The 144,179-nt window shown below is 38.7% G+C and overlaps 3 protein-coding genes and 1 non-coding gene across 4 annotated transcripts; all 4 read left to right on the top strand.

The window, feature by feature from the left end:
• Positions 1-32,849: 32,849 nt before the first annotated feature.
• Positions 32,850-80,611, top strand: LOC134728878 (ankyrin repeat domain-containing protein 30B-like). Its single transcript, XM_063596034.1, is given in 20 exon segments — positions 32,850-32,880; positions 32,883-33,069; positions 36,954-37,068; positions 37,227-37,400; positions 39,288-39,394; positions 42,200-42,337; positions 44,939-45,003; positions 48,070-48,164; positions 48,363-48,672; positions 53,906-53,936; positions 62,753-62,825; positions 67,306-67,396; positions 69,596-69,624; positions 69,723-69,795; positions 75,376-75,589; positions 76,860-76,889; positions 76,891-77,023; positions 78,148-78,925; positions 78,928-79,055; positions 80,510-80,611. Coding segments are annotated over 20 exon segments (2,904 nt in total).
• LOC129394991 (U6 spliceosomal RNA) lies at positions 43,573-43,679 on the top strand. The gene has a single exon (XR_008622464.1). It is a non-coding gene; the product is annotated as a U6 spliceosomal RNA (small nuclear RNA).
• Positions 80,612-82,343: 1,732 nt separating the features above from the next.
• On the top strand, positions 82,344-92,976 carry LOC129394638 (collagen alpha-1(I) chain-like). Its single transcript, XM_063596033.1, has 9 exons — positions 82,344-82,620; positions 82,653-82,751; positions 82,903-83,222; positions 83,368-83,484; positions 83,631-83,685; positions 84,985-85,097; positions 85,175-85,213; positions 85,401-85,608; positions 92,840-92,976. Exons 1-9 carry the CDS (start codon positions 82,344-82,346, stop codon positions 92,974-92,976), a joined length of 1,365 nt encoding a protein of 454 aa, XP_063452103.1.
• Positions 92,977-93,512: 536 nt separating this feature from the next.
• Positions 93,513-95,089, top strand: LOC134728789 (B melanoma antigen 5-like). Its single transcript, XM_063595685.1, has 2 exons — positions 93,513-93,527; positions 94,985-95,089. The coding sequence occupies exons 1-2, from the start codon at positions 93,513-93,515 to the stop codon at positions 95,087-95,089; spliced, it is 120 nt and encodes a 39-aa protein (XP_063451755.1).
• Positions 95,090-144,179: the final 49,090 nt, after the last annotated feature.

The raw sequence follows: 144,179 nt of genomic DNA, 5'->3' as shown, positions 1-144,179 counted from the left end.
CCCTGTTGTCCCAGCCACTCTCAAACCTGAGGTGGGAGAATCACTTGAGCCTGGGAGTTCTAGGCCAACCTGGGCAACATAGTGATATTCCATCTCTTGGGAGGCTGAGGTGGGTGGATCATCTGAGGTCAGGAGTTAAGACCAGCCTGGCCAACATGGTGAAACCCCGTCTCTACTAAAAATGCAAAAACAAAACAAAACAAAACAAAAAACAAAAAAAACCCAGCATGGTGGCAGACACCTGTAATCCCAGCTACTCGGGAGACTGAGGCAGGAGAATCACTTGAACCTGGGAGGCGGAGGTTACAGTGAGCCAAGATCTTGTCATGTCACTCCAGCCCAGGCAACAAGAGCAAAACTGTCTTAAAAAAATGCTTTTAATCGATACAGGGCTATCAGTTTTCTCTTCTGTGAATCTTGTAATGAATCTCAAAATGGATATACAACACATTTTCCTATTTAAGGTAAAGTACACATTTATACCTTAGAATAGTCAGAAGTCAGGTTCTTATTGTATAATTAGTAATGAAAATATTGATGAGGTCATGTTCATACTTAGTACTGATAAGAATTCTGAAATATTCATTTGTTCATCTGTAAGTTTTATGAATTGATTACCTTTTTTGGAATTTTTCATAGTGTTCCCAAACTTGATACTCATAGGCTATTTGTAACAGGTTTTACTTTGATCTACTCTGGTTTTTAGCACATGAAATGGATTTTCTTTAGGTCTAGCATATAACATACATTCAATTGTTTCGGATTTTAAAACAACAAAAAGGACCTATAGAATCATTGCTTAATTTGAAACTAGCCTGGTAGTCCCATAGACGATAAACGTAGAAATTTAACCCTGCTGTTAAAGCTTGAAACTATACTTATCTGCCTTCCCTCCTCAAAAAAAGATCTTCAGAAAGTATCAAAGATCTGAAATTCACCATATCACAGTACCCAGATGCTTCCTTGCTCCTCCCTAATTCCTGTTTTCTTATACATTGTTGCATTTCTTCCTGCCAAATAGACTCCTAGTTTTAGTCAGTGAAGGAGATGGATTTGAGACTGAGCTTCCCTCTCCTTGGCTGCAGCACCGGGTTACAGCCTTCTTCCTTAGCAATACTTGTCATTGGGTTTCTATGCAGTGAGCAGCAGGACCTAGACCAAACCTCTTTTGTTTCAATAACAACATGAACAACCATCTTAACTGTTCTTCTTTACTGAAAAATTTTACTTTTTAACTCCTGGCCCATTTTTCACTGTCTCTCCTTTCTTTGACCTCACATCTCTTTTTGCTTTTTGATTTTACAGTCAAGAACTTAATGCTCCATAAATTCAAATTTTAAAGTTAAAAAAAGAGGAATAACTAATTTACACTCCCAGAAAATGTGGCACATATACACCATGGAATACTATGCAGCCATAAAAAGGATGAGTTCATGTCCTTTGCAGTATGAAGCTGGAAACCATCATTCTCAGCAAATTAACACAAGAACGGGAAACCAAACGCTGCATGTTCTCACACATAGGTGGGAGTTGAACAATGAGAACACATGGACACAGGGAGGGAAACATCACACACTGGGGCCTGTGTGAGGTGGGAGGCTACGGGAGGGATAACATTAGGAGAAATACCTAATGTAGATGACAGGTTGATGGGTGCAGCAAACCACCATGGCACGTGTATACCTGTGTAAGAAACCTGCATGTTCTGCACATGTATCCCTTAAAAAAAAAATCTCCTAACTCAGAGGATTGCTTTGAGGATTAAATAAGATAATGCACATAAAAAAGGGAAAGAAAGTGTGTGTAGAGAAAGTGTATTTTTTATTGAATTAAAGGTTGATTCATAGGTATAGGTTTATAGATTTACCTAGAGTTTTGAGTTCATGTGCATTTTTACAATATAAGTGGAAAAGAATCTGAAGGTAATTGTGACATGATAAAGCTGGATATTGAAAACCAAAAAGATTTGGCCTCAGTATGGCACTAGTCGCTGAATGACAGTTTTTCAGACTGTAATCGTTGCTCTTTAAAAATTAAGAGAAAATATATTTACAACATTTGTATTACTTTTATTACAATGTCTGAATTTAGTTATCAGTAGATAAGACAAAATAGATAAGCATCTGCTTCCCTTCCCCCTAAGTGATGCATTCTTACTCAGATCTAATGTATGTTTATTCATACCTGAAGGCAGTGTTTTTCAATCTTTTCCATGTTCGTAGCTCAGGTCTTTAAGGACAGAGGATGCATATTGGGGGCAGCTTGCGTTCTTAATCCTAAGTGGCTCTCTGATGTCTTAGGTTCTTTCTTTCCTATTTGTGAGGATTAAGGAGATAATGTATGCAAAAGCCATGTTACTATTATTATTGGTTGTATTAATAATCTGCTTTCTAATGTGAAAATCTCCTTTGTATTAAATAACCCTGGCAGATGATCCTTGACCCTTATGTAGAAAAGTACCCATTGTCTAGTGAAAAAATTTACTGCCCGTTCCTAGCTGTGAGACTTTGAGAAAGATACTTGGCCTTGAATGACTCACAGACTTTCATGAAGCTTAGTCAGATAATGGCTATAATGTATCCAGCACAGCATTTGATAGGTAATATATACCATTCCATTTCTCTTTGGTTTTTAGAAAGGATTGATTTAAAATGTGTAAAATTCAGTGGCATTTAGTTACATTCACAAGGTTTACAACCATCATGACTATGTATTTCCAGAATTTTCCATCATCCCAAACAAATTCTGTACCAAATAAGCAATAACTTTCCATTCTCTCCTCCCTGATACCCTGGTAACTTCTTAATCTAATTTTTGTTTCTATGAATTTCCTTATTTGGGTACCTCATATAAAATGAATTATGCAATACTTGCCCTTTTATGTGTGGCTTATTTCACTTAGCCTAATGTTTTCAAGGTTCAGCCAGGTTGTAACAATATATCTGATAGCATTGATCAGAACTTCATTCTTTTTCGTGGTTGAATAATATTCCATTGCATGTATATGTCACATTTTGTTTATCCCTTCATCTATGGATGGACACCTGGGGTTTGTCCACCTTTTGGTTATTGTGATTAACGCTGCAGTAAATACTGTCCTTGGACTTTCCTTTCTTCTCTTGTCCCGAGCCAACATCAACACTTGCACATCAGCACTCGGCATGTTTCTGAGTTCATTTTTTCAATTCTTTTGGTTATACACCTGGGAGTGGAATTGCTTAGTCATATGGCAATGCTATGTTTAACTTTTTGAGGAACTTACAGACTTTTTCACAGTGACTGTACCATTTTACATTCCTAGAGAGAATATTCAAGGGTTCTAATCTCTCCACTTCTTCACCAGTGCTTGTTATCTTTTCATTATTATTATAGCCATTCTAGTAGGTGTGATGTGATATCTCATTTTAGGACTGATTTTCTTTCCCTAATAACTAGTGATTTTGAATATCTTATGTGCTTATTGGCCATTTCTATATCTTTGGTGGAATTACTATTCAAGTCTTTTTTTTTTTTTTTTGACAGAGTCTTGCTCTGCCACCTGGCTGGAGTGCAGTGGTGTGATCTCTGCTCACTGCAGCCTCCGCCTCCTGGGTTCAAGTGATTCTCATGCCTCAGCCTGCTGAGGAGCTGGGACTACAGGTGCGTGCCACCATGCCCAGCTAATTTTTGTATTTTTCATAGAGACAGGGTTTCCCCATGCTGGCCAGGATAGCCTTGATCTCTTGACTTCGTGATCCGCCTGCCTTGGCCTCCCAAAGTGCTGGAATTACAGGTGTGAGCCACCATGCCTGGCCTACTATTTAAGTCTTTTGCCTATTTAAAAGTTTAAACAATAAACTCTGGTCAGCTATATGATTTTTAAATATTTTATCCCACTCTGCAGAGTGTCTGTTCTCTTTCTTTTTAGAGACAGACTCTTGCTGTGCTGTTCAGGTTGGAAGTGCAGTGGCACAATCATAGCTTACTGTAATCTCAAGCTCCTGAGCTCAAACAGTCCTCCCATCTCAGCCTCCTGAGTCACTGGACTTACAGGCGCACACTACCCTGCATGGCTTAATTTTGTTTGTTTGTTTTTGTAGAGACAGAGCTACCTCTTTCTTCATAGGTAGGAGAGTGTTCCGTAGTAAAGATTCCCTGGTGATGGATGGATCCAGCTCCCTGTTGAGTCCAGCAAATATTTGAGAGCAGTTGTCATATTGTGTTCTTTCTTCCAGTCCAAAGTCCTCCCAGTTCCTTTAGTCCAAAGGTCAACAAATTAAAGGGCCAGATGCTAAATATTTTAGGCTTCAAAGACTAAGAGACAAAACCAAGAATAGCATGTAGGTATAACAAGAGAGAAAAAAATTTCCACAAAATTTTAATGAATGAAATTCAAAATATAAATGAGTACAACTTTTTGTAATATAGCTCCATTAAGGAGAAGAATTGGGTTGTTTTGTAGGGGATGGGGTAGGAAGTAGGGGGTAGGGTGATCCACAAGAGGAGCTTGTGCTAGAAACCTAGGACTAAGACCAAATATTGAAACAAAAGATGCTCCTATCACCTCTATCATTGAGGACTTTATAAGAGCTTTAGAAGCTCTGTGCCAGGACCAGGGGCAGAGACCAAATGTGTCTTTCTCTTCTTTTGTTTTCTATTTTTGAGACAGTGTCTCACTCTGTGACCCAGGCTGGAGTGCAGTGATGTGATCATAGCTCACTGCAGCCTCAACCTGGGCTCAAGCAATCCTCCCGCCTTAGCCTCCTGACTAGCCAGGACTACAGGTGCATGCCACCTACGCCCAGATAATTTTTTTTATTTTTTATAAAAATGCCATCTTTTTATGTTGCCTAGACCGGTCTCAAACTCCTGGGCTAAAGCAATTCTTTTATCTCAGCCTCTCATGTAGCTTGGACTACTGGTGTGCATCACAACGACTGGCTAATATTCATTATTACTACTATGTCTGTAGAGGTGGAGTCTCACTATGTTGCCCAGGCTGGTCTTGAACCCCAGGCCTCAAACATTCCTCCCACCTTGGCATCCCAGGTTGTTGGGATTACAGGTGTGAGCTACCATGCCAAGCAATAACAAGGGTCTTTATAATAGCAAGAGGGAGGTAGAAGAGTCAGAATTGGACAAGATGTGATGATGGAAGCAGAGGTGAGAGAGGCATATTTGAAGATGCTCCACTTCTTGCTTTGAAGACGGAGTTAGGAGCCATGAGCCAAGGAATGTGGGTGGCTTCATGAAGCTGGAAAAGGCAAGGAAACACATTCTCTCTAGGCCCTCCAGGAGAATGCAGCCCTACTGACCCCTTGACTTTAGCCTTGATATGCCTATTTTGGATTTCTGAGCTTCAGAACTGTCAGATAGTAGACTTGTGGTGTTTTAAGCCACTCAATGTAGGGTAGTGTGTAAAAGAAGCAAGAAGAAATGAACACAAAGCCAGGCACAGTGGCTCATGCCTGTGATCCCAAGCATTTTAGGAGGCTGAGGTGGGAGGATGAGTTGAGCCCAGGAGTTCAAAACCAGTCTGCACAACATAGTGAGACCCTGTCTACAAAAAAACCAGTCTTGGTAGCACATACCTGTAGTTTTAGCTAGTAAGGAGACTGAAGCAGGAGGATTGCTTGAGCATATGAGTTCAAAGTTGCAGTGAGCTGTGATTGTGCCACTGCACTCTAGCCTGGGTGACAGAGGGAGGTCTTGTCTCAAAAAAAAAAAAAAAAAGAAAGAACAAATGAGTGAGCATGGTGGGAGTGGGGACAGATGGCAATATTAAATAGAGTTCAGGGTTGTCCTCATAAGTGAAAATTGAGCAAAGGCTTCAAGGAGGGAAAGGAGCTGGCCAAGGTGCTTAGGGAAGAGCATTGCAGGCAGAAGCAACAGAGTGAAGATGTTAGGAGGGAACTCCTTGGTGTGTCTAAGGCTCAGGATGGAGTCTGGTGCAGCAGAGAGAGGGAGGAAGAGAAGCAGGGGAGGAGGCCAGGGAGTAGCTGGGCTGAGATCAGTACAGATTGTGTAAGCCCTGGGATGTTATTGCTGGGGCTTTGACTTTTACTCTGACTGAGATGGGAACTGCGGGAAGGTTCTGAGCAGACAGGTGACATCATCTGTCTCCCTATTTAAAAGCACCCCTGGCTGCTGAGTTGGGAAAGACTATAGGAAGATTTTGGTAGAAGCAGGGAGGCCGAGCTGTCACCACATCCAGGTGGGAGATGATAGTGGTCCTGACCAGGGTCATGGTGGCAGTGAGAGATGGTCAGAGCCTGGAGACATGTTGAAGACTGTCAACAGGATCCTGACAGACTGGACATGGGGTGTGAGAGAAGGCAGGGGTCAAGGTTGAGTTTGATTCAAATTGAATTATTAAGTAATTAAAAAAAACCACTGCTGCCTTTCCCAATCCTACTAAGTAAAGGATGCTAGATTAAAGAAATCTCAGGTCAGGCCAGGTGCAGTGGCTCACACCTGTAGTTCTAACAGTTTGAGAGGCAGAGATGGGAGTATCTTTTAAGGCCAAGAGTTAGAGAGCAGCCTGGGCAATAATAGCAAGACCTCCTCTCTACAAAAGTAGAAGAAAGACATTTAGGAAAATAAATATAGCCAGGCATGGTTGTGTATTCCTGTGGTTCCAGTTACTCTGGAGGCTGAGGTGGGCAGATCTCTTGAGGCTAGGAGTTTGCGGCCAGCTTGGGCAACATAGCAAGACTTCTTTCTCAACAAAAATTAAAAAAAAAAATAGCCTGGCATGGTGGAACCTGCCTGCATTCCCAGGTATTAGGGAGGCTGAGGCAGAAGGATCTCTTGAGGCCAGTTGGTCAAGGCTGCAGTGAGCTATGATTACACCACTGTACTCCAGCCTGGGTGACAGAGTGGAACCCCGTCTCAAAATACAAATCCAAATAAAATGAAATCTCAAGTTGGACCAGTCCCATCTAGGCTATGCAGGCCTTTCAACTGCATAGCCACATGATCGGGTTTGTGTGGCTGTGGATGAGGAGACCCCTGCCCAATTGTTGTTGACTGTACAATCGGTTTATTTTTAAATATAGTAATCAAATATATTTCATCAAACTTGATGGTCTCAGATATGTGTGGGTTTTGGAATTCTCCTTGGAACAAATTTTAACATCTTATTTGTTCCATCATTTCATAATTTTTTTATCTGATCAATTTTTTTTTTTTGAGACAGAGTCTCACTTTGTCACCCAGGCTGGAGTACAATGGCACAATCTCGGCTCACTGCAACCTCCACCTGCCAGGTTCATGCAATTCACCTGCATCAGCCTCCTGAGTAGCTGGGATTATAAGCACACGCCACCACTCCAGGCTACTTCTTTGTGTTTTTGGTAGAGACGGGTTTTTACCATGTTGGCCAGGCTAGTCTGGATTTACAAGTAGATTTACTAGAATCCGCCACCATGCCCGGCTAATTTTTGTAATTTTTAGTAGAGAAAGGGTTTCACCATGTTGGCCAGGCTGGTCTCGAACTCCTGACCTCAGATGATTCGCCTGCCTTGGCTTCCCAAAATGCTGAGATTACAAGCATGAGCCACCACGCCCAGCCCTTTTCTTTCCCTTTTACAGACAGAGTCTTGCTCTGTCGCCCAGGCTGCAGTATAGTGACATGATCATGGCTTATTGCAGCCTCAAACTCCTAGTCTCAAGCAATCCTCCCACCTCAGTCTCCCAAACAGCTGGGAATACAGACGTGTGCCACCATGCCCAGCTAAATTTTTTTTTGTTTTTTATTGTAGAGGCACGATTTTGCTAGGTTGCTCAGGCTGGTCTCAAACTCCTGACCTCAAGCGATCCTCCTGCCTCACCCTCCCATGGTGCTGAGATTACAGGCAGGTATGACTACCTGTGCCCAGCTCCTTATTATTATTATTTTAACAGCTTTATTAAAATGTAATTCACATATCATTCAATTTATTTGCTGAAATCTGCAGTTCAGTGGGTTTTAGAATATTCACAGAGTTGTGCACTGATCACCACAGTCACTCTTAGAACCTTTCCTTACCCTGTAGAGAAATCCGCACCCCTTAGCCACTGCTTCCTACTCCCCCCATCTGCCTTTGCCCCCAGCCTCAGACAACCATTGATTGATTTTTCTGTCACTGTAGATTTGCCTAATCTGGACAAATAGAATTGTACGATATGTGTTCTTTTGTGGCTGGCTTGCTTTCCTTCTTAGTAAAATGTTTTCAGAGTTCCTTTGTGTTGTAGCGTGTATCAGTATTTCATTCCTTCTGTGGCTGAATAATATTCCATGGTAGAAACACACTGCGTTTTGTTTATCCATTCATCAGTTGGTGCACATTTGGGTTGTTCTCATGTATTGGCCATTATGAATAATGCTGCTATGAAGGTTCCTATACAAGTTTTTGTATGGACATATATATTTTTTTTCCTCTGGGATATATGCCTAGGAGTTAAATTGTTGCATTATGTGATGACTGCACATTTAGGCTCTTGAGAAACTGCCAGACATTTTCTAAAGTGGTTAGATCAGTTGGGTGTGATGGTTCACACCTATAATCCCAGCTACTTAGGAGGCTCAGTTGGGAGGATGACTTGAGCCCACAAGTTCAAGACTAGCCTAGGCAAGATAGCGAGACCCTGTCTTGATTTCAAAAAAAATCCAATTAAAATGATAAGAAAAGAAATTCCTAAAGTAGTTATGGCACTTTATGTTCCCACCAGTAATGTGTGTGGGTCCAATTCCTCTGCATCTTCACTGACGTTAATTTTTTTTTCTAGACAGGGACCTGCTGTGTCTCTCAGGCTGGAGGGCAGTGATGTCATTACAGTTCACTGCAGCCTTGAACTCCCAGGCACAAGTGATCCTCTCATCTCAGCCTCCTAAGTAGCTGGGAATTACAGGTACACAGCACCATGACTGGCTAATTTTTATATTTTTTTTTGTAGTGATGGGGTTTGACCATGTTGCCCAGTCTGGTCTTATACTCCTGGCCTCAATGATCTGGCCACCTTAGCCTCCCAAAGTTCTGGAATTACAAGCTGAGGCCCCGTGCCTGGCCTTCACCAACATTTGTTATTATCTGTGTTTTTTTTCCTTTTACACCTTAAAGCAGTATAAGAACAAGTGTCTTCAATGATAGTAAACAAAAAATATAATCCCAGGACATTGGAAGCTGAGGTGGGAGGATCGGTTGATGCCAGGAGTTTTAGACCAGCCTAGGCAACCTAGCAAAACCTCATCTCTACAGAATATTTAAAAATTAGCTGAATGTGCTGGTGCCTGCCTATAGTTTTTCTCTCTCTCTCTCTCTCTTTCTCTCTCTAACTTTTTGAGGCATGGTCTGGCTCTGTCACACAGGCCAGAGTTCAGTGGTGTGATCATGGATCACTGCAGCCTGAAACTCCTGGGTTGATCAAGTGATCAGTCCTCTCACCTCATCCTACCAAGTAGTGGGGACCACAGGTGCATGCCACCCGGGTCTTGCTATGTTTCCCAGGCTGGTCTTGAACTCTTGGCCTCATGTGATCCTCTCCCCTAGGCCTCCCAAAGTGCAAGAATTACAAGTATGAGCCACTATGCCTGGCCCCCACCCTGCCTATTGAGAACCAAAAGAAGGAACCAAATTCTCCGTAGCTCAACTCGAGCCATTTCCTGATTTCTTCATCAGGAATGAGCTGGTTATTGGGCTGTCCAGGACTCTCAAGCAGCACAGAAATGAGGTGAGTGCGTTTTCCTGCTGCTCCACTCTGCGGAGAATTAGAGGATGTTTACTCATTTTCAGAGAGGGATGCCTTGTAGGCACCTTAGGATGGAGGAAGCCCTGATTCCAATGTCCTTTTTTTTTTTTCTTCAGAAACAGGATCTTGCTCTCTCACCCTGGATGGAGTTCAGTGGTGCAATCACAGCTCATTGTAGCCTCAACCCCCCAGCCTAGCAATCCTACCATGGCCTTTCGAGTAGCTGTGACTACAGGTGAGCACCATGACACTCAGTGAATTTTCAATTTTTCGGTAGAGGTGGGGCCCGGCTGTGTTGCCAGGGCTGGCCTTGAACTCCTGCACTCAAGGGATTTTCCTGCCTAGGGCTTCCAAAGTATTGATATTACAAGCATGAGCCACTGTGCTCACTCTGTCTGGTTCTTAACTTCCTGCTTCCCTCTTCCATATTTAAAGAACCCTTGTAATTACATGGGCTCACCCAGATACTCCAGGATAATCTTGTTTCAAGGACAGCTGATTAGTAACATTAATTCCATCTGCACTCTTAATATCCCCCTTCCTCTGAAACTGTGCTGTGTAACCTAGGACGTGAGCAATTGGTAGGGGGCATTACTTTGGCCACCACAGTGACCAAAAGGATTGGTGGGGGACAGGTTAAAGATACAGGGAAGTTGGAGGAACAACTGACAAGTGAGGTTCCAGAGAGGGCAGGTGAAGAGGAGATTCCAGTAGGGAAATTAGATTAGCACTTTCTTTTTCTTTTTTTTTCTGAGACAGGGTCTCACTCTGTCACCCCTGCTGGAGTGCAGTGGCATGATCTTGGCTCACTGCAGCCTAGACTTCCCAGGCTCAAGGGATCCTCCCACCCCAGACTCCCAAGTAGCTGGAACTGCAGTTCTGCACCACCACCATTCCTGGCTGTTTTTTTTTTTTTTTCTTTTGTTAGTAGACACAGGGTCACACCATGTTCCCCAGGTTGGTCTCCAACTCCTGGTCTCCAACTCCTGGTCTCAAGCGATCCTCCTGGTTCAGCTTCCAAAATTGCTGGGATTATAGGCCTGGGTCACCATGCCTGGTCTCTGCTAGTTGTATATTTTATTTTATTTTAACTTCAGGGATACAAGTGCAGATTTGTTACATAGGCAAGCTTGTGTCATGGAGGTTCATTGTACAGATTATTTCATCACCCAGGTATTAAGCCTGATACCCATTAGTTATTTTTTCCTGATCCTCTCTCTCCTCCCACCCTCCTAGGTCTCTGTGTGTCTATACATTATCATTTAGCACCCACTTATAAATGAGAATGAGAACATGTGGTATTTGCTTTTCTGTTCTTGTGTTAGTTTGTTAAGGATAATGGTCTTTTCAGAAATCTGTAACGATACTTATTAAAATGCAAGTGATATATAAGTGAACTATGATAGGAAGCTAATTGGCACATTTTACCACTTCATCTCACCAACTTGTTATGCTAAAGACCTTTGAAAAGTATTACATAAAATTTCAGCATTTTTAAAAAGTTAAATTGTAGATTTAAATTCAAAATTATTAACTTCATTTCAAAACTTGCTTCACTGATCTATCACAAAGGAGATAAAAATATATTGTTAATATTGCTATACTCAAAATAGGTTATGATAGCTTGTTTTTTAAAAGAATATGCATTCATCAAGCAACTGGAGATTTAATGCCTGCAATCAGCATTCAGCAGAGGAAAGAGACATTTTGTTTTTTTAAAAAAACTATTTGTATATTAAGTACAGGAAGTCCTTGCTTGATGTTGTTGATAAATGCTTGGCAACTGTGACTTTAAGCAACATTACATATGGAAAGTCTTTGAGTAACATCATTTTCTTCAAAATTGTTTGGTTATGCCATTGATAAGAAAAAAATTGGTTTTGTTATATGTCATTTTGAATAGATATTTAGAATTTCAGTGTATTTTCCTATACAAAACTATTATATTTGGTAAATTAATTAGACCATCCTCTTTGCAGAATAAAATATTTACCAATTGTGAAGGGAAGAAAGGATAGTGATTTATGGAGAGACAAGGAAGGTTGAAATACATGCTGAATAAAAGAAATGTTTAACTATATGGCACTGGAAACAAACAATTTGAGTTTGAAGGACATATTTTCTCTTAAGGATTATATAATATGAGAAATTAATCAGAAATTGAAGCAATGAATTCAACCAATTAACGAAAATTAGTAGAATGGTATGAAGTATAAATGAAGAAAATGAATTTTAAAGTATAGAAAATTTGGAACCATGGTGTATGTCCCACTTAACAACCAGCATAATAAAAATTTGATTGTGCAAAAAGTGATTATTAAATTTACTAATAGAATTTGATGAGAGTGGATATTGAATGCTAGGAGATGGGTAACAGAAAGTTTCAATAAGGCATTTTCTAATAATTTCATAAACTTCTTGACTTTCGGCCGGGCGCGGTGGCTCACGCCTGTAATCCCAGCACTTTGGGAGGCCGAGGCGGGCGGATCATGAGGTCAGGAGATCAAGACCATCCTGGCTAACACGGTGAAACCCCGTCTCTACTAAAAATACAAAAAATTGGCCGGGCGTGGTAGCGGGCGCCTGTAGTCCCAGCTACTCGGGAGGCTGAGGCAGGAGAATGGCGTGAACCCGGGAGGTGGAGCTTGCAGTGAGCCGAGATCGCGCCACTGCACTCCAGCCTGGGCGACAGAGCGAGACTCCGTCTCAAAAAAAAAAAAAAAAAAAACTTCTTGACTTTCAATAGCTACTTGCTACCTCCAGTTTATTGGTGGATCTCCTGTCATTGGGCTTCATTAAAATAAAAACAAATCTGTGGCATTTATGTCAAGTCAAAAGAATCTATGCATTCAGAGTTGTGGCAGGAACTGCATATGAATAAAGGAGTCCCTTTACTACATTCTAAGGAAGAATTTGTATGTTCTGTTACAGACAATGCTTTGTTCTCAGCCATGTCTGTCCTGATATGGCTATCCGGATAGACTTATCTTCCAATTCCTCTGACTCCGCAAATCTTTTTTTGTGTCCTCTGGAATTCATGGCCAGTCAGCATCATAATTCTGTATAATCTCAATATATTTATTTTATTTGAATGTTGCCCTAATAGGAGATTGTGTTGAAGACACAGCTTGTTCAGCAGCTCATATCATTCACATCTCCCTATGCTTTCCTTCAATCTAATGTGAGTTCATTTTTTAGCACTGCAGGTCCAAAATGTTGAATAGATAGCTCGACTTTCAAGATTTTTAGATGCCTTCTTCTGCCCCTTTCAATTGGCAAATGCATCATAGCAAAAATCTGAACAGAACATCTAATTTATGTTCGTGTGCTTCCCTTCTTTCTGGAGTCTTGCATCCTCAAGTCTCTGCTGCTTGGTAGCTCTCAGGTGCCCTCTAACACATTATCTTTCATATTTTACCCAGCCTTACTAATTAGTCTAGCAAGAGGGATGGTCATATTCAAGTTCATGTACTATAGCTAGAAGTAAATATCCTTGTGTTAGCTATTAAGATTTGACGAGGCATGAGAAATAAAGATGCAAAATTGTCATCATTTACAGATGATATGATTCAACACTTTCAGTATACAGGAGCCAAGACTGAAAAAAATGACTTAAAACATGATGATAAATTATTATGATAGGTGAATAGAAAACAAAAATAAATCGTTTGTAATGTATACATTATATAATTAGAAAACACCCTATTTTGCAAAGCAAAAAACTTGAAACAGACCTCACAATGTGTACGATTTTTAAAGGGAAAAATTATATACTATTGGAAGATTTAAAGTAAGTTGTTAACAAATAGTAAGCATGTAATGTCTTGTAATAAAAACACAACACCATAATGATGACAATTCTGTCAATATTAATATATAAATTTAAAAGAACAGTAAAATAGAAATGTTTTCTGCAATCACTGTGAAGTCAAGCCCAAATTTTATGTAGAAAGATAAAACAACCAGAAAATTCCTAATAAGGCAGATGGATAGCCAGGAGGAACAAGAATGAACATATAGGAAAATATTGTATAACGTTATTAAAGAATTTTATTTAAAGAAGCAACTTGATCCTATTCCCATTTTAGTAAAATCACTGTAATACATAGAAAGGATTATGAACCAACAACACTGAGGAGAGAAGTTAGCTTTTTCAGAGAGAAGTTAGCTTTTTCAGTGATACTTTCAAAATCATAGAATTCTGAATTAGCAAAATAACAGTGAGGCAAGAGGGAGAGATTTAGTAGATGTTATCAATCATGATACTCTTAACACAGCAGTAGCTGCCACATAGAGTGTTTATATAGTTAGGTGCTGTGTATATCTCAATGTATTTAACCCACACAAAAACCTTTGTGTTGAGTTCTACTTTAATTTCAATTTGGCAGATGTGGGAATTAAGGCACAGAATTATTGCATTAATTGCCCAAGATCATGCAGTTACTTTTAAAAAGCATGATTCTGGCTTCAGATTCTGGGATCGCACCCTGAAAAGTACACAATTTCACTAAGAGTTTCTGTGACATCATTGTCTGTGGCCTGTGACAATGTCAATGAACTTGTGTCTGACTTGGGGTGTGGGTGAATTGTAGTAGTGCTGTGTATAGAAATATGTGCACACACACACACACATACACATACACACACATACACCCCAACAACTAAGAATAAAAGAACTTGGGTCATCTTTTGAGAAGCATGATTTGAATGATGTCTCAAAAGCAGTGTATATATAAATCCAGCTATGATTAGTGATATCTGAGCTGGCAGAAGAGACCTGGGAATTATCAGTCCATCAATAATAATTAAAGGCATGAAAATGAGATAAAAGGCATTACAAATAAGAAGCAATATGAACTGTCACTGATCTCTAAATAATAGACATATTGTAAAGAACAGGCAGAATAAATTGAATGAAGAGGAACTGAGAAGGCATATCCAGAGAGGGAGAGAGAGAGAAAGAAAGAAAAGCAAACTCAAAGAAGTATGGTGTTCCACATGATAATGTAAGTGAACAGAGTTTTTGAAGGTAAAATTCAAATAGACAACTGCCATGGTTTGAATATTTATATCAAAACTTAACATTGATATTTAATCATCAGTGTAATGATATTGAGAAGTGAGGCCTTTATGAGGTGATTAGGCCAGGAGGGATCTGCCCACATGGGTGGGTTAAACAACTGTTGAAAAGGGCATTCAGAAATGAATTTCAGCTCCTCTGTTCTGCCATGTGGGGAACAGTGTTCCCTCCCTCTGGAGGTTGCATCTTAGAAGCAGAGGTGGGGTCCTTATCAGACACCAAACTTGCTGATGCCTTGATCTTAAACTTCTCAGTCCCCAGAACTGTGAGGAAAAGAACATTCTGTTATTTATCAATTACCCAATTTCAGGTATTTTTTTTGTAGAAGCACAAAACTGACTAAGATAATAACTCCTATCTTTATTCTTATATAATTTTAATATGATTGTTTTATAAGATTCCCAAAATATTAGCTCTGTCATTTTCTCTCTGTTATTTACAGCAATTTTTCTTTAAAAAATTCCGCTTTTATTTTAAATACGGGGGTATATGTGTAGAAATGTTACATGGTATATTAGACCCATGTAATGAGCATGGCACCCAAGGGGTAGTTTTTTCACCCACGTCCCCCTCCTTCCACCTTTCCCCTTTCCCTAGTAGTCTACAGTGTCTATTATTTCTATGTTTATATCCATGTGTGCTCAATGTTTACCTCCCATATATACATTCTTAGTATGGGGGTACCATTCTTACCTGTAGGGCAACAGCAAACATTACTATCTGTGGACTTTCAGAGTCGTGGTTCCACTGGCGTGAAAACACATTATTATTACATTAGACCAAGACCTAGTTTATAGCAAAGGAGAAGAGCAAGTGGGCCCATGATCATGAGATGACATACTTACCCATCCAGAAGCTGTCAGCTGGAGAGAGAGTTGAAAAGGCCTGCACAGCTAAAATGTCAGTTTGGAGCCAGTACTTTCTGAGAATTGTGTTTCATCATCTAGGATGCAGCAGATAGATTGAACAGAAGACCTTTGATGGCTCTGTGGCTCTAGTGGAAAGAATATATGCATTTGGAATCTAAGGTATGCAAAGAAGAATGGCCCCATTAATTAATATAATAGTTCCCCCTTATCCTCAGTGGATCTGTTCCAAGAACCCCCCGGGGGTGCATGGAATTGCAGGTAGTAACATATCCTATGTATACTAAGTTTTTTCCTATATATACATATCTATCATACAGCTTAATTTATAAATTAGGAACAGCAGAGATAACAATAACTAATAATACAATAAAAAATTAAGATAGTATGCCAGTATTATTAATCTTGAGCTTTGGGATTACTGTTAAGTAAAATAAAGTTTACTTAAGCACAACCACTCAATCACTAATAGCCTACTACTGACCAGAAGCCTTACTAACAACATAAACAGTAAATTAAAATATATTTTGTACATAATTTGTATTATACACTGTATTCTTAACAAAAAATTAAGCTAAATAACAGAATGTTATTAAGAAAATCAGGCCGGGCACGGTGACTCACGCCTTTAATCTCAGCACTTTGGGAGGCCGAGGCAGGCGGATCTCTAGGTCAGAAGATTGAGACCATACTGGCTAACATGGTGAAACCCCATCTCTAATAAAAATACAAAAAAATTAGCCGGGTGTGGTGGCGGGTGCCTGTAGTCCCAGCTACTCGGGAGGCCAAGGCAGGAGAATGGCATGAACCTGGGAGGAGAAAATATACAAAATATATTTACTATTCATAAAGTGGAAGTGGATCATCATAGTGATCTTCATCTTTCTCATCTTCATGCTGAGTAGGCTTAGGAGGAGGAAGAAGAAAAGGGGTTGATCTTGCTGTCTCAAGAGTGGCAGAGGCAGAAGAGGTAGATGAAGTGGAGGGAAGGTAGGAAAGGCAGTCACACTTGTTGTAACTTTAATTTTTAAAAATCACATATAAGTGGGCCTGTTCAGTTCAAACTTGTGTTGTTCAAGAGTCAACTGTATATTAAAGTTATTATGAATTGTCACAGAGCCGTTCATAGTGAAATGTTGTACATAACTTAAGTGTCAGATCAAGACTGCCTAAATAAATTAGAGCACACCTGTACAATGGAATGACATTTAGCAAAAAAAGGAGCTAGCCCTTTTTATAGAAGAATCATCAATATATATTTAATGTGAATAAAGAATGGTGCTGATATATATATATATATAGTATGATATTAGTTTTGCAACTTAAGCAAAATATTTGTAAAAACATTTGCTTCTATATGCCTAAAACCATTGGAAAGATTGACAAGAAACTAAGAACGTGATTTTATTTTGAGTAATAGTTGTACTGAGTGGACTGAGGATGATTTTCACTGAATAACCATGTATATTTAGGTATCTGTTTAATGGTTTAGCTACTCAAAAAGTATATAAAGTTATATCAAGGACAAATTATTCCAATGAGCAGGATTAAAAATATTTCTAACATAAATATTATAACTGAAATATTATCTACTTATTAAGAGACAAATAAATGACTAAAATACTTCACTATTCTCTAATATTTTGTTTGGACCAAAGAAGGAAATAATTTTAAAAGCAGTATCTTTAAAAAAATCTTAGTCTAACAAAGTACACTAAACTATTTGTTGCTTAAACTCCATCACTTTAAGTTTTACCTGTAAAACCATCTAAATAAATACTTAAAGTTAGAGGGGGAAGATAAATAAGTAGCTTTTCATCTGAATACATTACAGTTGAATTACAGTTGATCTTTAAATAACATGGGTTTCAACTACACCACTCCACTATAGTAGATTTTCTTCAGCCTCTGTCATCCCTAAGACAGCAGGGCCAACTGCTTCTCTTAGCCTACTCAATGTGAAGACAATGTGGTTGAGACCTTTATGATAATCCATTTCCACTTTATGAACAATACATACATTTTCTCTTCCTTATGATTTTAATGTTTTCTTTAGCTTACTTTATTGTTAAAAATACAGTTATATATATATGTATATCATACAAAATATGTGCTAATTGACTTTATATGTTATTGGTAAGGCTTCTGGTCAACAGCAGGCTATTAGTAGTTAAGTTTTGGGGGAATCAAAAGCTTTTTGGGGATTTTCAACTGCTCCAGGGATGGTGCTCCCAACTCTAGAGTTGTTCAAGTGTCAATTGTATTCTTGCATATTCTGTTAGTGCAGTAAGGTGTCCAATTTAGAATGCTAGGAGTTGTTACAAACTTTTCTATTTGACTCACCATGAATAATCAACTGGTAGCCAAATACTGATTATAAAAATCTCCATTTTGTGTGTGTGTGTGTGTGTGTGTATGTGTACAGGTACTGAATACTTTTTATTACTATTAGTAAATAGACGTAAAGATTCCTCCCTGTTTTGCTGAGACTGTTAATTCATTAATCTACTATATACTAGGTGTATGTCATTATTTCATTGTAAAGTTTGATATTAAACATCACTCTTTCATGATGCTTGAGAGGTTACTCTGGGAAGAGGCCATGACATTTTTTGTCACTATGGCTTTGTCATTTTACAAATGAGTGAATGACAACAATAGTTTGTTGAATAAATGTGTTGATATGAGATCTACTTCATAAAAATGCAAATGAATGCATGATGGAAATTAGAATAAATCATATTGAAAATTATGACTGTGACTCTTCTCTTCCAGTTTATCTATATTTTTTGCTTCAGAATAATTCTTAGTTTTCTAAAGTGTCATAGAAATTACAAAGGGTCTAGTCCAAAATGCTTATCTCATATCTATTCTTTAAAAACAGGAGCACTTGAAGCTATGTATTTTCAATTACTTTATAATTACATACATTGCATGATTGAAATCAAATTGAGAAACATGTTTCTCTTGTGAATACAAAAAGTCTTATCGTTGCCAACGTGCAGCCACTTCTGACAATTAAAGTTCTTTACATCAAGAACTGTTTTTCATTTTCAGTCAAAGATGCCAAGCATTAATTCAAGTGTTTTCTTATTTTTTATTACATTCATGGACTTGTTGAGATGGAAGTTAGAAAACGAGATAAAGAATAACTCTCATCTGAGATACAGGAAGAAAACTCAGATATGCAGGAAAATATTAATATAGTGCTTTAGGCCAAAGAGAGCACATCACCCTCACACGCAGCTTTAGCTTTTGGGGATTTGATATGGTTTGGCTCTGTGTCCCCATCAAATTTCATCTTGAATTGTAAGCTCCATAATCCTTACCTGTTGTGGACAGGACCTGGTGGGAGGTGATTGGATCATGGGGACAGTTTCCTCCATGCTGTTCTCATGATAGTGGGTGAGTTCTCATGAGATCTGATGGTTTTATAAGTGTTTGACAGTTCCTCCTATGCGCTCTCTCTTTTTTTCTCTCTCTCTCATTCTTGCTCTCTTGCCTGCTGCCATGTAAGACATGACTGCTTCCCCTTCTGCTGTGATTGTAAGTTTCCTGAGGCCTCCGCATCCATGCTCATGGAACTGTGAGTCAATTAAACTTCTTTTTGTTATAAAATACCAGTCTCTGGCAGTTCTTTATAGCAGTGTGTAAACGGACTAATATAGGATTGATATAAATACAAATAAAAGTACCCATTTGCAATACAGCCTCTGCCAATCCTGTGATTCTGACAACTCTCAGAGACAACCCTGATTCAGGTAAGCAGGCTTACACCAACTACATGTATATTACAAAATATTTCCAATTCTGTCTCAATCTAAATATAAAATTACAGCTATCTAAAGTCTACTTTGTATATGTAATATATCTAACTTGAAAGTATGTGAAATTACACAAAAGCCTAGGAATGAACTTCAATCTCTGTTCTTTTTCCTAAATTATTTATGCACACCATTTAAAATTCCAATAGGCTATCAAAATGTTTGGCAATTTCAATAATAAAAATTATCTAGATTTTTAAAAAATTCAGATATTGCAATATATCCATCCTTTTATACTGTTATTTTAAAATTCTTTTTTTGATAATAGTATTTTAAAAATAATTAATTATAATAAACACTTAAACACAGTTTTCAATTATTTATTATATACCTGGTAATGTGTTTTAAAATTTATGAAATTATCTAACTTAGTTCTTACAAACCCTTTGAAACAGTTATTAGTATTGTTCAGTTTTACAGATGAGGACATGAGGCTCTGATTTATACATTCCATTCTCACTTGAATCAATTCCATTCCAACACTTCAAAAAAACAAAATGAAACTATTATTGCCAGTGTTACAAATAAAATCCACTTTGAAAATCTAATATAAACTTTTACTTCCTGCCTGATCTTTCTACAGCATTGAATCTTCCTACTACCATTTACCTGGAAACTGTTCCTTTATTTCAGGGACAACATAACCTTCCCTCTTCTCTCATGTCTTGCTTGCAGGTCCTTCTTACTTTGTTCAGAAACTCATCGTCCAATCTCCAATAACTTTGAAATGTTCCACAGCTGAATTTGAGGCCACTGCGTTTATTATCAAGATTCACTCTCCTGGTTCCTAAATCCTGTCTCATGGCTTTAAATATCATTTAGATGCTGAGAATTAAAAAAAATGCATCGCCAGTTATGGCCTCTATTTTAAAATCCAGAGTCAAGTTTAATTAACAATTTGACATTTTTCCTTGAACATATAGTACGGTAGACAATCTCAAATTAATATGCCACAATCGGAACTCAGTCTAACCTTTTCATACTCTGATCACCCCCTTCAGATGTGCTTTTATTCAAGGGTTCCATATTTTATAAAAATGAACATATAAAAATATTTGCAAATAGCCTCTATCCTATTAGCATAGTCAAAAACATTTGAATTTTCATCAACTCCTCTATTTATCTTACACCATGTATTGAATCTAACAGGAAATTCAATTAGCACTATATGTAGCCACAATAACTGGTTCTTGCCACCACCACCCTTTCTCTACTATATATTTTCACAGTGACCTTTAGATTTTCTTACTTCTGATTTGACAGCTCTAAGTTCAATCCAGGAGCCATTGTCAGTTTTTCAAAAGGAGGTGAGAATGTATGACTCTTCTGTTCTCTGGTTTCTCATCTCACTCAGAAAACACATGCACCATTCTTCGTGCATCAAATAGCACAATCTTTAAAAGTAAAGGTTTATATTTTGCTTTATATATATTTTATCATCAATTTCCTTGAAATATATATTTCTAGTCAGTACAAACCACAGATTACTAGAGACTCTTCAGCAGAATAAGAAATAAGCTAAATATTATGATAAATAAATAACATTCCAAAATAAGGAAAGGCTTCTGATGAATCTTGCCATTTTCAGGAAATCCACCTGGAATCCCATTCTCACAGTATTGGAACTCCCTAATTCTCCCTTTAGCTGCTCATTGTTCACCTAGTCTTTTCACTCTCTCCATCAAAAAAAAAATTTCCTCAGGAAAGGCTCTGATACAGGAATCATAGTTAGATGAACTAAAACTTCAAATTCTACATATATATACATATATATACGTATATACACGTATATACGTATATACACGTGTATATGTATATACGTGTATATACGTGTGTATATACACGTATCTATGTATATATACATATACACATATATACATATATACACATATATACATATATACACATATATATACATATATACATATTATATATAACTTTAGCAGTAAAAACAAGTAGACTTTAGTACTGTTACTTTATAATTCATTTAGGAAAAGAAGGAACACCTTTGCAACTACTCCCACTAAGTTACCAAGATTTTTTTCAATACTAATCTTCACAATTCATATTCAAATACTAAGAATCCCTAATGCCTTTAAAAAATACATGTGTATTTCCAATAATTTGATACAGGCTCTCAAAAAGTCATTACATTTTGAGGGTAAAATTGAAACAACCTAAACATTAATGCCGAGTAATGAATATAATAGTTCACACATATTAAACAGCTAATCCATATGTGTAAGACATTGTTATATATATACTTATACACAAAAACAAACATGTATGTGTGTGTATAAAATCTCAACAAATCTCCATAAGAATTATTAGAACTAGTAATTAGACACAGTTGTTCTACTTCTGTAACCCATGATCTTAAACCATTATAGAATAAACCTTAAAAGCAATCATTATTTTCAAAGACAATTTTGAAACTTGCCTTGTGCAAGTTAGTAAATAACTGTGCTCCTTGGTTTCCTCATCTGTTACATGGGTAGAACCTACACTGTTACATGAAGATTAGAGCAGTTAATAGAATATTTTAGTATTTATAGATCTAGAATATAAAAAGGAATTAATAAGTTTTAAGGAGAAAAAAATAAGGGAAAAATAGTCTCATTTTCAACCCTACTAAACATAAAATGTTTTTTACATTTAATTTATACATGCAGGGTAGGTCAGTATACTAAAAATAAAGCACATTTAATTTGAAATTTTAGAAAGGGGTAGATTGTTCTTATTTAGAAAATTGCAGTACATTTTAATTTGTGAGCAGGAGGTCATGGTGTTATTTAGAAACAGTGACAAGAAACTTTTTTTGGCTATTGTAAATGGAAATGGAAAAAAAGAAAGAAAAGCCAAGAGTAGTCATTTGACTCCAACAAGCAGTTTTTAAAAACTATTTCATGTGATTATCAGCTTCAATTTGAAAGGTTATATATCTGATAAACAAAACACAAAGGAAGAGCTTGATAATTAACAAAAAACTCTATAGTATTTCCTTTTTTTCATCTTTTCCCAGGTCAGATTCTTGCAAGCAATGGGAAATTAGTGTTTATTTAAGATTTAATGACAATGTTAATGCCACTGTCAATCTGGATTCTTTATCTAGAAAGGCAAATCTGATTTACATTAACCTGAACACCTTAATATATAATTAAGATCTCAGCCTTATGGCTAAGTTCTTAGACATTTATTCTGTTTAACTCAGCAACAAAATATTATTAGTCACTTTCTTTTGAGAAAGGTGAGTCTAGTTTATCGGTACTATTAGGGCATTTTATAATCTGCAACCTAATTAGCCTTAACAAAATATTTTGTACTCAGCATGACTCAAATATTTTACCCAATAACTTACTGAAAAATAATTCTGCCATTGCATTTCCACTCTAATATACTGCAGTGATTTTCTGTTTGCACATATTTGTCCATGTCATATGTTGGCTTGAAAGAATGTAAAACAAAGAATGCATATAGATTATTAAAGAAATCCTCCCAAATTTGTTCACATATATTAGATCCTAAACTAAATAGGTTAGTTTTTTTCTGAATTGAAATAGATTAACAGAACATATTAACTGAAATAACTGTCATATTATTTATAATTCTTATCAGACACATGCAATTGAGCCTATGACCGAGCATGAAGACTCTATAAAGGACATCGCTCAAGTACACAATATGATTTTCTTTAATTTTGATCTGAAAGACTGTTAATAGAAAGACTAAAATTCTGTCAAACAAATTGATTACATTTCTACTGGATTTGGGAAATATGTAGCATCTGTGATAAAGTACTTAATCATCACTTATTGTCTTTAGTGTACAATTTATTATATCCATATTTTATACCCCTCAAAGTATTTGCAAAATTAATAGAACTTTCTTAAGAATACAGTGACTGTCCTCAAAATCCACTTAATAAATTGGTAGCCTCAAATTTATATTTCATCTACTCTTCCAAAATAATTATTGTATTGTTGGTTTTAAATCTAACATCTCACTATTTCTTTTCTATTTTATCATATGCTTTTCTGGTGCATATTTTTTTCTGCTTTATGTTGATTTTTATGATCCTATTTTTTTCTTTATTAAGTTTTAGGTGTAACTTTTTATTTTGGTAGTTACTTCATAGTTCATAATATGCAGCTTTAACTTATCACAGTCTACCTTCAAACGATATTACATCACTCAGACTGATTTGTGAGTACAGAGAGACTGGGCAGGGACGTAGATGATGAATCAGAAGCACCTGACTCATTTAAAAGGCTCACTAATCTTAGTAAAATAAACCCATACAGAAAATTCTTTTGTTTTAAGGTGAGTAAACATGCACACACATGGCCCTGCAAGGTCATTCTGTCAATCAGCCTTAATCCAACCCATGAGATATCAGTTTGCCAGTTTATGATCATTGCCATAGAAGAGTTTTTTTATTTTAGATTCTAAGTTTAAACTGAAGATTCAATGGATGTGGAACTAGTTTTATTTTTGAGCGAGAAAATAACTCAATTAAATGTACTGTGTCTCAAAATATGCAGTATACACACCACCATGAAAACGAGACAACAGTAAATAAATTAAGACATCTAGAAAATTAGGTAAGACAGTGTTCAATAATGAGGCAAAATAGGATGTGAATGTCACCTACGCTATCAAATAGAGAGAAATGTGGGGTTTCATCCACTAAATATGAGGTTGAATGTATAGAACGTTATTTCAAATATGTCGTGATTTGTATCTAAATTTATATCCTATAAAATCATGCAGAATATGAGGAGTCATTATCTAATTTTCAGTAGGAAAAATGTGAATCAGTACTAATACTAAAAACTAATAATTTACTCAATGCCAGGCAATGTTTCTAGTGTTTTATGTTTTTAGAAAACAATTATGAGATAATTGTGAAGAAAACAATTCTTCACTTTTCAAGAAAGAAAACCAAAGTAAAGAGAAACTAAGTAAGTGGCCCACCCAACGTTGTATAGTTAAGAAATGACTACGTTGTAGACCTTGTAGACCTTAACATGGTTTGATTGTTTGTTTGTTCGTTTTGAGATGGCATCTCACTCTGTTGCCCAGGCTGGAGTGCAGTGGCAGGATCTCGGCTCACTGCAAGCTCTGCCTCCTGGGTTCACGCCATTCTCCTGCCTCAGCCTCCCAAGTAGCTGGGACTACAGGTGTCCACCACCACTCTCAGCTAATTTTTTTGTGTTTTTAGTAGAGACAGGGTTTCACCATATTATCCAGGATGGTCTCGATCTCCTGACCTCGTGATCCACCTGCCTCGGCCTCCCAAAGTGCTGGGATTACAGACGTGAGCCACCACGCCCGGCCGACCTTAGCATGTTTTTAAGTAAAATGTATTATTTTTCATGTGTAATATTTGCTCTGTCTCTCATGTATACATAAAATTATAAATATAATCATGAAGAGAATTATAATAGCCAACTTTCTCTATATTTCAGAGATATTGGTTTGGCATTGCTTTCGGCAGATATTTCAACATTAGCCTCTGGAGTGGAGTTGGGGACAGGTTGATTTCAGTGTTTCAAAAATATATGAGAACTGTGAACCTATGTTAGTGGATTGCCTATTGGCGACTTCTAGTTGAACACTAGCAAAATTGACAACTAAAAAAATAATGAAATGAGAGAAAGTGTTTATAGCGCTTAAGAGGATAAATTAGTTTCTTTATGTCTAGATTTTATATTAAATAAAGAGCTTTCAGGAAAAGTAAATGACAGTTAATGATTTTGATTATAATCAGTCAGATTTTTTCCATATTTGAGCAAAAACTGCAATTGACTTATCCACTGCTTTCAGTGTAGATTAGCTGAATCATCTAACATGTCATCTCTTATAAATATTGATTGAGATGAAAAATGAATAAATGATTTATTTATCTTATAACAGTTCTATGTTGATAACGTAAAAAATACTGACAGGTTCATCTAAAATGTGTTTGGATAAGCTACATTATATATGATTCATATCTTATGTATAATTTATATATGATATTTGATTTGGTTCATACATAAAGGAACAAATGTTTCTATATAAGAAAGTTATTTTGCTTATTATAGAATTTAAAACTAAAATGATTCTTCCACGATGGCCATTTAACAATTTAAATTTAGGAAACTTCTGGCATGTTCAATTGAGTATTTACTTTGCATAATTGTGTTCCATATCTTAATGCATTCCCTTTAGCAGTTTCTTTCAGCAAGCAACACATGTAAACTTGTTTCTCACTAAATATTTTTTATTTTAGCAAAGTTTTAGACCTAGAGATTTAAAGAAAAATTGCCAAGATGTTACAAACATGAACTCTTGAACCGAATCTTTTATTTTTAAGCATGCAAAACGGTGTGGTTTTTTAAAACCCTGAAGACATAAATGTACCACGGAGAACCCAAAGAAAATTGGACTGTTTTGTTTTGTGATTTGATGTCTGAAAAATAAAATCCTTTAGTTTCCTTTCATTTTTCCTCAGAGAATATAGACTGTGTTGTGATGTCAAACTCATTCTGAGTTTAGATGCCCCATGGGCAAATAGTTTGGTCTAATTAAAACAAAATGAAGACAAATCTCTTACACGTAAATCTTTGATGGTGGGAAATGTAGCTTCATGTTTTTAAAGCCTTCACAGAAGACAAAGTACCTCTCAATCTTGTAACTCTACTTTTTATAGCTACCCAAAATAATTATTAAGGCATATTTGATATATTGTAATCAATTTATATTTGTGTTTTGTTTAATAATTGGGCTCCTTTGGACCATTTGCTGCAAATATCCTATATTAAAAAAAAACTTTGTCTAAATATATCATGCAGAAAAATATTTATACCTAAAAATATAAACTCCATTAACAAAAATTGTTCAGCAAAACTCTATTAATTCAATACATTGTATGGTTAATTTTTGTAGCCAATTTTTCCTTTTCTTCTCTCTAATGATGTGATGTTCTTCAATGTCTTCTGAAAACTTGAGCATAGGAAGTTGGAAGTGTATAAAGCAAAACAAGTAGTAAGGAGAGAATTTAGAATGCTAATTTTTGAAGGGGAAATATAAATTTTACAACTCTTAGTTTGCATTTTAAATTTATATTATTATCTGTATTTAAGTATTTAAGTTGATTTTCACCAGCGTGTTAGTGTGTTTGTGTTGTTGTAAAACAAATACCTAAGACTGGGTCATTTATAAAGAAAATAGATTTATTTGGCCCTTGGTTCTGCAGATTGTACACAATGCATAGTGTCAGCATCTGCTTGTGGTGAGGCCCTCAGGAAGATTACAATCATGGCAGAATTTGAAGGGGAGCCAGCGTGTCATAGGGCACGAGAGGGAGCAAGAGAGAGAGGGAAGGTGCCACACTCTTTTAAACAACTAGATCTCCTGTAAACTCTTTACCACTCATTACCCAGGGGAGGGAACCAAACCATTCATGAGGGATTTGCCCCCATGACCTAATACCTCCCACTAGGCCCCATATCCGACAATACAGGTCACATTTTAATATGAGACTTGGAGGGGATAAAACATCCAAACCATATCAACTGTTCACTGCTAACTACTAAATCAAAGAATTAATTTTTTACAGGCAATGTATTATTCTTTCCTTCATTCAAAAGAAAAATACTTGACTGGACCTTATGAGGAGAAAATGTTAATCTCTTGCAGTTTTTAATTAAATAAAATAGTTTGAGGCTATTTGTGCAAATTAAGGCCATTGAGAAGGACTGTAGACTATAAAAAGATTCCAGACATTTTCTATAAACATATTTCATTTTATATATATATATATATATATATATATAGTTGTTATCATGGTAGATTTATACCACTGCCATCTGGAAGTAATTTCCTTATTCAATACAGAAGGATTTCTCATCCTTCTCCTAAATATTTTCTTCTAGCTCAGAGTGCCTGTGGCCAAAACAAGAGATTTTAAAACAAAAACAAAAAATTCTGCTATCCCCATGTGGGTTATCTTTCTTTTGTAGTCTTCTTTTTACTTGAGTTAAAATATTTCCTTTGAATTTCGACTGACAAAGATATTGAAGGACATCGAATGTGGTTTAGGGCACTGTTCCTGCGCCTGTGTTCACTAGATCAATAGTGGAGGTGACTGGAGATATTGGAAGAAAGAAATAAACTAGGGTAGCTCATATCACCCATTCCACGTTTTTTCTCTTTAGGATGTCCCAGCCTGCAGTGAAAATGAATTCTGTTCTGCCTCTGCTGTGCGGTAAATTTAGCGATAAAGTTTCTGCTCTGTGCTCTGTACTGGAGTGTAGTGTAGGAAAATCCCTGTTGCTAAGCACCACGCCAACAACACCATGAGCTACAGAGATCACATGTTTATTTCATTATGCTTTACTTCTGTTTTTTGTTTTTTTGTTTTTTGTTTTTTTTTTTGAGACGGAGGAGTCTGGCTCTGTAGCCCAGGCTGGAGTGCCGTGGCGCGATCTCGGCTCACTGCAAGCTCCGCCTCCCAGGTTCACGCCATTCTCCTGCCTCAGCCTCCCGAGTAGCTGGGACTATAGGCGCCCGCCACCACGCCCAGCTAATTTTTTATATTTTTAGTAGAGACGGGGTTTCACCGTGTTAGCCAGAATGGTCTTGATCTCCTGAGCTCATGATCTGCCCACCTCGGCCTCCCAAAGTTCATTATGCTTTACTTCCATGTCTATCTCGAATTGTTCCATATTCAGAGAAAACAGGAAGGTAAGTTGTTAACATTCTTCATTGCAACCAATTTTTTAGAACTAATTCTACATTGAGGAATGTCTTACATTTTAACCAAAACCTTTCGATAAATTACAGAGTTGCTGAATATATCTAGATCTAAATCTTAAACTATATCTATAGCTATTATATAGATGTATATGATTTATCAAGAGCTATTATCTGGAATATATACTGGATTCCTTTTACAATTTTCATAATGTAACCAGAAAATGACCCTTGAGATCCTTGAGAGTGATTATGTAAACATATCCTTGATTTGGTGTCTCCAGCCTAATTATCACAGTTAAAATTTTGGTATTAAAAATGGAGCAAAGATAATAAGACTTGTAAAGCAGCAGACCTTACAAAATGTTTAAAACAATTTTATTTACGTAGTGCCTCCACACAGACCTAATTATATGTATTAAACCTAATGTTTAACATTAGTGAGTCAGAGAATTTAGAAAAATCAGACATAATTTTAGATAAAATAAATATTAATACTAGTCATTAATATTAATCCCTGTTTGATAAAATGACTCTATATGAAAATAACTGCCCTCAAATTACTTTCATCTCACATATTTTTAATGAAAGGAAATGGTGGCTGGGGGCAGTGGCTCACACCTGTAATAACAACACTTTGGGAGGCCAAGGCCGCAGATCACTTGAGATCAGGAGTTCAAGACCAACCTGGCCAACCTGGTGAAACTCCATCTTTACTAAAAATACAAAAGTTAGCTGGTTGTGGTGGTGGGTGTAATCCTAGCTACTCGGGAGGCTAAGGCAGGAGAATCACTTGAACACAGGAGGTGGAGGTTGCAGTGAGCCAAGATCGTGCTACTGCACTTCAACCTTTGCAAGAGATCAAAACTCTGTCTCAATAAATAAATAAATACATAAATAAATAAATAAGGAGATGGTATGGAATCATTATTAATGTTGGGCCCCTCATGTTAGCTAATATGTTTAAACCTAGGTCAAGATAGAAACTGACCCAGATTATTAGCATGTTTCAGTGCATAATATTTTAAAATAATTCAACACTGACACATAATACTATGCTATTCCACTTAGATATAAAAAAATGGCAAGAGAAGTCTCATGTTCTTGTCCCGGCATGGTGACTTACACCTGTAATCCTAGCACTTTGGGAAGCCAAGTGGGGAGGATCCCTTGAGGCCAGAAGTTTGAAACCAGACTGGGCAACATAGTGAGACCTATCTCTACAGAAAATTTAAAAACTAGATGGGCATTGTGGCAAGCACCTGTAGTCCCAGCTACTGGGGAGGCTGAGGTGGGAGAATTGCTTTTGCCAGGAGTTCCAGGCTACAGGGAGCTATGATCACATCACTGCACCCCAGCCTGCGTAATACAGTGAGACCCTGTCTCTTAAACAAAAACAAAAAATAATCCCAGAACTCTAATGTTCTTATATGATATAGGACTTTTAAAAATTAGCCAGGCATGGTGGCGCATGCCTGTAGTTCCGGCTACTTGGAAGGCTGCCGCACGAGAATCACTTGAGCCTGGGAGGCGGAGGTGGCAGTGAGTCGAGATCACGCCACTATACTCCAGCCTGGATGGTAGAGTGAAACTCTGTCTCTAAATAAATAAATAAATGAATGAAAGTACACCGAAAGTTTTAACTTAACAAATTTTATTTACGCCGCACATTGATGGAGTGATAAGAACAAATAAGTAATACTAATGAAGGTATGGGACATTTTACAATTTTTAAAAAATTAGACCCTTATATACACAAAGTAATTGAATTTTTTTTTTTTTTTTTTTTGAGACGGAGTCTCACTCTGTCACCAGGCTGGAGTGCAGTGGTGCGATCTCGGCTTGCTGCAACCTTCGCCTCCTGGGTTCAAGCAATTCTCCTGCCTCAGCCTCTCGAGTAGCTGGGACTACAGGCACGCGCCACCACGCCCTGCTAATTTTTTGTATAGTTAGTAGAGACGGGGTTTCACCATGTTGGCCACGATGGTTTCCATCTCTTGACCTCGTGATCCACCCGCCTCGGCCTCCCAATGTGCTGGGATTACAGGTGTGAACCACCACGCTCAGCTGCAAAGTGATTTAAATTTATCAACAATTTTAATGCAAAATTTTTGTCATTTGTGATATTTTCCAATAGCTTATCCGAATTCCTTAGAATCAGATTTCCCAAGTCAGATTTCTTTGAAATTACAATCCGAAAATATTTAGATTTTAGAAAGGTAATGTGGTAAATATTCTGCCTATTATGGAATAACTCTGATGGCAAATCATATGAATAATCACATGAACTGGGATCAATAAGACTATAAATACCCCTGGTCGGGTGCGGTGGCTCACACCTGTAATCCTAGCACTTGGTGAGGTTGAGGCGGGTGGATCACAAGGTCAGGAAATCGAGACCATCCTGGCTAACACGGTGAAACTCCGTCTCTACTAAAAATACAAAAAATTAGCTGGGCGTGGTGGCAGGCACATGTAGTCCCAGCTACTCGGGAGGCTGAGGCAGGAGAATGAATGGCGTGAACCCAGGAAGTGCAGCTTGCAGTGAGCCAAGATCAAGCCACTGCACTCCAGCCTGGGCGACAGAGCGAGACTCCGTCAATTCACTAGGGATAAAAGTCAGAAGAACAGAAATTGTGAGTTCCTTTGTGAAGATCCAAGGACCTTCAAGGACCTCTGAATAGCCAAGAATAATCATTCCTGTTTTTCATCTTCAATGGAAAAAAGAGCCCATTATACCTTTCTAGCCTATTCTGGAATAAATAACAATGAAATTTTATTTAGTGTAAACTAACAAAGAAAACAGAGTAAGTTAATGAAATGTAGTCTCTACAACTTGTTAGACTGTTTATTTTTTATTTGTTTTTTATTTTTAGTTGGACTTTGTTTTTGAGACGGAATCTCGCTCTGTCGCCCAGTCTGGAGGGCAAGGGCTTGATCTCGTCTCACTGCAACCTCTGCCTCTCAGGTTCTAGTGATGCTCCCTGCCTCAGTCTCCCTAGTAGCTGGGATTACAGGCGCACACCACCACGCCCAGCTATTTTTAGTAAAGACAGGGTTTCACCATGTTGGCCAGGCTGGTCTCCAACTCCTGACCTCAGGTGATCTGCCCGCTTCAACCTCCCAAAGTGCTGGGATTACAGGCTTGAGCCACGGCACCAGGCAACATGCTAATTTTTGTATGTGTGGTAGAGACGGGGTTTCACTCCATGTTGGCCAGGCAGGTCTCCACCTCGATCTCAGGTGATCCACCGGACTCGGCCTCCCAAAATGCTGGGATTACAGGCCAGAGTCACCGCGACCGGCCTGCGTCCATGTTACTTAAAGTACAAAGTAACCTACAAAGTAACCGGCCAGGCGCGGTGGCTCACGCCTGAAATCCCAGCATTTTCAGAGGCCGGGGCAGGCGAATCACCTGAGGTCGGGAGTTGCCGAGACCAGCCTGACCAACATGGAGAAACCCCATCTCTACTAAAAAAAAAAAAAAAAAAAAAAAAAAAAATTAGCCAGCATGGTGGCACATGCCTGTAATCCCGGCTACTCAAGAGGCTGAGGCAGGAGAATCGCTTGAACCTGGGAGGCGGAGGTTGTTGCAGTGAGCCGAGATCGCACCATTGCACTGTAGCCTGGGCGTCAAGAGCCAAACTCCGTCTCAAGAAAAAAAGATTACATCCTGGCACGGTGGTTCATGCCTGTAGTAGCAGCAGCGGTGGCAACCCCAGAACCTGTCCGTGCCACCAGCAGCGGCGAACCCCAGGGTCGGACGCCGCCACTGCGCCTAAATCAGGCGGTGGGACCTCAGCTGTGTGAGGGCGGGAACCTGCCGCAAAGCCTCATCCTGGCAGCTATACAGGGCCCAGAGGTCGCGAGCCTGCGCTGCCAGCGCGGGCCAAGGAAGAGCAGAGCCCAGGGTGGAAGGGCGGTGCACTCGGCGACTCTCAGCGGTCTGGGCCCAGCCCTGCAGCCTCCACCGTGGACTCAGGTGCAGCTCCCACCTGAACGTGGCACGCGGCAGCGGGGGCTCCAACCCGGACCCTGTCAGTGCCAGCAGCAGGGCGGATACTTGGGCCAGAAGCTTCCAGGGCGCCTAAGTGAGCGGGTCGGTCCCCAGCTGCAGGAGGGCGGGAATCGACGCTCAGCGCCGCCCTGGAGGCTGCACGGTGCCCAGTACCAGGGTCCAGCTCCTGGATCGCGGGTCGGGGAGGGGCCAGGGGCGGCTATGTCAAGCAGGCCGTGTTGCAGGGCGCCCCACACGTTCCGCTCCAGGGAGGCCCGCCAGCCCGGCAGCGCCTCAGCGGCCGGTGCCACCTGCACGCGGTGCCCGGTGGAGCGCGGCCAGGGCGCGTGTCTCCTCAGCCTGCTGAGCTGCGCGTGAGCTGCTGCTGTAACGCTCTAACGTTAGAGCAGCTAACGGCTCTGCTCAGAATTTCTCCCGACAGAGGCCGGAGTGTTCAAGAGCTTGGCGATACAGAAATTTCTGCTGGTGTTGGGGCGGGTGCGGGAACTGAAGACGGGCGAGTGCGAGCCGGGGGCGGGTGCTGGGGAAGGGTAAGCGGGAAGCGAGGGCGAGGGGTAGGGGCTGGGGAAGGGCGAGCGGGAGGCGCGGGCTCTCTCTAGCAGGGGGCTGCAGCCATGAAGAGGCTCTTAGCTGCCGCTGGCAAGGGCGTCGGGGCCCGGAGCCCCCGAACGCCTTCAGCGAACTGGTGTACACTGAGAAGGACTACGGGACCATCTACTTCGGGGATCTAGGGAAGATCCATACAGCTGCCTCCCGGGGCCAAGTCCGGAAGCTGGAGAAGATGACAGTAGGGAAGAAGCCCGTCAACCTGAACAAAAGAGATATGAAGAAGAGGTAGGAGGAGGCGGCTGTGGGAGGATCGCCCCTTCAGAGTGGGGGCTGGGGGTCCTGGGGACGAGGGGAGCAGGTGCAGGAGTGGCGGGAGATGGGGCGGCCGTCCTGGGCCCCGAGGTCTTGGCCTTCTTCCCGGTCAGGCCCCCCAGGCCTGGGATGGGGGCGCCCTGCAGGGCAGAGGGCCCAGGCCACCTTAAAATCAACCCCAAGCTTTAGCTGCTTTCTCCTTCACTCCCACTTCCTCTCACAGAGCACTGTGTAGAAAATTTTAAAGTGATTAAACTCACAAAATTAAGTACATACAGGGTTTTACTTTTAATGTACAGGTTTTAAAAGATAATGTTAGATACACTATGAAATGGTGCATAATGAAATAATTCCCATAATATATGACCTTCTTGGCTAAAAATTCTTTGGATAAAGTCCAATGTCCATTTTGATATCAATGAATGTCTATGTAAATATGTTCTTTGCTGAGGGACCTTAGAAGGAAACTTCGAGGTGGGAAGATGGCTTATGTTCTTGAATTTAAGAAGACATTTTTCTCAAGATGCGACTTACCAGTTTTACATAAACCAAATAAAGCTATTAACGTTTTAACATTTTTAAAATTACACAGGCTTTTACTGTTGTGATGACATTTTAAATATTTTGTAATGGAGTAGAAAAGTCTTGCCCTTCTAGATATCAAAATGCGCTATTAATTTGCACAAAATGGGCCAGGAGCGGTGGCTCACGCCTGTAATCCCAGCACTTTGGGCGGCCGAGGCGGGTGGATCATCTGAGGTCAGGAGTTCAAGACCAGCCTGGCCAATATGGTGAAACACCGTCTCTACAAAAATACAACAATTAGCTGGGCCTGATGTCGGGTGCCTGTAATCCCAGCTACTTGGGAGGCTGAGGCGGGAGAATTGCTTCAACCTGGTAGGTGGAGGTTGCAGTGAGCCGAGATCCCACCATTGCAATCCAGCCTAGGTGACAGAGTGAGACTCTGTCTCAAAAAAAAAAAAAAAAAAAAATCACAGATTGTTTGCTAACAGCTGAAAAGACAGGTAAATGAATACAACAGAATAGAAAATCCAGAAACACCCAAACATATGTAAGAATTTAGAACTTGATAATGATCACAAGGATCATTATCCTTGTGGAAAAGAATTAGTTTCGTAATTCTTTTAGGAATATGAATTATTAGGAAAAGAATTAGTTTCATAAGTGAAATGCCTGCTTTTTGGAGAAAACTAGATTTTTATGGCACAAAATAAGTTCCTGATGGAATATAGATTAAAAATTTTTAATATACAAAAGATAAAAATACCAGAAAAAACATAAATGCCTATTTACACAGATACATTTTTATGTTGACAAAACCTTTCTAAGAAGCTCAGAAGCAAGCATTCTGAAGAGTCATTTAGTAAAACAAAAATTAAATCGCCCTGCATATGAGAAAAAATAAAAGGCAGCATACTTGTAAAATATTTACTACTCATGTATGTGTGTGTGTATACATATTAGAATTAAAAATCTTCCTTTTATAGAGAATTCACTCAAATCAATAGAAAACCCTCTAATTTAAAATTGGGCAATTTAAGTTAGAGATCTAAATTGCAGATCTAAAAAAGTACTTGGCCTCTAATTTAAAACTGGGCAAAGTCCTTTTTTAAGATCTGCAAGTAACCTATGCATACAGGAAACAATATTAGTGTTCCTGGTTAGAGAAGGCATTTAAGTTAAAAGAGGAAGCAAATACTGTTTTCTATCCACAAAGTTTGTGAGGATAAAAAGCAGTGATATTTATAGTACTCCTTAAAGTGTAAGTTGCAGGTGAGTTTTCAAATAAACAATTTGATGGTAAGTACCATATTTAAAAAATTGTATATGCCCATTAGTGATCCATTCTATTATACTAAAATATTTTTAGAAAATAATGCAACATACACACAATTTCTTTTCTGAGCACTGCTTAAAATATCAATGTATTAAAAAGAATCCATTTAATGGCTTTTATAAATACATTTCAGTGAGTTTACAGCGTGGGATAATATGTGACCACTCAAGGTAGAAACATATACAGAAGTATGTTGACATTTGAAAATGTATTTTGGTGTACCAAGTGAGGGTAAAATTCAGTTTGACTATACATACAGACTATGGTCTTGTGTTATCTGAAATTATGTCCAAAATATGATAAAATTTGCTATTTGAGGATACTCGTTTTAATATAAAATGTTTTTCCTTTTTATTATCTTTGATTTCTGCATTGAACATGTACGATGCTATTAGTAAACGTTTATTATTAATGAAATAATTTTTGGGAAGAGCAGCAATATGTATTTTGCACAGATGAAAATAATTTCTCACTTTCTATATTTTATTTTTTTTGTGCATTTGTATATTCTGTGAACTTTTAGCATCTTCAGAAGAGAATCTTTTTATCTCTGCTTATTGATTTACATATACATTTTATTAAACATATTTTTATTATATATAGGCTTATTACATATATGTCAATAACTATAGATTAATCATTTTAGTGTAGTTTTATTATTAGAAAAATAAAATGACAAATATAAGTGCTTTATTTATAGCAGTTTTTTAAGATATTGTACTTCCCAACTGTATTTATCCTTTCTTTTAATCCATTTATCACATGTGTAAGCTGGATGCCTATTATGTAGAAGATACATTCTATTAACTCTCAAGACCTTTTCATCCTTAAAAATTTCATGTTTACCTGCTCAGCCTGAGCAAAGTGAGAGATTTAAAATTGGAGTATTAGGACTGAATCTCAATTAAGCTTTTCCTCTCATCTTTCAAACAAAAACACTTCTGAAGTGAGAAACGAGTAAAAGATAACTACCAACCAGGATTTTGGAAATTTATAACAGCTCTAAATAGTAATATTAATCATCAAAAATACCTAATTTACATGCATTCTATAAATCTAAATATGAATTTCCATACATTCTGTAAATCTAAATGTGGAATAAAATGAGCCATACCTATTTATTTGAATCCAAAGTTTTCTTTGGCTTGAAGTTTTTAAAATCTTGAAGAAGCAGTTTGTTTTAACAATTTGTTGTTTTTATTTCAACTCTCCTATTGTGTAGTCCTCTAAAAAGCTAAAATTTCTTTCAGTGTTAATCCTGTGACTAGGACTGCCATCGTCCTGTTGTATATACCGTATTCCACTTCTTGGAAGACACTGTGAATTGTGTGATGCCTCTTTATTTTATGCACCAATTAAAGATTGTTTAAATTTCTGCCAAATATAGTTGTAATAAATAATGAATTATAAATGGCATTTCAATGTCAGAGATGTTAAAATATGAGCAATTGAGCATCTTAGAATCATTAAAATACTGTGTTATCTCTAACCTTTAAAACACACCACGAAGTAGGCATAATTGCACCATTTTACTTAAAATGTTTTCTTTATTAAGTAGTAGTAATAATTATAATATCTAACAATTACTTAGCTGTTACATGTACTAGGAACTCTCCAAAATACTTTGCATAGATTCTCAATGAGGCATCACAGTGATGTCCTGTGAGATAACTGCTGTATTCATCTCCATTTTATTGATGAGAAAATCGAGGTGCAGAAAGTTTAAGTGACAGCTAGAAAGTGAAAGACCTTAAAGTAATATTCAAGCTCAAGTTGAACTGAATCCAAAGGCCAAGCTCTTTGTATTCAAACAGGCCACTCTTTCATTAATGCGGTGAGTAATAAGAGAACGAATGTTGTACTTTCTTCAGGAGAATATTAAATATTTGTTTTGAAGGCAGAGAAAGAGCATGGTATTTAATGTTTACAATTACCTAAATCGTTGTATGTTTTGAGACAGTGGGCTATACTTTGCCTAAAAGTCCTCTCACTCTCGTAGGACTGCTCTACACTGGGCCTGTGTCAATGGCCATGCAGAAGTAGTAACATTTCTGGTAGACAGAAAGTGCCAGCTTAATGTCCCTGATGGCTAAGGGAGGACACCTCTGATGAAGGTAAATAGTAGCCAGTTTTTTCAGCGGGAGATGGATTTGGTTTAAATACATAGAATAAAAATGAATTTAGTTGAAATACAACTAGTTTGTGAAACCTGTGGAATACTTATTTTGATTTCCTATAATTTATAATGTACTTCTTGCTTTAATACTGACAGGCTCTACAATGCGAGAGGGAGGCTTGTGCAAATATTCTCATAGATGCTGGTGCTGATCTAAATTATGTAGATGTGTATGGCAACACGGCTCTCCATTATGCCGTTTATAGTGAGAATTTGTTAATGGTGGCAACACTGCTGTCCTATGGTGCAGTCATCGAGGTGCAAAACAAGGTAGACATTAACCAATGTTATTTTCAAAATATTTGAAATCCATTTGTTTTAATGTTAACATGTGTAAGGCTTTTATATTTGGAAACACAAACATTCCTTGAGTGAAAATAATTTGAAAGAACTTAATTGTCTAAGATTTAACCTTAAATATTAATTTTTTAAAAGAACTATTAGAGAGTATGGCTTTTCTGTGCATTTATGATAAATATTTGAATTTGTTAAAGGTAAAACTTTTTCAAATATTCTTTCCTACCCAAGTTTTTTTTTTCTTTCCAATTAGTGTAAAACTACAGGAAAGCAAAATTTGCCTGTGTAAATTGAGTCAACATGTAAAATTTAGGAGACGTGCAGAAATCTGGATTTCCTCTTAAAGGATGGAATCTGGTGTCTCTTGAGCACATATGACTGTTTGGTATGCTAAGACGACGTTCTAGCTTTACACAAAGCATGTTTCCAGTTTGCCACTGTGCCCACCTAGTTACATCACTTACTGAACTTACCTCTTTTGCCTCTGTAAATATTTCAGTTATCAATTCCTCTCTCATAGTATATTTTGGTAAAGGTTTCAAGGTATTCAAGACAGTTGATAGCTGTTTATAATATATAGTTTATATTTTACATTAATTCATTAATACTGGGGTTGACTTCTAGAATTTAGAAGACTTTTTAAACAATGATTTTTCTGTATATAAACCATAAATAATAATCTTTTATTAGAATGCCTTTAAGCCTTTTTAGATTAATCATGGTTGTATTTGAATAGGTTATGCATATTGCAGAAAATATTATATCCTTCTTCTTAGAATTGTCCCTTAAAATTCAATTGATTTAGGGGCTTCTGTTATGCTAATCCACATAGATGAGTTAGAACTTTCATTAATAAGCCATTTTATTCATATTTTTGATATTTTTCCAAAAATTAAGTAGCAATTACAATAGCAACCAGAATAAAAATGGATTATTGCATTGAAAGAAGTAGATATGCATTAGGATCCTAGGATTATCATTATAATTGAGAATAAACTTTTATACTGAATTTCTAATAGCCGAGAAAAAATTCTATTGTCTTGTAATAGGACAAACCTCATGGACCATTTAGTAATAAGCAGTCAAAGTTCATTTGAAGCCAATCTCTTTCGATTTAGAGCCACTTCCTTAGTGACCCATTTAGAGCAGGAGTGCCTGACATTGGCATCTGGGATCTTGGGATTATTGATAGAACAGAATCAAGACAGTTTGTATCACCTACAGGAAATCTCCATTTTTCTTGGGAAGCTTTCAAAACTGTATCCCTGAAATTCTGATTTGTCCAATGTTAATCTCTGCCACAAAAATATATTGTCAAATAAGTATTAGGCAAAGTTCAAGTCATTTATTGAATAATGGACATTTAGTTCACAGTTTTATAATATTTCTTGAACATAGATAATGGTGGAATCTGTTGGGGTACAGTGCTTCTGGTAAGGTAATTATTCTTTGGAATATAGTTTAAGAAACACTGCTCTAGAAGTAATATTATAGATTACTCATTTAGTCAAAAACAAAGTATTTACTACTATGTCTTAGGGTTTAAGGATATAGAGATAAAAGATACAGCCCTTGCCCTCATGAAGCTCTTGGTTTAGATGGGAAACCATAAAATCATTACAATATAATGATTTTTGGAGATAACCAGAATTAATGTGGTGATGCAGACGCTGAATATTTACAAGGGAAGGTGCAGTGCATGGGAAAGCACAGAAAAAGGAGAAAGAGGGGACTGCTATTGATTTACTTGATTTACTTTCTACTTTATGTGTTTAAGTTAATAGGATATTATATAAGGTATTCAGTTCAGCTGAGAAATATGTAATTTCATGAATTATAAATTGTTCTGCTATTTTACAGGCTAGCCTCACACCCCTTTTACTGGCCATACAGAAAAGAAGCAAGCAAACTGTGGAATTTTTACTAACAAAAAATGCAAATGCAAACGCATTTAATGAGTCTAAATGGTATGGTAGTTCTTTTTTTTTTTTACTAAAAAACACTTGACTAGTGTTCTAGAGTAATAATGCTCAAGTCAGAAATATTAAATTAACAACATTTAGTTAAAATTATTAGATTATAGTGAAACATATCAACACAAATTATCAGAAGAAAAGCAATTATTTGGACTCGTCAACATAAAAAACAGTATATAGTAGGACTTATCTTCTCTTATTATATTGACTGATTCTTATTTGTAATCTGATGATTTTGGTTGCATTATTTTCTATTAGCTAATGTGGTTCTTCATCAGTTTTAAGAAGTATGAACTTTTTTAGTTTGCTTTATAATTCAATATTGAATTATTAACAGTTTTATAGTATTTTTCTAACTTCTCTTTTTTATACACTTTTTTAATTTCTTTTTTATTATTATTATACTTTTAAGTTTTAGGGTACATGTGCACAATGTGCAGGTTTGTTACATATGTATACGTGTGCCATGTTGGTGTGCTGCACCCATTAACTCGTCATTTAGCATTAGGTATATCTCCTAATGCTATCCCTCCCCCTTCCTTCCCCCCACCCCTCAACAGTCCCTGGTGTGTGATGTTCCCCTTCCTGTGTCCATGTGTTCTCACTGTTCACTTCCCACCTATGAGTGAGAACATGTGGTGTTTGGTTTTTTGTCCTTGCAATAGTTTGCTGAGAATGATAGTTTCCAGCTTCATCCATGTTCCTACAAAGGACATGAACTCATCATTTTGTATGGCTGCATAGTATTCCATGGTGTATATGTGCCACATTTTCTTAATCCAGTCAATCATTGTTGGACATTTGGGTTGGTTACAAGTCTTTGCTATTGTGAATAGTGCTGCAATAAACATACGTGCGCATGTGTCTTTATAGCAGCATGATTTAGAGTCCTTTGGGTATATACCCAGTAATGGGATGGCTGGGTCAAATGTTATTTCTAGTTCTAGATCCCTGAGGAATCGCCACACCGACTTCCACAATGGTTGAACTAGTTTGCATTCCCACCAACAGTGTAAAAGTGTTCCTATTTCTCCACATCCTTTCCAGCACCTGTTGTTTCCTGACTTTTTAATGATCGCCATTCTAACTGGTGTGAGATGGTATCTCATTGTGGTTTTGATTTGCATTTCTCTGATGGCCAGTGATGGTGAGCATTTTTTCATGTGTCTTTTGGCTGCATAAATGTCTTCTTTTGAGAAGTGTCTGTTCATACCCTTTGCCCACTTTTTGATGGGGTTGTTTGTTTTTTTCTTGTAAATTTGTTTGAGCTCATTGTAGATTCTGGATATTAGCCCTTTGTTAGATGAGTAGGTTGCAAAAATTTTCTCCCATTCTGTAGGTTGCCTGTTCACTCTGATGGCAGTTTCTTTTGCTGTTCAGAAGCTCTTTAGTTTAATTAGATCCCATTTGTCAATTTTGGCTTTTGTTGCCATTGCTTTTGGTGTTTTAGATGTGAAGTCCTTGCCCATGCCTATGTCCTGAATGGTATTGCCTAGGTTTTCTTCTAGGGTTTTTATGGTTTTAGGTCTAACATGTAAGTCTTTAATCCATCCTGAATTAATTTTTACACCTCATGCACTTTTTAAAAAATGCAATATTTGCTGGGCATGGTAGTTGTTGCCTGTTATCCCAGCAGTTTGGGAGGCCAAGGTGGTTGGATCACTTGAGGCCAGGAGTTTGAGACCGGCCTAGCCAATATGGTAAAACCGCATCTCTACTAAAAATACAAAAATTACTGCCATGGTGGCGCATGCCTGTAGTCCCAGCTACTCAGGGGACTGAGGCACGAGAATCGCTTGAACCCAGAAGGCAGAGGTTGCAGTGAGCTGAGATCATGCTACCACACTCCAGCCTGGGTAATAGAGCGAGATTCTGTCTCAAAGGAAAAAAAAAGCAATATTAAATAGAAACAGAAGTTTAAAACCATTTTGTCTTTAGGACGACTATTTGCTTTAATAAAGTTTTTTCTTTGAAGCATATTAATTTTAGGTTATCCCTATGTGACTGACTATTAATTGCTATCACCAGATACTGTGAATTTATTATTTTTTTCATTTTTTTCATAGTGTATTTTTATTTTTAATTTGTATGGGTAGAGGGAAGAAAGACATCTTTAATCTGATTAATATTTTAGTTAATTAAGCCATAGGTGAGTGATAAAGAGAAAAGAGATAGGCTTTTGATTCACACAAGACTGAGTTTAATTTCTAGCTTCCTCACTTGATAGGTGTGACCTTGCAAACATTACATAATACCAAGTATGACTTTCTATGTGAAAAGGAGAATAATAATATGTGCTTTAAGGACGATTGTGTTGAAGTAACATTATAAATATCAACAGCATTTAATTCAGTGTCTCATACATTCTTATCAACATCATTAACTAAACTTACTATGACTACTACTAATATCATTATTCCTAATATTGTTTTAAGCCTTCAGATTGCTCTCTCTTGTCTGACTTCTAGCTGATTTTGAAGTACAAAATATTATATCAGACTAAGGAAGAAATAGATAATTCTTCCCTTAAATCTTTGCCTCTTTTAGGTTAGTGAACAAATCATAATTCCTTGCCCCTCAAGGGACTTTATGTTAGCCAATTCTAGTATGCCATACCCCAGTGGGACATGAGTCTTTTTGCCCCTTCCTTTTAGATTTGGTGGTGATTTGCAAGGATAAACACTTGAGCACTCAAGATACTTATGTTTGTTAGTACATGTAAATGGTTAATTCTACACTGATAGGCACATATTAAATTGATTCTGCTCGTAATAAGTTATCTCTTTGTTATTTTAGCACAGCCCTCATGCTTGCCATATGTGAAGGCTCATCAGAGATAGTTGGCATGCTTCTTCAGCAAAATGTTGACGTCTTTGCTGAAGACATACATGGAATAACTGCAGAACGTTATGCTGCTGCTTGTGGAGTTAATTAGTAAGTGTTTACATTTAAAGGCTAGGTGAGATTTTATAGTTTGTTTCAGGTAGTTTTTGAAAGACAATGACTTAGTTCACTTCATCAGCCAGAAACTAGGCAAAAAGCCAGACTAGTTAGAAGGAGTACTGGGTCCAGGATTCTTTATTTTAGGACTTTCAACAACTTTATCCCTAGGGATCCTAATGTTGACTGCTTGATTTGAAGTATAACCCCTAGGCTCGGGATAAACACAGTGTCACAATTTTGATTTTTCTAATTAGTTATTTGGGTCTGGAAATGTCCACTTCGGCAGAAAACCTGATAGTGTCCCCTGGGGGCTGTCTTCCATACCTTAATACTTGAATTTTTAAAAGGAATCTAAGGGGTTCCTTAAGTCCAAGGAAGACATTCATTTTGCATAAGTCAGAAGGATTGGGGGGGACACGGCCATTCTCCTCATTTTGTTGTTTCCATTGATTCTGTTGCTGTGCCGTTGCCATTGAAACTGCTTCTGCAGTCTGGTAATGATTGACCTTTGTGACCAGGATGCCCTTACTAACACAGATCCCTCAGTTTTCATGGTGATCCATATGTAGACTTCAAAGTTATTACAGTTTTTTAAAGTTCACATACATATTCTAAGCCATTGTTTCCAAAGTACCAGCACCCTGCTCTGGCAGCTAGGACTTTTATCTTTTGCCACACACATAGTGAGCAAATTGACCATTCTCCTCCCACTCAAAACCTGATGTGAAACCCACATCTTAGCCCGGACTTGGCCTAGACCTTCATGATAAGTTATCATTTGAGTGACTTTTTCTATTTTCTCTAGCAAATATTAGTTGTGAAAGTTTAAGACTGTACGACAGGTTGAAATACTGTTACAGGAAGAAATTAGAGATCCATTTTTATTTTGTTACCATATCTATATTCCTGGCACTTTATATCCCGTGTAGCACCGTTTTATAGGTAGTGGAAGGTCTCATCTTATTCTGTAAAATCCCATGTCATCTTTCCAAAGTTGTAGTGGGTTCCAACTTGTGGTTGTTCCCTCAAGTGATTCCCTTTTCCTGAAAGTAAAAATCTTCCATGTTACTTGCATCTTTACCTCGAGTTTTTAAAATGTTTTCAAATTCTGCATTACCATGAAGCCATTCAATAGACTTCAGTCTATCTCAAGTAAGTTGCTTAGATTTAACAGAGCTAAGCCTCATCCATCACTGATCGGTCTTCACATATAAAAGTAGGGATTTGTGCTGGTGTCAGGGGTACATATACTAAAATTGAAACAATGTCAAGAAGGTTAGCATGGTCCCTGCACAAGGATGACACACAAATCTGTGAAGTGTTGCATATTTCTTGCAGTCCCCAAAAGGACATTTGACTAACTAGCTCCAAGGAAATGGTGTGAATCAAAGCAAAATGGGTGACACCCAGGATTGCAGTTGTGATTTTCATACAAAAAATATTTATGTAAGGTGATCTATGAAATGAGATGTGGTAACACATAGGATCTTGTGTGCAATATGTTGTTAGTAGGCCTCTCAGAAATGAGAAAATACCAACTTGCATCTTGTTTGTGGAACTTACAAAAAATAAAGGTAGGGTTTTGTGTTCCACAGCAGCTGGAAATGAACATCATGACTTAAGCATCATTCTAACAAAGATTTGTTGATTCAGGTTTAAGGAGGTAGATAAATAGTAGTAGTAGTCCAAGCCAGGTGCTGAGATCTGTTAGTTTTCTGCCCTTGGTGTGATTGATGAGGTCGGTAATAGAGGATAATCAGGTTATCCAATGTAATGAATTAATATATTTACAAATAAATTTCATTACAAATTATAAAATAGCTTAGATGCCTTGAATTACAAGCCACAAAGAATAGAACATCTAATAACCAAAAGTAGGAATTAATAACAGAAAACTGCAACATTTCAACATTACAACCTATGAAGAAACACTTTTTTTAAAAAAATTAAATTTATTTTTTGTAGAGACAGGGTCTCCCTGTGTTGCCCAAGCTGGTCTTGAACTTCTGGGCTCAAGCAATCCCCCTGTCTCAGCATCCTAAAGTACTTGCATCACAGGCATGAGCCACCGCACCAGGCCAACACATTGGGTTTTATTGGGAATTTTAAAATAGTTTCAGCAATAAGATTCAAGAATAAATTATTTCATTGCTTCACTTTTTCTTTGAGCATTTTAAAAATGTTATCTTGTTTAATCTTTGTAATAACCTAGTGAAATAAGTCTCTAAAATCCTCATTTTTAGAAGACATTGAGCCTAAGAGAAGCAACTTGTTCAAGAAAAAATACCTGTTGGTAACTGCGCTAGGACTTTTTCTGAGTTAGGGACATTTTCCATTAAGCCAAGCTAACTCTAGTTAATTTACTGAGTTATACTGCCCTCAATTCATGAGTATTTCATCTTACTTTATTTATTATTTAATTAGAAGCTTAATAAGTTCATAGAGCTTACAGACTTAAAGTCTGTGAAATAAGTAACGTTCTGATGTTAGCTCTGATATCGTCTGAAATACTCTAAGAACTTAATAAATTTGGTAAATGTTTTTTATATCTTGTTAAAATAGTAATTTTATTTATTACATTTTTATACATAGCATTCATCAACAACTTTTGGAACATATACGAAAATTACCTAAAAATCCTTAAAATACCAATCCAGGTAAGACTTCGGATAGCAAACTACTCTTGATGGTGCTACCATAAGATTATGGAAGTGCTGATCACAAAAAAGCAATTCAAAAAGCAATGTGCAAATAGCATGTGTTTACATATATACATATATGTGGGTGTGTGTGTATATATATATGTATACATAGCTTTGATTTATTTTTTTAATTTATTATTCAGAATTAGTTAAGAATTTAGGTGTAGGTAGTTTATAATCTCAAAAAATATTATCTGAAAAAATATTTAATTATGGTCCCTAAAATCCTATATAATATTTTGTGTATATAGGTAACACAATTTTTAAGTTTGTATATTGTATGATTCCTCAATTGTCATAACAACTTAGACTTGTTATACAATGTATAACCCTTGGTGTGATTGATGAGCTCAGTAATAGGGGATGATCAGGTCATCCACTTTAATGAATTAATATATTTATAAATAAATGTTATTACAAATTATAATTAGTTTACATGCCCTGAATTACAAGCCACAAAGAATTGAACATCTAATAATGGAGAGTAGGAATTAATAACAGAAAACTGTAACATTTGAATATTATAACCTGCAGGGGTCTATCCTGCAGACCCCGGCTGCATGATGGATGAGACACATACCCAGACACCCATATTCAGTGAAAGAGCAGCAAGGGTTCTGAGACCATTACAGACACCAAGGAAGGCACTGTAAGGAGTCAGCAGCCACAACCCTGGCAGGCTGGCCCTGTGGGCATTTATTAGCAAAGTTTTAATGACAAAGGCTTTGAGTCAACATACCTGTGGGTAATTAATCTGGTCACCCCACCCCAGGAGAGCCATCCTGCCCATGGGTGATCAAAGGGGAGTCTTAAGACTGCATGAGTAAACAAGCTATTTAGATAAACTACTCTACTTTCCTTTGTACCCACTTTAGGTTATTTACTCAAGGTAAGGATTAGACTGCTTTCAGCCATAACCCTATCTTGAGACTTTTACAAAACTTTCTGGCCTTCCAAGGAGATTTGTGTCTATGTCCTATAATGTCATCTTAAAATGTTTCCCACGAGCCTGATGAACTCACACAATAAGCTATGAAGAAACATGGTTTTATTTATTTATTTATTTATTGTAGAGACAGGGTCTTCTTATGTTGCCCAGGCTGGTATTGAACTTCTGGGCTCTATTTAATTTTTACAATAAATGGTTTGCATTTAGTAAATGAGAGTTAATTACAGTTGAATCTTGAGCAATATGAGAGTTAGGGTGCTGATCCCCCATGCAGCTGAAAATCTGCTTCATATGAAAATCTGTTTCTTTTGACTCCTCCAAAACTTTGCTAATATTCCACTGTTGACCTGGAGCCTTATTGAAAGCATAAACAGTCAATTAAACACATAGTTTCTATTTTATATGTACTATATACGGTATTCTTACAATAAAGTGAGCTGGAGGAAAGAAACTGTTATAAGGAGGAAAAAATATATTCACTATTTATTAAGTGGAAGTCAATTATTATACATAAAGGTCTTCATTCTTACTGCCTTCATGTTGAGTAGTCTGATAAGGAGAAGGCAGAGGAGAGATTTGTCTTGCCATCTTGCAGTGGGAAAGGAAAAGAAAAATCTATTAGTGGGCTCCTAGAGTGAAAACCCTTATTCAAGGATCAACTGTGTGACAAAGTGACTTGTGTCACTAAAAAAGTAACTATCTTTAGAATTTGGAATTTAATAATACTTTTCTGGCACCATAAACAAATGTCAGCAAGAATTACAAAACTTAGCCAGGGTGCATCAGTACCAATAGGAGATTATCTTTCAAAGATACCTACTGAGTGCAGAAGTCAGAAAAGCAATTCTTTGTTGAGAAGCGCAGGTTATGTTACATAGTCTTGTACCAACAAGGTCTCACTATTATCAACTTCATTCCATCTAAGTTGAAACCAAATAAGATATATTTACTTCATTAGAGCAAGGTATGTTGTTCTATCTACTGGATAATTAGTGTGTTAATAGTAATTTTGTTACAGCAAGATACTCTAATAGCCAAAATATTATCATTATAAATATTCAAATAGCTTAACTCTAAACACAAAAAATTATTAAAAAATTACAAAAACTTTTCACAATAATGAAAATGCTACTGTGATACCTAAATGTGACACAATGCATTGTACAATATGAACTGTATGAGCACATCTTTATTATATATTTATCAAAGGACCTCTATAAGTTAGGTTTGGCAAGTTGCAGGAGACAAAGATGGAATACACATAGTTTGGGTCTTTAAGGTGCTCATAATACAGAAGAGCTGTGCCTATTGAATTTCTGCATTTTTCCAACAGAATTTCCTTAAAAATGTTTTTTATTCGTTTATCTGCTTGTCCACTTAACAAATAACTGTCAGCTATCTTTAAGGTACTAAGTATCTTCCTTGTTATTATCATTGTCTTTTTTATTTGCTTCTTTATTAAGATACTAAGCATTTTTCTTCTTATTATTATCTTTTTTATTATTTATTACTTTATTTAGTGTTTACTCTGTGCCAGAACCCCTTTTGGAGCTTATAATTATTACTTACTATGTCATGCCATTACCATATTCAGCATGTGTCAGAAATTTTATATCCAAGGTGAAGAATTAAAGCTTTAAAATGTTTGGTAGTGTCCAGGCACAGTGGCTCACTCCTGTAATCCTAGCACTTTGGGAGGCCAAGGCAGATGGATTGCTTGAGCTCAGGAGTTTGAGACTAGCCTGACTAACATGGTGAAACTCGTCTCTACTAAATACAAAAAATTAGCCAGGTGATGTGGCCTGTGCCTGTAATCCCAGCTACTTGGGAGGCTGAGGTAGGAGAGTCGCTTGAGGTAGGAGAATCGCTTGAATTGCATTGAGCTGAGATCATGCCACTGCACTCTAGCCTGGGTAACAGAGCAAGACTCCATCAAAAAAAAGAGAAGAGAGAAAAGAAAAGTTTGGTAATATTTAAGGAAAGCATACAGAATAAGTAGAAGTTTGCCAGGTGAAGTCAGGAGGATGATATTTAAGCAGAAAGAAAATTTAACCAGATTGTGTGTTTGGCAGAAGGAACATCTACAGGAACACCTGATGAGGCTGCACCGTTGGTGGAAAGAACACCTGACACGGATGAAAGCTTGGTGGAAAAAACACCTGACGAGGCTGCACCCTTGGCGGAAAGAACACCTGACACGGATGAAAGCTTGGTGGAAAAAACACCTGACGAGGCTGCACCCTTGGCGGAAAGAACACCTGACATGGATGAAAGCTTGGTGGAAAAAACACCTGACGAGGCTGCACCCTTGGCGGAAAGAACACCTGACATGGATGAAAGCTTGGTGGAAAAAACACCTGATGAGGCTGCACGCTTGGTGGAGGGAACATCTGCCAAAATTCAATGTCTGGGGAAAGCAACATCTGGAAAGTTTGAACAGTCAACAGAAGAAACACCTAGGAAAATTTTGAGGCCTACAAAAGAAACATCTGAGAAATTTTCATGGCCAGCAAAAGAAAGACCTAGGAAGATCACATGGGAGGAAAAAGAAACATCTGTAAAGACTGAATGCATGGCAGGAGTAACACCTAATAAAACTGAAGTTTTGGAAAAAGGTACATCTAATATGATTGCATGTCCTACAAAAGAAACATCTACAAAAGCAAGTACAAATGGTAAGATGCTTGAGTGAACTTTGCAGGGTTTATTGGCACTTTGGGTTCCCTAGTGAAAAAAGTGTGATATGGGAGTTGTTGGGAATGACTTGAATATCTAAATAAGGCAAGCTTAGGCAACACTTTTTAATAGTGTAGAAATAAATAGATCTTATTCTGTAGGCCCTGGAAAAATTCTCACAATACTTCTGGTTGTAAATACTAGATGAACTAACTAACAGTGGCTAAAATCATAGGAACCAAAGTTGTTTTGGTAGTACAGGGATATCATAGGATCCCTTTTGTATTTTTTATTTTATTTTATTTATTTAGTTTTTGAGATGGAGTCTCGCACTGTTGCCCGGGCTGGAGTGCAATGGCGCGAGCGATCTCGGCTCACTGCAACCTCCGTCTCCTGGGTTCATGCAATTCTCCTGCCTCAGCCTCCCAAGTAGCTGGGATTACAGGCACCCACCACCACACCTGGCTGATTTTTTGTATTTTTAGTAGAGACAGGGTTCCACTATATTGGCCAAACTCCAACTCCTGACCTCGTGATAGCCCCGCCTTGGCCTCCAAAAGTGCTGGGAATTCAGGTGTGAGCTACTGTGCCCAGTCAGGATCCCACTTTTGGTTGGCTAATTAGCAACAGCTCCAATCATCATGCTCTCTCAAGACAATATTTAAAGGCTGGAAGGGCTGCTTTGTTCACATGTTTCTTTTAAATAGAGAGAAAACTTGAAAGCTTGCAATAATCTTCCTGTAACATTTTGTTGGCTGGATTATACCACATGCTCATTTCTAAGCCAGTCACTAGGAAAGCAAATGTAATTACTGTGATTAGCTTAGAAGAATGATTTCTATTTTTGAGATGGAATGGGGGGTAATGGAATAATGAATATCTAAATAAACTTGTGTTTCTGCAGCAAAAAACGAATAAATAATTACTAGGCATAGGAAGCCAGCAATGTTTTCTGCAGGGATTCATTGGAAAAGTTTGAGCAGGGGAGTCACAAGATTGGATCTGAGCATCAGGGCATTCTGGTCGTGGTATAAGGCAGAGATTGGCAAACTTTTCCTGTAAAGTGCCAGATAGGAAATATGTTAGACCGCTGGGTGTGGTGGCTCACGCCTATAATCCCAGCAGTTTGGGAGGCTGAGGCATGTGGATCGTGAGGTTAGGAGTTCGTTCGAGAACAGCTTGGCCAATATGGTGAAGCCCCATCTCTACTAAAAATATGCAAAAGAGCCAGGCTTGGTGGCACGTGCCCGTAATCCCAGCTACTTGGGAGGCTGAGGGAGGAGAATTGCTTGAACCCAGGAGGCGGAGGCTACAGTGAGCTGAGATCGCACCGTTGCACTCCAGCCTGGGTGACAGAGCAACACTCCATCTGAAAAAAAAAAAAAAGAAAAAGAAAAAGAAATATGTTAGGCCATGTGTCTCTATAACAGCTATTGAACTCTGCATTGTAGAGTGAAAGCAGCCATAGATAATGTGTGAGCAAATAGGCATGATTGCACTCCAAGAAAACTATGTATAAAAAACCATTTGGTAAGCTGAATTTGGCCTGTGATACACAGTTTGCTGGCCCTTCACATAGAAGATAGATGGAGGGTAATTACATAAAAAGATTTAAAGACAAAGTAAGCTTTTGTAGTAGTTCATGCTATAGTCTTTTTTTTTTCACCAATCTGTGGCCTAGTATCAATCTATTATGAAAATTTGACCCTTCCAGGGTAAAAGGAATCAAGTTCAGAAGCTCAATTTACAGATACAAACCTGTATGTCTTTCTTTGCCATTATTTTATTTTGATTTGTTTTACTGAATTTTTTTAACTTAAAAAATAACAATAGTAATTGGTAGGGTTTCTTTTTCACTGTGAAAGCCATCAGTTAAGGGGCCATGTCTAAGTAGGAAATATAAATATAAAATAATAAGTTTGTATTTCCAGTGTCACTGGAAAGATAAAGCAAGGGCAGAAAAGAGGTACAGTTAATATGGTTTAGTTATTATTGAGTTTAAAAAGCTAGGGGACAGAGAAAATCTCAGGTCTTAAGTTTACAGACTGTGCATGAGCATTTACAATGCTCATGGGGAAGGAGTAGAAAATTGTCAGGTCAGGGCTGGGCATGGTGCCTGTAATCCTAGCACTTTGGGAGGCCAAGGTGGGCAGATTATGAGGTCAGGAGATGGAGACCATCCTGGCTAACACGGGTGAAACCCCGTCTCTACTAAAAATACAAAAAATTAGCTGGGCGTGGTGGCAGGCGCCTGTAGTTCCAGCTACTCAGGAGGCTGAGGCAGGAGAATGGCATGAACCCAGGAGGTGGAGCTTGCAGTGAGCCGAGATCTCACCACTGCACTCCAGCCTGGGTGACACAGCGAGACTCCATCTCAAAAAAAAAAAAAAAAAGAAAAGAAAAGAAAATTGTCAGGTCAGCAGAGAAGTGCAAATAGTCATGGGACAGACCAACCATTTTCTTTACATATTGAGTTCAATGAAACATTCATGTGGGATATTTTCTGTAGGTAATTGGTTTATACGTATTTCTAGCTGGAGATAGAACTCTGGAGATGTAGGCTTAGAATAATTTTATTATAATTATTAGGCAAAGCCATAGATCTCAATGAGCTTATCCATGATGCAGAAGATGTAGAATAAGAAGAAAGCCATTGACAAAACCCTGGGAGTATCAACATTTCACAGAGTCAGAAGACTTGGTAAAGGAGATTGAGCAGTGGCTAATGAAAAGTAGGAGAGGAGTTACTTTTAAATGTGAGAATTTCAAGCAGTAAGATTACTGAAAAGTCAATTAGATTTAACTTACAAGTTCTTCAGTGGTAATCTGTTCAAAAGAATTATTTTAGGGTTGTTAAGTATACTGTTGATATGGTTGATATTTCTGGTGTCGAAGAAAAAATCTCCCAAGATCCTACCTAACTTTTTGTAACTGAAGCAGCCAACATACCTAGGGTCTGGAAAATTGTCTAGACTGGTAAGTACACATGCCAATATTTTTCCAGAATTGTCAAAACCTAAGGGTAAAGTGTGAGGAAAAGTGTTGTCTTTTTTATCTGCTTCTTGTGGAGAGTGGAGATCTGTGTTGTGTCTCTCTCTCACACAAACATAAACAAACACACACAAATAAGTACAGTAATTCACCCTTATCCATGGGGGGTATTTTCTAAGACACCCGGTGAATGTCTGAAACTGTGGATAGTATGAAACCCTATATATACATGTTTTTTCTATATATGCATATTTATGATAGTTTAATTTATAAATTTGGCACAGTAAGAAATTAAGAATAACTCATGATAAAATAAAACAATAACAATACATTGTAATCAAAGTTAGGTGAATACGGTCTCTCAAAGTGTCTTGTATTGTACTCACCCTTCTTTTTCTTGTGATGACTGTGAGATGATATAATGCCTATGTGATGAGATGAAGTCAGGTGAATGAGGTAGGAGTTGTCATGTGGTGTTAGGCTACTAATTATTTCTGGCTATCTGACTACATATCAGAAGGTGGATCATCTGCTTCATGTGATGGTGGATCATTGAGCCATGACAATGTTGATGGTTGGGACTCAGAAACAGACCATTTTGATGACTAATGGGCAGATAGCACATGCAAAGGAATGATTCATGACCTGGGTGAGATGGAAAATGATGTCTTAATATTTCATCATACTCCTTAGAATGACACATTATTTAGAACTTATGACTTGCATATTTCTAGAATTCCCCATTTAATATTTTTGGACTATGGTTGACCATGAATAACTGAAATCACAGAAATCAAAACCATGGATATTATATTGTGAAATCTATGTTTGGTCTTCAACACTGTTTTCTGGCGTACAACTCATAGAATGTTTAGAATCTCCAAAGTGATGTCTTTGTATGCTAATAATTGAGTGATGGCTGGCAGTCCCTAGGTAGCTTCAGGATAGGAGCTGGTCACAAGAAAGAAGAAGACATGATGTGTTGGGACTTTCAGCCCCACCCCTCAACCTCCTAGGAGGTGAAGATTAGGTCAGTTACCAAGAGCCACAGATTTTTTTTATTCGTGCCTGTGTAGTAAAGCTTTCTTTAGAACCCAGAAGGACTGGGATCAGAGACCTTCCAGATAGCTGAACATATGGAAGTGTTTGGAGGCTGATGTGCCCTGGGAGGGCATGGAAGCTCCATGCCCCTTTCCTATAACTTGCTCTATGCATCTCTTCATGTGTCTCCTTTGTGATACCCTTCATAATAAACTGGTAAATGTGTTTCCCTTAGTATTTGGGGCACTCTAGTACGTTAATCAAACCCAAAGAGGGAGTCATGAGAATCCCAACTTGAAACCAGCTGGTTAGATGATTCAGAGATCCACATTTGCAACTGATGTGGGAGGGCAGTCTTGTGAGACTGAGCCCTCAGCCTGTGGGATCTAACACTATTTCTAGATAGATAGTGTTGGAATTAAATAGAGGACAACTTGCTGGTTTCTGCTACAGAATTGATTGCTTATTTTTTGGTGGACAAAATCTTCCACACATTTGGTCACAGAAGTCTTCTGTTTTGATGATTGTGGCATGAGAGCAGAGGGAAATCATGTTGTGTGTGTTTCTTTCTACACATAGAGCAGATAAAGAGAGACTACTGTGTACTCTGCTCTAACTGCTCTTAGTTCATTTTTCTAGAAATTATACTTTCTAAGGTTGACACTGTCCACTTACACTAATTCTGATAATAATACAATTTTCTGTCTGTCTTACAGGATTCTGTTTGGATTATGACTATTGTATACTGTAGCTTACTTGTAGAGATCAGATTGTGATAAATTCTATTTTTCCGTGCATTTGAGAACTATAAAGGAGGGGAAAAGTGTTCTTAATGCATTAATTTCCTACCAAGAGTATACTTAATAATAATTTTACTATAGTCTCAATGTATGGTCCCAAAGGAAACCTTTATATCAAATCATGAGTCTTCATAACAAAGTGTTGGAATATTATGCTTTTTTAAACAAGATCTGGATCATGCACGAAAATATGCATGATTCTTTTAAGTTAAGTTGAAGTCTCGCAATGTCTCCTAGGCTGCTTTCAGACTCCTGGGCTCCTCAGGTGATCCTCCTGCCTCACCTTCCCAAGTAGTTGGGATTACAGGCATTTGCCATCATGCCCTCTTACGTTGTTAATACTCTGTATTTTCTATTTATATTTGTTAATTTAATGTATTTTACTTTTTTTCTTTAATAGTGGATGTGAGTTCTGTAGAGCCTATATTCAGGTAAGACTTTGCGGTTTTTTAAAACGAATAGGTTAACTCAGAAAATATAGAGAAAAGAAATCACTATCTGCTGAGTATTCTACTCTGGGCTAGACAACATATTATGTGCTTAATATTTATCATCTCACATAGTCATCACACAGCTTTGCAAAGCATCTGTGCTACTGTCACCTACTTTGTATTAAACAGGCAAATGTGGTTCAGAGAGGTTGATTAATTGGCCTATGATTCATAGCTAAAAAGTAGCTGACCCTTGAGTTTGCCATCTGCCTACTTTGGTCCCTAATCCCTTCTCTTCTCCCTCGGCATAGATTGATGGAGACCTCTGCATCACTGAGATCAAGGTACAGGTCCAGATTGGATCAATTCACAAAGTTACATTTTGTTATAGGTTAACTCTTTTTAGAGTTTTCTCTTAGAACACTCATTCATCAAATACTTTGTTCTAACATGTTTAACTGTTAAAGCGGTAACCAGTACCTTGTTATTATCATCAAAGTGTTTAGAGCAGATCTTACTTAGCTGTGGCCACAAGACATAGGCTTTTGTTTCATAAGGAAGACCAGGTAAATCTATAGATGGATTATTTTACTCTTAGTGGAGAATAGATATAGATATGTTATGTTAATCATATTTAGAGGCTATATCTTATAGAATTCTCTATTGACTGACTTCCAAGTTTAGTTTTTCTTCAAAGCAGTACCCTGCCTAGTTGCAGGCATTTTTCATTTTTTTTCTAGAGTCTTTTTTTCTTCTTCCATGACTTTTCTATAATCTTTTCCTGATTACTTTCTTCTCTGCTTTGCTTGGTGTTCTTTTCTTCTATTGTTTTATTCCTTTCTGCCAGCACCATTTTTCTATAGCTAAAATAAAAGGCACATGGAATTTTAGGATTTTAAGGACTCTTGGAGGCTAATCAAAACACTTTCATATTTCAAAATGTATTTAATATCCTGGAAAAATGGTTGTTCAGATGGAGAGTCTGAAACTCAAAGTGACTTATTTAAATATAGGAGGTAGCAGAAGTAATATTTAAACTGATTTCAAAGCCCATTACTCTTGTTTTTATATCATCATGTAGGTGAGTGTTTGAATAATAGGAAGAGGGAATGGGTCTAATTAAACAAATGGAAAAGGATAAGAATGGAATTAGCTGGAGAACCCAGTGGAAGTAGATAAGAATGGAATTATCAGGGAAAGGTCAAGTTTGAAAAGAAACAATCCCAGGATTGGTAGGAGTAAGAGTTTTACCAAAGAGATCAGAATGTTGGATTTTATGACAAGTTTGATTAAAGATAAATTAGAGGAACAAAAACACAGAAGACATTGGGAGTTATCTAGAAGAGCATACTAAAATAGGGTTCAAAGAAGTCCTGAATAGGTCACTGCTTTTTTGCTTGTTTAATTGGAGGAATGGGCAAACTTCAAGCTTTCTATTGAAAGATAAAAAAAAGAGAGCCACTGGGAAAGGTCTCTACAATCTGATAGAAATGTCCTATTCTGTTCTTTCACCCCAAATCTCACAAGAGTGGCTTAGAGCCCCTTGAATGCTAGGGGATTAAAGGTTGCTGAGTCACATAGATCTGTGGCCCAAGGCAGATGTCCCCTCCCCTTTGTCTCTTTTCCCAAGCCTCTGATGTCCTACCCATGTACATATAAAGCAGGGGTAAGATTGACTGGCAAGTAAGTCGTGGTTCAGTTGGGTTTTTGGTAACATGCTTATGCTGGAGGTGAATGACTGACTGAGACTCCATTTCGTTGTTTTTCAGGAACAGGTGAATACAGAACTTCTTGGTTGGTCATTGAGTTTATCTTTTCAGTAGTCTGTGCTTTGATGAGCTGAATATTTAAAGGTTGGAGACTGCCATGAAGCCCTGCAGAAGAAAGATCTGGAAGTGAGAGAGACACTTTCACTATATATAGTGGCTCCCACTTCCAGATCTTTCTCTCTGTATATATAGTACTTAGAGAAATCCAACTATCAGGTCTCAGTTTTTCTAGCAGTCTCTCTCCTTGGGTATAAGTACCTATGAAGATTTTTAAGGCTTTGCTAGTTTATGTAGACCTGAACAAGGAAGGACAAGTATAAAATAAGTAGTTAGATTTTATTATTTTTAATGTTTCAATTTTTGTGAGAAAAAATATTCCGAATAACAAATATACATTTGCAACTTGAAATTTGTAGGTTCAGCTTTTCAACATTTCAAATATTTCAGGGTACTGTTTTGTAGTGTTTCAGGGTGAAGGGAAGCAACAGGGCCTTCTTAAGTGGCTTTTATGTTGAAAACAAAGAATGTCATTTTCCAGTGACACAGATTAGTCTTTGAATCAGAGATAGACAATGGATAAGGGACAAGGTAACTGTATCTTTCTTCCTTATTTTAGGTTATAAAGTTTGTTCCAGTTTAGATATCAAAAGTTATGTCAGCCATTAAGTAGATTTCCAGTTCATCATTGAGGACAGTTTGTGAGGATGAATTATACTCAGGGTATGGCAAATATATTGGCAGTCACTATTTCTTATGGAACTAAGAGTCAGTCTTTATTGTATGTTTTAGGTTGGGGAGGTAGAGTCAAAAATAGGTAACTAAAATCATTTTTAAAAACAGAGGACAGGAGGGAGGAGCCAAGATGGCCGAATAGGAACAGCTCCGGTCTACAGCTCCCAGAGTGAGCGACGCAGAAGACGGTGATTTCTGCATTTCCATCTGAGGTACCGGGTTCATCTCACTAGGGAGTGCCAGACAGTGGGCGCAGGCCAGTGGGTGCGCGCACCGTGCGCGAGCCGAAGCAGGGCGAGGCATTGCCTCACCTGGGAAGCGCAAGGGGTCAGGGAGTTCCCTTTCCGAGTCAAAGAAAGGGGTGACGGATGCACCTGGAAAATCGGGTCATTCCCACCCGAATATTGCGCTTTTCAGACCGGCTTAAAAAACGGCGCACCACGAGACTATATCCCACACCTGGCTTGGAGGGTCCTACGCCCACGGAATCTCGCTGATTGCTAGCACAGCAGTCCGAGATCAAACTGCAAGGCGGCAGCGAGGCTGGGGGAGGGGCGCCCGCCATTGCCCAGGCTTGCTTAGGTAAACAAAGCAGCCAGGAAGCTCGAACTGGGTGGAGCCCACCACAGCTCAAGGAGGCCTGCCTGCCTCTGTAGGCTCCACCTCTGGGGGCAGGGCACAGACAAACAAAAAGACAGCAGTAACCTCTGCAGACTTAAATGTCCCTGTCTGACAGCTTTGAAGAGAGCAGTGGTTCTCCCAGGACACAGCTGGAGATCTGAGAACGGGCAGACTGCCTCCTCAAGTGGGTCCCTGACCCCTGACCCCCGAGCAGCCTAACTGCAAGGCACCCCCTAGCAGGGGCACACTGACACCTCACACGGCAGGGTATTCCAACAGACCTGCAGCTGAGGGTCCTGTCTGTTAGAAGGAAAACTAACAAACAGAAAGGACACCCACACCGAAAACCCATCTGTACATCACCATCATCAAAGACCAAAAGTAGATAAAACCACAAAGATGGGGAAAAAACAGAACAGAAAAACAGGAAACTCTAAAATGCAGAGCGCCTCTCCTCCTCCAAAGGAACGCAGTTCCTCACCAGCAACGGAACAAAGCTGGATGGAGAATGATTTTGACGAGCTGAGAGAAGAAGGCTTCAGACGATCAAATTACTCTGAGCTACGGGAGGACATTCAAACCAAAGGCAAAGAAGTTGAAAACTTTGAAAAAAATTTAGAAGAATGTATAACTAGAATAACCAATACATAGAAGTGCTTAAAGGAGCTGATGGAGCTGAAAACCAAGGCTCGAGAACTACGTGAAGAATGCAGAAGCCTCAGGAGCCGATGCGATCAACTGGAAGAAAGGGTATCAGCAATGGAAGATGAAATGAATGAAATGAAGCGAGAAGGGAAGTCTAGAGAAAAAAGAATAAAAAGAAATGAGCAAAGCCTCCAAGAAATATGGGACTATGTGAAAAGACCAAATCTACGTCTGGTGTACCTGAAAGTGATGCGGAGAATGAAACCAAGTTGGAAAACACTCTGCAGGATATTATCCAGGAGAACTTCCCCAATCTAGCGAGGCAGGCCAACGTTCAGATTCAGGAAATACAGAGAACGCCACAAAGATACTCCTCGAGAAGAGCAACTCCAAGACACATAATTGTCAGATTCACCAAAGTTGAAATGAAGGAAAAAATGTTAAGGGCAGCCAGACAGAAAGGTCGGGTTACCCTCAAAGGGAAGCCCATCAGACTAACAGCGGATCTCTCGGTAGAAACCCTACAAGCCAGAAGAGAGTGGGGGCCAATATTCAACATTCTTAAAGAAAAGAATTTTCAACCCAGAATTTCATATCCAGCCAAACTAAGCTTCATAAGTGAAGGAGAAATAAAATACTTTATAGACAAGCAAATGCTGACCGATTTTGTCACCACCAGGCCTGCCCTAAAAGAGCTCCTGAAGGAAGCGCTAAACATGGAAAGGAACAACCGGTACCAGCCGCTGCAAAATCATGCCAAAATGTAAAGACCATCAAGACTAGGAAGAAACTGCATCAACTAACGAGCAAAATCACCAGCTAACATCATAATGACAGGATCAAATTCACACATAACAATATTAACTTTAAATGAAAATGGACTAAATTCTCCAATTAAAAGACACAGACTGGCAAGTTGGATAAAGAGTCAAGACCCATCAGTGTGCTGTATTCAGGAAACCCATCTCACGTGCAGAGACACACATAGGCTCAAAATAAAAGGGTGGAGGAAGATCTACCAAGCAAATGGAAAACAAAAAAAGGCAGGGGTTGCAATCCTAGTCTCTGATAAAACAGACTTTAAACCAACAAAGATCAAAAGAGACAAAGAAGGCCATTACATAATGGTAAAGGGATCAATTCAACAAGAGGAGCTAACTATCCTAAATATTTATGCACCCAATACAGGAGCACCCAGATTCATAAAGCAAGTCCTGAGTGACCTACAAAGAGACTTAGACTCCCACACATTAATAATGGGAGACTTTAACACCCCACTGTCAACATTAGACAGATCAACGAGACAGAAAGTCAACAAGGATACCCAGGAATTGAACTCAGCTCTGCACCAAGCGGACCTAATAGACATCTACGGAACTCTCCACCCCAAATCAACAGAATATACATTTTTTTCAGCACCACACCACACCTATTCCAAAATTGACCACATAGTTGGAAGTAAAGCTCTCCTCAGCAAATGTAAAAGAACAGAAATTATAACAAACTATCTCTCAGACCACAGTGCAATCAAACTAGAACTCAGGATTAAGAATCTCACTCAAAGCCGTTCAACTACATGGAAACTGAACAACCTGCTCCTGAATGACTACTGGGTACATAACGAAATGAAGGCAGAAATAAAGATGTTCTTTGAAACCAATGAGAACAAAGACACAACATACCAGAATCTCTGGGACGCATTCAAAGCAGTGTGTAGAGGGAAATTTATAGCACTAAATGTCCACAAGAGAAAGCAGGAAAGATCCAAAATTGACACCCTAACATCACAATTAAAAGAACTAGAAAAGCAAGAGCAAACACATTCAAAAGCTAGCAGAAGGCAAGAAATAACTAAAATCAGAGCAGAACTGAAGGAAATAGAGACACAAAAAACCCTTCAAAAAATCAATGAATCCAGGAGCTGGTTTTTTGAAAGGATCAACAAAATTGATAGACCACTAGCAAGACTAATAAAGAAAAAAAGAGAGAAGAATCAAATAGACGCAATAAAAAATGATAAAGGGGATATCACCACCGATCCCACAGAAATACAAACTACCATCAGAGAATACTACAAACACCTCTACGCAAATAAACTAGAAAATCTAGAAGAAATGGATAAATTCCTCGACACATACACTCTCCCAAGACTAAACCAGGAAGAAGTTGAATCTCTGAATAGACCAATAACAGGAGCTGAAATTGTGGCAATAATCAATAGTTTACCAACCAAAAAGAGTCCAGGGCCAGATGGATTCACAGCCGAATTCTACCAGAGGTACAAGGAGGAACTGGTACCATTCCTTCTGAAACTATTCCAATCAATAGAAAAAGAGGGAATCCTCCCTAACTCATTTTATGAGGCCAGCATCATTCTGATACCAAAGCCTGGCAGAGACACAAGCAAAAAAGAGAATTTTAGACCAATATCCTTGATGAACATTGATGCAAAAATCCTCAATAAAATACTGGCAAACCGAATCCAGCAGCACATCAAAAAGCTTATCCACCATGATCAAGTGGGCTTCATCCCTGGGATGCAAGGCTGGTTCAACATACGCAAATCAATAAATGTAATCCAGCATATAAACAGAGCCAAAGACAAAAACCACATCATTATCTCAATAGATGCAGAAAAAGCCTTTGACAAAATTCAACAACCCTTCATGCTAAAAACTCTCAATAAATTAGGTATTGATGGGACATATTTCAAAATAATAAGAGCTATCTATGACAAACCCACAGCCAATATCATACTGAATGGGCAAAAACTGGAAGCATTCCCTTTGAAAACTGGCACAAGACAGGGATGCCCTCTCTCACCACTCCTATTCAACATAGTGTTGGAAGTTCTGGCCAGGGCAATCAGGCAGGAGAAGGAAACAAAGGGTATTCAATTAGGAAAAGAGGAAGTCAAATTGTCCCTGTTTGCAGACGACATGATTGTTTATCTAGAAAACCCCATCGTCTCAGCCCAAAATCTCCTTAAGCTGATAAGCAACTTCAACAAAGTCTCAGGATACAAAATCAATGTACAAAAATCACAAGCATTCTTATACACCAACAACAGACAAACAGAGAGCCAAATCATGAGTGAACTCCCATTCACAATTGCTTCAAAGAGAATAAAATACCTAGGAATCCAACTTACAAGGGATGTGAAGCACCTCTTCAAGGAGAACTACAAACCACTGCTCAAGGAAATAAAAGAGGATACAAACAAATGGAAGAACATTCCATGCTCATGGGTAGGAAGAATCAATATTGTGAAAATGGCCATACTGCCCAAGGTAATTTACAGATTAAATGCCATCCCCATCAAGCTACCAATGACTTTCTTCACAGAATTGGAAAAAACTACTTTAAAGTTCATATGGAACCAAAAAAGAGCCCGCATCACCAAGTCAATCCTAAGCCAAAAGAACAAAGCTGGAGGCATCACACTACCTGACTTCAAACTATACTACAAGGCTACAGTAACCAAAACAGCATGGTACTGGTACCAAAACAGAAATATAGATCAATGGAACAGAACAGAGCCCTCAGAAATAACGCCGCTTACCTACAACTATCTGATCTTTGACAAACCTGAGAAAAACAAGCAATGGGGAAAGGATTCCCTATTTAATAAATGGTGCTGGGAAAACTGGCTAGCCATATGTAGAAAGCTGAAACTGGATCCCTTCCTTACACCTTATACAAAAATCAATTCCAGATGGATTAAAGATTTAAACGTTAGACCTAAAACCATAAAAACCCTAGAAGAAAACCTAGGCATTACCATTCAGGACGAAGGCGTGGGCAAGGACTTCATGTCCAAAACACCAAAATCAATGGCAACAAAAGCCAAAATTGACAAATGGGATCTAATTAAACTAAAGAGCTTCTGCACAGCAAAAGAAACTACCATCAGAGTGAATAGGCAACCTACAACATGGGAGAAAATTTTCGCAACCTACTCATCTGACAAAGGGCTAATATCCAGAATCTACAGTGAACTCAAACAAATTTACAAGAAAAAAACAAACAACCCCATCAAAAAGTGGGCAAAGGACATGAACAGACACTTCTCAAAAGAAGACATTTATGCAGCCAAAAAACACATGAAAAAATGCTCATCATCACTGGCCATCAGAGAAATGCAAATCAAAACCACTATTAGATATCATCTCACACCAGTTAGAATGGCAATCATTCAAAAGTCAGGAAACAACAGGTGCTGGAGAGGATGTGGAGAAATAGGAACACTTTTACACTGTTGGTGGGACTGTAAACTAGTTCAACACTTGTGGAAGTCAGTGTGGCGATTCCTCAGGGATCTAGAACTAGAAATACCATTTGACCCAGCCATCCCATTACTGGGTATATACCCAAAGGACTATAAATCATGCTGCTATAAAGACACATGCACACGTATGTTTATTGCGGCATTATTCACAATAGCAAAGACTTGGAACCAACCCAGATGTCCAACAATGATAGACTGGATTAAGAAAATGTGGCACGTATACACCATGGAATACTATGCAGCCATAAAAAATGATGAGTTCATATCCTTTGTAGGGACATGGATGAAATTGGAAACCATCATTCTCAGTAAACTATCACAAGAACAAAAAACCAAACACCGCATATTCTCACTCATAGGTGGGAATTGAACAATGAGATCACATGGACACAGGAAGGGGAATATCATACTCTGGGGACTGTGGTGGGGAGGGGGAAGGGATAGCATTGGGAGATATACCTAATGCTAGATGACGAGTTAGTGGGTGCAGTGCACCAGCATGGCACATGTATACATATGTAACTAACCTGCACAATGTGCACATGTACCCTAAAACTTAAAGTATAATTAAAAAAAAAAACAAACAGAGGACATATTTTAATTCTACCAAGAAACATGATATAATATACAGAGGACTGGTCTTTCCCCAAATTTTGTTTTTTGTTTTCATTTTATAGAGTGAGCACCAAGATATGAACTAGCAGATTTTCTTTTTAAATATATGAATTTGCTCATTTATGTTGTATCATTTTTCTTTAAAGTTTTTTTGGCACACGGACTATTGAAAATTCACAGTGTACAAAAGTTGAGGAAGACTTTAATCTTGCTACCAAGGTAAAATATTCTTTTGTGAAGTTGATTTTCTCAGTTGCAATATATTTCTGTATAGTATTTCTTAGCAGTGGTGTATGTATCATTATTTCATGTTGGTAATATGAAGTTGGTCAGATAAAAACATTTTATAGAAATATGAGTAGTTGATTTAAACAGTTATTTGTTTTTTTACTTTAGTAAATAACAAATGATTGGTAAATACTTTGAGGGTGTGAGGGCCAAAAAATGGAATGGGCTGGAGAATACATAGTGACAGGAACATTATACTAGAAAAAACTTTTCCACAATAGAGAATATATAAAATCTGGTAAAGATTTATTTGGATAAGTAAACTTACTGTGACTTTTAAAATTATTCTTTTGTAACTTAAAACAAAATTCATGCTTAAATTTGTCTTGATGGACCCAGTTTCTTATTATAGTAATCAAGGAATCTCTCTGATACTGTTCAGTTCCGAAACTGTGCCACATAGCATATAGGGTTTTTTTTTTGCATGTATTATTTTGATATCATGTAGTTTTCAAGAGAGAGTTTTCTCTCAGTTTCTCTTCTTGGTTCTTTAATTACACCAAAATAATATTAGAAATTGTGAAAATTTATTTGGGCATGGTGGTGCATGCCTGTTGTTCCAGCTACCAGGGAGGCTGATGCAGGAGGATTGCTTGAGCCCAAGAGTTTGAGACCAGTGTGGGCACATAGTGAGACCTTATCTCTAATTTTAAAAATAATTGTAGAAATTTAGAAATGTAAATTCTGTTTCTCAGAATCTGTATTATTAAGGCATGCCAGTGTGTTTTCTAAGTTTTTCATTAAAAGTATGCTTTAAGTTCTTCATCTAAATGAAGAATGCAGATTTTACCCCAAGTAAACAACCAGTTCTGGAAGCAGAGACTCTGAATAAGCATATAGTAAGATTTTAATTTCAGAATTTTTAAATTGCAGTTTTTAAATATATTGTTCAAAGATCTTTGATCACATTTGAAAATCTTAAATTACGGAAGATTTTGTATTTAGTTATTTAAATAGTCATTTTGGAGCTCTTGCATCACTATGAGATACTGCAGGTTAGAAAACATACGTGTGTGCATCCTAGTGTACCCAGAATACAGTCTTGCCTATAAAAAGGATTTTAAGAGGTTTTCAATGTGAATAAATAAGCTGACAAATGAATTTTTATATAATGGAATATTACAAGTGAGATAATATGCATGATATATCTTATAATTAAATATAATGCATTTCAAAAATATGGCTTAAATTTATATTTTCTTTTAATATTTAGAATGCATAAATTCATGTGAAAATATGTCTCAAATAAGAAGACAATCAGAGATATGTAGTAAATAGGAAAGAAGATTACACTATATTTTCTAGTATCCTCCAAGTGGAGTTTAGATTAAAATAATTTTAATCTCAACTCATGTTCTTTTTTTTTTTTTGAGACAGAGTCTCTCTGTCATGCAGGCTGGAGTGCAGTGGTGTGATCTCGGCTCACTGCATCCTCTGCCTTCTGGGTTCAAGCAATTCTCCTGCCTCAGCCTCCTGTGTAGCTGGGACTACAGGCGCATGCCACAATGCACAGTTAATTTTTGTAATTTTAGTAGAGACAGGGTTTCACCATGTTGGCCAGGATGATCTCTATCTCTTGACCTCATGATCCGCCCGCCTTGGCCTCCCAAAGTGCTGGGATTACAGCTTGAGTCACCACGCCCATCCAAAACTCATGTTCTATTAAACATATCTTTTCAAGGAATACATTACTCTAAAATTCTGATTACCAGTACTTTCTTCAGGTGAAAAGTTTATGGAACATTCGATTTTAAATTTTTTCTCTCTCTGTAGTAAGAATGTTCCCGCTTTTAGGTATTGGCTGAAGACCATGTTTAACTAATTGAATGTCTTATTATATAATAATAAAATTAAAATCTTTATTACCCAGGTATTAACAAATAACTAATTGTAGTGTAAATACTGATCAGCATTATAGGAATATATTATGAACAAAAGTCTGTACTTTATGTGTTTCATCATATGTCTTATAGTTGTTGTTTTTCATTTTATTTCATGACTGAAGCTCATACTTGATTCACTGGTCACCTCTCTTGTTTGTTTCTCCCTCCTCTTTCACCTTTTTAAAAATGATTTGCCCCAGACTTTTTTCTCACAGAATACATTTCTTCAGTGTCTGCTTTTTAGAGCATTGCTGTCTCAATTGTCAGCATATTTATTTACAGGTTTCTATTTAGTGGCTATGTATGATTTTCATTAATCAATCATTGCCATCTCCATGATTTATTCTTTTTTTCTCTGTTTCTTGGAAGAAGCAGAATTTATACAATTATTTATACTTAGCTTTTTGCCGTTCAGAATAGAAACAACCTATACTATTTCAATGCAAACCCAGTTAAATAAGGTACTATTAAAGACTAAACTTTCATATTTTTCCACACAAGAGGTAATTAATACAACTGTAAATTAGGAAGAGATACTGCAAAATATAACATGTAATTTAACTTTTTAAATTTTAATTATTTCTACAATACTATAAACTACATAAGAGTAAATTTTTGTTCTAGGTTATTTTAGCTAAAAAAAAAAAATCTAAGGGCCAGGTGTGGTGGCTCATGCCTGTAATCCCAGGACTTTGGGAGGCCAAGGCCGGCAGATCACGAGGTCAGGAGATCGAGACCATCCTGTCTAACAAGGTGAAACCCCGTCTCTACTAAAAACACAAAAAAGTAGCCGGGCGTGGTGGCGGGCACCTGTAGTCCCAGCTACTCGGGAGGCTGAGGCAGGAGAATGGTGTGAACCTGGGAGGTGGAGCTTGCAGTGAGCCCAGATCATGCCACTGCACTCCAGCCTGGGTGACAGAGCGAGACTCCATCTCAAAAAACAAACAAGCAAACCAAGAAATTATTTTCTGACATTTATCAGAACATACTTTATAATCATGTATCAAGTAGATAATAGCTGCATAGTGCAATTCTGCTAATTTGCAGGATTAATTTTGAAGCCAGTGTAGAATAGTGCAAAAGAAAATAAGGCTTAGAAGGCACTAGGAATCTATTTAGTTCCAAAGTTGTTTGTCTAAAAACTAAATAATTTGTCTGCATTGATTTATGGGCAATTATATGATTCTGTGTATATCTAGATGTACAAAAGCTCTAACTGGATTCAGGGAGAAAGAGTTTAAACTGTAGTCTTAGTCTTGCTCAACTTGGAACTTGAAAAGATAATGCCTGGGACTTCAAAATATCAGTATTGGTATATTTTGATTATCCAGTATAGATCTGAAGGAACATTTCTGGAGTTGGATAAACATGAGAAATAGGACACCTGTAAAACTATAATAACAACAATTTGGTTGAGTAGTATTTTAATAAGTAGACATTCTTTTCACAAATAGAACTCTTTGAGTTTCTTTGTGGCAGCCATGTTTGCAGCCACATAGGTCATGTTTCACGAACACTTGTTTTTATTTTTCTCTTTATATGAAGGCTTGCTCTACTTTTCTGAAGTTATGCCTTAAGAATGAATTGCATACTTTATCTAATGATTGTTTGCTTTCATTTAAAAATAACATAAATATAAATTTTCCTTATGAATCTTTCCTTTCAAGCAGTTCTGTATCAGCAAAAAAGATGTAAAATTATTTTCATTATTTTAAGCCCTTGTTTTCCTAAATGAAACAGCTTTTAACAGAGTTCTGTTCCTACTTCGCACGACATACTCTGAAAATTCTCTTCATGCCATGCATAGTTTTTAACCAAAAAAATCTATAATTATGCATATGTCAAATGTTGAATCATTTGTATTTTGTTTGTATGTCCTATTGTTTTTGGTGAGGACTACAGTGTAAGGCAGATACTTTGAAGTAAATTCCTTTTAAAATATGCATGAGTGAATTTTTTGGCGAATATGATTTATTTTCCTTGCTCAGTAACCTAGTCAATAGCCACATGAAAGTAAAAGATAAGCGTGATCTACAGAGCATATTTGAGGTTTTCTCTTGAAATGTTTTTGTTTTCAATATGTGAACAGCCTTAAATCTAATTGCCTTTAAAGTTAAAAAATGTGTTTTAAAAAAGATTTTTAATAAAAAATGTGATGCTTGTCATTATTATTTTTAAATTGAAATTATTTATTGAGGCAGGCTGTGGTGGCTCACACCTGTAATCCCAGTATTTTCGGAGGGCGAGGTGGGCAGATCACTTGAAGTCAGGAGTTTGAGACCAGCCTAGCCAACATGGTGAAACCCTGTCTCTATTAAAAATACAAAAATTTAGCCAGGTGTGGTAGCTCATGCCTGTAGTCCCAGCTACTCGGGACACTGAGGCAGGATAATTACTTGGTCTTTGGAGCCGGAGGTTGCAATGAGCCAAGATCATGCCACTGGGCAACCCTGCGAGGCTTCATCTCAGAAAAACAAAATAAAAAAATAGTAAAAAAAGAAATTATTTATTAATATTATCTTTAACAGATTATCTCTGTGAGTGATACACAGAATTATGAGTGTTTACCTGAGGCTACATATCAAAAAGAAATAAAGACAACAAATGGCAAAATAGAAGGTAAGAACCATTTTTTATTTAAAACATCTTTTGTCCAAATGTTTGTCTCAAAGCATGAGGACTGATATACTCTGACACCCAGAGAAAATTATTTTTTAAATGCATAACATGGAAGAACAAAGGCAGTGAAAGTTATGTGTCTTCTCAGGTGTTGGCAACAGATTATATTGAGAGTGCCAAAAAAGAGCTGAATTATTAGTTTAAATTCAACATACTCTAAGACCTGAGGAAAGGAGTAAAACAGGGAATGAAGACTGAGGAAGACAGAGAGTACAGGGAGTACATGAGGGAACAAGAAGCAGGTTTACATAATGGAGAATGGTAAAATAAAAGAACTCTTCAGAGAAAGATAGAGCATGGTTAGAAAGCTGGGAAGAATATAAAGTGACCTTCCATTACCAAAATTTGGCAGAGAATTACAGCAAACATGTTGTCAGTCTTGTCTTTCTCACCGGTGGGAAGGCATTAGGGATGGAAGCACCTGACCATGGAGAGTTGTGTTTTATCTGCAGTATGTGAATATAAGCATATTTGCACAGCCATGCGTGTATATAATTTGTTATATACACTCAGTATAGACGAGAAGTTTTCACACTTTAGAAAATCAGCTGAATACCTTGTTAACAATGCACGCTGTGACTCAGCAGACTTGGGATTCTGGCATTTTTAATAAATTCTCAAGTGATGCTGTTGCTGGTGGTCCTTGCACAGCCTTTCCTTTGGAAAAATCTGGAAGAAGGGCAGTTGGATAGAAGTTCAAGACATAACAGGGTCAAGAGAAAGCATTATATTGCTTTTATTTCTGAGTATGTTTCTGACCAGAGGGGAAAAAAGAGGTAAAGAAATAGTAATTACAGATGTCAGATACTACCCTAATCAAAGAGAAAGAAAGTGTTGGGAAAATTGATTTTAAAAGATGTTGAATGGGAAGAATCAAGACCACAGATGTAGACATTATTTTGGCTAAGGAAGAGGGATTGTGAGGCATGAAACACAGCAAGAAAGAAGATAGCCAGCCAACTTTGGAGTTTCTGAAAAGGAAATTTGAGTGAATTCACTTCAGATGCATTTACAATATTTGCACTCCAGAAGATTAGATTGTGGGTACTCCAGAGACTACCGGAAGCAGGAGGATTACTAGAATTGGAGTAAACCATGGTGACTCATTAGTTTTCTCTATTACTATCAGGCATAAATGTTTATATTTTGTTGATATTAGCTATTCAAATGAGAGATATTTGAATCTAAGAGCATTAGCTTTATTTTTAATGAAGCAAATTGTTTTGGTAAAATTGTTGTTCTATAAAAATCTATTAGACACTTACCATAATAAACAAAGCCAACTAATTTTTAGAAACAAAAAATTACAGAATTTATTACTTGAATTCTAAAATTGTTTTTTAAAATAAATATTGTCCTGATTTAAAAATATAAAATGTTATTTATATGTGATAAGTATGTTGCCATAAATTTTCAAATAAACATATCAATATTGAAAGCTCATTATACAATATTTTTTAATGAGTTTTATAGTATTTTTTGCATGAGTGAATCAAGAAAATTTCTGAGGATAAACTAGAGGATACAGCAATGTAGGCATATGATTACACTGCAAGGATATGGGAAACAATGAATATTTTATTTAGTATTATCCATTAAGTAAATATCCAAGCTGATCAATTTGTAACATGTTCAGTGATGAGGTGTCAGTTCTGCATTCAGCTGAACTCTCATCATAATGGTGTACCATCTCAATTGTAGGACAAATTAAAGAACATGATTAATATAATAATATAAATTATTCCAGTGTATTTCATTGAATATATGGTGTAGGATTCTATATTCAGCTTTGACATTTATTTTTTCCGGGTCATAATTTGCTCCTCTGATCAAAGATCATTTCTCTTTTCATCACTCAGCATATACATATTAATATCAACACATTTTGCATGCACAACACATTCTGACTTTTGAAGTCTTAAGTGCATGTTTGATGAAGCCTAGATTCCTAGTTTCTTCAGTGTATTTCTGTCATGTGAGTGTCCTAAAGAAACATACCGAAAGAAAACCCCCTAAACCTAAAGGAATCATTCTCAAAGCTGAGAAAAAGGACTTAGTTAGATACTATCACTGGATTCATTTGTGGCTGGTTTTGTCATATTTACTTATGACTGATAATAAATCTCTTTTGCTTTTTAGAGTCTCCTGAAAAGCCTTCTCACTTTGAGGTATTGAGCGTTATAATTTTACCTTGAATTATTTATTAACTATGTATTTTGTGAAGTACACATTCGTTATTAATCATTTTTCTTCCAAACCCATTTAGCCTGCCATTGAAATGCAAAACTCTGTTCCAAATAAAGGCTTAGAATGGAAGAATAAACAAACATTGAGAGCAGGTAAATTTTACAGTTCAACTATATTAAAATGAATATTTCAATAGTTGACATATTAATAGTCTCATCTCCCCAATGTTTATTTTTCAAATATTATGGAAATATTTGAGTTAATAATGTCAATAGTGGTATCCACATTTGAAAAACTGATTACTTACAAGAACACGAATTTTAATTAGTTTTTTTAAAAAGTAGCTTTAATTTCAGGTGTTTCTGCTTTCATGTCCTCATACTGTAATGTTTTGTATTGGGAATGTCTGTATGACTTAAAGATTCAAGAAGGTGTATTTTTAAACTCTAATATTTTTTTCTGTTCAAAAATTGATTCAAATTCTACCCTTTACTGCAGGGAAAGCTTCAATTTTGACATGCCAATTGTGTTTTAACATTGGTTACCTCATGGGACTGTAGTCATTTGAAGCATCCTAAGGAAATCTGTTGTTCTGATTAGCTTACTTTCTGTGTGTGTGTGTGTGTGTGTGTGTGTGTGTATGTGGTGTGCACGTTTGTGCCTGTGTGCATGTATATGTGTGTTTGTGTGTGGTACCCTTAATTTTTAAAAACTGGGAGAAGTAAGTCCCAGCTACTCGGGAGGCTGAGGCAGGAGAACAGCGTGAACCCTGGAGGCGGATCTTGCAGTGAGCCGAGATGGCGCCGCTGCACTCCAGCCTAGGGGACAGAGCGAGACTCCGTCTCAAAAACAAACAAACAGAAATAATGATAATAATAATAAGTGGGAGAAGTAATCATTTCTTTATGATCATTTTGGTAAAACTGTGATTCTGAAGCATTTGGCTTTGTGTCTTTTCATTGTTTAGAGGTAAACAATTGTCTAAACTGGTTTTTTATATTATTCCTATGCATGCTTAAACATTATACAACATATGTGCACGGTCATAGATAATATGTAGAATTTGTTTTCAACTTCTAATATGTAAATAATTGTACATTGTGTAATTTTCTGTAACATTCTTTGTTTGATCAGCATTATATTGTTAGATCCATCCATAATGTGTAGAATTAACTCTGATTTTGTTTATATTAGGTTCCTTATAGAATTCCATTATATAACTGCACCACAACTAATTAAAGTTTGTTTATGCAAAAAACAAATATATGAAAATAAAAACGAGATATCAGTCTTCATTTAAGTTGGTTTTTACCTACTGATTTTTGATATATTAGAAACTGAAACTAAAATATTTCAAGTATCACTATGTACAATCATCTACTTTAATAAAAGTGAAAACTGTGACCTATGGACCATTAAAGCTATGCTGTTGTAACACATTATTTCCCTGAAACAGTGCAGTATAGACTTCATAGTACATATGAACTTCATGGTACATATATGCCACATTTTCTTAATCCAGTCCATCATTGATGGACATTTGGGTTGGTTCCAAGCCTTTGCTATTGTAAATAGTGCCACAATAAACATATGTGTGCATGTGTCTTTATAGTAGCATGATTTATAATCCTTTGGGTATATATCCAGTAATGGGATCGCTGGATCAAATGGTATTTCTAGTTCTAGATCCTTGAAGAATTGCCACACTGTCTTCCACAATGGTTGAACGAGTTTACACTCCCACCAGCAGTGTGAAAGTGTTCCTATTTCTCCACAGCCTCTCCAGCACCTGTTGTTTCCTGACTTTTTAATGATCGCCATTCTAACTGGTGTGAGATGGTATCTCATTGTGGTTTTGATTTGCATTTCTCTGATGGCCAGTGATGATGAGCATTTTTTTCACGTGTCTGTTGGCTGCATAAATGTCTTCTTTTCAGAAGTGTCTGTTCATATCTTTCACCCACTTTTTGATGGGGTTGTTTGATTTTTTTTAAAAACTTGTTTAAGTTCTTGTACATTCTGGATTTAGCCCTTTGTCAGATGGATAGATTGCAGAAATTTTCTCCCATTCTGTAGGTTGCCTGTTCATTTTGTTCACTCTGATGGTAGTTTCTTTTGCTGTGCTGAAGCTCTTTAGTTTAATTAGGTCCCATTTGTCAATTTTAGCTTTTGTTGCCATTGCTTTTGATGTTTTAGTTCTGAAGTATTTGCCCATGCCTATGTCCTGAATGGTATTGCCTAGGATTTTTTCTAGGCTTTTTATGGTTTTAGGTCTAACATTTAAGTCTTTAATCCATCTTGAGTTAATTTTTGTATAAGGTGTAAGGAAGTGGTCAACTTTCAGTTTTCTGCATATGGCCAGCCAGTTTTCCCAACATCATTTATTAAATAGGGAATTCTTTTCACATTGCTTTTTTTCCAGTTTTGTCAAAGATCAGAGGGTAATTTTCACATTTCAATGAATTTGTCCATTTTGTCTAAGTTGTCATGTTTATTCACATAAATTTTATAATATTACCTTGTATTTTTAACTATCCGTAGAATCTAAAATAATGTCACATTAACTCATTTCCAAAGTTAGTAATTGTAGCTTTCTCTTTTCAAGAGCTAGTTTGGCTAGATAGACTTTTGCTTTTATCGATCCTCTCAAAGTGTTTGGTATTTTTCAACTCTTCTATCATTTTTGTGTTTTATTAGTTCCATCTCTGATGTTTTAGTTCTCTTTGCCTAGTATTTAAAAAATCTATAGTTGGGAGCTTATCAACAACATAAATTGAATTCTCACAATTTTGGAAGCTGCACAGTTCAAGATCAAGGTATCATCAGATTTGATGTCTGAAGAGGTACCACTTCATGATTCATTGATGCATTCTTTTTCCCTGTGCCCTCACATGGCAGAAAGGGTAAAGAGGCTCTCTGGGGTTATTTCTGTCAGAGCATTAATCCATTTATGAAGGGTTGGCCCTCATGACTTAATTACATCCAAAAACTCCTACCTCCTAATAACATCACCTCTGTGATTTGATTTTGGCATATGAAAATTGCAAGGACAAAGACATTCAAACCAATACAAATATTTATCCTTTCCTCTGCTTCCATTGAATTTACTTTCTTATTTTTTTTTTTTTAGTTTCTTCAGGTATAAGTCGAAGTTATTTACTTGAGAGTCTTCTAATGTAGACATTCAATGCTGAAAAGTTTTATTTAAGTGCTGTTGTAGATGCATTTTACAATATCTAATGTGTTTTCATTTGAAGTTAGTTCAAAATACTTTCTAATTTTTCTTTTTACTATTTTTGGAACCAACCCAGGGTTATTTGGATGTTATGTTACTTAATTTCCAATAGTTGAGTTGTTTCAGGTACATTTTTATTATTGATTTTTAATTTGATTGCTTTTGGGTCAGGTAACATGTTTTGTATGACTTAAATCCTTCTTAATCCTTTTACTAAGATATAATCTAGAATATAGTCCTTGAGTACTTCTGAAGAATGGTGTTAAGTCTACCATATTCTTGCTGATTTTCTGCCTCCTTATTCTACCACTTGAGCAAGGGGTTTAGAAATTTTAGACTATACTTAGGCATTTGTCCATTTCTTTTGCAGTTCTGTCTATTTTTGTATCATGTATTTTGAAGCATTTATGTTATTATCTACATAAATATTTAGGACTGTTATGTTTTCTTGATTCAGTGAACCCTTTGTCACTATAAAATCACCTTGTTTATTGCTGATAATGTTTTTGCTATGAAATGTACTTTGGTATTAATACAACCACTCTTCCTCAGCCTTCTTTTGTCAAGTGTTAGTGTGGTATATCTTGTTTCATCTTTAACCAATTTTTGTCTTTATATTTAAAGTTTATTTCTTATAGGTGTTATACAGGTAGATCTCACTTTTATATCCATTCTGACAATCTGCCTTTGAGCAGAGGTTTTTAGACCAGTTTAATTTATAATGTAATTATTGATGTGATAAAAGTTGTCTGTCAGCATGCTGTTTGATTTCTATTAGTCCCAGATCTTCTTTGCTTTGTTTTGTTCTTTTACTGCTTCCTTCAGACTAGTTTAGTAATTTTTATGATTTAGTTTTATATGTGTATATATATATATATAGGTATAATGTTTTTTAGTTATTGATCTGGTTGTATATTTCTTCATGATTTAGTCATATCTTTTTGTGGTATAAGTTTATTTGGCTATTAGGTATAATTCTTTGCTTTGCTGTCTTAATGGTTGTTTTAGGATTTATAGTGTATGGATTTACCTCATCACAACTCACCTTCAAGTAATATTATATCATATCATAGATGGTATAAGAAATTCCAATCATATATTTTCATTTCTTCACTTCCAGCCAGATACCAGCCTGGATCTGTGGGATTGTAGCATTTGTTAAGTTTAGAATATATTTAGCCAATTTTTCCTCAGATGTTTTTTCTGTCTCTCCTTCTACATCTTTGTGGACATACATATTACCTGCTGGGAGTTTGCTCATAGTTCTCTAGTGTCTCAAATTTGTGAATCTTTTCTTTCATGATGGCAAATCAATCTATGCTCATATCTACTCAGTGTAGCTTTCATCTGAAGCATTGTAACTTGTATCTCTAGAAGTGCAATTTAGTTTTTAAAAGTATCTTCTATTGCTTTACTTATCTTCTTGATTTTTATTGTAGAATAGAGTTGAGTTACTTATAAACAGCTTGATCCTTTTCATTTTTGCTTTTTATGAGCTGACTCCCCACACCTGAGGCAAGGCCTTTCAGACTATTCATTTTCCTGTGAAGTCTGAGTCTTCCCAGGCAAATCTATAAAAATAGACACTCTTCTTGGCACTATGTGAGCACCAGGTGTGATTTTCTCTAATTTTATAAGTTCCGTTCTGACCTGGCTTGGTCTTAGGTAGTTTTCTGTCTTACATGCAATCTTCATTATTTTGCTAAATACTGGGAGGCAATTTCCAGGGGTTTCTTGCTTTTGCTTCTGTATCTCTGTCTCCTCCTCAGTGTTCTGTTCTATATTGTCTGTCTCCTTTGGTTTTACCAGACTCTAAGCTTTATCACTGTAACCAAGAGTGTCTGGTAGGTTCCACCTCAGTTTTTGTTTCCTGTGTCAGGTCTTGGAATCTCTGTCAAAGCAAGAAGCTGAAACATTCATAAGGTTTGGTTTCCACTTTTTTTTTCTGTTTTTCAGGGACTATCATCTTCTTTGCCTAATGTCCACTATCTAAAAAATTGTTTAGTGTATTTTGTGTGTTTTATTTTTAGTTATTTTAGCTAAGAAGAAAAATCAGTACCTGTTGTTCTCTCTTGGCTGGAGGCAGACTACACTAGAGCTTCAGCACATGCCACACACTGGCTAAAATGCTTTTCTTCCCCCCTTGCTCAACTGCTTCCTTTTCAATCTTTGTTCCTCAGTGTAGCCATACATTCCTCAGGGGAATTTTCCATGCACCTAGTACAGATCCTATTCTTAGCAATCTATTTTCTTACAGTATCTATCTGAATTTATAATTGTAACTTTTCTGGGGCTTTGCTTTTCAGTATATTTTAAGCTAAACAAGAGCAGAGTTTTTTTTTTCTGTTTAATCTGCAGAGCTTAGTATAATGCCTTCCACATGGTAGGCAATCAATACATATTTGTTGAGTGTATGAGTTAGTGATTGTTAAAATATGCAGCCCTTTATATCCCAAAAGTACTAATATATTTTATTTCTATCTCCTCCTTGGGACAGATTCAACTACCCTATCAAAAATCTTGGATGCAGTTCCTTCTTGTGAAAGAGGAAGGGAACTTAAAAAAGATCACTGTGAACAAATTACAGCAAAAATGGAACAAACGAATAATAAGTTTTGTGTACTACAAAAGGAACTGTCAGAAGCAAAAGAAATAAAATCACAGTTAGAGAACCAAAAAGCTAAATGGGAACAAGAGCTCTGCAGTGTGAGGTATGACATCCTAGTTTTAAATAAATATTTCAACTATTTATACTAAAAGTATGTAGGATACTTTTTGTAAAAGCTGACTTACATTCTGAGATATAACTGGAGAAAAAAATCTGTCTTGTAGAGTGTCAAATTCTTTTAAATAATAAAAGTTCTTAAATGTGAATACTTCCACTGATAATTAATGCATATTTATTTAAATCACAATTTTAATGGCTATATAGAAGGCCATTATTTGGAAATACCATTACTTAGAAATTAATTTTTTTGATTTTTAATTGTTTGTATTATAAATGCTACAAGGTATAACTGCATGTAAATCTTTTTCTACCTTTCTAATTATTGACTTGGAATAAATTCTTCAGTATAGAAATATTTAGTTAAATTATAGGAAGTTTTTAAAAAGTTCTTTGTTCATTACTTCTAAATTGTTCTCAAGAAAATTTATATTCATTTACAGTTCAACAAAGAGAGTGTGAAACGGCCATTCTTCTCTCTCCAAGAATCAATTTCCTTTAATTATACACTTTTAATCTTAATGTGCATGGAATATAAAGAAAATATAATTTATGATTAGTTTATTCAACATCTCTCGCTCTCCTACATAAATAAAATTAATTCAGAGTTCTAGGTTAAAAATACATATTATTTTTATTCTTTAATTAAATATTTATACTCTTTCTTGTTCTAAAGGAGATTTAAAATTTGTTGAAAAATATATAATACTCAACAAGATATGTTTAAGTCTTACTCAAAAAAGAAACAAAAGGCATATGGGATGACACATATTAGACTCTTTAATCTAGTCTGAGATTATAACATTCAAATTATTTTTAGGGATATTTGCCATATTTTATAAGTAGAAATATTTATGTCTAATAAATCTGTAAACCTTTTTCATAAAAAGTAATGTCACTTTAATCAGTTAACTCTAAATGATTTGTCCTCATTGAGGAGTAATTTTGACTGTGTGATTTTTTAAAAACTAATTTTCAACTTATAAATTTACTAGATAGCTTCCAATATTCTTTTCCATAACAGTTGTCAAAGTTACTAGTAACAGAAACTTTCTAACTAGAAGAAGTTTTTTCTCACTATTTTTCAAGTATGTATGTCATTTGGAAGAGGTTACAGAGTAATGAATACCAGAGAACTAGAAAGAAAAAAAAATTCAGGAATATAGGAATTTTATTGGAATAATAAACCAGTATAGGAAGAAGTAGATCTCAAAGTGAATTCTATTTTCTAACAAAATGAAAATGTTTAATGGCAGATTGACTTTAAATCAAGAAGAAGAGAAGAGATGTCGATATATTAAAAGAAAAAATTAGACCCGAAGAGCAACTTAGGAAAAAGTTAGAAGTGAAACAACAACTTGAAGAGGCTCTCAGAATACAGGATATAGAATTGAAAAGTGTAACAAGTAATTTGAATCAGGTAAATCAATCTCTGGCAAAAATTTTATATTTCTGACTTTATTTCATCAGTATTACTTTTAACATCCCTTTGATTTAGTATGTGTTATTCAGGTCTAAATCAAACAAAAGTATTGTCTTAAAATTAACTATGACTTTTGTAGCTACAGTTATTTATTATAAATTATGGCATGCAAATAGTATCTTATTTCAGTACAAAGAGCTTTTGAAAATAATGATAATCCCTACCATATACTTAGTGATAATTTATTGGTAAGTATTTTATTCCTAGCAACATAGTTTAGTGTATTTTTCCTAGTTAACATTTAATACTGACTCAAACATTATCAAGAGGAAGCAAAAGTTAGTGTAGTAGTAAATAAGCTCATGGTTTTCTAAGTAGGGCTCTCTAGATTTTATCTTCTTTACCACTTTTGTTTTGTGATAGAAGACTTCTTTTATATTTACATATTTACCCAGTAGAATTAACTGAGATTTGGTGGAGAAGTCCTGGATGTAGACTCAGAAGACTTGGAGAAAATCCTACAACTTGTTTATATTTTTAATCTTTTCCTTTCAGACTTGTGATAACTAAAAGTGCTTGTTACAATGTCTCAACTTATCAAACATTCATAAATATAATTCTCACAATTAACTATATTTTTTAGAAAAACAGAATATCTAGAGAATATTCTCAGGAAAAAGGAACTGAAAGAGCTTCCGGAAGTTTTATCTGTCTAAATATATGCAGCACTAAGGCTCTTAGTATGGGATCTTGTATAGGTTAGACATCAGAGTGTAAACCCAATTTTCGTATGTAGTCAAATTGATTAATCTTTTATTTTATGCTTTTGAGCTTGTTGTAATTCAGGGAAAGTTTTTTTTTTTTCAATTCTGAGGCTCTTAAAAATTCTCTAGTCATTTCTCTTTTACTTTCATGAATTCGTTGTCTCCAAATAAATGTTTGAACTTTGGGGAATTTATGCTCTATAGCATTTGAAGTTTTGATTCAATGGTTCTTCAACTGATACCTACTTATAAAAACCCTTTCATTGTATAAACGTACAAGTTATTCTTTAATTTCAGAAGAACTATGATATGCCATTTTACTGAGTGCTAGTTAAATGTTTATTTTGTTTTATTTAGGTTTCTCACACTCATAAAAGTGAAAATGATCTCTTTCATGAAAATTGCATGTTGAAAAAGGAAATTGCCATGCTAAAACTGGAAGTAGCCACACTGAAACGTCAACACCAGGTGGAGGAAAATAAATACTTTGAGGATATTAAGATTTTACAAGAAAAGAATGCTGAACTTCAAATGACCCTAAAACTGAAACAGAAAACAGTAACAAAAAGGGCATCTCAGTATAGAGAGCAGCTTAAAGTTCTGACAGCAGAGAACACGATGCTGACTTCTAAATTGAAGGAAAAACAAGACAATGAAATACTGGAGACAGAAATTCAATCACACCATCCTAGACTGGCTTCTGCTTTACAAGACCATGATCAAAGTGCCACATCAAGAAAAAACCAAGAACTTGCTTTCCACAGTGCAGGAGATGATCATTTGCAAGGAATAGTGAATGTTGATGTGAGTAATACAATATATAACAATGAGGTGCTCCATCAACCACTTTATGAAGCTCAAAGGAAATCCAAAAGCCCCAAAATTAATCTCAATTATGCAGGAGATGATCTAAGAGAAAATGCATTGGTTTCGGAACATGCACAAAGAGACCGATGTGAAACACAGTATCAAATGAAGAAAGCTGAACACATGTATCAAAATGAACAAGATAATGTGGACAAACACACTGAACAGCAGGAGTCTCTGGAGCAGAAATTATTTCAACTAGAAAGCAAAAATAGGTGGCTTCGACAGCAATTAGTTTATGCACATAAGAAAGTTAACAAAAGCAAGGTAACAATATTCAGTTTCTTGAGACAAAAATGCAACGTCATCTAAAAGAGAAAAATGAGGAGGTATTCAATTATGGTAACCATTTAAAAGAATGTATAGATCAATATGAAAAAGAGAAAGCAGAAAGAGAAGTAAGTATCAAAAAATATAAATACTTTTCAACCTTCCTGAAAGAAAATGGCCTTGGCTAAATGCTGAATCTAGTTGAATATATATATATACACACACACACACATATATATATATGTGTGTGTATATATATATACACACATATATATGTGTATATATATATGTATAAATAGATGATAAATGTACTTACTATATCAGCTTAGAAACATGCCTCATTTCCACCAAATTGAAAGCTAAGAGACGTTTTACTTTGAGTAAAGGCATTGTGTCACTGATGAAATTATAAGAGTTTAAGTTAAAGATTTTTAATAGATTAACATTAATGACATTGGCTTATACTGCTGAAATAAAGGTTTTAATGTCTCTTTGTGGCCACATTTTTTGACTATAATGAAGCAGAAAAATGGGAATGCCCATATCAGCAATTAGTATTTTGAAATTAAGATTCAGTTCAGCAATTTACATTGACAGTTAATTCTAAATTTTCCAGAGGAACAGAAGTGTATTTGAAGTATATTTTGAAGTGTACATTTCTGCATCTTGTAATAACACTTTGTTAGTAGCTTTTTATATATTTTAGTTGGTAGAATTTTATTTTCATTTATGTCAATTTGACTTAATCTGAACATATTTGAATCTGAAATTATGTATTGTTAAAACCTCTCAATTTTTTAAAGGCATCTGTGTTTTGTTAAATAATACCTTAGGACAAATGTAGTGGATTTTAGCAATATCAAATTTGATTTAATCACCCCACTGGTATTCATAATTTATTTTGAATATTGTTACAAATCATTTGCTCATAATTTCGATTTCAAGGCTCAAAAACTATCATGTGGATAGAACTTTGTTCCACAGAAAGATGATTGTAGCTATCTGTGATTTATTAGCTTTGCATTGGATCCCCATTTTTCAATTCATAAGGGGTGGCAGGGTTCATGTATAGTACAAAAGAAGTGAGTAGAGGAGAGAAACATAGGAGCTGAGGTCAGGAGGGATGTGGAGACCAGGTTACCAAGGGCCTGTAAAGTTTGAAATAAAAATACTTTTATTCTGAGATAAAAATCTATTGGAAAAATTTCAGCAGGTGATTGAATATGTGAGGAACTTTGACGTTGATTTGTGCTTCTAATACAGAAGAAGGAAAGAATTCCACTGTGTAGAATTTACCACCACTAGTCCTGCCATTTTTTTTTTGAGACTTCTGTAAGTTGTGAAGAATTACAGATTCATTAAGGGAAAAAATTACTAGTGAGATGAATCTTGTGTCTAGTAAGACAGTACCAATTTGGCAGAAAGATTACACCTTCTTGTGTCCTTAAGTAAATTCACTAACAAGGAGCAATGTGCACAAATGAAGAAAATAAACTGAATCAATATATTTGGGGATACTTTTGAAAGTAAATATTGTTAATTTGATAAGATGATTTACGAAATCAAAAACATGTCTTGTCAGGTCATTGTGAGACAACTTCAAAAAAAATTGGCTGATCTTAATAAACAGTGTGAGGCTTCACTAGAGGTTACATCACATTCTCACTCTCTGAGGCATCAATAGAGGCTACATCACATTATCACATTAATCTCAAAGGTGAGATACAGGATTTAATGAGGAAATGATTTCAAATCAAAAGTCAAGTGTGTGTTAAATGTGACATGCCAACAGTGAGTCTATAACTGGTTAAATAATATAAATTGTTTTATGATACTAATATCCATGGGAAGACTTCTTTTATATGTTCATTACAATTAGTTTTATTACAATTTTATTATTTTTATAAAGTGCTTATTTTTAAAACTGTGGCTGTCATTCTGCAATGTTTTTCTTTTTTTTCAGATTAAACAGTAAAATTTATTGTGAACATTTGCTTCTTTTTCCATTTTAAAGTTAAACAAGAAGAAAAGGTAAAATGAAAAGAAATAACCAAAAATTTACTTCCCAAGATAGGATGTACAGAACTAAAATGATAAAAGTCATATAACAATGGTACCCTAAACCACCCACCTCACAGCATAGGGCAGAGATGTCCTGGCAGTGCTTCTGGTGTGTGGGATGGGGGTAGAATCCCATGCATGAGAAGGGGACAGGTCCTTTCTTCACAAGACCAGTCTTTGCTCCAGAAATGAATCCTTATCATGAATCCCTGAGACGTTCAGTGTTTTCAGTTATTTTTCTTGGCTGTAGGAATGTCACAATGGACTGTAGAGTGTCATATATAGTTTTCAGTAAAATACTGGACAATAGAGTTTATAGTCTCCCATTTAAGCACAAGCCTAGACAGACAGGAACACTTTTATATACTTATAAAAACACAAATTTCCTTGTTTTGTGGAAATAAATCCCAACTATTGAACCTTCTAGTTAAGAGATTGACAACTCTATACTTGGTTCAGGATACTTTCTCCCCTCTTTTCTCTCTTCCTGTCCCAAGACTCCAAGTTCCTGTCTTATGGTTAGCTAGGAGAAACTATCCACGAACACACACACTCACACACACACACGCCTCTACCCTTGGGGTGATGCACAATGCTTTTTTATTATTATTATTTATTGATCATTCTTGGGTGTTTCTTGGAGAGGGGGATGTGGCAGGGTCATAGGATAATAGTGGAGGGAAGGTCAGCAGATAAACACGTGAACAAAGGTCGATGGTTTTCCTAGGCAGAGGTCCCTGCAGCCTTCCATAGTGTTTGTGTCCCTGGGTACTTGAGATTAGGGAGTGGTGATGACTCTTAACGAGCATGCTGCCTTCAAGCATCTGTTTAACAAAGCCCACCTTGCACCGCCCTTAATCCATTTAACCCTGAGTTGACCCAGCACATGTTTCAGAGAGCACAGGGTTGGGGGTAAGGTTATAGATTAACAGCATCCCAAGGCAGAAGAATTTCTCTTAGTACAGAAGAAAATGGAGTCTCCTATGTCTACTTCTTTCTACACAGACGCAGTAACAATCTGATCTCTCTTTCTTTTCCCCACATTTCCCCCTTTTCTTTTGACAAAACCGCCATCATCATCATGGTCCGTTCTTGATGGTGGCTGTCTCTTCAGAGCTGTTGGGTACACCTGCAGAAAGGCTGTCACTTCACACTTGGAAGATTGCACAACGGCCAGGCAGAGACACTCCTCACTTCCCAGACAGGGCGGCTGGGCAGAGGCGCTTCTCACTTCCCAGATGGGGCAACCAGGCAAGAGGCGCTCCTCATTTCCCAGATGGGGCGGCTGGGAAGAGGTGCTCCTCACCTACCAGATGAAGGGCAGCCAGGCAGAGGCACTCCTCACATCCCAGACGATGGGCGGCCAGGCAGAGGTGATCCTCACTTCCCAGACGGGGCGGCTGGGCAGAGGCACTCCTGACTTCCCAGAGGGGGTGGCCAGGCAGAGGCGCTCCTCACCTCCTAGACGGGGCGGCCGGGCAGAGGTGCTCCTCACCTCCCAGAGGGGGTGGCCAGGCAGAGGTGCTCCTCACCTCCCAGACGGGGCGGCTGGGCAGAGGTGCTCCTCACCTCCCAGAGGGGGCGGCCAGGCAGAGGCACTCCTCACCTCCCAGATGTCGCGGCCAGGCAGAGGTGCTCCCCACTTCCCAGACGGGGCAGCTGAGCAGAGGTGCTCCTCACCTCCCAGATGGGGCGGCCTGGCAGAGGTGCTCCTCACCTCCCAGACTGGGTGGCCAGGCAGAGGCGCTCCTCACCTCCCAGACAATGGGCAGCTGGGCAAAGGCACTCCTCACCTCCCAGACTGGGCGGCTGGGCAGAGGTGCTCCTTGCCTCCCAGATGGGGTGGCCAGGCAGAGGCGCTCCTCACCTCCAGACGATGGGCAGCCAGAGAAAGGTGCTCTTCACTTCCCCGATGGGGCGGCCGGGAAGAGGCACTCCCCAATTCCCAGATGGGGTGGCAGTCAGGCAGAGGCACTCCTTACAACCTAGATGGGGCGGCTGGGCAGAGGCGCTCTTCACTTCCCAGAGGGGGTGGCCGGGAAGAGGCACTCCTCAACTGCCAGACTGGGTGGGCGGCCAGAGGAACTCATCACCTACCAGACAATGGGTGGCTGGGGAGAGGTGCTCCTCACCTCCCAGACGGGGCAGCCATGCAGAGGTGCTCCTCACCTCCCAGATGGGGTGGCCAGGCAGAGGCACTCCCCACTTCCCAGATGGGGTGGTGGCTGGACAGGGTGCTCCTTACATCCTAGATGGGGCGGCCGGGCAGAGGCGCTCCTCACTTCCCAGATGGTGTGTCGTCCCTGCAGAGGTGCTCCTCACCTCCCAGATGATGGGCAGCCAGGCAGAGGCGCTCCTCACCTCCCAGATGATGGGCAGCCCGGCAGAGGCGCTCCTCACCTCCCAGATGATGGGCAGCCGGGCAGAGGCGCTCCTCACTTCCCAGATGGGGTGGCTGGGCAGAGGCACTCCTCACTTCCCAGATGGCGTGGCCAGGCAGAGGCGCTCCTCTCCTCAGTTCCCAGACTGTGTTGTCCTTTCAGAGGCGCTCCTCACCTCCCAGACGATGGGCAGCTGGAGGGAGGCACTCCTCACCTCCCAGATGGGGCGACCGGGAAAAGGTGCTCCCACTTCCCAGACAGGGTGGGGGATGGGCAGAGGCACTCCTCACAACCCAGACGGGGTGGCCGGGCAGAGGCGCTCCTCACCTCCCAGACAATAGGCGGCCGTGCCGAGGCACTCCTCACTTCCCAGATGGGGCGGCCAGGCAGAGGCGCTCCTCACTTCTCAGATGCTGTGTCGTCCGTGCAGAGGCGCTCCTTACCTCCCAGACGAGGCAGCCAGGCAGAGGCGCTCCTCACCTCCCAGACTGGGCGGCCGGGCAGTGGCGCTCCTCACTTCCCAGATGGGGCAGCCGGGCAGAGGCGATCCACACTTCCCAGATGAAGTGGCCAGGGAGAGGCGCTCCTCACCTCCCAGACGATGGGCAGCTCGGCAGAGGCGCTCCTCACCTCCCAGACGGGGCGGCCTGGCAGAGGCACTCCTCACCTCCCAGATGATGGGCAGCTGGGCAAAGGCACTCCTCACCTCCCAGACGATGGGCAGCTGGGCAAATGCGCTCCTCACCTCCCAGACGGGGCGGCCGGGCAGACGCACTCCTCACCTCCCAGATGGGATGGCCGGGCAGAGGCGCTCCTCACTTCTCAGATGGTGTGTGGTCCATGCAGAGGTGCTCCTCACCTCCCAAATGATGGGCAGCCGGGCAGAGGCGCTCCCCACTTCCCAGATGGGGTGGTGGCCGGACAGTGGTGCTCCTCACATCCCAGACAGGGCGGCCAAGCAGAGGCGCTCCTCACTTCTCAGATGGTGTGTCGTCCGTGCAGAGGCGCTCCTCACCTCCCAGATGATGGGCAGCTGGGCAGAGGCGCTCCTCACTTCCCAGATGAGGCGGCCAGGCAGAGGCGCTCCTCACCTCCCAGCCTGGGCAGCCAGGCAGTGGCGCTCCTCACTTCCCAGACAGGGCAGCCGGGCAGAGGCGATACACACTTCCCAGACGAAGTGGCCAGGCAGAGGCACTCCTCACCTCCCAGACGATGGGCAACTGGGCAGAGGCGCTCCTCACCTCCCAGACGGGGTGGCCTGGCAGAGGCACTCCTCACCTCCCAGATGATGGGCAGCTGGGCAGAGGCGCTCCTCACCTCCCAGACGATGGGCAGCTGGGCAAAGGCGCTCCTCACCTCCCAGACTGGGTGGCTGAGCAGAGGCACTCCTCACCTCCCAGATGGGATGGCCGGGCAGAGGCACTCCTCACTTCTCAGATGGTGTGTCGTTCCTGCAGAGGCGCTCCTCACCTCCCAGATGATGGGCAGCCCGGCAGAGGCGCTCCCCACTTCCCAGGTGGGGTGGTGGCCAGACAGGGGTGCTCCTCACATCCCAGATGGGGTGGCCGGGCAGAGGCGCTCCTCACTTCTCAGATGGTGTGTCGTCCGTGCAGAGGCGCTCCTCACCTCCCAGATGATGGGCAGCCGGGCAGAGGCGCTCCTCACCTCCCAGACAGGGCAGCTGGGCAGAGGTTCTCCTCACTTCCCAGACAGGGCGGCCGGGCAGAGGTGCTCCTTACTTCCCAGATGGCGCGGCTGGGAAGAGGCACTCCTCACTTCCCAGATTGTGTGTCGTCCACGCATAGGCGCTCCTCACTTCCCAGACGATGGGCTGCCAGAGGGAGGTGCTCCTCACCTCCCAGACAGGGCAGCTGGGAAGAGGCGCTCCCCACTTCCCAGAAAATGGGCGGCTGGGCAGAGGCAGTCCCCGCTTCCCAGACAGGGCGGCTGGGCAGAGGGGCTCCTTGCATCCCAGATGGGGCGGCTGGGCAGAGGCGCTCCCCACTTCCCAGATGGGGTGGCTGGGCAAAGGCACTCCTCACCTCCCAGATGGGGCGGCCGGGCAGAGGAGCTCCCCACTTCCCAGACAAGGCAGCCGGGCAGAGGCGCTCCTCACCTCCCAGATGGGGTGGCCGGGCAGAGGCGCTCCTCACCTCCCAGATGGGGTGGCCGGGCAGAGGCGCTCCTCACCTCCCAGATGGGGTGGCCCGGCAGAGGCGCTCCCCACTTCCCAGATGGGGTGGTGGCTGGACAGGGGTGCTCCTCACATCCTGGATGGGGCGGCCGTGCAGAGGTGCTCCTCACTTCCCAGATGGGGTGGCGGCCATGCAGAGGCCCTCCTCACATCCCAGATGGGGCAGCCAGGCAGAGGCCCTCCTCACTTCCCAGATGATGGGCGGCCAGGCAGAGGCGCTCCTCACCTCCCAGAGGGGGCAGACAGGCAGAGGCGATCCTCACCTCCCATACGGGGCAGCTGGGCAGAGGCGCTCCTCACTTCCCAGATGAGGTGGCCAGGCAGAGGCGCTCCTAACCTCCCAGACTGGGTGGCCGGGCAGTGGAGCTCCTCACTTCCCAGAAGGGGCAGCCAGGCAGAGGCAATACACACTTCCCAGATGAAGTGGCCAGGCAGAGGCACTCCTCACCTCCCAGATGATGGGCAGCTGGGCAGAGATGCTCCTCACCTCCCAGACGGGGCGGCCTGGCAGAGGCACTCCTCACCTCCCAGATTATGTGCAGCTGGGCAAAGGCACGCCTCACCTCCCAGACAATGGGCAGCTGGGCAAAGGTGTTCCTCACCTCCCAGACTGGGTGGCCGGGCAGAGGCACTCCTCACCTCCCAGATGGGATGGCTGGGCAGAGGTGCTCCTCACTTCTCAGATGGTGTGTCGTCCGTGCAGAGGCACTCCTCACCTCCCAGATGATGGGCAGCCGGGCAGAGGCACTCCCCACTTTCCAGATGGGGTGGTGGCCGGACAGGGGTGCTCCTCACATCCCAGACGGGGCGGCCGGGCAGAGGTGCTCCTCACTTCCCAGATGGTGTGGCGGCCGTGCAGAGGCCCTCCTCACATCCCAAATGGGGCAGCCAGGCAGAGGCCCTCCTCACTTCCCAGATGATGGGCAGCCGGGCAGAGGCACTCCTCACCTCCCAGAGGGGGCAGCTGGGCGGAGGTGCTCCTCACCTCCCATATGGGGCAGCTGGGCGGAGGCGCTCCTCACTTCCCAGACTGGGCAGCCGGGCAGCGGCGCTCCTCACTTCCAAGACGGGGCAGCCGGGCAGAGGCGATCCACACTTCCCAGACGAAGTGGCCAGGCAGAGGCACTCCTCACCTCCCAGACGATGGGCAGCTGGGCAGAGGTGCTCCTCACCTCCCAGACAGGGCAGGCTGGCAGAGGCACTCCTCACCTCCCAGACGATGGGCAGCTGGGCAAAGGCACTCCTCACCTCCCAGATGATGGGCAGCTGGGCAAAGGCGCTCCTCACCTCACAGACTGGACGGCCGGGAAGAGGCACTCCTCACCTCCCAGATGGGATGGCCGGGCAGAGGCGCTCCTCACTTCTCAGATGGTGTGTCATCCGTGCAGAGGCGCTCCTCACCTCCCAGATGATGGGCAGCCGGGCAGAGGCACTCCTCACCTCCCAGACAGGGCAGCTGGGCAGAGGTTCTCCTCACTTCCCAGACAGGGCGGCCGGGCAGAGGTGCTCCTTACCTCCCAGATGGTGCAGCTGGGCAGAGGTGCTCCTCACTTCCCAGATTGTGTGTCATCCGCGCATAGGCGCTCCTCACCTCCCAGATGATGGGCTGCCGGAGGGAGGCGCTCCTCACCTCCCAGACAGGGTGGCCGGGAAGAGGTGCTCCCCACTTCCCAGAAAATGGGCGGCTGGGCAGAGGCACTCCCCACTTCCCAGACGGGGTGGCCGGGCAGAGGGACTCCTTGCATCCCAGATGGGGCGGCCGGGCAGAGGCGCTCCTCACTTTCCAGACGGGGTGGCTGGGCAGAGGCACTCCCCACTTCCCAGATGGGGCAGCTGGGAAGAGGCGATCCTCACCTCCTAGACGTTGGGTGGCCGGGCAGAGGCACTCCTCACAACCCAGACGGGGCGGCCGGGCAGAGGTGCTCCTCACCTCCCAGACGGGGCAGCTGGGAAGAGGTGCTCCTCACCTCCCAGACATTGGGTGGCCGGGCAGAGGCACTCCTCACCTCCCAGATGGGGCGGCTGGGCAGAGGAGCTCCCCGCTTCCCAGACAAGGCGGCCGGGCAGAGGCGTTCCTCACCTCCCAGACAATGGGCTCAAACAAAGGGCCAAATTACCTATAAAGTAAATTAGATTAACAACTGACTTATCAGCAGAAACCCTGCAACCTAGAAAAGATTGGGGCCTAGCGTTAGTCTTCTTAAAGAAAAAAAATGCCATCCAATAATTTCTTTTTTTTGGAGACAGAGTCTCACTTTGCCATCCAGGCTGGAGTGCAGTGGTGTGATGTCAGCTCACTGCAACCTCTGCTTCCTGGATTCAAGTAATTCTCCTGCCTCAGCCTCCCCAGTAGCTGTGATTGCAGGTGCCCGCTACCACACCTGGCAAATTTTGGTATTTTTAATAGAGAGGGAGTTTCTTCATGTTGGCCAGGCTGGTCTTGAACTCCTGACCTCAGGTGTTCTGCCTGCCTCGGCCTCCCAAAGTGCTAGGATTACAGGTGCAAGCCACTGCGCCCAGCCATGCAAGAATTTCATAACCTGCCAGACTGAGCTTCATAAAGAAAGGAAAATAAGGTATTTCCAGACAAGAAAATGCTAAGGGAAGTCATTACCTCCAGACTGACTCTAAAAGAAATGTTTAAAGGAGTTTGACTCGTGAAAATAAAAGAATGATACTTGCTACCAGAAAAGCATACATGAATACAAAATGTACAGAACCTATAAAGCAATTAAACAATTGAGACTACAAGGTAACTAGCTAATGCTATAAAAGGAAGAAAACATAACACATCAATATTAAGCTTGAATGTAAATGGCTGAAATGCTCCACTGAATAGACACAAAGTGGCAAACTGGATAAAAAAAGAAGACACTTCTGCTGCCTTTGAGAGACCCATCTCATGTGTAATGATACCAACAGGCTCAAAGTAAATGGATGGAAAAAGATTCATCACATAAATGAAAAACAAAAAAGAGGTATTGCTATTCTTGTATCAGATAAAACAGACATTAAGCTAACAACAGTAAAAAGAAATACAAAGAATGACATTATATAATGATGAAGTGTTCAATTCAACGAGAAGACTTAACTGTCTTAAATATATATGCAGCCAACATTAGAGCACCCAGATTTTTAGAATAAATATTACTAGACCTAAGAAAAGAGATACACAGCTGTACAATAATCATGGAGGACTTCAACACCACACCGACAGCAGTAAGCAGATTAGTTAGGCAGATTATTAGGCAGAAAACTAACAGTGAAACTGTGGACTCAAATTGGGCTCTTGACCAAAGAGACCTAATAGATATCTACAGAATACTCTACCCAGAAACCACAGAATGTACATTTTTCTCATTTGCACATGGAACATTCTCTAAAATTGACCACATGCTCAGTCATAAAATAAGCCTCAATAAATTTTTAAAAATCACAACTATATTAAGTATCTTCTCAGACCACTGTGGAATAAAATTAGAAGTCAATATCGAGAACTCTCAGAACCACAGAGGTACATGGAAACTAAACAATCTGCTCCTGAAGGACTTTTGTGTAAATAACAGAATTAAGGCAGAAATTTAAAGAAATTCCTGAAACAAATGAAAATAGAAACATAACATACCAAAACGTCTGGGATACAGAAAAAACAATGTTAAGAGGAGAGTTTGTAACACTAAATGCCTACATAAAAAGAGAGAAAGATCTCAAATTAACAAGCTAAAATAGCCAAACACACTAGAAAAGAACAAACCAAACCCAAAGCTAGTAGAAGGAAATAACAAAGGTTAGAGAATAAGTTAATGAAATTGGGACCAAAAAAACCATACAAGGAATCAGCAAAATTAAAAAGTTGGTTCTTTGCAAGGACACATAGAAATGATAGATTGCTAGTTAGATTATACAAGAAAAAAGAAGATTCAAATAAGCACAATCAAAAATGACAAATGAGACATTGCAAAGGATACCACTGACATAAAAAAAGATCCTCAGAATATCTTTGTGTGCATAAACTAGAAAACCTAGAGAAAATGGATAAATTCCTGGAAACACACAACCTTCCAAGACTGAATCAGAAAGAAACCAAAAGTCCACTAGGGCAGTGCCATCAGGAAATATGGGATTGAAGCCTCCACACAGAGTCCCCACTGGGGCACTACCTACAGGAGCTGTGGGAATGGGGCCGCCACCTCGAGATCCCTGAATGGTAGAGCCATGGGAAGCTTTCATCCTGAGCCTAGAAATACCACAGGCACTCAACTCTGATCCAAGACAGCAGCCATGGTGACTGTACACTGCAAAGCCACGGAGGCAGAGCTGCATAAGGTCTTGGGAACCCACCCCTTGCACAAGTGTGCCCTGGATGCAGGACATGAAATCAAGAATTATTTTGGAGCTTGAAGGTTTAATGTTTGCCCTACTGGGTTTCAGATTTGCCTGAGGCCTGTTGCCCCTTTCTTTTGCCCAACTTCTCCATTTGGGAATGGGAATATTTACCCAACACCTGTACTGCATTGAATATTGGAAGCAAATAACTTGGTTTTGATCTTATAGGCTCACAGATGGAGGAACGTACCTTGAAGCTCAGATGAGATTTCGGACTTTTGAGTTGATGCTGAAACAGCTTGAGATTTTTGGGGACTACTGAGAGAGGATAATTGTATTGTGCAATATGAGAAAGACATGAGATTTGGGGGGGCATGGGGTGAAATGACATTGTTTGGATGTGTTTACCCTCCAAATCTCTTGTTGAATGTGATCTTAAACGTTGGTGGTGGGCCTAGTGGAAGGTGTTGAATCATGGGGGTGGACCCTTCATAATTTGCTTAGCTCCATCCCCTTGGCGATGAGTGAGTCCTTGCTCTGTTGTGTCACACGAGAGCTGGTTGTTTAAAACAGCCTGCCATGTTCCCCTTCTTGCTATTCATTTCTCTCTTGACACGTGATACACTGGCCCTCACTTTGCCTTCCTCTGTGATTGGATGCTTTCTGAGGTCTCACCCAAACCTGAGCAGGTGCTGGTCCCATGCTTCTACTGCCTGCACAACTATAAACCAAATAAATATTTTTTCTCTATAAATTTAAAAAAATCTGAACAGACCAGTAGTTAATTATGAAATTGAATTTGTAATAAAAATATTTATCAGGCAGGAGAAGCCCAGGACTAGATGAATTCACAGCTGAATTTTACCAAGCATACCAAAAAATAGATGGTATCAATCTTACTGCAACCATTCTAAAACATTGAGGAGAAGGAATTCCTCTCTAACTCATTCTACAAAACCAGTATCATCCTGACACTAAAATCTAGCAAGGAAACAACAACAACAAACTACAGGCCAATATCTGATGAACATAGATGCAAATATCCTCAACAAAATGCTAGCAAACCAAATCCATCAGCATATGAAAGATGTAATTCATCATGATTACATGGGTTTTATTCCTGGGATGCAAGGACTATTTAACATATGCAAATCAATAAATGTGATTTACCATATAAACAGAATTTAAAACAAAAATCATATGATTATCTCAATAGATGCAGAAAAAAACATTCAATAAAAATTCAACATCCTTGCCAGGTGCGGTGGCTCAAACCTGTAATCCCAGCACTTTGGAAGGCAGAGGTGGGCCAATCAACAGAGGTCGGGACCAGCCTGACCAACATGGAGAAACCCCATTTAGAACTAAAAATGCAAAATTAGCTGGGCGTCGTGGTGCATTCCTGTAATCCCAGCTACTCAGGAGGCTGAGTCAAAAGAATGGCTTGAACTGGGGAGGTGGAGGTGGCAGTGAGCCAAGATCACACCACTGCACTCCAGCCTGGGCAACAGAGCAAGACTCCGTCTCAAAAAACCAAACAAAACCAAACCAAACCAAAACAAAAAAACCCTGAAATCATATCAATTATTTTTTCTGACCAGAGTGGAAGAGTATTAAAAAATCAGTAACAGGAAGAATTTTTTTCCCGACCAACTTTGGCTCCTTCTCTCACCACCCTTTTTCTTCCTCCATCTACCCCAAAACTTTTTCCCCACCATTTTTTTCCCACTGTCTTTTTGCAAAGCCTTCTATACTTTACCGCTCACTTCCATTTTCCCCACCCATCTACCCCAAAACTTTTCCCCACCGTCTTTTCTCCCTCTCCCTGGCCAGCCTTTTTTCCACCTCCCGCTCTCATCATCCTCTTTTGCTCCTTCATCTCCCCAAAAACATTTCCCTCATCTTTTCCCAAAGCCTTCTCCCTACTCCTGCTGCTCGCCACCCTCTTTCCCCTTCCATCTACCCAAAAACTGTTTCCCTATCGTCTTTTTCTCCCATCCTCCTTGCCACCCTTTCCCTTCTCCATCTACCAAAAACATTTTCCCACCGTCTTTTTGCAAAGCCTCTTCTCTACTCCTGCTCACCACGCTCTTTTAACCCATCTACCTCCCCAATTTTTCCCTGCCACCTTTTCACAAAGCCTTCCCCGCTTCCCGCTCACCCTCTTTCTTTCCTCTGTCCTGCTTGCCACCCTCTTTTTGCCTTCCATCTACCCCGAACTATTTTCCCCATTGCCTTTTTCCCAGTCCTCTTTCCCCACTCCCTCTGGCCACACTTTCTATTCTCCTCCAACTTGCCACCCTCTTTTCTCCCTCCATCTACCCAAACACTTTTTACCCACTGTCTTTTCTTTCTACACTTTCTTTTCTGCCTATCGTCTTTTCGCAAAACCTTTTCACTTTCCTCCTCGCCACCCTCTTTATCCTTCTCCCACTGGCCACCCTCTTTTCCCTCTCCATCTACCTAAAAGCTTCTCTCCTCACTGTCTTTTCACAAAACCTTCTCTCCCTCCTGCTCGCCACTCTCTCTTCCCCCTCCCTCTCTGCACCCTCTTTTCTCCTTCCACTTGTCACTCTTTTCCCCCCTCCATCTACTCAAAATCTTTTTACCTACAGTCTTCTTTCCCTTTCTTCTCTCCCCACCGTATTTTTGCAAACCTTCTCTCCTTCCTGCTCATCTCTGTTCCCCACTCATGACCCTCTCTTACCCCCTTCCATCTACCCAAAAACTTTTTCCCTACCATCTTGCTGTGAAACCTTCTGTCCCTCCTGTTCACCACCCTGTTTTTCCCCCTCCATCTACTCCCAATTTTTTTTTTCCCAACATCTTTTCCTCACCGTCTTTATGCAATGCCTTCTCCAGCTCGCCATCCTTTTTTCCTTTTGGCACTAACCACCCTCTGTACCCTTTCATCTATCCCAAAACTATTTTCCCCTTCCTACTGCTCCAGCCACACTACAGTCTCTGTCACCACCAACTGCAGGGAGGCCAGCCATGGTGCCACAGGCTACAACCTCCAGTCTGTCCTGGTCCTCTAAGCCGGGCTCGGAGCAACTCGGTGAGCAGATACAGAAGAACCTGGAATAGCCTGACTCTTCTTCAGCACCATTTATGTACTGAGGTTATGAATATGCCTTTCCTGGACTACACGTTCCAGGATTGGATAAGAGAAAGCCCGGAGGCCTACTCTGATTGGACTTTGTTATCATGTTCTGATTGGATGAAAGAAAGTCTTAGGACAACCAATCAGAGTATGAAAATAAAGTCCAATCAGAGAAGGCCTAGAGGTTTTCTCTCACCCAATCAGAACATGTAGTCCAGAAACCATGTGCGTAACCCCACGTGCATGCTGAGGAGGCCTCATGCCAGTTTAGGCTCTCCAGTATCTCCAGCCAAGCTACTCTGTTCCCGGCTTAGAGGACCAGGAGAAGGGGGAGCTGGAGGCTGGAGCCTGTAACACTGTGGCTCGTCTCACTCTGGATGGTGGTGGCAACAGAGATGGCAGCGTGGCTGGAGTGTTAGGAGGGTGGCCTGAGTGGTAGGAGGGCGGCCTGAGCGGTAGGAGGGGGACTGGAGCAGTAAGATCATGGCCGGAGTGGTAGGCAGGAGGCTGGAGCAGTAAGATGGCAGCCGGGGCGGTAGGAGTGCAGCCTGAGCTGTAGGAGGGTGGCTGGCAGCTGGAGTTGCTCTTGACCAGCTAGAGGTCTAGGAGAAGGTGGGGACCGTGCCCAATGCTGGCAGCTGGAGCCTTGGCCACCACGGCTCGCCTGGTTGCGGTTGGTGATGGCAACGGAGACTGCATCTCTGTTAAAGTAGTAGAAAGATGGCAGGGTAGGTGCGCTCTCTGCAGCTGCACTGCCTGCTTGTGGGGTGGTGGGGGAGTGGGTTTGGTGTGCTTTTGGAGCTGCACTGCCTGCCGCAGGGGGCTAGTGGGTGGCGCTATCGGGCATTGAATTGCTGGCAGTGGGGCAGGTTCACTGCACTTTCAGGGTCTACACTGCCTAAGGTGGCAGGCGGTTGGAGGCAGGTTGTGTGTGCTGTTGTGCACTGCCAGCGGCGGGTGGCAGGGGATTAGGGGAATTATTAGCTGCTGCACTGGCCGATGCAGGGGGCAGGTTGTGTTAGCTATCATGAGCTACAATGTCAGCAACAATGCCAACCGGCAGGCAGTTGGGGGTGCTTTAGGGGAGCTGTCAAATGTTGCATTGTCCATGGGGGAAAGGGGAAGGTGGAGTCGGGGGGTTGGTTGGGTGCAGTACCCCGGGCGTTCACTGCCCGCGACAGGAGCAGATTGGGGGCGCTATCTGGGGCTGTGCTGCTTGTGGTCCGGGTGGGGGGCGGGTTTGATGGGGCACTATTTGGTGCTGCAACACCCGTGGCAGGGATGGGTTGTGGACATTATCAAGTGTCCACCAGGGGTGGTTTGGGGGTGCTATCAGGGTTACACTGCCTGCAGCAGTCTCTGGGTGTGTTGTGGGCACAATCCGGGGGCTAAGCTTGTGGTGGGGGGGGCAGGTTAGGGGTGGTATGGGGGGAGGCTGCACTGCTGCTGCCAGCAGCAGGTTGTGGAGGTGGCCATGACAGTGGTGGCCTCTGAGGAAGGGGCCCTTCTCCTCTTCCTGGACTCAAGGCTCTAGAGGGTGAACAACTTCTGCTCGTGTTGGAGTGCAGAGGGTGCACAGAGTTTTCACGGCAATCCTCTGACCACCGCAGGGCCCTCGCACCCACCATGGTTACCCGGCCCTTGCCCTCTTGCTCTGTGTTGTGGAGACCATCTGGGAGCCCCAGGCATGGAGTAGTGGGCACCACGGGGGCTCAGGGTCCTGTGGGTGGAGGAGTCAGGAATGGGAACTGGTACTTGGGTGGGGAGGACTGGCTGGGTCTGAGTTTCTGCTATTCTTGCGCCCCAGGGAGCCCCAGGTACTGTGGTGTCTCCAGTCCCCACCCCAGGTCAGGAGGCCAGCTTGGTCTAGGAGGAGAGGCTGGACTTTGGAGGGTGGGTGTGAGTGCCTTCGCCAAAACTGGCCCCAGCCACCCAGTGGCCAGCATGACAAGGTGAGGCTCTAACACTGTCACTTTCTGCATCCTGTTGTAGGTTTTTCTGGCATTGTCTGCCCAGCTGCTCCAAGCCAGGCTGATGAAGGAGGTGTCCCCTGTGGTGAGCTGGAGGTTGGAGCCTGAAGATGGCACAGCTCTGTGATTCATCTCCTATGGTTGTGGCAGCCATGGTGATGGAGACAGCAGCTCAACAGGAGCGGTAGGAGGGTACCTGTGGAGGCCAAGTGGTAGGAGCCTTGGAGGGTGGGCAGGTGCATGGAGGGTGACAGCAGCGCTGGTTCCTTTGGCGTCGGTGCTAATGGTGGCAGCAGCAGCAAGTCTAGGGGCCAGGAAGGGGGAGTAGGAGGGCTTTGGGGCCCGGCCCGGCCTGGGGTGTGTAAGAAGCTGCTGGTTCTGTACCACAGGCCTCAGTGATGGTGGAGGTGCAGCCAGGGCAAGGAGGAGTCCTCCCCCTTCTCCTGCAGTCTCTGGAGGGTGCCCTCCTTCTGCTGGCATCTGAGCCAGGTGTGAGTGGCAGCATTGTTTCGTTCTTAACAGAATTTAGGGGCTTACTATTTGTGTATCTTTTTGTTTTTGGTTGTGATAAACCTTAAGGGACAAAAGGCTTCTTTCCTGGGTTTTGGTGTTGTGGGATCCCCCCATGTAAGACAAAGGGTGCTTTCTTGGCAAGCTGTGTGTTGGAGGGAGTTCACCAAGGGGAAGAAAGGGAACCTCTCAGGAGGGTGGCTGCTGTAGCAGGTCCCCTGCCTCTGGGCACCCTTTGGGCCACCTAGTTTCCCCTGTGGAAGAGGGGAGGCTTAGACCAGTACCACTTGTATCATCAAAGAGGCATCCTCCTGGGCCAGTTGATTTGACCTTCCCACTTCTTCAGCCCACCTGCCCATGGTGTCACCTGGGGAAAGTGGAACCTTAGGCCACAGGGGCAGAGGCTTCTCTGGCAGGCTGATTGCTGTAGCAGATTCTGTTCTGCTTGCTGCTCAGGAGGGCTTCTATGGCCAGGAAGTGATGCTGGGACTCTTCTGTTGGTGTTCTGCTGCCTCCGTGTTGTCTCTGGCTTCTCATGGACTCTCAGATGTGTGAAGGCAAAAAGGTTTCCTGGCTAGTTTGCATGGTGTGGTTGGGATCACTTTTGCTACATGCCCCTCAGGCACCCTAGTGGGGGAAAAGGGAATTTAAGATTTAAGGAGAATGTGTCTATGTTGGCTGCTTATTGTTAGCAAATTTCTGAACAATTCTATTCTAAATGGTCGCCTCTTGTTGAGTAGACTCCAGCTCCATTGGAGAAGAGATGAGCTTACCTGGGCTGTGTTTTCTTGCTAGCTTGAGGGTTGGAAACACTAGGATTTTGTCTCCTTTTCCAGTTGAGTTAGGGAAGTGACATGCATTGCCACAAAACAGTTTCTTCAGTTCTGGAGTCCTTAGACAGTCATCTTACTAGCACCTTCCAGCATTCTCCTTTCAGTGAGATAATAAGGGAGGGTTCCTAATCTAAAAGGAAACATGGATGGTGTTCTTATGTTGTATGACAAGAAATATGAAATAATTCTGAAAAATTTAGTCATTCTTCTTTTAAATTTAGAAACCCATTTTTTATATTTATAATATTTAAAGCCATTAAAAGTTAAGATGTCATAATTAAAATAATCTTTTAACATTTTACATTAATTAGCATTTAGCAGATGACCATAATAAATTATTTTTAATTATGTTACATTAATTGCCAATACAAATTTCTTTCTGGTTTTTACAAATCTGTTTGCAAAATTTTATTTTGTCATTTATTAAATTTTTGTATAATTAGCTGCTACATTGCAGGTATAGGAACTTCCAGTATTAAGCATGATTACAAATACTTCAGTTTTCATGTCTTACCTTTTATTAATAGTCTAAAAGTTATAAAATGCTTTGTGCATTAGTATTGGTAACATTCTTTAGTATGAACTATCATTTGAAAAATGTTAGGAACATAGCTTTCCCATCTTATTTATTTTCTTGAGGTGGGGTCTCACTCTGTCGCCCAGGCTGGAGTGCAGTGGCCTGACCTTGGCTCACCACAACCTCTGCCTCCTGGGTTCAAGCTATTTCTCCTGCCTCAGCCTCCTGAGTAGCTGGGATTACAGGCACGGGCCACCACGACCTGCTAATTTTTGTGTTTTTAGTAGAGATGAGATTTCACCATATTGATCATGCCGGTCTCGAACTCCTCACCTCAGGTGATCCACCTGCCTCGGCCTCCCAAAGTGTTGGGATTACAGGAGTGAGCCACCACGCCAAGCCTATTTATTTTAGATACAGTGTCTTCCTCTGTTGACCAGGTTGAAGTGCAGGGGTGTAGTCATAGCTCACTGCAGGCTCAGACAATCCTTCTGCCATGGCCTCCCAAAGTGCTGGGATTACAGGCATGGGCCACTGCACCTGGCCTAAATTGTAATAATTTTACAGTTTGCCTCAAATGAGGGGTGACGTCTGGGCAAGGTTTGCTGGGGGCCTCCCACATGCAGGCAGTCTCTCTGCTGTGCCCTCCACCAGCACTGAGGGTCACCTGCCCACAGGCACCCCTCTCCTTTCCCCTCTGGGGAAGGCCAGAAGTGACTTTTGAGGTTACCCACGGGACTTTGTCTGGAAAAGTGTGTGAAGCTGAAGCTGATGGCCTCAGTGTCCAAAGGGGAACACTTCCCACAGGCGTTTGGAAGCCACAGACCTGACAGTGGGGTCCTGGTCTTGGGGGTCTCAGTCACCTGGCCACCCATTCCTTCCTCACTTAGGCATCCACCTAGCGGGCTGCCCACACCCTCTTCTATCTGTCTGTGCTCAGCCAATCAGGCAAGCCAGGGTTACAGCCCTCCCTGTCCTGGGCCCTGGCTCCATGAAGCACCATGTGCCTTGAAAGACCTCCCTGATTGATCCCGTCTCCCCAGTATCTTCTGCTAAGGCAGAGGTTTCCCTTGGCCCCTGCTCTGGTCTGCTTCCTTGGCACAGTTTCTAGCTGTGCCTGACACAGCCCACCTGCCTGGCTTCTGCCCAAACCTGCAGCCAGGCCATGTGACAGCTGCAAATGAATGCCCAAACATTCATCCAGCCCCACCCAGAAGAGCCAAACAGCACTCACACCCTAACCCACATACCCTCACCTGCCCACCCCCACCCACACACCCCTACCCACACACCCTCACCCACACCCACACACCCCCACCCACACACCCCCACCCACAGACCCCCACCCTCACCCGCACACCCTCACCCACACACCCTCACCCACACACCCCCACCCACACACCCCCACCCACAGACCCCCACCCTCACCCGCACACCCTCACCCACACACCCTCACCCACACACCCTCACCCGCACACCATCACCCACACACCCCTACCCACACCCACACACCCCCACCCACACACCCCCACCCACAGACCCCCACCCTCACCCGCACACCCTCACCCACACACCCTCACCCACACATCCTCACCCACATACCCTCACCAGCACACCCTCACCCACACACCCTCACCCGCACACCATCACCCACACACCCCTACCCACACACCCTCACCCACACACCCCCACCTGCACACCCCCACCCACACACCCCTACCCACACACCCTCACCCACACACCCCCACCTGCACACCCCCACCCACACACCCCTACCCACACTGGCACACCCTCACCCGCACACCCTCACCTGCCTGGTCCTGCTGCGCCCCCACCCCACCCTCCCTCTAAACCTACTGGGTGAGCAGCTTCCCCTACATTCGCTTGCTCCACCTCCTCCTAGAGCTGGGTCACATACCAATTCCCACGCTCTTGGCAGGTTGGTCATGGTCCCGGCAGATCTGAGGACAGGATGGGCACAGGACTGTGTGCAGCATAGAAAGGTCAAGGAGTGCAGCCTCGTACTCTGTGCCAGCTGCCAGCCCCTGGAGCTTACTAGGCTGATGGGGACAAAGAATGCACCAGAGGGGACAGTGACCATTGCCCCTGGGTTAGTCCACCACAGGACTGTTGGGAAGTCCATGGATGTACTGATTGCCCTGTTGCATTGGTCCTCAGGGGCAGATGCTGAGATGGGGTTAGGAGAACAAAGGGGAGGAAGGGAGCTTGGCATGGTGGCTCATGCCTGTAAATCCTAGCACTTGGGGAGGCCCAGGTGGGAGGATTTCTTGAGGCCAGGAGTTTGAGACCAGCCTGGGTAACATAGCAAGACCCTGTCCCTACAAAAAAAAATATTAAAAATTAGCCAGCCATGGTGGCTGTATTCCCAGCTACTCGGGAAGCCGAGGTGGGAGGAACAGTTGAGCCTAGGAGTTGTCAATAGAAATCAAGTGTTGGGATATTGAGAATGGCATTATGATGAGGGTCCAGAGTATGTTGTTAATACTAATGGTATAATTTTGAGCTTCTGATATATACACAAACATGTATAGCTACACCAGAGATTGTGCTCAAGATTTGACTTACATTAGCTTGTTTAAGCCTCTCCCACACACTATTTGAGGCAGGTAGTGTTGTTATTTTATGGATGACAAAACTGAGAAGCAGAAAATGTAGGAAACTTGCCCAAGAACACACAGCCACGAAGCAGACACCAGAACCAGAGCCCTAGGCTCACAAACTTCACTGCCTTCACTCCTAGGCTCTATGTTATTCTGACCATCTCTCAGCCAGGAAGTCACTTCCTTATGCAAATGACATTGTTGGTGCTGATGGTGAAATATTTCTATTCTCACAACATTGGAAAGAGAGAGCCTGATTTGTTAGCTAAGCCCCAAGGGTTTCTCCTACCATTTCTGAGAGATGGAAACTTTTTTTTGCCCCTAAACTGTGGCAAAGGAAACAGAGAGGAAGAAACAGCCATCAGAAGACTAAAAATCTCTCATCTTTGCAAATAAGAATTCACTCTCAGCTTTTTTGCATGCAGCACTGGGAAGAGACCTTGTTTTTTATTCTATCAACTTATCCATTTAACAATTTATTGAGAACCTGTTGTGTATCCAATGCACTGCTGCCATTGGTCATGTAGAAATCAATGCAGCATGGTCCTTTCCCCAAGCAACTCAGTCTCCTGCTTGGTTCTCTTTTCTGGATCATTTTAATTATGGTTCTCCTTTTAAGTAAAGGACAAACAGAGAAGTAGCACTGAGTCAGATTTTTGCCACTAGTCTTATACAGGCGACCTATTTTTCTTAATGCTCCCCACACATGGAATCTGAGCCAGCTGAGCCCTGAAACCTTCCAGGCTGAGAATGTAGTGTGGCACTTCACATGAGACTGTGCAGGAGTCGATACAACTGGCATGTTAGCCACAGAAACCCTGCCAAGCATTCGGGAGTAGAAGGGGTGGACAGGACCCCACCTACTTTTCCTAATCTCATGGATATCAGGCACCAGGCAGCCTTGTCCCTAGAATGGAGACATCTCAGGTAGGGGTTGTCACTGTTCCAAGCTTCCTTTGATGCCGTTTTGATCCTGGATGTAGAGTTGCCACATGGAGAGTGAAATCACCAGAATATATAATTGAGAGGAATGGAAAGATGGACAGATACCTAAATAGATACATAAATACTTTGCAGAAGTCTGGGACAGTGGAACGTAGGAAGAGAGCCTCAGCTAGAGAGAGAACAGTAGGTTGATTGTGGTAAAGGGAAGACTTCACTTTGTTATTCAGTATACTTATTTATTGAATTGTTTAAACAATATGTATATCTTTATAATTAAAAGATAATTTGGGGCCGGGCGTGGTGGCTCACACCTGTAATCCCAGCACTTGGGGAGGCTGAGGTGGGTGGATCACGAGGTCAGAATTTTGAGACCAGCCTGGCCAACATGGTGAAACCCCATCTCTACTAAAAATACAAAAAATTAGCTGGGCCTGGTGGCAGGCACCTGTAATCCCAGCTACTCAGGAGGCTGAGGCAGGAGAATCACTTGAACCTGGGAGGCAGAGGTTGCAGTGAGCCGAGATGGTGCCATTGCACTCCAGCCTGGGTGACAGAGCAAGACTCCGTCTCAAAAAAAAAAAAAAAAAAGAGAGAGAATTTGGGCTTTAGAATAAGATTGGAGTGTGAATCCTGGCTTCTGCTATTTCTGAGAGCTATGTGACTGTGGGCAAATTGTTTCAGTTCTCTAAACCCCTAATTCCCTTGTTTATGAAATGGAGGTCATGGGGATTGAATGAGATTAAGTCCTGTATAAAATGCTGATGGAGCTCTCAATAACATCAGCTCTTTATTATTAATAGCATTAGGCGAGGCTGAGAGTCAGCTACAGAGGAGACCTCTGTGGGCAGAAGAGAACCACAGAGGAGTTAGCAAGTAGCAGTAGAGCCGAGTGAGGAATGGGTTCCATTCAATGCGGTGTCAAGTGCACTCCTCATTAGGGAGATGTACCTCCCTCCCTTCTTAACCTGCCAGCACTTGTTTTCTCCTGGGGAAACACCCGGCATGGCAAGCTTTGAATGTGGTAAGGTGGCTGAGAACATGAGCCCTGGTGCCATTGATTTCCATTCTAGCTGTGCCACTTACTTGCTTAGTCAGTTTCCTCACCTGTAGAATGGGAATGGTGATTGTGTCTACCTCAAGAATTGTCTCACCAATTAAGTGAGCTAATGCATGGGAAGGGCTTCAGAAGAGCCTGGCACAGAGTAAGTGATTTATAAATATGAGTGCATATTCTATACTCTGGTTCTACAGTAATCCTAAGACTTTCGAAGACCCTGAACACTCTTCCTTTTGGAGATTTCAACCCACATTTTATCAAACATACTGAAAGTCACCCACATTTCACGTTAATTATTATTATTATTTGCTGTAGTATGTTTAAAAGAGGTTTTAATGATTTTGCTTGTGGTTGGCTGTGACTAACTCATGGCTATGAGGCCTTAGCAATCGCTGGACTTATTTGAAAACCCTTTCAAAGTGAGTAATTCTAAGGAACAAATTGTTTTTAAGTGTAATACAATTTGTATGAACATCAACCTTAACAATTAATGATGTTTTCATAACATTCCATTATGTAGACATTTAATTAAAGTTTTATCTATTTCGATTTTTCAGTTTTCTCTTTTTGTATTTTGAAGCCAAAAAAAAAAAGTGTTTTCAGACCTCAGGTTAAGGGAATAGATGAAAGCGGTTAGCAGGGACCAGAAAGACCTCTTGGCCACCCTCCCGAAGTTGTGGTTCAGCAGAATCAGGCAGAGCCTGGGTGCAGAAGGGACCTATAAGCTTATCTATCCCTGTTCTTCCCTTTTATGAATGGAATAACTCATGTGCAAGGAGGGGAGTGACTTGCCCAGAAGATAGTATAGTTTGATTCTTCGAATGCAGAGTCCTGAGCCCTTTCAAACTTCTTGTTGTTTGTTTTACACGTTCCAAGATGATATTCAAGGAGTGGTTCTCAAAGCCTAGGGGAGTGACCTCATGAGAGGTCAAGGCCGCTGATGCTGGGAAGACTCATACAGGTCCACCCAGGCTGCACGTGTGTGTAACCCAATGACCAAATCAACAGTGACTTGAACCCGCAGCCAGGGGAGTGTGAGTGAAATATGAGCAGACGTTTTCACCAGCTGTTAAAACCTAGCAGGAGCATGAGGAATCAATCGCAGACTGTGCTTCAGCAAACCTCCATGAGGAAGGCTTAAGGGAGCGGAAGAGCAGTCACAGGTCTCCACTAGCCAAGAGCAAATCCAAGCAGAGCTAAGCGATTTTGTGTCCTCTGGAGCAAGGCAACCCCATAACCTTGCAGACTTTCGGGAATGATGGAAGCTGAGAAGCTACATGGCCATGTCAGGAGGATGATGAGATTGCCAGGCAGCTGCCATCAAGTTAGGGTTCAGAGCGGTCCTGGAAGAGAAGGAGATGCCCCTGCCCAGGACCACACAGGACAGAAGGGCATCTGGACAGTGCCAGGCCATGTTCAGAATGTGAAGGGGCTTTCCCATAGGAAGGTTATGGGCCCAAACACTTATTGAGCACTTACTGTGTGGCTGGCATAGTCAAAAAGTGTTAAAGGAAGGGAGAGAGAAACTGCGAGGGAAGAGAGGAGGAGGAGCCCCTGTACAGCAGGTGCTGTCACTCTGAGGCTCCTCCATGTCCACAGTTGGTGGCTTCTACCTTACATCTTTATACCTTTGAATTGAATGAAATGTATTTTCTCTTGGTCATTAGGGCACTGGTGCACAATTTCAGTATGACCTTGTTGGTTCGTTCCACCTGGTCATTAAGGTTCTGGGGACTGTTTATGAAGCAGTATCATACAGGAGAAGGAGGGAGGCAAACCTGGTTTTGAATTCCAGCCTAGCCACTATATAGCTGTGGTACCATAGAGACATTCTTTACCCTCTCTGAAAGTGAGTTTCTTCATCTGGGCAATGGGCGCTAAGAATTCTTGCTTCCCAGGGCTATAGCAATGTGCTAACACAGTCCCTGCTACATCATAGTAGAGGCCCCATAGAGTGCCTTTTCATGTCCCATGGTCAAGGTGGTCTTGCCTGAAACTAAGACATAGCTCATTGTACTGCTCAAGTCAGAGCAAGCCAAGTGCTCTTTGGACAACCAATGTGCCTAAGCCTGGGTCCTGAGAGTCCTAAAAAGGAACAGGGCATGGCTCTGGATCTCAGGGAAACAGAGTCAGATATGGGGGAGACATAGATCTGGAAAAAAAAAAGCACCGGGCTTGGGGTCTGGAGTTTGGGTCACCTTCCCAGCTTTGCCACAGATTTGCTATGTGTCCTTGATTAAGTCACAGTTCTCTGAATCTCAGTTTCCTCTTCTCTCCTGCAAGGGCAAAACTTGATGGTCTCTGAGATTCATCCTTGTTGAGTAAGTGCTAAGCTGCATGGCACAAATTTCAGATGCTTCTTTAAGTGTGTGCAAGAAGAAAATTCTCAGAGTCAGTTGGAGTGCCTGGGAGTGGCTAGGAAAAATTAGGGAAATGATGCCAACATTTAGCCACAAGTGATACAACTAACTTAGGAGTCTGCTCCTGATCTCATGGGGGTCTTAAATTCTTCCCTCCAGTCCTTCTCTCTTGGGTTGTATTAGAAAGATTACTGAGGTAACCTTAAGCACAGCAGGTTGGATTCAGGTTAGATTTAAGGAAGGACTTCCAAACAAATGCTTTTAAAGGTGTGAGCTTGTAAGTGAACAGAGAGAAAGGCATCATGTACTTTTTAAAAGACTTAAGATGCTGGGCACAGGTATATTTTGCGTTCCTGAAAACTGTGTGCTAACAGAATACACTGAATCAGTCCTGCTTAAAATGCACCAGAGTGTTCACTATTTAAAGGCATGGGGATGCCCTTAAGTTCACCTGTTTATGAATACGAGCTTTGTTTAGCCAGGTTTTTAAGGTGAAGATTCCCTAGCTGGATCTCTGTCACGCAAACTTCAAATGTAATCTTCCTCAGAGGCAGAGAAATAAATTCAATGCATTCTCAAGGTTGCTTTCAGATCTATGGGTCCAGGAATGCATCAAATACAAGGAAAATGTTTATGATGTTTCTGTATTGGCCAACATTCCTGGCTTCTGTCCCTGGAGGACCTGCAGAGCCAGCAGTCTCTTCTTTGAGTATGTCTCAATCGTGAGCACCAGGCAAAACCACAGGAGCAGTACCATTGTTCTGGAGAGTTTAGTCTGGGGCCTACTGGGAGTTGAGTAGAAGTTGGAATCTGATTTGACTTCCATTTACTCTGCACCTTGTACTTTGCAGTAACAAGACTGTCAGTGCCATGGGGCAGGGAGTATTTGTGATTTGCTTCTCATTGCCTGGCATGGAACAGGTACTCAATAAATGATGAATGAATGAATGAATGAATGAATGAAAATGGACACATCAATTCTAGTTGACTTTCTGGCCTTTGGCCAGGTACTTAACTGCTCTGAGCCCCAGTTTCTGCATCCATAGCATGGGGGATAGTAAGAGTTCCTACTTCACAGGGTTGTCATCAGAATTCAATGAGACAAAATATGCAAAGTACTTAGCGTGTTGTGTAGAATGTAACAGGCACTCAACCAATGTTAGCTTAGTACTACTTTTTCTGTGTAAGATTATGTTGTCCTTTCCACAGCCCTGTAAGGAGAAATATACCATCCCCACTGAACAGATGAGAAAACTGAGGCTCAGAGGTGTCAGGTGACTGCCTGAGGTCACAGGTGGGACTGGGGCTCCTTGGTCTGTCCTCTTTCTACTGCGAAACAGTCTGGTGAAGCCACAGAAGGACCCATTCCTGCTAATGAGGCACTAAATGTAATACACGAGGAACTCTCAGGAATATGTGGAAATTCTCCTGGGTTTTCCAGCTCCTGAGAGTGCCCTGGCTTTGTGGGGTGAAGTCCTTTGATTGCCTCAGGTTCCTGATCTGTTCATGACCATGTTAGCCCAAAAGGTGGCAGAGCTCCATGTAAGTGCTACTGTTCTTTTTGTCTCCCTGACTCTCCCCTGCTACCCACCTGCATCGCCTTAGGCATTTATTCTTTGCTTAAACATGCCTATTTGCAGAGACACACTGAGCTAAGCAGCAAAAGTGGAGGTTTCCAGTGAGAAGTCCACTGTGAGGGAATAGGGTGTCAGGAGAGGTCCTACCAGCTCATCTTGACCGAGATGCTCGTGTGCTGTGCTTTTGAAAACGCAAGCAGTCAAAGAACATTTAAAATGCACTCAGTGGTTACTCTCCCTTTGTTGAACCGAGCAGACAGGAGTGCAGGTGTGAAACATGACGTCCATATGGAAATAGAAGGACAAAACACGGTCTTTGTTAACTTGATTATCTACCCTGTGGTTAGAAATGAGGGCCTGGCTAAATGCAACACAGAGAATCTAGAAACTTTGTTTTGCAAAAAAAGGCACCTACCCCATTTACAGTTTACTGCACTATTATTAATAAGGAGCTTATGAGTCTATTAGATACGGTCTTTGCCTTCTTTCTCGATTCTAAGGTTGGGTTTCTGGGGACAGTGAAAAGCCCCAAAGGTGGGAAAAGCAAGAGGAGGGCAAACAGAAAGTCTGCAAACTCCATCATCCGAATAACAGGGCTGATGCTTTAGAGTGTGCTGCTTGAAAATCTGGTGTGCATATTTAAATTATAGCTTTCCACACACAGAAAGGGCAGCCGTTCCCTTTAGCCCAGCCCCTCCCTTTAGCCCAGCCCCCTTTCCCTCATTATTAAAATAGAGGACAAAAGGGGTGCTTTTTTTCCTGGGTTTCTATTTTGGTATGAATTTACAAAATGTGGTTTAACTATTGATTTTATAGGAAGAATGTCACATTTTAAGATTCAGTGTTAGGCGTGGAGCTCTCTAAAAGATTGTTAAGTAAGTATTAAGGCCAGGAAAAAGGTGCTGTGCAGCAATGCCCAGCAATAGAGGGCATTCAGGCAGGAGGGGCTGCCATTCATCAGCTACCCAGTCTGAGTTCTCCTCTGCACAGACTTCGGAGATATAGCAAAGGCAGAGCAGTGTTCTCCTCAGCACAGACCTGGGCGGGCAGGCAGGCCGGGGGCACCGCAAGGGCGCAGCTGCGTTCTGCTCAGCACAGACCCCGGGGGACACCGCGAAGGCAGAGCAGTGTTCTCCTCAGCACAGACCTTGCGGGCACTGCCTCGCTTTGGGACAACTCGGGGCCACATCGACAGTGAATAAAATCCTTCCTGTTTGCAGCCCTGAATAATCAGGGTCAGAGACCAGTTAGAAGGGTTCAGTGTGGAAAACGGGAAACCAAAAGCCCCTCTGAATCCTGCCCACTGAGGTTCTCCCCAGCCAAGGCGAGGTGGCCACAGTGCAAGATCCACACCGCAGCCTCGGAAGACAAATGCAGCATTCCTAATGCAGACATGACACCCAAAATATGACACCCCCATTGCTCATGTAACAAGCACCTGTAATGCTAATGCACTGCCTCAATACAAAAATATTAATATAAGATCCGCAATCCCCTCATTGCCATGCAGTCCTAAGACAGCGATCATAACAATCAACATTGACATAGTCAATACAAACGTAGTAACGAACCTAGGGTTAAGGTTGGTGTTAGGGTTAGGGGTTAGGGGTTAAGTTTAGGGTTAGGAGTTGGAGATAGGAGTTAGGGTCAGAGTTAAGGGTTAGGAGTCAAGGTTTAGAGTTAGGGGTTAAGAGAGGTTAGTGGTTTGGGATTAGGGGTTAGGGTGAGGGTGAGGGTTGGGGTTAGGGGTTAGGGTTAAGGGTCCGGGGTTAGGGGTTAGGGGTTAGGGTCAGGGGATAGGGGTCAGGGTCAGGGGTTAAGGGTCAGGGTCAGGGGTCAGGGTCAGGGGTCCTACTCTGTGGGTTGTCTACTCTGCTGACTGTTTCCTTTGCAATACAGAAGCTCTTTAGTTTAATTAAGTCCCAGCTATTTGTCTTTGTTTTTATTGCATTTGCATTTGGGTTCTTGGTCATGAAATCCTTGCCTATACCAATGTCTAGAAGGGTTTATCCAGTGTTATCTTGTAGAATTTTTATGGTTCTGGAATTAGGTTTAAGTTCTTAATCCATCTTGAGTAGATTTTTGTATAAGGTGAGAGATGAGAATCCAGTTTTATTCCCCTACATGTGGCTCGCCAATTATCCCAAAATCATGTGTTGAAAAGGGTGTCCTTTCCCCACTTTATGTTTTTGTTTACTTTGTCGAAGATCAGTTGGCTGTAAGTATTTGGGTTAATTTCTGGGTTCTCTCTTCTGTTCCATTGGTCTATGTGCCTATTTTTAAACCAGTACCATGCTGTTTTGGTAACTATGGCCTTATTGTACAGTTTGAAATCAAGTAATGTGATGCCTCCAGGTTTGTTCTTTTTGCTTAGCCTTGGTCTGACTACATGGCTTTCTTTTGGTTCCATATTAATTTTAGAATTGTTTTTGTAATTCTGTGAAGATTGACAGTGGTATTCAGATGGGGATTGCATTGAATTTGTAGATTGCCTTTAACAGAATGGTAATTTTCACAATATTGGTTCTACCCATCCATGAGCATGGGGATGCGTTTCCATTTGTTTGTGTCATCTATGATTTCTTTTCTTTCTTGTTTTTTGTTTTTTTTTTTTTCAGAGGGAGTTTCGCTCTTGTCGCTGAGGTGGGAGTGCAATGGTGTGATCTTGGCTCACTACAACTTCTGCCTACTGGGTTCAAGTGATTCTCCTGCCTCAGCTTCCCGAGTAGCTGGGATTATAGGCATGCACCACCATGCTTGGCTCCCTCTATGATTTCTTTCAGCATTGTTTTGTAATTTTCATTGTAGAGGTCTTTTGATTCCTTTCCTAGGTATATTCCTAAGTTTTGTTGTTTTATTTTTGTTTGTTTTTTGCAGCTACTGTAAAAGGGGTTGAGTTCTTGATGTGATTATCTGCTTGGTAGCTGTTGATGTATAGAAGAGCTACTGATTTGTGTCCATTAATCTTGTATCTGGAAACTTTGCTGAATTCTTTTATCAGTTCTAGGAGCTTTCTAGAGGAGTCCGTAGGGTTCTCAAGGAGAAAGGTCATATCATCAGCAACCAGTGACAGTTTGACTTCCTCTTTACCGATTTGGATTTCCTCTATTTCCTTCTTCTGTCTGATTGCTCTGGCTAGGACTTCCAGTACTATGTTGAAGAGGAGTGGTGAGAGTAGTCTCCTCATCTTGCTTCAGTTCTCAAAGGGAATGCTTTCACCTTTTCCGCATTCAGTATTATGGTGGCTGTGGGTTTGTCCTAGATGGCTTTTATTACATTAAGCTATGTCCCTTGTATGCCTATTTTGCTGAGAGCTTTAATCATAAAGCAATGCTAGATTTTGTCAAATGCTTTTTCTGCATCTGTTGATATAATTGTGTGAGTTTTAAAAATTCTGTTTATTTGGTGTATCACATTTACTGACTTGCATATGTTAAACCATTCCTGTATCATTGGTATGAAACACACTTGATCATGGTGGATTATCTTTTTGATATGTTGTTGGATTCAGTTAGATAGTATTTTGTTAGGGATTTTGGCTTCTGTGTTCATCAAGGATATTGGTCTGTAGTTTTCTTTTTTGGTTATGTTCTTTCATGGTTTTGGTATTAGGGTGACGCTGGCTTCATAGAATGAATCAGGGAGGGTTTCTTCTTTCTCTGTCTTGTGGAATAGTGTGAAAGGATTGGTATCCTTTCTTCTTTGAATGAAAGAAGACATTCTTTGAATGTCTGGTAGAATTCTGCTGTGAATCTGTCTGGTTCTCGGCTTTTTTTTTTGGAAATTTTAAAATTACCATTTCAATCTTGCTGCTTGATTTATTGGTCTGCTTGGGGTATCTAATTCTTCCTGATTGAAGTTAGGAGGGTTGTATTTTTCCAGCAGTTTATCCAACTCTTCTAGGTTTTCTAGTTTATGTGCCAAAAGGTGCTCATAGTACCCTTGAATAACCTTTAATATTTCAGTGGTGTCAGTTGTAATATCCCCTGTTTCATTTCTTAGTGAGGTTATTTGGATTTTCTCTCTTCTTGGTTAATCTTGCTAATAGTCTATCAATTTTATTTATCTTTTCAAATAACCAACTTTTTGTTTTATTTATGCTTTGTATTTGTTGTTGTTGTTCTTGTGTCAATTTCATTTAGTTCTGCTCTGATCTTGGTTATTTCATTTGTTTGATGGGATTGGGTTTGGCTTGTTCCTGCTTCTCTGGTTCCCTGAGATGTGAACTTAGATTGTCTGTTTGTGCTCTTTCAGACTTTTTGACATCAGTGTTTAGGGCTACAAACTTTCCTCTTAGCACTGCCTTTGCTGTATCCCAGAGGTCTTGATAGGTTGTGTCATCCACTTCGAAGAAATTTTTTACATTTCCATCGTGATTTCGTTTTTCACCCAATGCTCATTCAGGAGCAGGTTATTTAAATTCCATGTATTTGCATGGTTTTGAAGATTCCTTTTGGAGTTGATTTTCAGTTTTGTTCCACTGTGATCTGAGAGAGTGCGTGATACAATTTCAATTTTCTTCAATTTACTGAGACTCGTTTTACGGCCTATCATATGTTCTATCTTAGAGAAAATTCCATGTGCTGTCGAATAGAATGTGTATTCTGTGGTTGTTGGATGAAATGTTCTGTATATATATGTTAAGTCCATTTGTTCCAAAGTATAGTTTAAATCCAGTGTTTCTATGTTGACTTTCTGTCTTGATGACCTGTCTAGTGCTGTCAGTGGAGTATTGAAGTCCCCCACTATCATTGTGTTGCTGTCTATCTCATTTCTTATGTCTACTAGTAATTGTTTTATAAATTTGGGAGCTCCAGTGTTAGGTTCATGTATGTTTAGGATTGTCATATTTTTCTGTTGGATGAGACCTTTACCATTATATACTGCCTGTCTTTGTCTCTTTTAGCTACTGTTGCTTTAAAGTTTGTTTTGTCTCATATGAGAATAGCTACTGCTGCTCGCTTTTGGTGTCCATTTGCATGAAATGCCTTTTTCTATTCCATAATCATTCTGATGCAAAAACAATTGTAACTCTCTTTCTAGTGCCTACATTTCCTGTGAGCCCCAGTTGTGCATAGCAGAAAATACGGAGGCATCTAGGAAAACCCAGGGGCAGGAAGGGCTGGGAGGGAATAAGGCCTTTCAAGGTGTTTGAAGAAGAGACAAAGATGAAGAAGCAGGCATAGTTTCTGAAGAGGTTTTTTGGTTTTTGTTGTTTGCATTTACCTAATTAGTTCTCAACTGCAGAGGCACATTAGAATCTTCTGGGGAATTTTTAAAATACCACTGCATGAGCCACCTGTCATATACACTGATGTAATTGGCCTGAGTTGGGGCCTAGGTGTCTCTCTCTCTCTCTCTCTCTCTCTGTCTCTCTCTCTCTTTCTCTCTCTCTGTCTCTCTCTCTCTCTCTCTCTCTATATATATATATATGTATATCTCCTGTTCTGTATATATCTATATATCTATAGATATATACGGAACAGGGGATACCAGTGTGTACCTACCATTGAAATCAATTGTTTTCAAGTCTTTTTAGGTCTTATTCTCAGACGGTCTTGGGTAAATGGTGGCTGATTGCCTTCAGCATCTAGAACAAAACACTCTATGGCCCAGAGGAATTCCAGCTGGAATCTATGATCTTATTCTCTTGAGGTAGGGCAGCCAAAGGGAGGATTATCTTCATGTTGAGTCTGATGGCAGGGTAATTTGCTTCATGTGGAGGCAAAGGCATATTGTTAGTTTTCCAGCTTCATTGGGAGTTCTAAGTAGCCACATCTCAGGCTAATAGGAAGTCCAGATTGGTTCAAACCTTTTCTTAATTATCCTGTGTAGGAATGGACCATGCAGTATCCTTTAAGGAAGAATCAAGAATGTTTCCACAGAGAATATACATATTTCATCTCTTTCTCTGCTGAATGGATCCCCACTGAAAGCCATGAATTACTCTCATTAGACCCTGTAGAATCCCAGTTTATGGCAGTGACATTAAAAACATCTAGTTTATGACTTGGATTAGGCAGCCTGTAAAATGGCTTCCAGTGATCCCTGCTTTCTGGTATGTATGCCTTTGTATAATACCCTCCTCATGAGTGTAGGCAGAGGTAACATCACTTTTGAAACTAGGTTATATATATTAAAACAAACAAACAAACCTGTGGCTTCCATTTTGGGTACTTTATCTCACACTCTGATTTCTTGCTCCGTGGGAAACAGACTGTAATATTGTAAGCAGTGCTATGGAGAGGTCCATGTGGTAAGGAAGTGATAGGTCCTGATAACAGCCAGTGAGGATCTAAGGTGGATCCCTTTCTGAGTTGAATATTGAGATAGATGACTACAGCCCTGGGCTACACCTTGATTGCACCTCATGAGGAATTCTGACCAAAAACACTGTGCTGAACCATGTCCAGGCTCCTGAGCCACATAAACTATGAGAAAACAAATATTTGTTTCAAGCCATTAAGTTTTAATTTGTTACACAGCAATAGATAACTACCACATGGAAGGATTCAATAAGAGAAGGGTTTTTCATAAGTGAAATGTTATTTTCATCTCACATTTCAATTATTAGAATATAAATGAAAGAAAATAAATTTGGATAGGCTCTCATAAATTCAATGATAAGAATTTGGAAAATGCAACCACATGAAAACCAGGAAGTAAAAGGAAAACATAAGCGACATCTTCCCAGACGAGAGTAAATATCTGGTTCCCTGAGAAGTGTAGTTTGAGAATGGAGAAATCAGATGTTACTGGAAAGAGGCTAGGACTGTACTATTTCTTGCTTCCTGTCAAGTCTTTTCAACTCAAGAGAAAGTAAATTTTCTTGACAAACCATTCAAAATTAAAGGATAGGTGGGAGTATATGTGTCCCTGAAGGAACAAGTGACCTTCATTGAAATCAGCAGCTTGGTTGAATAAATACTGTACAGAAGTGGAATAAAGAGTAGCTGACAACAATGCTGAAATAGTTACACATGAAGTTTTAATGAGCTATTTCATATTAAGATACATATTGAGAATTCAAACCAGAGAGACCAGTTAATAGATATTTTCCCAACTCGGTTTTAAGGTGATCATAGAAATGATACCCACAAGTTAGTCACAGTGGCCTGCATCCATTTCGATATATCAGTGATGTATTCTGATTGGCCAGTAATCACCTATACTGACTGTTAAATATTTTAGTTATCACTCCTATGCATGGTGAATTTGAGTTCTGGTTTTCTTTAGCCTTGTGTTATTTATGTGTAAAGTTGGATTATGGGAGGCAAAGACTCTCTCATGTATCATTCATGCTCAAGTAAATGGCAGTGGGGTAGGGATGTAAATGAAACTGCGTAATAAGCCCTGCAAGTCATTCTGAGGTATCAATTTTGCTTACTGGTGTTTAATTGCAGACATTGTCATATTAACGCAACCACTAATACATTATGGAGTAAGATGCAAAAATCACATGAGTCTTAAGAGAAAAGAAATGTGCTGTCTGTCATTGGTCCCCTTTGCATTATTCTCTAACTTCATATTTTATACCTCTACTATTAGAGAAATTTCAGTAGAAAATAGTGAGGGGCACCGTTTTACAGTTTTTGTTGTTATAGGAATGCTTTTACTACAGCTAGGTCCCCTCATACATCTTTATGTTCTTTGGCAGTCTAGAGAACCAGAAGAGCAAACTCTATGAGATAGAAACCCTAAGAATTTACCTCCAGCATCCCTTCTCTTCTGTCATTAAATTGAATTTGTAGCCAACTCAAAGGCTGACAATTTATACTATGGTTTTTATGTTTTTATATTATAATTTATATTATGGCTTATGTCAAAATGTTTTGTTCACTGCTTTGAAAGTATCTTCTGTTTACTTTTGTTATCATTTCATATTTTAATTTTTTCCTTTCTAATTGTTAGAAACTCATGTATTTAATTTTATCTTTCAAAGAACATTTTTAAAAGCCTTACTCTGCTTATATGTATATTTTGCACAAAGCTTTCCATTAATAAACAAAAGGTGAATAGGAATCAGAATTGAAAACTACATAATTTCTTTTCTCCTTTTGAGTCAAATCATCACAGTATAGATTAGTCATTCTGTATGAAGTGCATTGCCAAGACATAGTCACATTTGTGTACAAATGTAAAGGCTATATCTCAATAGAAATCAAAAACAAAAAAATGCAGAAGACCATTAGCTAATAATACTAATGATCTAGTGTAGAAAGCATGTGCCAACTGATCTAGACTCTTGTGACAGTTGTATATCTACCCAGCTGCATGACCTTAGGTGTATCAAAGTCTCAATCTCCTAGACTACAAATGAGTAAGAGGGATGGAGGCCCCTTACAGTTTTAAGATTCTAGAATTCTAAGTGTGTGTAACTGGAGAAAATTTTATTTTCTAAAATTTGCATAATAAACTTAAAAATAGGAGAAAAACAAATAATTAAAGTACATATTTCTAGAAGTCTTTTTTAGGTGGCTTACACTACCAGGAATGGATTTACTACTAAATGTTGGTTTTGCCTAATTCAGCATTGCTATGTAATTTGATGGAAGTATAACTCCATAGACAAAGAGCATTTGGTCCTAACATAGCTTGTATTTTACATGTATATATACTATTTCTATTTAAATTTCTGTGTTGTCATGTTTTACCCTTTTAAAATGAAGATTAGTTTTATTATGTATTTTCTTTTGTCTATAAACATTCAATGAATTCACATTGAAAACTGATTATGAACAGATAGTCTGCTAGGCACTAAGGAAACACATATGAAAGACTGAGTCCTCCTCTGCCCTCAATATGCTCACAAGACTACAGTTACTGAAGCCTGATCTCAAAACCTAGCTAGCAAAGTCCTTGAATCAGGTGATAGTTCAGAATACCATTCATGCTCTCTCCCAGGAGTATATCTGAGGAAGAACAGTTCTTTCTAGTTTTCTACATCCTGGTCATATAAGTCAACCACAGGAAAATTAAATGAATCTATTGTTTTGTTGATGTTGACCTAGCCTTTTCATATAACTCTCATCTATAAATGTATTACCAAATACTATTTATTTATGTAAAGGGACTTGAATGACAAATATTTTGAAATTAAAACCACAATGGTTAGCAAACCTTTTAAATTAGATAAATGTTGACCTCCCATTGGTGAACATATAAAGTGGCACCAAGATCTGCCAATGAAAGACTTTGGAAGTGGAAATTCATCTTTGTAATAATCCTGTTATCAGTAGGCTGACCTCAAGCCTTCATGACATTCAGGGCCCCTTATTCCTAACTGTATCTTCTATGTTGGGCATTGTGCTCTTGCATCTAACAGGAAAACAACTTTCAGTGCTGCCAACTTTTGAACAGGAGAGATTTCTAAAGATTAGAAAATTACTAAATTTAAATATACATAGTTTTAAAATATGATACTTTTCTACCCATGCATTCAAATATATTCTAACTTTAAAATCCTGTAAATACTTACATTTGTAATGATTTTACTTATATGATCCAATTAATTGGCAAGAATATGTGGTGAAAGATTTTTTACATATTTGTATTGTTCTGTGTGAGACATCTATTGTAAGCATTGCTTCAGGCTCTCATTTTCATCTGCCTTCCAGGATTTGCTGGCCCAAGTGCTGTGTGCTAGACTTAGTGTCAGTCACAAAGGGGAGGGAAACTTGCAGTTAAGCCAGACAGTTTTGTTATTCCTTTAAAATTAAAAGCATATGAAACAGATACAGCTTATTAAGGTTTTTTATAAATAAAATAAACTTAAATAACAAAACAATAAAATTCAAAAACAAATTAAAATAGAGTTTAATGCTGTAATCGTAGGAAAAAATCATGATTATTTGTGGGAAGAACATTATTAAAGGCCATATTCCCAAATATGAATTATACAAAGATAGATTATGTTACTTGAAAAAAACTTAAAGATTTCTCAATTTTACTTTGAGGAATTATAAAATGTTATTTTGTGGCAAGTAAGATGAAGTACAGTATTATCATCAATCACTGTTGCTATCTTATATACAAGATTTTTGGAAACATCCTTTTAGCCATACCTTTTCCACTTGAGCAGCATTAGAAATTTTGTTCTTGTTAATAGGTATAAGCATGTTCTAATCCTGTACTTTTGTTAAATGGCCAGGTTGCAGAAATCTTTTCACTTGTGCCCTTCCCGCAGGCTCTGTATATTGTTCTGGGTGGAAGCATCCTTGTTGATATAATTAAGTGCCTCATGTGACTCCAGGTTGAGGCCAGGGTCAAACATGAGGAATTCAAAATACATTCATGAGAGTTGAGTTCAAACTTTATTCCAAAGGGAGGTCACAGGGCCTGCTATGGTTGGATTTGGTAGGAACAAGTTAGTGTGGCCCATATCCCCATTGCTGTAGCAGAAATTGTGGCGTCTGTGGCAGGAAAAGAGAAAGACTATATTTTGATCTTTGTGGAGGAGCTCACTGTCCTTGAATCTCATCTGTTATAAAGAACATAAATGGGTGGACATTTTCTGCATGCCTGGATCTTTCTACCTGTGTTTGTGGTGGTAGCAGGTGAAGAGATTGTGCTGATTCCTTTAAAGTCATATTCCCAAGATGCAGGTGTGACTTGTCCAGAGAATATCACCTGAGAGGAAATCCTAGAGAAGGATGATGAAGAGAAAAATGGCTTTTTCTCAGGTGACTGTGTCTCAGATTAGGAGCAGTGTTCACTCTGCCTCCTGGAATGCCATTTGCTTAGAACTTACAAACCTGTACTTCTTGACTTTATGCTGTTTCTCCCTATAAGTTTGTTTAAACATTTTTTCTTCTCATGATAGTCAAGCAACTCTGAAAAAATGTTATTTTCTATACACTAGAGCCTTCTCAACATTCTCTTCATCTTGGCTTCTTCTCTGCCATGCAGAATTCTCATCATTAATTTATGACTCGTAATATTAAAAATATTCCCTTTGGCTGGGTGCGGTGGCTCATGCCTATTATCCCAGCACTTTGAGAGGCCGATGTGGGTGGATGACCTGAGGTCAGTTCGAGACCAGCCTGGCCAACATGGTGAAACCCTGTCACTTCTAAAAATACAAAAAAATAGCTGGGCATGGTGGCGGGTGCCTGTAATCCCAGCTACTTGGGAGGCTGAGGCAAGAGAATCACTTGAACCCAGGAGGTGGAGGTTCTGGAGGTTGCAGTGAGCCTACATCATGCCACTGCACTCCAGCCTGGGCAACAGAGAGAGACTCCGTCTCCAAAGGAAAAAAAAAAAAGAAAAATACCCTTTGTTGCTGGTGCTGGTGCACATGGAAAGGCATGGATACCCAAGATTTCTACTGGGGAAGAGGTGGGGTTCTTAGATATTCATGAAAAAGGGGAATATGTAATGTTGAAGTTCTGTCTGTGTGCTCCATCAACTCCATGTGGAACAGGATTAAAATATGCACATTTGAACAGGATGGCATTTATTACCCAGAATAATTCAGAAAGTTTTGAAAAAAATAATTAGAAGATACTCACTTTCTAGAATGCTAAAGAAAGTCTGCGTAAATACTTTAATAGAGATTACACAACATGAGCGATTACTGTAGTTTGCATTTTGCATAAAACTTGTTTCTTTATTATTAGATTTGAATTATAATTTGCTTCTTTGGTGGGGGCCAGTATCACAGCAGTGATATTGTGTCCTTCTGTGAGCATCAGCGCATGATGAAAATTTGTTCTGTTATTATTGGTGTTAATTTGATTCGTTTAGTTAAACAGTTCTCTGAGAATTTTTTCCACTGTAGAGTTATTTTTCTCTTTATTATCGAGTACCTTGGGGACATTTACCAGCTGATGTGCATAAAGCATCCCATGTAATCTGGAAGTTCTCTTTTCTTCTTAGATTGTCTTTGCATATGTCTTTCTTTAAAAAGTGAAGTCTCTCATCTTTGTTTACTGGTCATAAAAACCCAGGCTCTGTCAGTTAATGAATGTTTGACAAAATATTTATCTTGGGCCAGAAAGATTGGTGTCACTTGTGAGCTTGTTAGAAATTCAGAAACTCAGGTTTTACCTCAGGTTTCTTGAAACAAAATCTGCATAAAAAGATCTCCAGTTTATTGTTGTACACATTAAAATTTGAGAGGTACTTTATAACTAAGCCTGACTTTTTAATCTGAGAAATATACAGAACTTCTACTGTATGATTAAATGGAGCACTCAAAAATGTACATGTCTATGTTCCTGTTGTTAATTTTGTACTTTATCATTCAAAAAATATCATCAATACACTACACTGGTATTGTGAATCTTATGCTCTCTTTTCTCAGAGATAGAGAATACAACAGAGAATATTTCTTTGTTGGGAATTATTTTATAGGACAATTTCAGTCGTATAAGTCAGAATCAGTTCTCTTCACTCATTTTATCTTGAGTCAATTTAAGAATTCTGCCCATGGCCACTTGAAGTGGGTGTGTGTGTGTTTTCAGGGACTGTTGACATTCAGGGATGTAGCCATAGAATTCTGTCTGGAGGAGTGTCAATACCCGGATGCTGCTCAGCAGAATTTGTATATGGATGTGATGTTAGAGAACTACAGAAACCCGGTCTTCTTGGTTGAGGATAACTTCAATATAGAATTCCTAATTTACCCTAAAGTTTTCATTTTCTTCCTTTGTAGGATGTGTTTTGGTAATTTCTGCTTTGCATGAGTGAATTTCAGATCCCTATTTTCAAGACAATCTTGAGGATTTTTCGGTGTGGAAAATAAATTCTTCAGGTTGTTTCATTTTGACCTGAATTTTCCCCTTTCCTGAGTTTATCTATATTATTCACTCTAGATAAGTGGTAATTTCAGAAATTTAGTGACATACATAATACATAATGTTGTCCACACCTTAAAATTCAATTGCCACCACCAATTTTTGATTCAGTAATACTGGGGAGTGAAACAGAGGACCCTCATATTTAATGTACTTTCTGAATACGCTAAAGGTTCTGTCAGTAAAAAGTATTTTGGAATTAATTTTCTAGAATCTTCTATTATGTCCTCTTTTCTCTACTTAGCACAGTATTAGATTGGTAAATGGAGAATCCCAGGAAAAGTCATGCTCATGATGCTTTTTAAAATAAAACAGGTATTGTCTTCTCTAAGCCAGACCTGGTCACCTGTCTGGAGCAAAGGAAAAAGCCATGGAGTATGAAGCACCCAGGTAGGTGAAAGCGAATGAAGAAGAGGATGACATAGATGAGGCATCCAAAGGCCGAGAGGAACCCGGACTTTTACATGTGATTTGGGAAACTGTGCTCCAGTGGAAATCCTTTCTGAGAAGCCTGGGTTTTTTCACTTGTTCTCACATAGGGGCATCCTCTGTCCCATGCTCTCTAATGACTCTACATTTTCTTCAATAATTTTTCTTCAGATTTGCAGTGAGAGCCAAAGTTCTCTTTATGGCTTATAAAACAGTGCACAATCTGACTACTTTTATTGCTTTTGGGGATATACAAATAGCTGCATATTTTTTAGAAACCCTGTGTTTAACCATTTTTAAGTTCTCTTTCTGCATTGTGTCTGAAATATGTAAAAGTAGTGATATTGAGATTTGGTTCAGAAATCCCAGAAATACAACACACATATGTTGTATGTTTTCTGCTTTATAGTTTCTTATTTTATGGAGGTTTCAAATGTGTTTCTACAGAAATTCATACCCGGTAATTTAATCAGAATATTAAGTATCTCTTTAAGAATATCTAATGTTATTTGAATTGAAATTTTTATTCTTTTAGTACTAACTGAGGTTGGTAATTTCAATTCTGTCTTAATTTCTCAACTGTAATATAACATAGATATTTCCTACATTTCTACAATTCACTATGTCAGGGAACTTAGAACATTACTGAGCATATGTTAAGCTCCCACTTCTTTCCTTGTTTTTTAAATTACTATTTTATAATTTTATCTTGTTCAGGATAAAGTTTACCAGAACTGTAATTTATATGTGTGTATATATATGTAGGTGTGTATTGTGGATTTTTTTACAAATAAAAATTGTATATATATTTATTGTGTACAATGTAATGACTTACTGCATGTGTATATTGTAAAATGATTAGCACAATTATGTTTATGAGCATTTTTATCACCTTTCCTCACATAGGTACCTTTTTTGTAATCAAAACATCTAAGATCTGCTGACACCAAATTCTAAGCATACAAAAATTTAGTGTTAACTGTATCATGAAGCTATACATTACATTTGAAAAACTTACTCATAACAGAAAATTTGTGTCTTTTCAACATCTTTTCATTTTCTCCCATATCTAGTCCCTGACAACTTCCATTGTAGTCTCTGCTTCTGTGAGTTCAGCTTTCTTAGATTCCCCATATAAGTGAGAATGAGCAGTATTTCTCTTTCTGTCTGGCTTATTTCCCTTGGCATAATGTCTTCCAGTTCTACCCATGTTGTTGAAATGGCAAGATTTTTTTATTTTTCAGGCTAAATAATATTCTATTATTTATTTATACCAGCTTTTCTTTATTCAGCATCCACAAACATTTAGGCTTTTTATATGTTGGCAATTGTGAATAATGCTGCAACAAATATGGTGGTACAGATATGTCTTCAAGTTACTTATTTCATTTCCTTTTGTTATATACACAGTATTATATGCACAATACTACTATTGCTAGATTGTGTAGTAGTTCTGTATTTAAGATAACCTCTATTGGTTTTTGTAATGACTCCATCAATTTATAACTCTCCAAGAATGTACAGAATTTTTTTTCTTCAAAGTGTTGTCAACACTTGTTATGTTTCTTCTTTTTACATTATCCATTCTAACATGTTTGAAATGATACTCATCATGGTTTTGATTTGCAATTGCCTGATATTTGGTGATATTGAGTACTTTATGGCTTAGCTGTTGGCCATTTGTATGTCTTCATTGGACAAATATCAGTTCAGTTTTTTGCCTATTTTGAACTGGGTTACTGTTGTTTATGCTTTCAATCTGCTTGCATTTCTTATATATTTTGAATATCAATCTTTTATCAGATGTATGGTTTGCAAATATTTTTTCCCATTCTACAAATTTTTTTATTTTATTGTTCCCTTTTCTGTGCAGAAGGTTTTTAGTTTGATGCAGTCCAGCTTGTTTATATTTGCTTTTGTTGCTGTACTTTTGGTATTATGTCTAACAAATTATTGTTAAGACCATATCATGAGGGTTTTCCATGTATTTTTTTTCAGGTTTTTTAAGGATTCATATTTAAGTCTGCAATTTAACTTTTAGCATGGTGTAAGAAAAATAAGCTAATTTTATTCTTTTGCCTGGAGGTATCCAGTTTTTTCAGAACCAAATATTAAAAAGACTATACATTGTTCATTGTGTATTTTTGGTGCACTTGTCAAAGATTAGTAAACTTCATATGCCTGGGTTTATTTCTGGGCTCTATTCTGTTCCATTGTTTTATTGTGTCCATATTTTGCATGTATCATCTTGTTTTTTTACTACAATCTTAAAATATAGTTTGAAATCATAAAGTATGAAGTTTGGTTGCTTTGTCCCTTTTCGTCTAGATTGCTTTGGTTTTTCAAAGCCTATCGTAGTTTCATGTAAATTTTAGAATTGTAATTTCCATTACTGTGAAAAACATCACTGGATTTTTAATAGAGAGTTCATTGAAACTGTAGATCACTTTGAATCATATGGCGCTTTATAATATTTATTCTTCCAGTTCATAAACTTGAAATCTTTTTGCATTTATTTGTGACTTCTTCCATTTCTTTCATCAATATGTTTCAGTGTAAAGATCTTTTGTCTTCTTTGTTAAATTTATTTTTCAGAAATTTATTATTTTAATTCTATTGGAAATGAGATTGTTTCCTTCCTTTTTTATCAGATGGTTTGTTGTTAGCATATGGAATCATAACTGATAATTATATGTTAATGTTATATATTGCTAATTTTCTGAGGGCATTTGTTATTTTTTGATGTATTGTTTATGGTTTTCTATATATAAGATCATGTCACCTACAAACAGCAACATTTTAATTTTTTTTCCTCAATTTGAATGTCATTTTTAGGGTCATTTTCTTGACTAATTCTTCTGCAAAGTACTTTAACTGCTATGTTAAAATAGAAACATTGACAATGGAACCATGTAGCCTTACCCCGGTGTCTATAAATTTGAAGAAGCAAACAGCTCTTTAATTTTTTATAAACTGGTTTCAGGAGGTACAGATCTTCTTTTGTTGGGTCCCCAGGGTAATGGGATGCCCTATGAGCTTGTAGTAGGGAAGAGTTTATAACTGTGTCACAAGGCTGCTGGGTATGCAGTGGATTCAACCTTCAAGTGGCTTTTTACCAGGGGCTTTGGTTGTTGTGATTCCCATCTAATGTCTGGGTGGGCTGGATTTCCTTCAGGACTTTTATTTATAGTGCAGAAACTAGGACAGATTTCTGCAATTGGGTGTGCATATGGTGGACCTTATATCAGGATGTGGTAAGTGTGGCTACCACTGAGTATTTGGAAGTTTTTTTCCACATCACTGTGTGGGTCCCTGTGTTGGCAGGAATTGTTGTGAACTGTGGCAAAGACAGCTGAAACTGAGTCACTGAACTCCTTCAGCGGCCACAGTAGAGGCCAAGGTCTGCAGGCCACAGTAGAGGCCCAGCTGGAGTGCAGTGGCACAATCTTTGCTCACTGCAACCTCCGCCTCTCAGGTTCAAGCAATTCTCCAGCCTCAGCCTCCCGAGTAGCTGGGATTATAGGTGCCTGCCACCATGCCCAGCTAATTTTTTTGTATTTTTAGTAGAGATGGGGTTTCACCATATTGGCCAGGCTGATCTCTACCTCCTGACCTCAGGTGATCCGCCTGCCTCGGCCTCCCAAAGTTCTGGGATTACAGGAGTGAGCCACCACGCCCAGCCTTCTTGGCTGATTTTCAACAGTTGTCTTATTATGTGAAGGTGAGTAGTCACAGAAACAGTGGTATATTCACCAGGTGTTTAATGATAAATATATATTTTTTCTTTGTGTGAGAGAAACACTTTAGTGATTTGAAGGTGATTTATATTTATATATTTTATGATTTATAGAAAGACCTATATCACTTTTAGTTGTTTTCAAAAAAAAATGCGAAAACACATAACATAAAATTTACCGTCTTAAAACTTTTTAAGTCTATATTTCAGTGCTGAGTGTGGTGGGGCTCATGCCTATAATGCCCGCACTTTGGGAAACTGAGGCAGAAGTATTGCTTAAGCCGAGGAACTTGAGACCAGCCTGGGCAGCATATAGAGAGCCCTTCCCCACAAAAATTTAAAATTAGCCAGGTGTTGGGTTGTCCACCTGTGGTCCTAGCTCCTTGTGAGGCCGTGGCAGGAGAATCACTTGTGCATGGGAGGTTGAGGCTGCGGTGAGCTATGATTATATGACTTCATTCCAGCCTGCAGGACAGAGTGAGAACCTACCTCAAAAAAGGTGTACATTTTAGTCGTTAAGAGTATTTACATTGTTATGTAAAGACCTCTAGAACTTTTACGTCTTCTAAAATTAAGACAATACCCATTAAGTAACAACTGCCCATTTTACCCTCTCTTTAGACCTTGAGTAACACCATTCTCCTTTCTGTTTCTATTTGACTACTTATAATGACTCATATCATGGAATCATATAGTATCTGTCACTTTATTACTATCTTATTTCAGTTGACATAATATTCTCAACGTTTATGTAAGAATGTGACAGATTTACTATTTTAAGGCTGAATAATATTCCACTGTATGTATATGTCAAATTTTTAATTTGTTTATCAGTCAAGGGATATCTGGGTTACTTCTGCCTTTTGGATTTTGTAAATATTGGTATAATATATTTATATATAGTATATATAGATATATGTGTATATATTTATATATAATATATTGGTATAATAAATATACCAATATTTATATATTTAATATATATAAAATATATATTTATATTATATATATTTATTCAATATATATTATATTAATATATATAAAATAAATAAATATTGGTATAATATATTTAATATATATAATTAATATATATTAAATATATAAATATTGGTATATTTATTATACCAATATTTGAAATATATATTCAAATATATCTTCCACGTTCTTTGTTTGAATATAGATTTATATTTGGAGTATACATTTATATTTATGTTTGAATATAGATTTATAAGTGGAATTCTTGTATTCCATTTATATATATATTAATATATAAAAATGTGTTTTATATTCCAGTCAAATAGTATGATTTATATTTGAATCTAGGTTTATAAGTGGAATTATGTAATTTAAATTTTAAGAAATATTCATAATATGATGGTTGCATCCTTTTTCCCCCACCAACAATTCACATGAGTTTTAATTTCTTTACATCCTCAACAGATTTCGGCATTTTAAAAATTTATCATGGCCATTCTAATGGGTATGAGGTGGTTTTGTTTTGGATTGTAATTTTGTTTTGTATTTCTCTACAATTGGTACTTTTTTTGCATTATTTTAAGTGCTTTTTTCTACTTACATATATATTTTTGATTAAACATCAGTTCAATTCTTTGTCCATTTCTAAATCAATTTATGCAACGTTAGTTGTTCAGTTTTAGTTGTTTATAATTCTGAATATTAACTCATCACATGTAATTTGCAAATATTTTCACCCATTTTTTCGGTGGCATTGTCATTCTACTAAATATTTTCTTTGGTGTGCAGAAAATTTGAAGTTTAGCACAGTTAAATTTTGGGGGTTTTTATGTTTTTCATAAGTATGATGTCATATCTACAAAAAAGTGCCAAAACCAGTGTTCTGTATTTTCCCTATTTTTTTCTTCTAAGAGTTGTATTAGTTATATGTTTTTTAGTTTAATTATTTTATTTAAAATGTGCAAGAAAATAATCCAACTTTATTTTTTTCAGTGTAGATACTCAGTTTTCAACATCATTTGTTGAAGATATTTACTTTTCTCTATTGTGTAGTCATGGCAACTTTGTGGAAGATTATTTGATTATATAAAGAAGGATTCATTTCTGGGCTATTTTGTTCTATCATCTGTTTATTTGTCTCTGTTAGTACCACATTGCTTTTGTTTATTATAGCTTTTTAATATATTTTGAAATCAGGAAATATAATGCCTCTTTGTTCTTTCTCATGGGTGTTTGGCTAGTTTTAGCTCATAATCAATTTAAAAAGTTTTAAACAATATTTCGGGTCAACAATGTACCATTGGAATTTCTTCACCACCATGAGTTGTTTTCACATTTAGATTAAATTATCTGGACCTTAAGCAAGAATATATTAAAGAGTGTGTTTTATTTCCATATATTTTTGAATTTGCCAGTTTATCTCTTGATTTTGATGTCTAGTTTCATTTCATTTTAGTCAGAAAACATAACTGTATAATTTTGGTCATCTTAAATTTATGTATTTATTTTTGTTGCTATTGAGAGACAGATTCTCACTGTGCCACTCAGGCTGGAGTGCAGTGGTACAATCTAGGCTCACTGCAGCCTCAACCTCCAAGACTCAAATAATCCTCCCACCTCAGCATCCCAAGTAGTTGGGACTACATATGTGTGCTTTCACGCCTGGCTAGTTTTTTGATTTTTTGTAGAAATGCGGGTTCTCACTATATTGCCCAGGCTGGTTTTGAAATCCAGGTCTCAAGTGGTCTTTCCTCCCAAAGTGCTGGGGGCTACAGGCCTGCGCCACCACACCTGGCCAGGCTTCTTAAACTTAATAAGACTTGTTATGTGTCCTAACAGAATGCACCAAGTTCAAACAAGAATATTGTGTAATCTGTTCCTTTTTACTGGAGAGTCCTGTACATATTTTTAATGTGTAGTTGGTCTATGATATGATTTGGATGTTTGTACCCTTCAAATCTCATGTTGAAATGGGATTCCCAATGTAGGATGTGGATCCTTGTGTGATGTGTTTGGGTCATGGGAGCAAATCTCTTGTAAATGACTTCGCACCATCCCCTTGGTGATCAATGAGTTCTCACTCTGTTAATTCACATGAGAGCTGTGTGTTTAAAGAACCTGGCACTTTCCTTTCACGCTTGCTCCCTCTCTCCCCATGCAATATGTCTGGTTTCTCTTTGCCTTCACCATGATTGTAAGCTTACTTAGACCTTCACCAGATGCAGATGCTGGCACCAAACTTATTGTACATTTTGCATAACTATGAAGAAAATAAATCTTTTTTCTTTATAAATTACACAGTCTTAGGTACTTATTGCAATACAAAATGAATTAATACAATTTATAATGTCATCCAGGTTTTGTTCTCTTATTGATGTTTTATCTAAACTTTCACTCATTATTAAAGTGGGGTCTTAATGTCTGTAATTATTATGTTGCTATGTATTTTTTGCTTCACTTCTGTCGATATTAGCTTTATATATTTTGGAACCCTGATCTTTTAAATAGATATAATAGTTATAGATTCCTGGTAAATGACCAATGTTACCATTATATAGTAACAATCTTTACCTCATGCTAGTTTTTGATTTACAGCGTATTTTGTCGAATATAATTTATGACCACCTCACTTAATTGTGGATACTGTTTGCATGGAATATGCTTTTTCATTCTGTTTCTTTCAACCTATTTGACTCAAAGTTAAAGTGAGTCTCTTGAAATCCTGGTCTCAAGCAATCTTCCAGTCCTGGCCTCCCAAAGTGCTGGGGCTACAGGCATGAGCCACCACACCTGATTAGTCTTCTTAAACTTAATAAAGCTTGTTCTGTGTCTTAACAGAGTACACCATGTTCGAACAAGAATATTGTGTGATTTGTTGCATATTGTGTGATTTTGTTTGTTCTTATTCCATTGGGCCATTTAATTTCTTATTATTAGTTTAATCAATTTACATTTAAAATGATTCCATAGAGGAATGAAGTTACTATTACCATTTTGATTGTTATTATTTTCTGTGTTTCTTGTAGAGATGTTTTCCATAATTTCCTATTTTACTGTCTTAATTTTTGCTTTTTTGAGTTTGTAGTGTTATGCTTTGTTTCCTTTCTCATTTTGTATTGCATACTTTCTATAAACTTGTAATTATCTAGGTAATTGGAGATTATGTAAATCATTTTAAAGTTATAACAATATTAGTATGTCATAACTTCAGTTGAATACAAAAACTATACCTCTTTACATCCTGTAGTGGGTTTTTTGTTTGTTTTGTTTTTTTTGTTTTTGAGATGGAGTCTCGCTCTGTCACCCAGGCTGGAGAGCAGTGGTGTGATCTCGGCTCACTGCAACCTCCGCCTCCCAGGTTCAAGCAATGCTCTGCCTCAGCCTCTCAAGTAGCTGAGATTACAGGCACCCACCCCCACGACCGGCTAATTTTTCATATTTTTAGTAGAGATGGGGTTTCACCATCTTAGCCAAGCTGTTCTTGAACTCCTGACTTCGTGATCCACCCATCTCGTCCTCCCAAAGTGCTGGGATTACAGGCATGAGCCATTGTGCCCAGGCTTACATCCTGTAGTTTTTCATTATTACAAATATTATTTTATATTGTGTATCTATTAACAGATTTATGCAGATTTTTTTGTTGAAATTCTATAGCAGTATTTTAAGAGATTTTGCTTAATGATTATGGTAGTAAACAATTGTATATGTGTTTATGTATTTACATTTAACAGAAAGTTTATAGTTTCATGTAGTTTTTTAAGGTTGTTCAGCTTCATTATATTTTTCAACATATGGACTCTTTTTGGCAATAAAAAAATAAACAGCATCTCACTATGTTACTCAGGCTCATCTTGAACTCTTAGCCTCAACTAATCTGCCTGCCTTGGCCTCCCAAGACTCTGGGATTACAGACATGAGGCACTGGTGCCTGGCCACCATGTAGCATTTCTTGTGGGACCATGCCTGTGGTGATAAATACCTTCACCTTTTGTTTATTTTGTAAGTTCTTTATTGTTTCCTTATTTTTAATTCCAGAATAATTCCAAATAATTTCAAAGCAAACAGTATTGATTGGTATTAGTTTTTCTTTTATCACATAAAAATTTGGAAAGTTCTCATCCTCTTTTATCTTCAAATAACCCCTCTAACTACTTTTTCCCTACATTTGTCTTCTAAGATTTCTTTTCCAAACGTCGTAATCTACTTAATGGTGTTCAGTAAGTTTAACATTCCATGTTTTCATTTTGTTTTGCAATTTTATTTTATTTCATTTTACTTTACTTTTTTATTTTTTTTGAGACACAGTCTTGCTCTGTCACCCAGACTGGAGTGCAGTGGCATGATCTCAGCTCACTGCAAGCTCCGCCTCCCAGGTTCATGCCATTCTCCTGCCTCAGCCTCCCTAGCAGCTGGGGCTACAGGCGCCCGCCACCATGCCCAGCTAATTTTTTGTATTTTTTAGTAGAGATGGGGTTTCACCGTGTTAGTCAGGATGGTCTCAATCTCCTGACCTCGTGATCCGCCCGCCTTGGCCTCCCAAAGTGCTGGGATTACAGGCATGAGCCACCACGCCCAGCCAATTTTATTTCTTTTTTGTTTCATATTTTAGAGTATGCCACGTCACATCAATTGTGTTTTTAGTTTTTATTTTTATGACAATTGTGAATGACAATATTCAACTCTGTACACTTTAAGACAGCTTGGAGCCAAAGTTACATATGAATCAGTCATATCTCTATTCCCAATATAATAATTTCTGTGTTTGTGTATACACATATTATTTCTGTATTGTTTATGACTTGTATGTTTGTGAGTGATCAATGGTCGTTTTATCTGAGTAGTCATAAAAATTCTCCTACTTCTAATATCTATTTGGGAATCTATTTTTGTGTGGGAGAAACACTTTTTTGATTTGAAGGTAATTTTAAAAACTGTCAATTTTGTCCCTTTTTAAAGGTATTATTACTGTTTACTTTAAATTATCAAGAACATAAAATTTAGAATCTTAATTTAAAAATATGTAGTTTATATTAATTATATTGACATTATTATACAATCTATCTGTAGAATGTTTTTGTCTTGCAAAACTAAAACTGAATACACATTGAACAACTACTCAATTCTCCCATTTTCTGGCCCTTTACAAACAATTCTGTTTTCCTGTTTTTGAGTCAAACTGCTTTAAATATGTGATGTAAGTGGATTCGTACCATACTTTTTGTGGCTGACATATATTATTCTGCATAATTTCATGAAAGTTTGTTATGGTTGTTAGAATATTTCCTTTTTTTTAGACGGAGTTTTGCCCTTGTTGCCCAGGCTGGAGTTCAGTGCAGCGATCTCAGCACACCACAATCTCCACCTCCCAAGTTCAAGCCATTCTCCTTCCTCAGCCTCCTGAGAGGAGGCTGGGATTACAGGCATGCACCACCATGCCCGGCTAATTTTTGTAAGTAGAGATGGGGTTTTTCCATGTTGGTGAGGCTGGTCTCGAACTCCCAAACTCAGGTGATTCACCCACCTCGGCCTCCCAATGTACTGGGATTACAGGTGTGAGCCAGTGTGCCTGGCCTGTATTTCCTGTTTTTAAACACTGAGTAATATTCCATTATTTTTATGTTTCAAATTATATTTATCCAGTAATCTGGGGAGAAAAATTTGCATTGCTTTCACCTATTGCCTTTCAATAACAATGCTGTAAAAATTATGGATATGCAGCCGGGCGCGGTGGCTCATGCCTGTAATCACAGCACTTTGGGAGGCCAAGGTGGGTGGATCATAAAGTCAGGAGATCGAGACCATCCTGGCTAACACGGTGAAACCCCATCTCTACTAAAAATATCAAAAAATTAGTCAAGCGTGGTGGCGGGCACCTACAGTCCAAGCTACTTGGGAGGCTGAGGCAGGAGAATGGCATGAACCTGGGAGGCAGAGGTTGCAGTGAGCCTAGATTGTGCCACTGCACTCCAACCTGGGCAACCGAGCGAGTCTCCATCTAAAAAAAAAAAAATTATGGACGTGCAAATAACTCTTCCTGTGATTATATGTGTGAGAGTTTATATTTATACTACATTCTCTTTATTTGGTCTAGTACACTTTTTATAACCAAGCCAAATTGTTTTAAGTCTATATAATGTGTTTTGAAATCAGGGAGTTGTGATGCCTCCAACGTTGTTCCTCTCTTTGAAGATTATTGGGTGTTTCATTGTTTCTTAAAATTTCATATAATTTGGGGGTTGCTTTTTCTATTTCTGCCAAAATAAAATTAGATATTTGAAAGGGATTGCATTAAATCTGTAGATTACACTCAGCAGTATGGGCATCTTCACAATATTAATTATTTTACCCTTCGATCATGCTGAATATTAATTATTTTACCCTTTGAGCATGCTGAAGAGTGTGTTGTTTAATTTTCATGTATTTGTAAATTTTTTAGTTTTGTTTTTGTTGATTTCTACTCTCATTCCATTTTGGTCATAAAAAGTAATCTATCAATTTCAATTTTTAAAGATTTAGTAAGTTTTTATTTTTATCATGGCCTAACAGGCAGTTTATCAAAGAGAATGTATGTGAGCTATAGAGAATGGTTATACCCTGCTATTGTTAAGGGGTATTCTTTGTTAGGCATAATATTGTTTTATACTTCTTTCTTTGTATATTTTTTCTTTTTGAGATGGAGTCTTGCTCAGTCACCGAGGCTAGATTGCAGTGCCGCAATCTCGACTCACTGCAAACCCTGCCTCCCTGGTTCAAGCAATTCTCCTGCCTTAGCCTCCTGAGTAGCTGGGATTACAGGCACCTGTTACCGCACCTGGCTATTTTTAGTAGAGATGGGGTTTTGCCATGTTGGCCAGGCTGGTCTCAAACTCCTTACCTCAGGTAATCTGTCTTCCTTGGCTTCCCAAAGTGCTGGAATTACAAGCATGAGCCACTTGTTCCCATCTGTACTGCTTTCAGTTTCTCTTTTCCTTTTTTTTTTTTTTTTTGATACAGAGTCTTGCTCTCACCCAGGCTGGAGTATAGTGTTGCGATCTCGTCTCACTGCAAGCTCCACCTCCTGGGCTCATGCCATTCTCCTGCCTCAGCCTCCTGAGTGCCTGGGATTACAGACACCTGCCACCACGCCCTGCTAATTTTTTGTATTTTTAGTAGAGACCGGGTTTCATCGTGTTAGCCAGGATGGTCTCCATCTCCTGACCCCATGATCGCCTGCCTTGGCCTCCCAAAGTGCTGGGATTACAGGCGTGAGTCACCGTACCTGGCCCTCTTTTCCATTATTAATATTGTTTTATTTTATTGTTCATTGCAGAAATTGAAGTATTAAAATATCTTATTATAATTATATTGCTCTTTATTTGTTGCTTTAATTCTGTCAATTTTTGCTTTGTATTTTTGGAAACCTAATGTGAGAAATACACATACACACACAAACATATAAATATATGTATGCACATATTTGTCATACATTTTCAATAAATGATATCTTTATTATTGTTTAATGACATTTTTTCTCTTGTGAATTTTGACATAGAGTATATTTTATAAAATAAGAGAGTTGTTGACTTACGATGTATTTTGTATAATACAATTTTGATCTCTTCTGCTCTTATTTGGTTAATGTTTGCCTAAAATGTCGTCTTCCACTTGCCACTTTCAGGCTGATTTCACTACTAGATCTCAAGTGACTCTTGAAGAAAGGCAAGTTGGGTCTTGGTATATAAAATTTTATATAATCCCACTATTCAATGTATGTGTATTGATTGGCAAGTCTATTTTTAAAATATTTATTTTCTGAAGACAAAGATTATTGTTATTTTATTGTTTAATGATTCTTGTAGGTCTGTTTCTCATTCTATCTTCCTTAGTGTCTTTTTGATTTTTGTATGGATAGGCTGTCACTTCTTTCTTATTTCCTTTTTTGTACCTATACAGACATTTTCTTTGTGGGTGCCTTCAGGATTATATAAAAACCTCTTAAAATTTCAACAATATATTTTGAAGTGGTGAAATTTAAATTTGGGTCCATGCACAAATTATTTCTTATTACATCTGTCCTCAACTTAGTTATTGATGTCACTAAACATATCTATTTATGTTATATATTTATTAACAGATGTTCATTATTATTTTTAGCTTTTATCTTTAAATTTTAGAGAATAATTAAATAAAACATTTTTTGGTATTATTATAATGCTACAGGATACTTTTTCTATAATATTTGCATATCTTTATATCTTTCCTAGAAAGCTACCTATTTTTATATGATAGTTTTGGTTTTTAGCATCATATAGTTTTAGTAGGAGGACTCTTCTCAGCATTTTTTGTAGGGCACATGTAGTGTTGATATAATTTTTCCACATTTGGTTACTTTTAGAGGTCTTTCCTTTTTCTTCATTTTTGTAGCACAGTTTTGCTGGTTATATTATTCTTACATAGAAGCTATTTTTCGCTTGGCACCTCGACTATAGCACACAATTTCCTTCTGGCCTGCAAAGTTTTTGTTGAAAGAGACACTGGTTATATCATAGAACAATAATTACGTATTTTCCAGCATTTGAGATTCTCTTCTTGTCTGTGACTTTGGGAACTTTGCTTTGCATGTCTTGTTATGGATCTGTGTGTTTCCTAGTTTTAGTATGTTGAGCATCTTCATTTTTACAACCTTATTTTCTTACTTTTGAGAATTTCTCAGGTATTCTTAATTTTTCGAGACAGTGTCTTGCTCTGTCACCCAGGTTTGAGTACAGTGGCATGATTGCAGCTTACTGCAGCCTTGGGTTCCCTAGGCTTATGTGATCCTCCTACCTCAGCCTCCTGTTTACTGGGACCACAGGTGTGTGCCAATACACCTGACTAATTTTAATTTTTATAGAGGAGAAGTATTGCCATGTTTCCCAGTTTAAACTTGAACGCCCTAGGTTCAAGTGATCTGCCTGCCTCAAACTCCCAAAGTGCTGGGACTACAGACATGAGCCACTACACCTGGCCTCAGTCATTATTTCTATTTCTATTTTCTACTTCCATAATTCTATTATATTTTTCATCTTTTCCTTGATATTCTATTTTTTTCTGATTTTATTTAGTTACCTGTGTTCCCATTTAGGTTAAATTTTTAAAATTAATGTGTACATCTTTATTTTCATGGTTGTTTTCTGACAGTTTTAAGTTTTTTTTTTTTACTTAGGCCATGTCACTGTAATATTTTGTATGTATTGTACTCTTTGGTTGAGATTTGGACATTAACAAACAGCTACCTCTCACAATCTTTATAATGTGGTGTTGTCCTAACATAATCTGAAACCAGTTGTCTCAACTAGAGATTCTGGGAGCCTATCAAATATGTTATGATGTGTCTTGTGTGGAATTTTGTGTTGATTATTCAGTTAAAGAGGTTTGTCTGTGTTTCTTAACAGTCTGTAATTACTTCCTATACATATTGCATGTCTGTGGTACTGTAGTTTGTTGCTGTAACACTTACCTTTGGTCTCAGCAGACTCAAGCTGTTATTTCAAAGTATACCATCATTTCTTTCAGCACATTTTGTCACTGGAGACAGAAACAAGTCTCTGTAAAAGTGCCCAGAAGCCAGAAGTAAAAATACATGAGCCAGTTTTTTCTTTTTCTATATTGAGGAAGATGCCAGGCATTGCAGTTTACTTCTAAAAGTGCCATGCTGCATTATGGAGGAGTAAAGGTGTTGGGAAAATGTAACAAACTTTTCTATCCATTCAGGATGGCTTGTGGCATTTTGCTCACCTGGTACACTGAACACACTTGACTCATTTCTAGATTTTCCATAAAGACATTTTGGTCAGTACAGTTTTGTTATAAGTCTATAAAAGAATTAAGACCTGTGGTATTTTTGTTATGCCATCTTGCTAATGTACTTTGTATAATTTTATGTATTAGATTTGTAAACAATAGATTTGTATATTTACATGGGCCTAGTGAGATAATTTGTTATTTTTATTTCTTTCAGCTGTGTTCTTATTTCACCCAAGACCTTTGGCTAGATCAGAACACAAAAAATTCATTTCAAAAAGTGATGCTGAGAAGATATGGGAAATGCAGACATGAGAATTTACAAATAAGAAAAGGCTGTAAAAGTTTGAATGCATCTAAGGTGCAGGAAGGAGGTTATAATGGACTTAACCAATGTTTGTCAATTACTCAGAGCAAAATACTTCAATGTAATACATGTGTGAAAGTCTTAAGGAAATTTTCAAATTCAAATAGACTTAGGAGAAGACATACTGGAGAGAAACCTTTCAAATGCAAAGAATGTGGCCAATTCTTTCACAGGTTCTCACACCTAAGACAACATCAGATAATTCATACTGAAGAGAAATCCTACCAATGTGAAGAATATGGCAAAGATTTTAAGCAGTCTTCAGGTCTTACTGTACATGAGAGAATTCATACTAAAGAGAGACCCTACAAGTGTGAAGAATGTGACAAAGCCTTTAAACAATCTTCAAGACTGAATAAACATAAGAAAATTTATACTGGAGATACAACCTACAAATGTGAAGAAAGTGGCAAAGCTTTGAAGTAGTCTTCAAACCTGACTATACATAAGATTATTCATATGGGAGAGAAACCCTACAAATGTGATGAATGTGGCAAAGCCTTTAGAAAATCCTCAAAACTGAAAGAACATAAAATAATTCATACTTGAGAGAAACCCTATAAATGTGAAGAATGTGGCAAAGCTTTTTACTATTCCTCAGGCCTTACTCAACATAACATAGTTCATACTGGAGACAAACCCTACAAATGTAAAGATTGTGGCAAAATTTTTAAGTGGTCTTCGAACCTTACTATACATCAGAGAATTCATAGTGGAGAGAAACCCTACAAATGTGAAGAATGTGGCAAAGCCTTTAAACAATCCTCAAAACTGAATGAACATATGAGAGCTCATACTGGAGAGAAATTCTACTAATGTGAAGAATGTGACAAAGCTTTTAAGCAACCTTCAGGCCTTACTCTACATAAGAGAATTCATACTGGAGAGAACCCTTACAAATTCAAAGAATGTGGTAAAGCCTTTTATTGGTTTTTAAGCTTTACTAAACATATGATAATTCATAGGGGAAAGAAAACCTACAAATGTCAAGAATGTGGCAAAGCTTTTAAGTGGTCTTCAAACCTTACTATACACAAGAGAATTCATACGGGAGAGAAACCCTGCAAATGTGAAGAATGTGGCAAATCTTGTAAGCAGTCTTTGGGGCTTACTATTCAAAAGAGAATTCATACTGAAGAGAAACCCTACAAATGTGAAGAATGTGGTAAAGCCTTTTACTGGTCCTTAAGCTTTACTAAACATGACAGTTCATACTGGAGAGAAGCATTACAGATGTCAAGAATGCATCAAAGCTTTTAAGGGTCTTCAAATCTTACTATATATAAGAAAATTCTAGGAAAACCAGAGAACTTTGTTCACTTGTTTATCTGCTGACCTTCCCTCCACTATTGTCCTGTGACCCTGCCAAATCCCCCTCTGCGAGAAACACCCAAGAATGATCAATAAAAAAGAAAAAAAAAAAAAAAAAAAAAAAAAAAAAAAAAAAAAAAGAAAATTCATACTGGAGAGAAACCATACAATTGTGAAAAATGTGGCAAAGCGTCTTACTGTTCCTCAAACCTTATTCAAAATAACATAGTTCATGCTGAAGAGAAACACTACAAATGTCAAGAATGTGGCAAAGCTTTTAAGAAGTCTTTAGACCTTAATGTACATAAGATAATTCATAGTGGAGAGAAACCCTACAGATATGAAGAATGTGGCAAGGTCTTTAAACTATCCTCAAAACTGAATGAACATTAGATAACTCATAGTGGAGAGGAATCCTACAAATGTGAAGAATATGGCAAAGGCTTTTGCTATTCCTCAAGCCTTACTAAGCATATGATAGTTCATACTGAAGAGAAACTGTACAAATGTGAAGAATGTGGCAAAGCTTTTAAGTGGTCCTCTGAGCTTACTATACATCAGAGAATTCATACTGAAGAGAAACCCTATAAATGTGAAGAATGTGTCAGAGTCTTTAAACACTCCTCAAAACTGAATGAACATAAGAGAAATCATACTGGAGAGAAACCCTACAAATGTGAAGCATGTGGCAAAGCTCTTTAAGCAGTCTTCAGGCCTCACTATACATAAGAGAATTCATACTGGAGAGGAATCCAGAAATGTGAAGAATGTTGCAAAGCCTTTTACCGGTCCTTAAGCTTTACTAAACATAAGAGAGTTCATACTGGAGAGATACCCTACAAATGTCAACAGTGTGGCAAAACTTTTTCTTGTTGCTCAAGTTTACTCGACATAAGAGAGTTCATACTGAAGAGAAATCCCACAAATGTAAAGAATGTGGGAAAGCCTTTAACCAGTCCTTTAGCCTTACTAAACTTATGAGAATTCATACTGGAAAAAAATCATACAAATCGGAAGACTGTGGCAAAATCTTTTAAGTATTGCTCAAATATATCCAGCCATAATTCATACTAAAGATTATGCCTATGAACCTAAAAAAGTTTGGCAAAGCTTATGAATACACCTCAAACTTTCCTTAGCATTGGAGAAATATCAGTGAGAAACCTCAGAAAACTGAACAATGTGGCAAGGCCTTTAAATGGTTGTCACATCTTACTGTAGGTAAAATAATTGATAGTGGAGAAAATCTCTACAAACAAAGAATGTGTCAAAACTTCTAACATGCTCATACCTTATGGCACATAAAGGCGTTTATACTTGAAAAATTGTACAGAGTGTGGAAAAGCCAATTCTATTTGCTCACATCATAGCCAACATCAGGAAGTTCATACTTAATAAAATTATTATAAATGTAATTACTTTTGAAAGACCTTGGAAAATTTAAACCCTTAAAAAAGAGTACTCTGGAGACAAACATTATAAATATAAAGAGGGTTGTAATACCTTTACTTGCCCTATATAATGTACAGATTTTATGCTAGAAGAAAACTCTAAAGGAATTATTCAAACTTGTTCAGCATCAGAGAATTTATGTTGAAGGAAACCATACAAATGTAATAAATGTGGAAAAATATTTGTTCAGAAACTACAGCTTAAAAAACACCATGCAGTTTATAATAAAAGATATTTTTGCAGATGGAATACATGTGTAAATATATTTAGTCAAAATTAAGTCTTTGTAAACTTTAGAAAATTCACAGTAGGAAGAATTAAGGCACTGGCACTTAAGACGTTACACTAAATCAGAATGTTCTGTATAGAAAGTAAACCAAAGCTAAAACTGTTGGATAATTTATTTGTATATAAGTTTAAGAGGAGTGGAAGATTATTTTTTGGAGAGTTATAATTACATTCAAGGTATACGTTTTTCCTTGAAAAAAATGTAGATTTTTTAAAAAGAAAATAGTGAGGTAATTCAACTGTAAAATTGCTTCATTCTATTCCTTTTTTCCTGTTGTTTGTGTAAAAGCATGTCATCAATTTCTGTTGCATCAGAAATCTGAGAGATTCCTTTCTTATTAGGTAGGCATCATTCATTAACTTTTCCGTGGAAGAGTAAGGATATTAAAATGTAAGATGTATATTGAAAATCTAATTGGAGAGGCTCTTTATGGCTGACTTTTAATATTTTTCATGTGATACATGAGTTATGTGTTTAGAGTAATATTCTGCATTATAGTGAAAGGAAAACTTTGAGTTTTAGTAGTAAATTGTTTTACCAATTGTACTTTTATGTAATAAAATGTAGGGAATTTTAAAATTCTTTTATAAGACTGTGATAACTTAGCTTTTAAATTAAAGGGAATAGTTTTAAACTTTTTAAGAGCTGCATTTAGTTAAGTGTTATGTCACCAACTTTAACGTGTCCCACCTTATTAAAGATGTAGATAAAAGATGGTAACATAGTAGAATGAGCTCTCCAGCAATCTCTTTTGCCTGTGGCATTAAACTGAAAAGTTTAAGAGTATTGTTTCAATGGGTAAAAATGTACATTTGTTTAACGATTTAAATTTTTGTAAGAACATAGTATTGTTTACCTATTTATGGCATATATAGAATATTTTCATACAGGCATACAACTTGTAATCACATCAGAGTAAATGAGGTATTCATTACATAATGCATTTATTTTTTGTGTTACAGACAATCCAATTAAACATTTTTAGTTATTTAAAAATGTACAAGTAAATTATTACTTGCTACAGAGGTTTTTTTATGGTCATAATAATAATTACATAGTAGTATAATAAGAAATCTCACATTTCTAAGTCCTGAATGAATATTTTAAAAAATTGGTCATATATATTTTGAACAAGTGGCCTCTCTGCCTGTAAACTCATACAGACTGTTAGTTTTTTACTTATATGGTGCTAAATATACAAATATTTTACTCTTAATATAAACATTAGGTGTAAGAAATTTGTGGGGCAAGTAATTGTGTGAGTGTGAGTGTACCTATTTTCAGAAGACAAGAAATATTGGAACAAAATATCACTTTAATAAAGTGGACAAATCATTTACTAGAAGACCAGAAACCTCCATGATTTTGAATAATATCTGTATTCTCTGTATTTTATTTAATTAATTACTGTGAAGTCTTATGGATTGCGTTTCCGAATCTTTCCATGCAAATTCTTTCTTTCATGTGCCTGGTACTCATGGTAGACTGATTTTTTTTTCATATTTTTTGTGTTTATAATTTATTAAGTATTCATTATGTGAGTTGCTCAGGTATTCTAAGAATTTTTATAAAATTTACTAATGCACGCAAAATAATTTTTCAATGTTATTTCACAATGAGTGTATTAACTTATATTTCTTTTGTTGCTTTCTTTTTTCTTTTTTTTTTTTTTTCTTGAGATGGTGTCTCACTCTGTCGCCCAGGCTAGAGTGCAGTGGCGGGATCTCAGCTCACTACAACCCCCACCTGCTGGGCTCAAGCAATTCTCTTGCCTCACCTTCCTAAGTAGCTGGGACTACAGGCATGTGCCACCATGCCCAGCTAAAGTTTTTGTATTTTTAGTACAGACTGTGTTTCACTATAATGGCCAGAGCAGCCTTGAACTCCTGACCTGGTGGTCCACCCGCCTTGGCCTCCCAAGGTGCTGGGATTACAGGCATGAGTCACTGCATCCGACCAACTTATATTTCATTTAGTTAGAACATCCCATTTTGTTATTTTAATTGGAGAAACCTGTGTAAGCTAAGTTTCCTTTATTATTGTTTCTTTTACTCTTTATAATTGACATAGGTGAATTTATTCATTCAGCCAATTTGTTTAGGTAAATGCTGGGGAGGCTTCATAAGTCATAAAGATATTTTGATATGTAAATGTAGCAAACACAATGCTTGCTGTGTAATAGATGCACCATTATTGGCCACAAATATTTCTGCTGGAGTTAGTTTGTAGCTCCAAGTAAAGATAAAGAAATACACATGGTGAAGAAATAAAATCGATTCTGTATATGGAGAGGACATTGTTCTTATGCTGCAAAATTGACTCTTTCTGAATTTAAAGAGACATTCTGCTTATTTTCTGATTATCTTTAGTTTTGTTTGTGTGTCTACTTATGTTTATCCCAACTGTGTATGCATCACAGCCCTTCTCTTTATTCTTTGTGTTATGGCTACATCTTTATTGCTGTTTGTTTTGTGCCATGTCACTTCACATAGTACTTTGTAGGTTCTGATGAAAGTTTGTTAATGTAACTTTCAGATCTGTTAATTGAGATAAAAGGCATGCAGTGCTCACAGGTGAGAGGAATAAATCAGTCAGAATTTCTTCTCTTTGTAAAACCAAACTTTTATTAAATTTTAACAGGGTCTGTGTGTGGTGGCTCACACCTATAATCCCAGCACTTTGGGAGGCTGAGGTGGGAGAATCACTAGGTCAAGAAGTTGAGACCTTCCTGGCCCATATGGTGAAACCCCATCTCTGCTAAAAATACAAAAATTAGCTGGGCATGGTGGCATGCACCTGTTGACCTAGCCATTCAGGAGGCTGAGGCAGGAGAATCACTTGAACCCAGGAGGCAGAGGTTGCAGTGAGCTGAGATTGCACAACTGCATTCCAGCCTGATGACAGAGCGAGACTTCATCTCAAAAAAAAAAAAAAATTAACATAATGTGTGGAAAATATAAAATTAGTTAGAAGATATGTCTTAGAAATTAAACTTTTAGAAGAGTTAATGGTAAGTGGAGAATGTTAAATTTAATTTTTTATTACATACTTACAGCTCAACTTAAGTTTTCATTCAGAATCTTTTATTTTGGTGTGAATGTTAAATATTCGAAAATAATAGAATGACACCTGTGGATTTCACATGTGAAATAATCTTTTTCATATTAATGTTAAAATCTTGAGGAATTTCTCACACTTGTATAATGTACTTTTTTATTGGGTGCAGTTTACAATTTAGAGGTTTCAGTCTTTGTCACCTAACTAGTCAACTCCTTGGTCATTTTATCTGGAAAAATTTTAAAGATCATGGCATCTTTGGAATTAAAAAATTTCTTCAGTGATCTGGGATGCAAACTTATTTACTCTCTTCAGAGTGGTTTAATCATGTGAAACACAGCAAGAGCTGCCCTTTTTGTGTCTTCCCTATCATTACCACCAGCACCAGAATCTCCAGTTGTCCCAAGCTCAAAATAAAAGCCCTAAGGTACATTGGCTTCTCCCATGCTCTGTGCTGGGTGCCGAACATGGTGGTAAATATTAGAGTTCATATGGTCATGACTGACTAGGTGACAAAACAGCACAGAAACTATGTATCTTTCATACTATTCAGACAGGTTTATGACAAAAACACAGGTCAGAATTTGAAACATTGTCATTTTTAATAGTTTTTATAAATATATTTTTAAATTCACAGATGAAATATGTATTTATTTTGTGAAATAGTATTTTGAAGTAAATATACATTGTCAATGCCTAATTTTAGCTAATTGTCAAATGCTTTGTCTCACATAGTTATTATTTTTGTGGTGAGAAGACAATATTTACTGTCAGTATTTTTTCAGAAATACAATACATGCATTATAATCTCTTGAACTTACTTTTCTTATCCAACTGTAATTATGTAATCAAGATATGTTTTGTAGAATCCACATGTGAGTGAAATCATGAGATATTAACCTTTCTGTGCCTTATTTCAACAACTATAGTGTCCTTTAGGTTTATCTTTGTGATTAAAAATAAGATTTTCTGTTGAAAATACAGTATTCGATTGTATATATATACCATAGTGTCTGTATTTCATCATTGGACGATGGACACATATGTTGATTCTATGTTTTGGCTTCTGTAAAGTGTGCTGCAACAAACACAATTGCAGATGTCTGTTCATCAATCTAGTTTCATTTGTTTTGTGATAGATATCCAGTAGTTCAATTACATGTTAGAGTTTAATTGTTTTGCGAAATTTCTATTTTTCATAATGGCTGTTTTTATTTACATTGACACAAACAGTGTGAAAGCTCCCCTCTTTCTCTTTTTTCAAATTTACCAACAATTTTTTAAACATTTTAACAGGAGTGAGTTTATATGTTAGAGTTGTTTTGGTTTGCCTTTCCTTGATGATAATTGACTTTGAGCCATATTCATCTGTCTGCCAAGCTATATGTATGTCTTTCTTTGAAAATTATTTATATAGATCTTTTGCTTATTTTTCATGGTTATTTGTTTTCTGTCGTATAGTCATTTGAGTTTCTTGTATATTTTTTATATTAACTGCTTTTCACATGTGTAATTTGCAAATATTTTCTTCCATTTTTCAGTTATGTCATTCTGCTGATTGTATCTGTTGGTGTGCAGCAGCTTCTTAATTTTAAGGAATCTGATTTGTCTATGTTCCCCTAAAATTTTGAGGTTAAACCCAAGAGTCACTGCCCAGACCAATGTTATGGGGCATTCATTCTATATTTCCTCATCTTAGTTTTAGATTTTCAGGTCTCATATTTAAGTATCTAATTTGAGTTAATTTTTATATATGGTGTGAGATGAAGGTCTGATTTTATTATTTTGCATGTGGATATATATTTTCTCAATATCATTTATAAAAGAGACTGCTCTTTTTTTAAAAAAATTGTCATCTTTATTTACAATCAGTTGTCTGTAAATACATGTATTTATTTCTGGTCTTTCTCTTTTGCTTTGTTGGCCTTTGTGTCCATTTTTATGTAAGTAACACTCTGTTTTGATTACTGTAGCTTGTTGGACATTTAAAAGTCAGGTACAGTGATTCCTTCAGCCTTTTATTTTTCATTTTTTGCTTGATTTTCTTAGCTATTAAGGCCTTTTGTGGGGCAATATACATTTTAGATTTTTTTTAAAAATTCTGTGGAGAATTTAACTGGTATTTTAATAGAAGTTTTATTATATCTGTATATCAGTTTGTGTAATGCAGATATTTAACAATATTAATCATGCCCATTTATGAATTAGAATATCTTTTTGTTCGAATATTATTTTCTAACTTTTTTTTAGATTATAATGTACAGATCTTTCACCCTTTTGGTTACATTCATTTCTAAGCATAGTTACTGCTGCAATTATTGTAGATGGGATTGTTTTTTGGTTTTATTTTCAGATACTTTATTGTTAGTGTATAGAAATGTTACTGAATTTTTTATGTTGATTTTGTATCCTGCAAGTTTAATAAATTTGTTTATTCTAATAATTTTTTGTGAAGTCCTAGGTTTTTCTATACATAAGATTATATCATCTGCAAGGAAAATATAATTTATCTTCTTCATTTTATTTAACATTGCTTTGATTTTATTGAATAATTTTTCTGTCTTGGTCATTTTGTATTATGTTCAGTAAGATCAAAGAAATTGGGCTGGGCGTGGTGGCTCACACCTGTAATCCCAGCACTGTGGGAGGCAGAGGTGGATGCATCACGAGGTCAGGAGACCAAGACCATCCTGGCTAACAAGGTGAAACTCCGTCTCTACTAAAAATACAAAAATTAGCCAGGCATGGTGGCAGGCACCTGTAGTCCCAGCTACTCAGGAGGCTGAGGGAGGACAATGGTGTAAACCTGGGAGGCAGAGCTTGCAGTGAGCCAAAATTGCACGACTGCACTCCAGCCTAGGCAACAGAGTGAGACTCCGTCTCAAAAAAAAAAAAAAATGGATTGGAGAAATTGGACATCCTTGTCTTGTTCTAGCTCTTAGAGAAAAGGCTTAGTTTTTCCTTATTTAGTATGTTAGGTGTGCATTGTTGTTACATATGACATTAACTTGAATTGCATTTATTTTATAACTGGTTCAAGAGATTTATTATGAGGAGATATTGTTACACTTTCATTATGCACCTATTTGAATGTTACATTTGTGACAACCAATCCCACAAAAATACAAAAGTTACTTGCAGACTACTATAAATATCTCTGTGCACACCAACTAGAAAGTCTAGAGGAAATGAATAAACTCTTAGAAATATACAACCTCCCAAGATTGAATCAGGAATAAACAGAAGTCTTGAAGAAACCAAAAATGTGCAAGCAAATTGAATTGGTGATAAAAAAACTACCAATTATAAAAAGTGCTAAACCAGATGCATTCACAGCATGATTTTATCATGTATACAAAAATGAGTTGGCTGTAATTCTACAGAAAGTATTCCAAAAAATCAAAGTGGGACTCCTTCCTAATTAATTCTATCATATAATATCAGTCTCATCTTGATATATTAATCAGGTAAAGACACAACAAAAAAAATTACAGGCCAATATCCCTGAGGAATACAGACACAAACATTATTCATGAAATGCTTGCAAACTGAGTCAGGAAATCAAAGTTATTTCACTGCAAATATGTGGACATTATTCTGTGAATGCAGGAATGTTTTAACGTGCAATCTATAAATGTGATTCAGCATATAAAAATAATTAACAAACAAAACCACATTACCTCAATAGATGTGGAAATAGCAATTAATAAAATGTAATATCTATTTTTGAAAAAAAATTCTCAAAAAACTAGGCATTGAAGGAACATACCTCAAAATAATTACAGCCATATAAGACAAATCCTCAGCCAGCATCATACTGAACAGGTGAAAGATTAATGCATCCTTCCTAAAAATTGAAATAATAAAAGAATGTACACTTTCACCACTCCTATTCAACACAGTTCTGAAAGTTTTAGCCAGAACAATCAGGCAAGATAAAGAAAGAAAAAGCACTCAAATAACAAAAGAGGAAATCATCTTATCTGTCTTCACTGATGATATAATTTTCTACCTACTTCAAAGACTCCTCCAAAAGACTCCTAAGCCTAATAAAAGACTTCAGCAAAATCTCAGCAACAACAAAAAGCAAAACAACATTCAAAAATGAGGAACATTTCTATACACCAGTAACACTTAAGCAGAGCAAAATTAAGAACACAATCCAGTTTACAATAGCCAGAAAAAAAAATAAAATAGTAATCCATTAAACAAAGGAGGTTAAATATCTCTACTAGAAGAACTACAAACCACTACTGAAAGAAATCAGACACAGTGCAAGTAAATGGAATAGTATTTCATGTTAATGGATTAGAATTATTAAAAAGCTCATACTGCCCAAAGCAATCAACAGTTTATTTCTATTTCTATCAATCTACCAATGCCATTTTTTATAAAATTAGACAAAAAAACTATTCTAAAATTTATATGGAAACAAAAAAGCTCAAATAGCCAAGGCTATACTAAACAAAAAGAATAAACCTGGAGACATTATGTTACCAAACTTCAAACTTTACCACAAGCTACGGTAACCAATATAATATGGATGCAGATACACACACACACACACCCGTATTGAATAGAAGAGAGGCCCTGAAATGAAGCTGAACTCTTGCAATTAATTG

This window comes from Pan paniscus, chromosome 14 (genome assembly GCF_029289425.2).
Source record: "Pan paniscus chromosome 14, NHGRI_mPanPan1-v2.0_pri, whole genome shotgun sequence".
NCBI lineage: Eukaryota > Metazoa > Chordata > Mammalia > Primates > Hominidae > Pan > Pan paniscus.
This window is presented reverse-complemented; position numbering and strand designations above follow the sequence as displayed.

What these genes read in the sequence shown, in the direction of transcription:
- LOC129394638 (XM_063596033.1), top strand. Translation starts at nt 82,344, where the DNA reads ATGGGCGGCCAGGCAGAGGTGATCCTCACTTCCCAGACGGGGCGGCTG. An exon ending in CGATGGGCTGCCAGAGGGAG is followed by an intron (nt 85,214 to 85,400) that starts GTGCTCCTCACC and finishes GGCTGGGCAAAG; the next exon opens with GCACTCCTCACCTCCCAGAT. An exon ending in CTCCCCACTTCCCAGATGGG is followed by an intron (nt 85,609 to 92,839) that starts GTGGTGGCTGGA and finishes CTACTGCTCCAG; the next exon opens with CCACACTACAGTCTCTGTCA.